This window comes from Cnephaeus nilssonii (genome assembly GCF_951640355.1).
Source record: "Cnephaeus nilssonii genome assembly, chromosome: 16".
In the NCBI taxonomy this organism is placed as follows: domain Eukaryota; kingdom Metazoa; phylum Chordata; class Mammalia; order Chiroptera; family Vespertilionidae; genus Cnephaeus; species Cnephaeus nilssonii.
This window is the reverse complement of record NC_137087.1, coordinates 3,981,867-4,114,611: the sequence shown is the minus strand read 5'-3', so window position 1 is coordinate 4,114,611 and position 132,745 is coordinate 3,981,867. Positions and strand designations below refer to the sequence as shown.

Here is a 132,745-nt window from a genome sequence, read left to right as displayed (position 1 = left end):
CCTGGAAACAAATGAAAATGAACACACATCACCCAAAACCTATGGGACATGGCAAAAGCATTCCTGAAAGGGAAGTTCATAGCACTACAGGCCTACCTCAAGAAACAAGAAAAAGGACTAATAAACTAACGTTACAACTAAACAAATTAGAAAGAGAACAGCAAGAAAAGCCCAGAGGAAGTAGAAGGAAGGAAATAATAAAGATCAGAGTGGAGATAAATGACATAGAGATGAGACAAAAAAAAAAAAAAAACAGTACAAAAGATCAATCATTCTAAGAGCTGGTTCTTTGAAAAAATAAACAAGACTGATGAACCCCTAGCCAGACTCATCAAGAAACAAAGAGAGAGGATCTAAAAAATAAAATCAGATATGAAAGAGGCTATATAATAATGGACACCACAGAAATACAAAGGATTGTAAGCAAATACTATGAACAACTAAATGCCAACAAACAGGACAACCTGGGTGAAATGGACAAATTCATAGAAACATACAATCTTCCAAAACTCAGTCAGGAAGAATCAGAAAACCTGAGTAAGCCAATAACAACTGATGAAATTGAAGCAGTAATTAAACTTCCAGCAAACAAAGGTCCTGGACCAGATGGCTTTACAGGTAAATTTTACCAAACATTCAAAAAAGAACTAACATCTATCCTCTTCAAACTATTCCAAAAAATTCAAGAGGAAGGAACACTTCCAAGCTCTTTTTACAAAGCCAGCATTATCCTAATTCCAAAACCAAATAAAGACACTACAAAGAAAGAAAATGATAGGCCAACTAGAGGCCCAGTGCATGAAAATTTGTGCACTCGGTGGGGCCCCTCAGCCTGGCCTGTGCCCTCTCACAGTCTGGGACCCCTCAGGTGATGTCCACCTGCCAGCTTAGTCCCCACTCCCCGGGGGATTGGGCCTACTCTGGCAGTCAGACATCCCTCTGGCAGCCTGGGAGCCCTCAGGGGATGTCCGACTGACAGCTTAGGGGAGTGGGCCTAAGCCACAGTTGGACATCCTCAGTGCAACCGTGGAATTGCGAGAGGCTCCAGCCACCACCGCTGCACTGGCCAGCCATGAACCAGCTTCTGGCTGAGCGGCGCTCCCCCTGTGGAAGCGCACTGACCACCAGGGGGCAGTTCCTGCGTTGAGCATCTGCCCCCCTGGTGGTCAGTGCGCATCATAGCGACCCATCGTTCCTGGTTGTTCTGCCATTAGGGTCAATTTGCATATTACCATTTTATTATGTAGGATATCTCTGATGGACACAGATGCTAAAATCCTCAACAAAATATTAGCAAATCAGATCCAACAATACATTAAAAAGATCATATACCATGACCAAGTGGTATTTATTCCAGGAATGCAAGGCTGGTACAATATTGTCAAATTAATAAATGTGTTACACCACACAAACAAATTGAAAGATAAGAACCACATAATCATATCAATAGATGCAGAAAACGCATTCAACAAAATCCAGCACCCTTTTTTTTTTATATAAAAGTGGGAATAAAGGGATCATACCACAACATGATAAAGGCCATATATGACAAACCTACAGCCAACATCATCCTCAATGGGCAAAAACTGAAAATGTTTCCCTTAAGAACAGGAACAAGACAGGATGTCCGCTTTCACCATTCTTATTCAACATAGTACTGGAAGTCCTAGTCACAGCAATCAGACAAGAAAAAGAGATAAAAGGCATCCAAATTGGAAAGGAGGAAGTAAAACTGTCATTATTCACAGATGACATGATATTGTACATAGAAAACCCTAAAGGCTCTACCAGAAAACTACTAGGCTGAATAAATTAATTCAGGAAAGTAGCAGGATACAAAAATCAACATCCACAAATCGATGGCATTTTTATACACCAATAATGAATTCTCAGAAAGAGAAACAAAAAAAAAAAACCAATCCCATTGCAACAACAACAAAAAAAGATACCTAGGAATAAACTTAACCAAAGAGGTAAAAGACCTGTACTTGGAAAATTATAGGACATTGAAAAAAGAAATAGAGGAAGATACAAACAAATGGAAGCATATATCATGTTCATGGATTGGAAGAATTAACATCATTAAAATGTCTATACTACCCAAAGTAATCTACATATTCAATGCAATCCCTATTAAAATACCAATGGCAAATATCACGGAGCTAGAACAAATACTCCAAAAATTTATATGGAGCCATAAAAGACCCCAAATAGCTGCAGCAATCTAGAGAAAGTAGAATGAACTAAAAGGGATCACAATACCAGATATCAAACTATACTACAAAGCCATTATAACCAGAACAGCCTGGTACTGGCACAAGAACAGGCATATAGACCAATGGATCAGAACAAAGACCCCAGAAATTGACCCACACCATTATGGTCAACTAATATTTGACGAAGGACGCAAGAACATACAATGGAGTAAAGACAGTCTCTTCAACAAATGGTGCTGAGAAAACTGGACAGACTCATGCAAAAAGATGAAACTAGACCACCAACTTACACCATGCACAAGAATAAACTCAAGGTGGATAAAAGACTTAAATATAAGGCATCTATATATATAAAAGGCTAAGCAACTGGACGGCCAGTCTACCGGCCAATGTGCATTGACCACCAGGAGACAGACGCTCAACGCAGGAGCTGCCAAGCGACAGCAATTTTGCAGAGTGCCCTCTTGCATTCTGGGGCCCCTCAGGGGATGTCGGACTGCCAGTTTTGGCCCGATACCCCAGGCCAGGCCGAGGGACCCCACCTGCTAGAAGGACCCCGCTCACTACGCAGACGCCCTTCGAGCCACAATGCTGCCCCAGGTGTGGCCAGCCAGGGAGGGACCACAGGAGGTTGGCTCCAGGGCGTGTCTGGCCCGTCTCACCCAGTCCCGCCCTGTTAGCCACCTTCTAATTAATTTCCTTTCAATGTGCATGAATCCATGCACCAGGCCTCTAGTAAAACCATAAAAATCTTAGAGGAGAACATTGGCAGTAAAATCTCAGACATCTCACATAGTAATATGTTTACAGATACATCTCTTAGGGCAAAAAAAATTAAGGAGAAAATAAACAAATGGGACTACATAAAAATAAAAAGCTTTTGCACAGCAAAAGAAACCACCATCAAACTGAAAAGTGAACCTACTGCATGGGAGAACATATTTGTCAATGATACATTTGATAAGGGGTTAATATCCAAAATATATGAAGTACTCATACAACCTAACAAAAGGAAGACAAACAATTCAATTAAAAAAATGGGCCAAAAACCTGAATAGACATTTCTCCAAAGAGGAAATACAAATGGCCAAGACACATGAAGAAATGCTCAGTCACTAATCATCAGAGAAATGCTAATTAAAACCACAATGAGATATCACCTCACACCTGTCAGAATGGCTACCATCAACAAATCAACAAACAACAAGTGCTGGTGGAAAAAGGGAACCCTTGTGCACTGCTGGTGGGAATGCAGATTGGTGCAGCCACTATGGAAAACAGTATGGAGCTTCCTCAAAAAATTAAAAATGGAAATTCTGTTTGACCCAGCAATCCCACTTCTGGGAATATATCCCCCAAACCCCAAAGACCAATCAGAAAGAACATATGCACCCCTATGCACATAGCAGTGTTATTTACAATCTGTCTATATAATAGAGGAATATGCAAATTAGCCAGGACGCCATAATGTCACGACCGAACAGCAGGGACCTGAGGCTGCATGGCGCCTGGCCAGGGTGAGGGAACTCAGGCCACACCCCCTGCCCTGCGGGACTTGACAGAGGACCTCAGGCTTTGCCCCCAGTCCCACAGGGCTTGATGAGGACCTCAGGCCATGCCCCTTGCCTGAAGGGGCTTGACAGGGACCTCAGGCCGCACCCCTCGCCCAACGAGACTTGACGGGGGACCTCAGGCCACACCCCTCGCCCTGTCACTGGGCCAGGAGACCTCAGGCTGCGCCCCCCACCCCAGTGCCAGGCTGTGGGACATTTACACTATGGAATACTATGCAGCTATAAAAAAGAGGGATCTCTTGCCCTTTGGGACAGCATGGATGGACCTGGAAAATATTATGCTAGGTGAAATAAGCCAAACTGAGATAGACAAATATCACATGATTGCACTTATTTGTGGAATCTAATGAACAAAATGAATTAACCAACAAAATAAGACCTGAAGCAGAGAGGCATGGAACAGACTGGCATACCTCTATGTGGACTTTGAAGGGATGAGAGAGATAAACCAAAGAAATTGTATACTTACTAGAAACACGATGCACGAAGATTCGTGCAAGAATAGGCCTTCCTTCCCCTGGCTGCCGGCACCGCCTTCACTCCGGCTAGAGCTGCCTTTCCGCCTTTGCTCCGGCCTGGAGTCGCCTTCTGCCTCTCGCCGTGTCATGTCAATTTGCATATTCCCTCCTTATTGGCTGTGGGCACCGCCATCTTTTGTCATGGAGTTACAGTCAATTTGCATATTCCATCTTTATTAGATAGGACTAGAGGCCTGGTGCACAAAATTCGCGCATGGGTGAGGTCCCTAGGCCTGGCCGGTGATTGAAGCACGAGCCTCTGGCATGGAAGGACAGGTCCCAGTTGCCCTCTGGGCCCTGGGCAACACCTAGGCCTCCAGGCTCCCATGTGCCGCCCTCCACCTGAGTCATCGGGCCCCTGTCCAGCCCCTCAGCGCCTGGAAGCCAGGCAGCAGCCCCAACCCCCCCAACGCCGCTGGTCACCATCTGCAGGGCAATCGGCGGGGTAATTGGGCCCTGCTCACACCCATTTTGGCCTGACACTGCCCGCTCACCTGCTCCACCATCCCGCTGCGGTCCCGCTCTCGTTGGGGCCCATCAGAGCCAGCAGTGCCTCCACTGCCACCTGCTGCCAGCGACTCGTCGCCGACACCTGCCATGTTCTGCTCCGCCCCATGGTGGTTAGCACATGTCCTAACGAGCAGTCGAACTCTTGGTCGAGGGGACAATTTGCCTACAGGTAGTCCTCGGGTTACGTCAGACTTGATGTACGTCGTTTTGTGGTTACGTCGCCATCTCCCATTTATTTATAAAAAAAAATTTCCATCATTTTGACGTATGTACATATGTGCTTTATGTTTTTTATTATTTATTTACCACAAGTAAAGGTCAGGAATTGTTATCTTTCTTTTAAATTTTTTTACTGTTTCACTTCATTACTGCTGTGTCTGTGCTCCATGTGAGTGACGTAGGTGCTTGTGTAGGTGGGTTCCAACTTACGGCGAAAATCACATTACGTCACACCATAGGAACGGATCTCCGACGTAACCTGAGGACCTACTGTATTAGGCTTTTATTATATAGGATATGCATAGCCTATGGACACAGGCAGTAGGGTAGTGGAGACCTGGGTAGGTGAGTAGGGGCTGGGAGGAGGAGGGGAAAGTGGGGGGAATGGGAGATATCTGTAATACTATCAACAATAAAAATATATTTAAAAATGAATTTAAAATATTTTCAATTACAATAACATTCAATATTATATTAGTTTCAGATGTACAGCACAGTGGTACTATTACCAGTGTGATGATGAGACCTTGGTTTTTGTCCTCTTGAAGGAAAATTTCAATCAAGAGACAAAGTGCAGCAAAGCAAGCAAGAATTTATTGGCTGCAGCAAAACACTCTCAGGACAGTGATACAAGGAAGGGCTTAGATTAGAAGAAGCAACAGGAGAGCCTGGGCTGGGCTGCTTTGCTCACTGAGCAGTCAGAGAAAAGGGGGCCTGACAGGCCACTGCTCACTGCTCCCCTGGTTGCAAGTCTCCTGGGGTCCCTTGGATGGAAGAAGAGGGGAAGGGAATGGTGTGGGTGTGCTCCCTGGGGGAGAGCATGAGCTGGGTCCTTTGTCCTATGCATATTTCTCTCTCCCTGGCAGGTGGAAATCTTTGGGGAGCTCTCAGGGAAGGGTCTCAATAGAATATTCATCAGCTTCCAGGGGTGCTCTTTCAGGGTCATGGTCTGCACTGATTAGTTGGCACTGGGGCAGGGGGTCATTAGTCAATGCAGGTAGTCCTGAGGCAGCCACAGTGTCACTTGTCTGGTTTTGCTGCTTTTGGAGCTGCAATACAACTGAGGCCTAGATGTTATCTTTAGGGAGGAAAAGGTCAGGGGTCCAAACCGCGTGACCAGCGATGTGCTAGGGGAGGACAGGTTGCCCTGGCGGTGAGGCTCTTGTTTTCCCAGTTTTGCCCCTTGCTAGGCACTGGGGGCTTTCTGCCCTGGTGAGTTTCTGTACCTGGCCCATCGTCCTTGCTCTGCTCATGTCTGTCTAACTGGCTATAACAGACATTTATATAACTTACAAAGCGATCCCCCCAAATAAATTGTTTTTAAAAGACAGCAAATCTCCAAATAGTATGTACAGTGTGATTCTAATGAAGTAAATAGTGTGTGCACAGCATTTGTGCAGTGTGTATTCAGCATAGGTCCGTGTGTCCGAGAGGTAGGAAAACAGGTGTGTGCCGTGCCCACACAGAACTGGACTTTCTGACTTTAACAACTTGGACGGTTTTGCCATATTCATCCAGAACTACTTGATAAACAACTTAGACATTTTTTTTCAAGTGAAAGTCTCATAGGAAAATTAAACTCCACTCTTCTATCAAACGTGAGGTTCTTGCTCCTAGCCGGTTTGGCTCAGTGGTTGGAGTGTCGAACTTCAGACTGAAGAGTCCTGGTTTGATTCTGGTCAAGGGCACGTATCTTGGTTGCAGGTTCAATCCCAGCCCATTCTGGGCACATGTGGGAGGCAACCAATCAATGTGTCTCTCTCACATCGATGTTTCTCTCTCTGTCTCTCCCCCTCCCTTCCACTCTGTCTGAAAATCAATGGGGAAAATATCCTTGGGTGAGGATTAACAACAACAACAGAAAATGAGGTTCTTATAGTCAAATATTCTCTCTCTGCATTGGCAGGCATTTGAGGTCATTACCTGCATGTCCTACCAGGGCTGGCTAGGCCCTCTGTGCTTGCCACCCTCCTGCTGCTGCCCTCTCCTTCCCTCTGCTCTCAGGCCCTGTGCTTTCCGCATGCCAAAGTGTCCCTAAAGCCTTCCCACTTAGCTCCCCTCTGTCTGGGACACTCTACGTTCTTCTTATCATTCACCTCAGCCCAAATGTCCCCTCCCCAGCAAGTTCTTCCCTGACCACCCAACCAAAAGTAGCTACTCCAGCCCTCAACACATCACCCTGCTCATTTCTCCATAGCACTCACTCTCTCCGACTGATTATGTATTACATGTTTATTGCTCATCTCTCCCCTTTAAAGTGTGAGCTTCGTGGGAGCAGAGGCTGTTCTGCACCATCATCCTCCGTCCCTGCGACAAAGCCTAACCCTGGATGTCAGCGAAGAAAGGGTCGGCCACTGGAATATTGCCCAGCGCTAAAAAGAAATTAACTCTCACACCATGGAAAAACAGGGAGAGGAGGAACCAAGATGGTGGCTTAGGTAAACACCTGAACTTGCTGCCTCGCACAATCACTTCAAAACTACAACTAAAAGACAAAACGGGTATCATCCAGAACCACGGGAAGCCTGGCTGAGTGGAATTTATACAACTAGAAGGAAAGAAAAGCACACTGAGACTGGTAGGAGGTGTGGAGGTGCGGATGTGAAGTGTGGAGGTACGGAGGTACGCACGGAAAAGGACTGGCAACTGGGTACGCTGTTGTCTTTTTCAACCGGGAGGGAGATACAAGCTCCCGACTGCTCTGAACTCTAGTTCCAGGTGAGACTCTGGGGACCCAGACTCATACGGGGAGAAACTGGACTGTCTGACATCAGGCAAGAACACGAGGGCGGCTTTCTCTCAGAGGTGGTCACAGCGATCATTGTTCCTGCACGGTGCCGCGAGACACAGAGACCCGGGGACCTCTTCAGGGCAGGGCTGATGGGCAGCCATTGCTGTTTGCTCCGCCCTGGTGATTCCCTGAAACCCCGCCCCACCCAATTACCACCCCACCCAAGCTATGCGCTGCAGCTTTTGCATATGAATTGCCTGGCCTTTTGCAATCTAAAACCTAACAAACTGCAGCTGGGTTTGAGAGCCCCAGAGCCTCCAAAAGAAGGCTCATGGCTCGACAGCAGCTTGCATTGCTTCACAGCTGGGCCTCATCTGAGCACCTCCAAACCCCAAACAAAGAGGAGGAATCTGCAGATCTCTCTGTAGCTCCTACTGGGTGGCCTCAGGCAGAGGCTAAATTAGCACCTCCTTGGAGATCCAAGAGCCAGTGTACCCAGTGGTCAGAGTGAGACCATCCAGATTACAACTCTTCACATCCATAAGAGACACACTCAGGGGGCAGACTCAGTGAGCACCAAAGCCCCACTGAAGCAAGTCTTGCCCCATAAGGGTGTCTCCAGCACAGAAGCTCTCCCACTGTAGACACAACTGATCCTCATAGCCAATTGGCCTGGAGGTCAATTCCTCCCAGTGACACCAATAGCAATCAAGGCTTAACTAAAACAAGACTGTGCACACAGCCCACAAAGGGGTGTACCAAAAGTGTCCACCTCAGGTAATTAGGGAGGCTGAGCCACTGGGCCCTATAGGACATCTAGCACACAAAGCCACTCTATCAAGACAGGGAAGCAGCCAAAATGCGGAGACAAAGAAACAGGTCACAAATGAAAGAAATGGAGGAAAGCAAACTATTGGATATAGAGTTCAAAACCACGGTTATAAGGCTTTTCAAGAATCTTCTAAAAACCTCCAAGAAATATAGTGAGACCCTCAAGAATATGAAAAAGGACCAATTAGAAATTAAGCATACACTGACTGAAATAAAGAATAATATACAGAGATCCAACAGCAGACTAGAGGACCCCAAGAATCAAATCAAAGATTTGAAATACAAAGAAGCAAAAAACACCCAACTGGAAAAGCAAAAAGAAAAAATAATCCAAAAATATGAAGATAGTGCAAGGAGCCTCCGAATTATAGGGGTGCCAGAAGAAGAGAGAGAGCAAGATATTGAAAACCTATTTGAAGAAATAATGCCAGAAAACTTCCCCTACCTGGTGAAAGAAATAGACTTACAAGTCCAGGAAGCGCAGAGAACCCCAAACAAAAGGAATCCAAAGAGGATCACACCAAGACACATCATAATTAAAATGCCAAGGGCAAAAGACAAAGAGAGAATATTAAAAGCAGCAAGAGAAAAACAGTTAGTTACCTACAAGGGAGTACCCATACGATTGTCAGCTGATTTCTCAACAGAAACTATGCAGGCCAGAAGGGAGTGGCAAGAAATATTCAAAGTGATAAATAGCAAGAATCGCCCTAACTGGTTTGGCTCAGTGGATAGAGCGTAGGCCTGCGGACTGAAAGGTTCCAGGTTCGATTCCAGTCAAGGACATGTACCTTGGTTGTGGGCACATCCCCAGTGGGAGGTGTGCAGGAGGCAGCTGATCGATGTTTCTTTCTCATTGATGTTTCTAACTCTCTATCCTTCTCCCTTCCTCTCTGTAAAAAATCAATAAAATATGTATTTAAAAATAAAATAAAATAAAAATAAATAAATAGCAAGAACCTACAACCAAGATTATTCTACCCAGCAAAGCTATCATTTAGAATTGAAGGTCAGATAAAGAGCTTCACAGATAAGAAAAAGCTAAAGGAGTTCATCACTGCCAAACCAGTATTATATGACATGCTGAAGGGTATTCTTTAAGAAGAGGAAAAAGAAGAAAAAGGTAAAGATAAAAATTATGAACAACAAAGTGACAACAAATACATATCTATTAACAAGTGAATCTAAAAATCAAGTGAATAAAAAATCTGATGAACAGAATAAATTGGTAAATATAATAGAATCAGGGGCATAGAAAAGGAGTGGACTGACAATTCTCAGGGGGAAGGGGGTTTGGAGGGTGCGGGAAGAGACTGGACAAAAATCGTACACCTATGGATGAGGACAGTGTGGGGGGGTAAGGGCAGAGGGTGGGTAGGAACCAGGTGGAGGGGACCTATGGGGGGAAAAAAGAGCAACAACTGTAATAATCTGAACAATAAAGATTTATTAAAGAAAAAAAAAAAAACAGAAAAGTTAAGTGCATATTGTAAGTGACAGAAGCCAATCTGAAAAGGCCACACGCTGTGTGATTCCTGCTATCTGACATCTTGGAAAAGGCCAAACTCTGGAGACAGTAAAAAGATCAGTGGTTGCCAGGGTTAAGAGAGGGATGGGGATGAGTGAGTGGAACAGAGGATTCTTAGGCCAACTCTGTATGATATTATAATGATGGACACATGTCATAATATGTTTTTCAAACCTATAGACTGTGCAACACCAGGAGTGAACCCTAATGTAATCCATGGGCTCTGGGTGATAATGATGTGTCAATGTAGGTTTATCGATTGTAATAAATGCACTGATCTGGTGGGGATGCTGATAATGCGAGAGGTTATACATAAGTGGGGTCAAAGGGCACATGGGAAATCTGTGTGTCTGCTGCTCAATTACACTGTGAACTTAAAGTGGCTCTAAAAATAAAGCCCAAGTTGTAGAAATGGTTCAAACGTGTAAGTGGAACATCAAGAAAGATGATTTGATATTGGGATTGTTCTGGGAAAGATGGAGCTCAGGAAAGACTGAACTCAAACGCTAGGCAGTGTCTTCCAAATTGGAGGTCCGTGTTCTGTGCACAGATAAGTTAAGCATGTTCTTGGTTGAGGGACCTAGTGCTCCTCCAGCTCACCTGCCTGCGCTGTAGCTGTTTCCTGGCATTGGATCCAAAACCCATCCCTCACACCATGCCTTTATTATCAAGGGGTCTAAGTCCAGCTCAGTGCCGGTGTTACCCTGGAGAGAAGCTTTAAATTGTGAAAAATTTTCTCCTCAGAAATAATCCAGCATAATTTAGTTATTTATCTTGGTTGGCTGGTTCCAAACTACTAGAATCTAAGTTCCATGAAAAGAGTGTATTTTGTCTTTTATTCACTATCATGTTCCCAGTGTCCAGAGCAGTGCTTGACACATAGTAAAAGCTCAATAAATATTTGTTACAAGAACAAGTAAGTGAGCAAATGAATACATAATTTTTATTCTGTTCATAAGTCCTCAGTGACGAGGACAGAAATGGTGGTACAAGGTGCAGTAGCCCCCCTTTATCCATGGTTTCACTGCCCGTGGTTTCAGTTACCCACAGTCAGCTGTGGTCTGAAAATATGAAATGGAAAATTCCAGAAATAAACAACTCGTAAGTTTTAAATTGCATGAGTTACATGATGGAATCTCACCTGAGGTGTGAATCCCCGTTTGTTCAGTATATCTGTACTCTAGGTACAGTACAATAAGAGACTATGAGAGAGACAGACCACGTTCACATAACTGTTATCACAGCATATTGTTATAACTGCTCCATTTTATTATTGTTAATTTATAAAGTAAGCTTTATCACAAATATGTATACATAGAAAAAAACCAAGTATGTATAGGGTTCAGTATATACAGGCATCCACTGGGGGTCTTGGAAGGTATCCCCCATGGATAAGGGAAACTACTGGAAACCAAATTCTGATCTATGTGGTTCATACTTCTGGGCTATTTGTGGCATATTTATTCTCACTGCTGATTTTCCCAATGGGTTTCTTTCTGGATGGAGAAGTTGGAGGAGTTAAGAAAATGAAGCAGGAGTGAAGGCTTGGGTTCTGACCTCACTTTATCGGTGATAATAATAACGAACATTTGTATTGCAGTTTTCTTCCAAAAGTTATTGCATGTGGTTCTCAAACTGTCACTGTGAGGCAGGTATTAATGCCTCATTTTCAGGTAAAGAGGCAGGCTTGGAGAGACTGTCCCAGCGTCATGTAGGCAGGATTAGATCAGCCTTGCTATAAGCCTGGTTTACCATGTCCAAGTCCATGTTTCTTCTCCTGCTCCCACTGCATCCCTGGCTGGTGTATCCTGGGAAGCCATTCCCTTCTGGGCCTCAGCCCCTCCTCCCCCGGATCTGGAGGATGTCCAGGTGATCTCTGAGATCCCTCCCAAATTTCAATTCCTCCCTCACTGACTTTAGAAACGGCTATAGCTTTAAAACGTACTAAAATAATGAGATTTTCTTTCTACTTGTAATTGCATAGCTCTTTCAAAATATAATTTAGATACTCAAAAGTAAATTACGAAAATGCCCTTTCTTTTCAAGTAATGCCTAGAAACGGAGTACCTTGGAAAAGAGTAGGTTTTGTTAAGCACAGGACCCTCAGAAAGGTCTTTTTGTTCTTAATGCCAGGAGAGGATTTTTCTCTGAGCTTATTTCAAAACTAAAGATATGGAAGAAAATATAGCAACTTTTTTAGATATGAAGCCATGTAAAGCAGAATAAAAATAAATATGAAATATTTAACCACCAAGTAGCTAAATAAATAAAGCTTTCCCAGAGAAAGGCCAAGGCTGGGCTTCATTTACCTGGAAACTTCGCTTTGTGAGCCGTGTGTGCTCCTGGGGCCTCGGGCCAGCACAGCGCCGTGGGCTGCTCCTCCAGGGCCTTTCACATCCTCCCGGACTGCTTCTGTGGCCACATAGAAAACCCTGCTTCTGTGGCCACACAGAAAACCCTGCTTCTGTGGCCACACAGAAAACCCTGCTTCTGTGGCCACACAGAAAACCCTGCTTCTGTGGCCACATAGAAAACCCTGCTTCTGTGGCCACACAGAAAACCCTGCTTCTGTGGCCACACAGAAAACCCTGCTTCTGTGGCCACACAGAAAACCCTGCTTCTGTGGCCACATAGAAAACCCTGCTTCTGTGGCCACACAGAAAACCCTGCTTCTGTGGCCACACAGAAAACCCTGCTTCTGTGGCCACATAGAAAACCCTGCTTCTGTGGCCACATAGAAAACCCTGCTTCTGTGGCCACATAGAAAACCCTGCTTCTGTGGCCATATAGAAAACCCTGCTTCTGTGGTCACATAGAAAACCCTGCTTCTGTGGCCACATAGAAAACCCTGCTTTTGGTGTCTCATGAAACACTTCACACAGAAAACTGTTTTTGCAGTCTTTGGGAAGTTTTATTTTGCTAAAACGTAGAATTAACATGGCAAGAAAAACCAAAACAAAAACCATGCCAAATAGTTTTGTGCACACTTCTAACACACTACATTCCACTTCTGAAATCCTAAAATTAAAAAAGAAATCCCAAAGCAAAAAAAAGTATGTGTGTTGAAAAGTTAACATTAGAAAAGCTAGGTTCCTAACCCAAACACTGCAAGCCCAAGTCACTCTGTCGCAAAGAGTCAATGTTTATAAATGTTAAATAAACGTGAACAATACCAAGACAGAAACTGCAGACCCAAAGTGTACTCCACACCATGACTATTAAAAATGGTTTTGGTGGTGTGGCCATCCATGGTGTTAACCTGAAATAGATACAGCCTTCACACTGAGGCTATAGCAAACTTAGAAACACCAAGAAAGCGAGTTCAAAACGACTCCTTTCCCTGCTGCCCTAAAAAACTTTTTGTTTTGTGTTCTGATAAATAAAAGAGTTCCTCAGAATCTACACTAGCTCTGAGATGAAGAAACACTGATTCAATAAAGGACCACGAAGTTCTCCTTTGAGATATTTCACTTTTCAATGATCACACACTTTTTAATCATCACACGTGGTGTGTGTGTGTGTGTGTGTGTCATTTTAAAAGATACTTTTGGAAACAATTCTAGGGAACTTTTTCCTTTCCTCATGATCAGTCCCTGATAATTTGTTTTGTTTTATTTTGCTTTGTTTTGTTTTAGAGAAAGCTGCCTAGAGCCTTTCTGTACAGTCTGCAACCTCCTTGTCCCTGTGCCTTTGAACTTTCCAAAAATATCAGAATGCTCCAAGGTACCTGTTTGCAGCTCCTGCAAAACCTGCAGGCACTCCTGCGCCTGGGCTTTCTCACAGCGGCCTCGCTGAGTAAGGGCCTGGCAGGAGCTCATTTATGTCCCTCCTGGTGCTCCCTGGTTGGGGGGCGGGGGGGGGAGGGGTGGGCGGGGGGGGGGAGGGGTGGGCGGGGGGGGGGGAGGGGTGGGCGGGGGTTTACCTGGGAACGAAACACAGCTTCCTGCGAGGGGCACATCTAGCTGCTTCCCTCTCTCGGGAAGAAGGGACACATTCGGTAGCAAGTCCCTGGAAGCTCAGTGCTCGGGGTGTTCTAACATCTCAGGAAAGGTTTCAAGTGTGCAGAGGGAGGGCCCACAGCGGAGGGCAGGGCGGCGGGAGAGCGCTAGGTGTGCACACGCGGGGAGCCTCCGCCTGTGGCCGAGCGGGTACCGGTTCCAGCTCCGCACCCGCTTCTCTCTGTCCCAGCAGCTCCAAAGTGCTGCCCCGCGCTAACTATTACTAAGGGCCCGTCTGTTTTAATAACTATTGACAAACCATTGCTTGGCCAACCCAGCGCGTACATTTTCAAAACGTTGGCCAACACGGCCACGAGTGTGTGTCAGTCCCTCTTCCTTCCGCACCAGGACCGCCTTCCGACGGAAGCTGGCAGAGTGGGGGGCCCTCTCGCCGCCCCGAGTGTGGGCAGGCCCCCAGCCCATCCCGCCACCCCGTTCCAGACGCCACCTCCCTCCTTTTCCCCCCCGGGCCGCGAAGCTGCGGGGGCGGGGCGGCTGCGGGGGTGGGGGTGGGCCGCGGGGGGCGGGAGGGGGGGGGCGCGGGGCTGCGGGGGACGTGCCCGGCGGGGCTGCGGGGGGCAGGGGGGCGGGGGGGGGGGACGCGCCCGGCGGGGCGGCTGCGCAGGGGGCGCGGGGCTGCGGGGGTCGGGGGTCGGGGCCGCGGGGGGGCGGCTGCGGGGGACGCGCCCGGCGGGGCTGCGGGGGGCAGGGGGGGCGGGGGGGGGGGGACGTGCCCGGCGGGGCTGCGGGCCGCACAGGCACAACAAGGCCACACAGGACCGGGCCGTTTTCCATCTCTCACGCCAGCAAAGCGAGGCCGGAAAACCCAACGTCCCTTTCCCGGTCACGTCCAAGAGGAGCCAAGCCTGCGGGGCACCGCGGCCTCCGACCGAGCGGGGAGCCGAGGAGCCGCCTGTGGCCGCGGGGCGGGGCAGGGCCCAGAGGACCCGCCCTGCGAGGCGGGGCTCCCCTGACCCCGGCGGCGCGCTCCTCGGGGCCTGAGGTCGGAGCCGCACTAGCGAGGACGCCACCTCCTCCCCGGAGGGCGGCCGCCCGGTGGGGACAGACACCCGCCCGGTCGGTGCGGACAGACACCCGCCCCGTCGGTGAGGACAGACACCCGCCCCGTCGGTGAGGACAGACACCAGACACCCGCCCCGTCGGTGCGGACAGACACCCGCCCCGTCGGTGCGGACAGACACCCGCCCCGTCGGTGCGGACAGACACCCGCCCGGTGAGGACACCGCCCCGTCCCCGTCGGTGCGGACAGACACCCGCCCGGTCGGTGCGGACAGACACCCGCCCGGAGCCCCTGGCTCTGGTGGCCGCAGGAAGCGCCTCGCTTGGGGAAAGTTAGAGTTGCTTTTGTTTTTCACTTTGGGGTTCTCAGAATTGTCCCAAACGTCGGAGCACGATCCAGTCTGGGGTGGAGCACTGCCGTGGTTCGGGAATCCCGCCGCCTTCCAGGCGGACTAGGCCATACACACTCTGCGCAGGAGACTAAGCGGCCCGCAGGGAGCTGGCTGCTCCGTCCGTCCGTCCGTCCGTCCGTCCCTTCAGCAGCAGCAGCAGCAGCCTCCTCCGGGCCGCCCGGCAGCAGCCCCGCCTGTCCCGTGGGCCGGGCTCCCTACACGTTGATGGCGTGCGCGTGCTTCTTGCACAGCGGTTTGTCCTTCTTGGAGTAGAACGGCTGCCCCTCCAGATTCACATGGCAGACCTGGGACAGAAACAGACGGCGTGACGCAGGCCGAGGCGGGGCGCACCCGCAAAAGGTTTGCCACCCCTTTAGGGAAAGCCCTGTCCGGGCAGACGGGGAGGCAGCAGCCCTTCTCGCACTACGAAGTCTTAACCAGGGAAGCAGACTCGACGGGTTAGACCAGTGATGGGCAACCTTGTGAGCTCGGTGTGTCAAACTTCGCCAAAAAACCGAGCATAACTCAGGCAGTGTGTCACTTTGAGGAAAAAACATTATTTCGCAAATGTTTCATCCTCAGGAGCAGCAAACGTTTCATTCTCGGCATGCAGCCGCCTTGGCGGCCGCGTGTCATCAGAAATGGCTACGCGTGTCAGTGCTGACACGCGTGTCATAGGTTCGCCATCACTGGGTTAAACTATATAAACTGAAGCCTTCCAAAGAGGAACATGGAATAAAACTCAAATTAAATTAAATGAATGGAATAGAGAAATATACATGCTGAAGACCGATTGGCACTATCCAAAAATTAACAAGGAACCAATACTAGTTCATAAGTCAATATCCATATCCACAGAGATGGTTAACATCTAAAAAAGGGCCGTCAGTAAACTAGCAAACACATCAGAAAATTATCCTCACTCACAATTAAAGGAAAAAGAAAAGCTCCACAAATACCACTAGAGAACTCTTACTTTAGTAAACTAAAAAACCAAAACAAAACAAAAATCCCTCAATAGCTTGTCACCTTTAACCTTATATACCTCTAGCCAAAGAGTGAAAAAAAGTAATTAAAAGTCCGCACTGCCGCCCTGGCCAGTTTGATTCAGTGGATAGAGCGTCAGCCTGCGGACCAAAAGGTGCCGGGTTCGATTCCGGTCAAGGGCATGTACCTGGTCAGGGCTCATGCAGGAGGCAACCAATCCACGTGTTTCTCTCACATTGGTGTTTCTCTCTGTCGTTCCTTCTCTCTTCCACTCTCCCTAAAAATCAAAGGAAAAATATCCTCGGGCGAGGATTAACAAAAAATCAAAAACAATACAAACAAACAAAGTCGGCTCTGCCCAACGGGATCCGGCCTCCGTGTGGCCTCCCGTGCACTGCCTGGGCGTGAGCAGCTGGGGGTGGCTAGTACAGAGGAGGAGCCAGCCCTGCACCCCTGAGGCCCCGCCCTGCAGAACTTGATTTGGCAGAAACTAGTGCACAGACAAGAAAGCAACCTGTGCTCAACTAAAAAGAGTTTTATGCTACATTTTCCCAATGGAATGCCACCATGAAAAAGATACATCAGATATGGAAAAGTGAATGCAGGGGAATGTTATATGAAAAAAAGGCAAAATGTTTTCCCACGATGGTGACATGAGCACAGTTTGAAGATGGAGATGTCCCTGGAAGAGGGGTGCGAGGTAAGACCTGCTGAGGTACTGAGGGCCAAGCAGGATGGCAGCATCTATGTGCATGACCTCATTTCATCTCCACAGAAGCCAGGCATGGGGATGGCTTTTCCCCATTTCACCCTGAAGAGCTGAGGCTCAGAGAGCCCGAGTGTCTTGGTTAAGCTGCAGACCTAGTAAGCACAGAGCTGGGAGCCCACGTCCAGGTCTGCAGGACTCTAGTTCTAAGCTCATTTCCCCCACAGCCCACAGCAGAGAAGGGTTATGTTTACTTGAAATTATTCTGGGTTTACGAACTTGTGTAGAGGTAGCCTTCCAAGTTTTTTTATTTTTAATGTGTTTATTTCTACCACTCCTGCTAGCCCACGTGTTCCGGAGGTGTAAGGAACTTGTTACTCATCCTTAGTATGGTGTAACTGGTTAAACATGTGGCCTGGGAAGTCAGATTACCTAAAATAGCATTAAAGCTTCGTCACTTACTGTGTGACCTTTGGCAAGTTACTTAGCCTTTCTGAGCCTGTCTTTTCTTACATAGAAAATAATGATAATGTTTTCCATAAGGAAACTTCACCGGCCACTGAGCAAAGATGCCTGCTGCTGCCTCAAGGAGGAAGGTGCACCGAGGAAAGAATGATTAGAGGAAGGGAAGGGGATGGCACTGAGGTCGGCTTCTGTGTGCATTACACCGTGAAGGTCTGATGACTGAGATTTATGCACATTGTTTAGCAAAGTGCCTGCCTCAGTTGTAGATGTAAGCATGTCCAAACCTGTAGGGAAGCTTTATAAAAATTTATTTGAGCCAAACAGAAGATACATCTGGAAGCAAGATCTCAACCGATTTAGAAAAATGCTTCCAGCCCTCCAAGCTTTAGGCTGGCCCTGGGTGCGCAATACTGCGGGCGGGTCAGTCAGCTGGGAAGCCACATTGGCTGGGATTGGCCCAGCCTAGAGGGCAATGAGGGTCCCTAACGGGGAGCAGAACTGGGGGCCACCTCCAGGACACGAGCGTTGGGTAAAGAAATGCCAGTGGAGCTCCCGCCTATGGGGAGGCCCAAGGAGGGAGCGATCACCCTCTGAGATGAACTGGGTTCGTGAGCGTGTGTCCACCAAGAGAGCTGGAAAGAAAAGTGGCTTCATGGTAGCCCCGTGTGCAAAGCTCTGATGTCACACTTAGGGTCCCGCAGACCTGCCAGTGGCTCTGGAAGACAATGACCTGAAAGTGTCTGAAAACATCCCAGGCGATGCAGTCATGCTGAGTGTAACCAGGCTCCTGTGGTGGCCTCAAGCTGCTGATGACAGTTCGAAGCCAAGCCCAAGAAGGTGGCACTCAAGATCCAACTGGAGATAGGTTTCATGGAGACAGAAGGACAGCTCAGGAGATGCCTGCCAACCCTGCCTGGTCTGCGAGAGTGCTGGCTGCTGGTGAGAACTGGGATGAGTCAGGCTGGACAGGAGTTGGGGGCACTGAAGACCAAAGATGAGGCAGGGCCAGAACCTCAGAGGTGGCTCCCTTATGAGATGAGTGTGTTGGGCCAGGAGGCTGCAGGCAGGATGCATGGTGGCTTCATGGTGGAGGGGCTCCCAGCCTAGTCAGCACCGGGCACAGCAGGGATGGCCCGCCTCCCCAGCTTCGGGGCCTGGCTGGGAAGGAGTGGTGGCCATGAACAGTGCCGGCTAGAGTGGAAGGCAATGAAATAGGCCGGGGCAGCCGCCTGAGCACTGACCACAGAAGTTATGCCACCAGCGTCCCCTCCTGTTACCCACGCTGGTGAGGACGGGCCAGAAACCAACTGAACTTGGAGGAAACAAGGGGCCAGGAAGACACCCTTCCCCCAGCAAGGCAGGACCCAAATCCTTTCCCTGGAGCTCACGTGCCAAAGGCAGACAGGAGCGGAGCCCGCACCCTGACCCACACTGCCTTCTCTAAGCCTTCATTTCATGTGCTTGGGACTTCAGAAATGCTGTCTTGGCTGCTGTTGATGTGCTGGTATATGCTAGCTTTGCTTTCCTTTCAAGATTCTAAATTCCTTCACGGGGAAGTTCTGGAATATTCTTGTGCTCCCAAACTTGGTCATTGGGATTAGTCTAAAGGATGTGCTCTCCTGAGATATAATTGCGGGAAACACCATCATGTTACGCAGCTGGGGGAGCTAGTCCTGATCTTCCTTTCTTACTGTGTGTGGTTTTTTTTAATTAAAAGAAAAATATATTCTCATTAAAAGTGATTTGGAAAGAGAACCAAGGAAAACCCTCAAAGTTCTCCAACTAAAAGATTGTTTTCCAAAAATTCAAGCCATGTTCCACTTTGATATGTCCTGACAGGACAGTGCGTGCCACCCAGGGCTAGTCGGGGGAGGACATAATGATTCTCCATGGTGATTCTCCAAAGGATGGGTCTGCCTGGTTTCTTGGGGCGGGTCCTTGGGGCAGAGCCCTGGGTCTCTCACACTTGACTAGAACTTATTTGTAATCTCAGTCTGAACAGCCCTAAGCTTTCCTGCTTCTTGGTCCTCCCTCTGGGACTGTGCTTGCTATCACGCCTCTCAGCCAAACACAGTGGGCTCCAGGGAGCAGACCCACACCCACTTTTGCCATGGCTCCCTCTCCCTGCGGCACAGACCGCATCAGCCTGCCCAGGAGAAGAGGCCTCTGGGCCACTGTCTCCCCGGACCTTCTCCAGGTCTCCTGGATTCTTGCCGAAGTTGGGTAATCAGACTTGTAGGCAGCATCTTAGGGTCAGACAAGCCATAGCTGGAATGTAAGGGTCAGAGAGCCATATTCTGTGCCTTGCTGAACTGGGGACAACCCCAAAGTCAGCATATTTGTATCATTGTCCCTCTTTGGAGAGCAGGCCCCGATGTGTTTAAAAGACTATAAAAGGCAACTAGAGAATCTGTGCGAAGATCTGGAAAAGCAGTCCCCCCATTTCATTGGTTGAAGTCCCAACCCCCAGCTCACCCAGCGTAGGGACCAGCAGTGATCTCATTTGGAAACAGGGTCTTTGCAGGTGTGATGAAGATGTAAGTTAAGAAGAGGTCATGCTGGAGTGAGGTGGGCCCTTAATCCAATACGACCAGTATCCTTTTAAGAGGAGCAGCACACGGAGACAGACACACACAGAGGAGACTGCCATGCGAAGACACAGACACACGGAGGGCGAACAGTCATGTGATGATGGAGTTGGAGACTACAGTCATGCCGTTAGAAGCCAAGCAACAGCGAGGACTGCAGGCAGAGCCCAGGAGCTCGAGGAGAGAGCACGGCCCTGCTGACACCTTGAACATGGACCTCTAGCCCCCAGAACTGAGAGAATGCGTTTCTGCTGGTGGAGCCGTTAGTTTATGGTACTTGGTTACGGTAGGCCTAGCAGACTACTACACAGAGTGAAGACAGTGCACCCCACTAATTTGAGGGGACAGTATAGAAATGAATTGTAAAACCTGAAGTGTATAGCAGTAAACTTTATGACTTGGGTTGTCCTATGTCATAAGTTTATAAAAACGCTTCAAGTTTAAACTATACAGATCTTTCACACATCCCCAAAATTTACCTTGATCGGCTCTGATAAAAAGGAAAAACTAGTAGCAGCACATTAATTTTCCCAAAGTAAGCTGGCTATTCCCAACTCTAATGCAGAAGCAAAATGTCAGCAGGCTCATTGCTGTGTCTCCTCCCCAACCCAAAGCCCTGGGAAGGAAAATGCCAATCTCCCTGGTAAAAATGACCGGGCTGTTCAGCAGAAATGCATCGCACATGGTTAACAGTTACTCTAGGGCTTATCTCCTGGCAACTACACATCAAGAAGAAGACCATTTAGGAAAATGAAATGACATTCAATCCTACTTTCTAAAGGTTGTATCAAAAGAAACTGTATCTCAGCTTTTTATAGGACTAGTCAATAAGCTCCAATCTAGCGATCCTGATGAAAATTTAGGGGGAAACTCTTGAATCACTTCATCATATCTGAAACAACTTATAACCATAGGAAGCATCTGCCTCTCTTTAAATCTCAGCATAATTCACTGCTCTCACCTACTGAGAATGATGCTGGTGAGGCAGATCCTGGGCTCTCTGTTGTCCTTAATGAAATGGAGAGTAGCAAAGCCATGCTGGTTAATAAACATCATTAGTAATAAAACTTGGTTCAACTGCAACGTATCAAGGCATCATGGTGTTTGCCAGCTTTTATAAACAATCAGAATATCAGAATGCCAGAGTTGGAAGGAGTAGAGTGTGGGTCTGGCCCTCTAGGTCCCGCCTGCCCCCTCAGAACGCCAGAGCCCCAGGTGAAAACATACCGCACAGATGAAGCAGGTGTCGTGCCAGGTATGCCCCAGGGCTTCGATAAACTTGTCACCAGCCTCCACGGGGAAGTCGCAGCCGTGACACTTGGTGCTGAACAGAGTGATGTAGTCTGAAAGGAAAGGCAGAGTGAGGACCAGCGTCCAGCGAGGAGGAGCTTCCCGGCCAGTGCCAGCCAACCCCCGGGCCAGGGCCAGGGCCAGGGCCGCGCGGGAGACAACTGGTTACTTCTCATCTTGCCGACAAGACACTCAGTGACAAGATTTATTTTTCCTTTTCCATTAAGAACTGGAATCGTGCAGGTTGAGGCTCAGTTAGCACCCTGTGCCTGTTTGACTTGCAAGCACTTTCTCAAACTCTCATTCACTTTCTGCAGCTGAGCTTCTCCTCCGTCTCTGTTCCCTCTTACAGCCAGACAGACAGACAGAGAAAAAGGAAAACATTTCTCAGCAACTCTGCTGATTTCGGAAGAATGAGAGCCCTTAACATTTGTAATAGCTATAGGATGTTCTTTGCTTGGTCCGTCTTCTGTTATTGGGCATTTGTTTTAATAGCAAATTTTCAATCCTGGAAATAATAATTGAGCTACTTTGTTGGGACACATACCCCTCCCCTCCCCCCACCGGGCCCCACCCTTACCCCCGCCGCCAAGGAGATAATAAAAACAAATATTATTTGTATAATGCTCTGTAGTTTACCAAGCATTCTCACATAGATGATACTATTTACTGGTATCTCAGTGTCAAGGTCTTTGTACTCCCAGCTCAGTGCCTGGCGCACATATGTGTTGAATGAATGAGTGAATGGTGAACCAATGAATCTACAATTAACTACAGCACCTCACTCGTGGCGTTGTTATACAGAATAAGTAAGATCATGTATGTGAAGGGCTTGGCACAAATCCTCAAAATGTTGGCTCTTATTTTGAGCGTCTTTGTGAATGATGAGAGGCGGGGAGGGAACTGGTTCCAGTGCCGTGTGCCAGGCCGATACTAGTGCTTCTCTGGTGTCTTGTTTGATCACAGCGGCTCTGAGAACAAGAAGGATTCCCGTTTTAAAGACCAGGAGTCTGGCTGCAGAGGCTCCATCACACAGTGGAGGGGCGCGATGAGCTGACCCCATTCCATGACTTCAGGCTGTCTCCAGTGACCTATTTGCCACTCAGCTTTGGTAGGTTCCATCTCCTGCATATTTTCCAATGCATAGTTTCCCTTTTGGGGTTTAATTTAGTTTAACATGCAAATGCTTTTTCACATATTGCAGTCTGTGAACCTTGTTTCTGACCAAACATTTAATTTGTTCAGTAGGCAGAAATCTATCACCACACAGAACGAGGAAATCATTATTCTGCTTCCTTCGGGAACACAGCAGGTTATGGTTCCCTCTCCGCTCTGTAGGAAGTTATCAACGTGGGATGAGAAACAGGGCTATAGGCCACCATCTCCAAACCCTGCACCCACTCCTGACTTCTCTCTTCTTACTCCCCGTTGGTCTCCAGATGCCCTGGGCCCTGTCCTCCACCTCCACGCCTCTGCATGGACCAGGACCAGGCTTGGAACACCCACCTCACTTTGTCTGCCTGAACCTCTGAAATCCTTTGGGCCATGCCTTCCTTCTGGGGAGTCGTCATCCCCAAACCCACCAAGAAATCTGAGATGGCCTTCTGGAGGCTTCTCTTGGGCTTCCCTTCCTATTCACTCACTCACTCACTCATTCATTCATTCATTCATTCATTTATTCATTCTTCTCTTAACTGTCCACTGATGTGTTGGCATCTCATAGATGATGGGTCTACTTGAGGTGTTTGAGGGGAACCCCCCCCCCCACGCTCAGCATCTTGCATAGGAACTGGCACACATTTGATGGATAAATGGTTCAAAAAACCTTATTAAGTAGTAATTCCTTCTTTTGTGAAGCCAATGGTTTTTCATAGATTAAGCTCTTAAAATAGCTTGATTTTATTTTGGGGGTGTTTAGTCTATACTATTGATTGATTTTTCTGTTTTAAACTTAATTCTGTATGACCTGGAGAACTGCCAATTTGCTTTAAAATTTGGTAGCACTTGCCTGGCCGGTGTAGCTCAGGCATTGAGCATCAACCCAGGAACCAAGAGGTCACCAGTTTGATTCCAGATCAGGGCACATGCCCGGGTTACAGGCTCAATCCCCTGTAAGGGGTGTGCAGGAGACAGCTGATCGATGATGTTTCACTCTCATCGATGTTTCTATCTCTCCCCCTCTCCTTTCCTCTCTCTCTAAAAAAAATCAATAAAAACATATTTTCTAAAAAATTGGTAGCACAGATCTGACCCTAATACATTTTTTAAAAAGCTGATATTTTCCTCATTTACACTACAAAAGGAGAACATAATCCACATGGAATTAGCTTGTACATGGGCCTTTCCCCCAGAAGCATATCTAGTTCCTCATTTACAATGTTCTTTGACTAACTCTCATCTACCCCAAGCTGAATTCATACCCTGTATTTAATGGGTTTATTGCTATTGTAAAAGGATTTCCATCCATCAAATCACATGCTCTGTGATGAAAAATGGCTTAGTGCTTTATCAGACAACTAGAGGCTCGGTGTATGAAATTTGTGCACGGGGTGTGTGTGTGGGGGGGGGGGTCCCTCAGCCCGGCCTGCACCCTATTGCAATCCAGGACCTTTCGGGGGATGTCCAACTGTGGGATAAGGCCTAAACCGGCAGTCGGACATCCCTCTTGCAATCCGGGACCACTGGCTCCTAACTGCTTGCCTGCCTGCCTGATTGCCCCTAACCACCTCCACCTGCCTGCCTGATCGCCCCTAAGTGCCTCTGCCTGCCTGCCTGATCACCTCTAACTACTCGCCTGCCTGCCTGATCGCCCCTAACCACTCTCCTGCCTGCCTGATCGCCCCTAAGTGCCTCTGCCTGCCTGCCTGATCACCTCTAACTACTCGCCTGCCTGCCTGATCGCCCCTAACCACTCTCCTGCCTGTCTGATCGCCCCTAACCACCTCTGCCTGCCTGATTTCCCCTAACCACTCTGTCTGCCTGCCTGATTGCCCCTAACTGCTCCCTGGCGAGGGGCAAGCCAGGGCAAGGGGCCATAGTGTTCTGGTCTCTGGTGGTTCCACTGTTTTGGTCGCTGGGCTTTTATTATATAGGATGGTTCTCACACATCAGAATCATCTGGACGTTTCATTAAAACACAGATTGCCAAGGATTGTAAGAAAATACTATGAACAACTATATGACAACGAGATGGACAATGTGGATGAAAAGGACAAACTTCTAGAAAATACAATCTTGTAAAACTGAATCAGGAAGAATCAGAAAACTTGAATAGGCTGATAACTACTAATGAAATTAAAGCAGCATTCAAAAAACTCCCAGTGAACAAAAGCCCAGGTCCAGACGGCTTTACAGGGGAGTTTTACCAAACATTTAAAGGAGAACTAACACCAGTACTCCTCAAACTATTACAAAAAATTCAAGAGCAAGGAACATTTCCAAGCTCTCTTTGTCCTAATCCCAAAGCCAGGCAAAGACACTACAAAGAAAGAGAACTCAGCCAACATCCCTGATGAACATAGATGCTAAAATCCTCAACAAAATACTAACAAATTGCTTCCAGCAATATATTAAAAAGATCAGACACCATGACCAAGTGGGATTTATTCTGGAGAGCAAGGCTGGTACAATATTTGCAAATCAAAAAACGTGATATATCGCCGAAACCGGTTTGGCTCAGTGGATAGAGCGTCGGTCTGCGGACTGGAAGGTCCCAGGTTCGATTCCGGTCAAGGGCATGTACATTGGTTGCGGCCACATCCCCTGGTAGGGGGTGTGCAGGAGGCAGCTGATCGATGTCTCTCTCTCATCGCTGTTTCTAGCTCTCTATCCCTCTACCTTCCTCTCTGTGAAAAATCAATAAAATATATTTAAAAAAAACAAAAACGTGATATATCACATAAACAAATTGAAAGACAAAAATCACACAATTATATCAATAGACACAGAAAAAGCATTTGACAAAATCCAACAGCCATTTTTGATAAAAACTCTCAGCAAAGTGGGAATAGAGGGATAATACCTCAACATGATAAAGGCCATATATGACAAACCTACAACCAACATCATACTCAATGGGCAAAAACTAAAAGCATTTCCACTCCTATTCAACATAGCACTGGAAGTCCTAGCCATAGCGATCAGACAAGAAAAAGAAATAAAAGGCATCCAAATTGGAAAGGAGGATGTAAAACTCATTATTCCCAGATAACACGATATTGTACACAGAAAACCCTAAGGACCACCAAAAAAAAACTATTAGATTTAATAAATCAATTTGGCAATGTAGCAGGATAAAAAGTTAACACCCAGAAATCAAGGCATTTTTATACACCAATAGTGAACTCACAGAAAGAGAAACTAAAAAATAATCCCATTTACCACTGCAACAACACAGTTAAGATACCTGGGAATAAACTTAACCCAGGAGGCAAGTGACCTGCACAGATTGCCGGCTCCACCCCTCAGAGCTTCTGATCCCACAGATCTGAGGTGGGGCTGGAACCCACATTTCTAGAAGGTTCCAGGTGATGTTCAAGTTGCTGGTGGTACTACACCTGGATTCTCAGACCTAACTGCATATAAAAATCACCTGGTTGTGGGAGGGGACCCCATGAAATTCGGCTTCTGGAGGTTTGGAAATTCATTTTCTCTATCTCTTTAAAGGTCCCCAGGTGACTAAGCCCTGCCAGGCCTGGGCAGTGCTCAGGTGCAGGCCAGCCTGGGGGAGGCCTGACCTCACACCTGTCTCACTTATGTGCAAGCTGTCGTACAGAAAAGTGTCAGCTCATTGTTTCAGCCAACTGAAATCTTTCTGCGTCTGGATCCTATCATTCTGTACCCTCTTCCAAGTTGCTAATAAAAACTATGACAAAGTACCACAACGAGATATCACATCACACTCATTAGGATGGTGGCCAGCAAAAATCTTTTAAAAATCAGAAAACAACTGTGGGCAAAAATGTAGAGAAGTTATAACCCTGTGCGCTATTGGTGGGAGATAAAATGGAGCCACTACTATGGGAAACAGGATGAAGGTTCCTCAAAAAGTAAAAAATAGGACTACCACACGACCCAGCAATTCCTCTGGGCGTAGACCCAACAGGATTGAAAGCAGGGTCCTGGGGGCCATTTGCACGCCTGTGCTCACAGCAGCTCTGTTCACCAGAGTCAAACAGTGAAAGCACCCCAGTGTCCATCAGGCTTTCTGAGGCACTTCCTATGGAGGGGCGGTGGTGAGGGTGGAAATCTATCATTCTTCTCGAAAACCTGAGACACAAAGTATGATTTATCACAAATTGTTAAAGTCACAGTGCTCTTAGTTGATTAATAATAGCAACACGAATTTGGAACAATAATACTTAATTACCAGTAATCACCATCCTATCTAATAATATCCTATCTAATAATAGACAAATATGCAAATTGACCGCACCTTCGCTACGCCCAAGCCACACCCACCAGACAAGCCACGCCCACCAACCAATCAGGATGAATATGTAAATTACCCAACAAAGATGGCGGCTAATTTGCATATCAAGACAGCGTAGAAAGAAGCCAAGAGCTTCAGAAGGGAGCAAAGCTGCGGAGAAGCAAGCAAGCTGGGGGGGAGGAGAAGGGAGGAGCGGAGGCAGGGCGGGGGGAGAAGGAAGGAGAGCGGGCGGGGGACAAGGGAGGAGAGCAGGCAGGGCGGGGTAGAGTGCAGCAGGAAACCCTATTGCAGGATTTTTCTTGCAACGGGAACGCTATTATGTTCATAAGATGGGAAAACGCATGTTATCTTCTCCCTTTTACAGATATGGAAAATGAGGCACAGAGTTATTAAGTAACTGAGTCATTCAATTAACTTTGGAGCTGGAAAGAGAATTTTCCAGTATATATGAATACAAAAAATTATTTTTATAATTTATTGACAGTGGGGAAAGTTTCATTTTGTTTTGCTTTTCCCCATGAGGGACTGGAATGTTTTCCTTTTCTCATTGTAAAGTAAACTAACTTGCCATGGCTCAGTGGTTCAATGTGGACCTATGAACCAGGAGGTCACGGTTCAATTCCCAGTCGGAGCACATGCCCGTGTTGCGGGTTCGATCCCCGGGGTTGGGGGAGGCAGGTGATCAATGATTCTCTCTCATCATTGATGTTTCTATCTCTCTCTCCCTCTCCTTTCCTCTCTGAAATCAATAAAAATATATTTTTAAAAAATAACGTAAACTTACTGTATTTCTCCTTTTCCCTCGAATGTGCCACTCAGCCACTGCTGCTCTGTTCCCGCTTGCTCTTCCCTCTTCTACTTAGGACTGACTTTCTATTTCTAGTGTCTTATTCATGTTTACGTTGCCTTTGTTGAAACCTGCCCCAAACCCTTTTCTGAAAGAGGCAGGCTGTGAAAAAATGAGTGAGTGAGTGAGTGAATGAGTAAATGGCTAGTTAGCCCGACACCCTCCTCTCTAATGGAGTGCTTTGTCTTCAGAATTTACGATAAGTCACTCCAAGTTCTAAGATAACATCCTGCACTTGGGGAAGCAGAGAAACTCTGAGTTCAGACAGGGAGGTTGCAGGACCTGAAGGAACACTAGGAGCAGGGAGACGACTCTCACGGACTTGCTTTACACACTTTCTCTGGTTTAATCCTCACGCACTATGTGAGGCAGGATTTGGTTCCCCCATTTTACAGATGGGGAAAAGTGAGGCTCTGAGGAGTTCAGTAACTCACTCAGGGTTGTACAGTCGGCCTGAGGTTGGCGCTGGGAACAGAACCCAGCATAGAGTCCAGAGCCAAGGCCTTTTCAGACTAGACGTTCCGGTCTCCAATCAACACCACCTGAAGGGTTTCCCACGCTGCTACCAGATGCCAACTGGTGACCCACATAATGGGTGCAGGTAGGGAGCGGAGGCTGAACGTGTATACAAGCCCCGACCTTGCCCCGCAGCCCCCACCCCTCGCCCCACCCAAGGAAAGCTGCAGCCCAGGGGCAGGGAGCAGTGTAGCCAACGGCCTTTGTGTAGTCGTGTAGTCGCGGCACGAAGCTGCCCCTTGGAGCCTCCCGATGTGTCCTTGCCACTGGACCTCTGCAGGCGTTCGGTGCTGCCCCTTTCTCCCGGTAGGGGGAGGGAGGGGGAGGGAGGGGGAGGTGGGGGCCAGCACAGCAGCCTACCTTTCTCACAGTAGGGCTCCCCATCTTCCATGTGGAAGAGGCTGTTCCCGAAGGGCTTCTTGCAGGCCGCGCAGATGAAGCAGCCGGTGTGCCACGTCTGCCTGAGGGCGTGCATCACCTCCTGAGGGGAGCAGCTCCGTTTAGGCCAGGCCGCCCGAGGTGGCGGGGGGCGGGGGAGGGTGAAGCCTCCCCTGAGGCAGGCCCCCTCCACGGAAAGGCCTGCAGAGGGGGTTCCTCTCCTGCGGCGCTCGCTGGGGCGGTCCTGCGTGTGCTCACGTCACTGTGAGGCTTAACTCAGGAGGTGCGCTGTGGCAGCTTTCCCAGAGGGGACCAGGGTGATGGCCACGTGTGGGTGCAGGGAAGGTCGGGTGTGAAGACATAACTTGCTTTGCAGAAGCTCCACCGCCACTGGGAGCTGTGGCCCAGGGAGGTGATCCTCTCTCGCTTCAAGTTCACTGGCTCCCTAGCTCGTTGGTGGCAAACCTACTTCCTTCCAGGACAGGAGTGGAGCTGCCCTCGCTGTGAGAGCCACTTCTCGGCTTTCTCGGAGGAGGGAGGAGGGAGGAGGTCGGTTGGGGAAAAGACAAGGGCCAGAGGGAAGGATCCCCCACTTACCCCCATGATCTTGGTGTTGCACTTGGCACAGATTGGGGCAAAGAACTGCTCGTAACACCGCTCACAGTACACGGCGCCCTGCTCCTCCACGAAGCACACGTCTGCCAGGGAGGACTTGCAGTAGGCGCAGTTGAACTCCTCTGGGTGCCAGGAGCGGCCCATGGCTACCAGGAAGGGGCCCCTGGGAAGCAGAGAACAGCACCTACTAAGGACGCCCCAAAAGCTTGAGACCAGGTCATTTGCGACCCCCCAATAACCCTGACTTGTGACTGTTCTAAGGAGGTAATGGAAAATTCAAATAAAGCTCCTTGAAAGATGTTCATGTTGCTTCCCTTCCACAGAGAACTGGGAAGCTACTCCAACACCTACAGCAGGGACGGGGCGGGCTAACACCTGGGACAGCCATGATTACAATAAGACCAATGAGTGCTGACGGCTAACGTTTACCAAGGGCTTCCTCTCTGCCAGGCGCTAGTCAGGAAGAAATTTGTATTTATTAACTCAACTAGAGTTACACGAAATTCCTGCATGGGCGGTGTGTGTCCCTCAGCCCAGCCTGCACCCTCTCCAATCTGGGACCCCTAGAGGGATGTCTGACTGCCCGTTTAGGCCCGATCCCACCAACGGGCAGTCGGACATCCCTCTCACAATCCAGGACTGCTGGCTCCCAACCATTCACCTGCCTACCTTCCTGATTGCCCCTAACCGCTTCTGCCTGCCAGCCTGATCACCCCCTAACCACTCCCCTGCCAGCCTGATTGATGTCTAACTGCTCCCCTGCCAGCCTGTTAGCCCCCAACTTCCCTCCTCTGCCAGCCTGGTCACCCCTAACTGCCCTCCCCTGCAGGCTTGATCGCCCCCAAATGCCCTCCCTTGCAAGCCTGGTCCCTCTCAACTGCCCTCCCCTGCTGGCCATCTTGTGGTGGCCATCTTGTGTCCACATGAGGGCAGGATCTTTGACCACATGGGGGCAGCCATCTTGTGTGTTGGAGTGATGGTCAATCTGCATATTACTCTTTTATTAGATAGGATAGAGGCCTGGTGCATGGGTGGGGGCCAGCTGGTTTGCCCTGAAGGGTGTCCCGGATCAGGGTGGGGTTCCCTTGGGGCGTGGGGTGGCCTGGGCGAGGGGCCTGTGGTGGTTTGCAGGCCGGCCATGCCCCCCGGCGACCCAAGCAGAGGCCCTGGTATCTGGAATTTATTTATCTTCTACAATTGAGACTTTGTAGCCTGGAGCAGAGCCAAGCCTCCTGCTCGCTCTGTGGCAGCAGCCATTTCTGTTGGAATTTATGTAACTTCTATAATTGAAACTTTGTAGCCTTAAGCGGAGGCCTGGGCCGGTCAGGGTGTGCGGAAAGCTTGGCTTCCTCCATTGCCGGGGAAACCCAAGCCTCCCTCCTGCTCTCTCTGTGGCTGCAGCCATCTTGGTTGGGTTTATTTGCATCTTTGCTTCTGATTGGCTGGTGGGTGTGGCTGGTGGGCGTGGCTGGTGGGTGTAGCAGAGTAATGGTTAATTTGCATATTACTCTTTTATTAGATAGGATCCCCCAGCAATCCTATGAAGTAGGTTCTGCTATCAGACCTGCTTTTGGGTAAGGACCCTGAGGCATGGAGAGCTGACGCTGCTCAAGGCCAGGGGCTGGTATGGTGGACCCAGGACACGAACCTGGGGGTCTAGTTCCCCTTTATCAGCTATAAGAGTGGGACGATGAGGAAATGTTATATATTTTCATTCTGAATTTTCTAATTCTCCTCTGAGGATGTGTACTTCACTTTTAAATAAAAGTGTATTTTTCATATATATGTAAGTACACCTCCCTCCCCCCCAGCACCCCGCCAAACAACACACACAAATACTGTAAACATACTATATTCAAACAAGCACCACCTATCATCCTGGCTTCTAGGCTTGAAATGACTTGTCTCAGTAGAGTGGCCTGTGCCCCTGACACCTGAGCACACAGGCCTGTCCGTGGACAGCCCAGAGCTCCCCAAAGGAGAGCTGGCTCCAAACCTGCACTGCCAGCAAGCCTGCAGCAAACAGGCCCCCACACCTACCACACCTACCACACCTACCACACCTACCCACACCTACCACACCTACCTACACCTACCACACCTCCCACACCCACCCACACCCACCCACACCCACCCACACCTACCTCACCTACCACACCTACCCACACCTACCCACACCTACCACACCTACCCACATCTACCCACACCTACCTACACCTACCACACCTACCCACACCTACCACACCTACCTACACCTACCACACCTACCCACGACCTACCACACCTACCACACTTACCACACCTACCCACACCTACCCACACCTACCACACCTACCCACACCTACCACACCTACCCATACCTACCCACACCTACCACACCTACCCACACCTACCACACCTACCACACCTACCCACACCTACCACAACTACCCACACCTCCCCACACCCACCCACACCCACCCACACCTACCACACGTACCACACCTACCCACACCTACCACACCTACCCACATCTACCCACACCTACCCACACCTACCCACATCTACCCACACCTACCTACACCTACCACACCTACCCACACCTCCCACACCTACCCACACCTACCACACCTCCCCACACCCACCCACACCCACCCACACCTACCCACACCTACCACACCTACCACACCTACCACACCTACCACACCTACCCACACCTTCCACACCTACCACACCTACCCACACCTACCACACCTACCCACACCTACCACACCTACCACACCTACCCACACCTACCACACCTACCACACCTACCCACACCTTCCACACCTACCACACCTACCACACCTACCACACCTACCCACACCTTCCACACCTACCACACCTACCCACACCTACCACACCTACCACACCTACCCACACCTACCACACCTACCACACCTACCCACACCTACCATACCTACCCACACCTCCCACACCTACCCACACCTAACACACCTACCACACCTACCACACCTACCACACCTACCCACACCTACCCACACCCACCCACACCCACCCACACCTACCCACACCTACCACACGTACCCACACCTACCACACCTAACACACCTACCACACCTTCCACACCTACCACACCTACCCACACCTTCCACACCTACCACACCTACCCACACCTTCCACACCTACCACACCTACCCACACCTACCACACCTACCCACACCTACCACACCTACCACACCTACCCACACCTACCACACCTACCACACCTACCACACCTACCCACACCTTCCACACCTACCACACCTACCCACACCTACCACACCTACCCACACCTACCACAACTACCCACACCTCCCCACACCCACCCACACCCACCCACACCTACCACACGTACCACACCTACCCACACCTTCCACATCTACCACACCTACCCACACCTACCACACCTACCCACACCTACCCACACCTCCCACACCTACCCACACCTACCACACCTCCCCACACCCACCCACACCCACCCACACCTACCCACACCTACCACACGTACCACACCTACCCACACCTAACACACCTACCACACCTACCACACCTACCACACCTACCCACACCACAATGGCTGCTGCAAGGACTGCCTGAGCCCAAGGGGGCGGTCCTGGAACAGATACCACACTGGAGGCTCCACCCACTTACCTCACTGAACCCTCCAGCTCCTCAGGGAAGTGGGTGTCACCAGGGATGGAAGCCACAGCTCAGAGGTCAGACCTGATGCTGACCCAGAGGGACCTGAGGCTGCCCCGCGTGTGGCGTCCCCCTATGCCTGCCCTCCCGTTCCCCCCGCCCACCGCAGGGCTCAGGCGGAGGCCGGCAGCTGCACCCCTCCAGCACCCCAGCACAGGGCCACAGCCGGTCCTACCGGATGACGTTGTTGCAGTGGCCACAGAGTGGAGTCCGGCTGCTGGCTGGGAAGCGCTCGGCCCTCTGGAAGGTGCCCCGGGCGCGGGGGGACACCTGGGAACCTGGGGTGTAGGCAGAGGTCCCGCCGGGCAGGGGCTGCTTGCTGAGGGAAGTGGTGCTCTTGCCAGGAGCAAACTTCTGAGAGAAGCTGTCGTCTGTGGCCCAAGGGGGGCGGCTGGCAGGCTCAGCAGGACCCCTGCTGTGGGCCACCGAGGGTGCAGGCTCATAGCTCGGGGCCGGCGACGGGGTGTAGGCTGGTGCTGGGGAGGGGGGGTAGGTGGGGGCAGGCGAGGGGGTATTGGCAGGGGCAGGGGAAGGAGTGTAGGTGGGGGCAGGCGAGGGGGTGTAGGCGGGGGCAGGCGAAGGCGTGTAGGGAGTTGGACTGTAATTGGCCCCCGGAGATGGGCTGTAGGTATTTGCAGGCACTGCAAGCCAAAAAGATCCAAAGAAAATGTGTCAGGAATTCCTTTCCCCCAGCTTCCTGCCCCACCCTGCAGGGAAGGGGCTTTGCTATCGGAGCAGGACAATTCCATTTTTACCGGACACAGTCCTGGGCTTCCCGGGGCCCCGGGTTTGAATTTGCAGCGGGAACTAAGGCAGATGGGGAGCCTTCGGAGCAGGGCCTTGGTAGAAAGAGTGGGTCCCAGGGACCGGAGAGGTCACCCGGAGGCAGTGTGAGAATGCACAGCCGCACCTCGGGACCCCCTCCAGTCCACTGAAAGCTAAACCCTTTGGGGTGACAGCACCAAGGAGCATTGCAGTTCCTTGCCCAGAGCTCTCTGAGGCCTGGGCTTTCAAAACCCAGGTCTCAGCGCTCTGTGCCTCCACTGTGGCCCGCTGGGCAGACCCAGCTGTGTCCTGCACACCATCCATCCAGCCAGCATCCTCTGCCAGTGAGGAAGGTTCCAGATGCCTCCCGTCAACTCAGTCTGCTCTTATGGAAAGAGGCCTCCTTCTCCCCGCCCTGGGAAGCCAGTCAGGGCCGCCTCCTCCCCATTCCCGAGCCTGGCCTGTGGCCTGTGCTGAGGGGCTCTGCACCCTTCCCTCCCCTCCACCAGGGTCCAGCCCAGAAAGTAAGGCTTTCTCAAGGCTAACGGCCCTGACCTGGCCTCGGACTCTCCCACCTGGTTCCCCTGGCCACCGCGGGGGCCTGCGGTCTGTTGTCCAACTCCGTACCTTCTGCTCCCAGATGACTGGCTCTTTGGAGCTGGGCATCGTGGAAACCCTGCACTGGGCACGGGGAAGCCCGGCCCTGTGTTATGGAGAGCTGCGGGGTAAACCCTCCACTGCCCTGCCCCGGAGCCATCCTGGGAGCTACGCTGGCTTCATGCACAAGGAATCTTCTTCCCACTTACTGAGGAGGCAGACGGTACATACAGATCATCCTGGTTAGTCCTGTTTACAGCTGAGGTCACCGAGGCTCAGACAGAACCAGTAAATGAAAAGCAAGTCTCCAAAACTATTCTACCACCCACGCTGCCTCTGTAAAGAACACCAGTCCATACAACAGCTAAGATTTGGGAACAGCCCAAGTGCCCGTGTAGGTGAGTGGATAAAAAAGCTGTGGTATGCCCGGCCGGCATGGCTCAGCGGCTGAGTGTAGACCTATGAACCGATTCCCAGTGAGGGCACATGCCTGGGTTGCAGGCTCTATCTCCAGTGTGGGGCATGCAGAAGGCAGCTGATCAATGATTCTCTCTCATCACTGATGTTTCTGTCTCTATCCCCCTCCCTTCCTCTCTGAAATCAATAAAAATATTTTTTTTAAAGGAAAGAAACTGACAAAAGAAATATACCCAGAGACATGGAAGCATGCAACAGACAGAATTCTCAGAGAGAAGGATGGGGCGGGAAGAGATTAACCAAAGAATTTATATGCATACTAGAGGCCCAGTGCACGAATCTGTGCACGGATGGGGTCCGGCTGGCCCAGCCCCTATCGGGGCGGATTGGGGATGGGCCTGTTGGGAGGAGGAGACGGTGGGAGGCTGGCTGGCCGGCCTGCCCCAATCGGGGCCCAATCAGGGCCATGCCAGCCGGAGGGGAGGAGCTGTGGGCAATTGGCCAGCAGGCCCTGCCCCCGATTGGTGGGGGGGGGGGTGGTCAGGAGAGGGGCTGCGGGTGGTAGCCGCTGGCCTTGCCCCTCATCATAGTTGGGAGGGGGGCAATCTGGGGCGGAGCTGGCTGAGGGGAGGGACCATGGGCTGATCGGGGTGGTGGGGGCTGATTGGGGGTGGGGCCAGCTGTGGGGAGGGGCTGTGGGTGGTTCTCTGGCCGGCCCTGCCCCCAATTGGTGTGTGGGAGGGCTGATTGGGGGCAGGGCCAGCCAGGGGGAGGGACCGTGAGCCAATGGGATTGGGGGCCTATCAGGGGCAGGGCTGGCCAGGGGGAGGGGCCACAAGCAGTTGGCTGGCCGGCCCCACCCCGAATTGGGCCAGTTTGCTGGCCACAGTGAGCGTCATAGCGACCAGTCATTCAGTCGGTCATTACAGGGTTCTGGTTGCCAGCTTTTCATATAAATAGATATGCATAACCCATGGACACAGACAATAGTGGGGTGAAGGCCTGGGTAGGGGTGGGAATGGGGAGGAGTGGGGGGAAAGAGGAACATCTATAATAGTTTCAATAATAAAGATAAATTTTCCTATATAATAAAGAGGTAATATGCAAATTAACCCTCACACCCTCATAAAAGATGGCCACCCCCATGTAGTCAAAGATGGCCGCCACAAATGGGGAGGGCAGTTGGGGGGAACCAGGCCTGCAGGTGAGGGCAGTTGGGGGGGGCAGGCCTGCAGGGGAGGGCAGTTGGGGGTGACCAGGCCAGCAGGGGAGGGCAGTTGAGGGTGATCGGGCTGGCAGGGGAGCAGTCAGGTGTCGATCAGGCTGGCAGGGGAGTGGTTAGGGGGTGATCAGGCTGGCAGGCAGGCGAGCGGTTGGGAGCCAGCAGTCCTGGATTGTGAGGGGGATATCCCCCTGTGGGATCGGGCCTAAACCAGCAGTAAGACATCCCTCGAGGGGTCCCAGATTGGAGAGGGTGCAGGCTGGGCTGAGGGACACCCCCCCCCCCCCCAGTGCACAAATTTCGTGCACCGGGCCTCTGGTAAAAAATAAGAAGAATCCAAGTCCAATTTCCCTAAAATCTTGGTGTACTATGAGAATGAGGAGCAACTGTCAGCAGGGAGGAGGCCCCCTCCTCGGCATGCAGCACAGCCTCGGGAGCACAGCTCTACTAGGTCCAGGCTGTGTGTCCTTGGGCAGATTCCTTAACATCTCTGGGCCTGAATTTCCTTGTCTAAGAATGGCATTATGATTCCTAGAGCTTTACAGTGTTGTGATGAGGTTAAGTAGCTGGCACAGTTCTGTGTGTCACTAAATTAGTGACTCCTGGGCTCAGCATGACTGTCAGCTTGTCTCACAGCCTGGTCTCCTGAGGGAGCCCAGCCCACACAGACTGAAGGTGTGGAGGGCTGGAGCGGGAGACTGACGCCCTGAAGTCAGAACGCCTCAGGCCGAGTGCTCCCCATGGTGGGATTTATGACACCGGCCTGCCTCACGGGGGGGAGGGGACCGGCCCTGTGACGTGACGTCCAAACTCCAGGTGATGCCACCCTTCCTAGCAACTCTGCATGTCTCCCGTGCCAGAGCAGAGTCTCAGAATGCGGGGCTAAGGGGCGGGGGTGTCTCCAGGGCAGAGCCGCTTCGCTCCTCTCTGTGTATGTGATGGGTTCTAGGCAAGATTATGTTCCTTTTGGGGGCGGGGGGGGGGGGGTAAAGTGGGGGAATCTCTGCTAAAAGGGAATGAAACAAAAGCCCAATGCTGTGCCGTCCTGTGTGGCTGCTGAGAGCTGAAACATGGGTCGTCTGAATAGAGAAGTGCTGTATGTACCAGATTCTGAAGAGTTAGAGTAAGGAAAGAATGTAAAATATCTTATCAATCATTCTTTTATATTGGCTATATACTGAGGTGATATTGTGACTATACTGGCGTCCTCAGCCTGCCCTGGAGCCGCATTAGCCCGTGACACCCCCAGGGGCCGAGAGCATTTCCAGGGCGTTCTCAGCGGGCACCGCACAGTCCAGCCCCGCACCATGCCCGGCCTCTTCCCGCCCCTCCGGCCGCACCACGCCCTCCGCCCCTCCGCCGACCCGCTTTCAAAGCCCAAGGCCCGCACCCCGCGTCCTTGGCCGGCTCGGCCCTCAGAGCGGGGACCCCGCCCCCGCCCCCGCCGGTGCCGGGAGGACCTGACACCCACCGGCCGGGCGGTCCGTCCCAGTTCGAAGGTGACACTTCGTCTTTAATTGGCAAGTTCAGAGGCGGGACGGGCCACTAGCAGCGCGCCCGCCGCCCCGCCGGCCATCAGAGGGGCTGCGAGGCCACCCCGTCACCTCCCCCCCCCCGGGCCACACCCACCCCCCACCACCACCACCCGACCACCCCAGCCACCCCGATCACCCCGACCACCCCAGCCACCCCAGCCACCCCGGTCACCCCCGTACCCCCAGCCATCCCGGCCACACACACCCCCTCTGCCACCCCGCGGCCCCGCCGGGAGGAGCCGGGAGGGAGGAGGCTCGCGGGGTCCGCCTCTCCCCAGACCAGCCCCGCTCCCAGGGGGTGAGTTAACGTCTGGGCCGAGGCGAGGGGAGCCAGGCCGGGCTGCCCTGGAAGGTGCCCTGCAAGCCCCGCCCAGAGAGCCCGACGGCAGGCCTGCCTTCCTGGCGCCTGGGAGCACCTCGCTGCGCCTGCGGCCCCAACCCCTCCCCCTCCCAGTCCCGTGCCCACCGCCACCTGACACTTGTCACGGGGCAGCCCGCTTGGAACTGGATTTTTAACTCCGAACCCTGTGTCCCTGCCTCTCAGGGCACAGAGGGCACCGCCGGTGTGCCCAGCGCTGCGGGAGGGGCCTCCCTTCACGCAGAACACGGGCAGTACCCAGTCTCAGGACCGTTTTCAAAGGAGACCGCACCCAGGCGATGAGGTATTTTTCCATGGATGGCAGCTCGGCCTTGGCAGAGAGCTGCCTGAGCACAGGCCCTGCAGGAAGCCCTCTGAGCGCCAGGCCCTGCAGGGAGCCCCCTGAGCGCCAGGCCCTGCAGGGAGCCCTCTGAGCACCAGGCCCTGCAGGGAGCCCCCTGAGCGCCAGGCCCTGCAGGAAGCCCTCTGAGGACCACGCCCTGCAGGGAGCCCCCTGAGCGCCAGGCCCTGCAGGGAGCCCCCTGAGCGCCAGGCCCTGCAGGAAGCCCTCTGAGGACCAGGCCCTACAGGGAGCCCCCTGAGCGCCAGGCCCTGCAGTGAGCCCTCTGAGGACCAGGCCCTGCAGGGAGCCCCCTGAGCGCCAGGCCCTGCAGGGAGCCCCCTGAGCGCCAGGCCCTGCAGGAAGCCCCCTGAGGACCAGGCCCTGCAGGGAGCCCCCTGAGCGCCAGGCCCTGCAGGGAGCCCCCTGAGCGCCAGGCCCTGCAGGAAGCCCTCTGAGGACCAGGCCCTGCAGGGAGCCCCCTGAGCGCCAGGCCCTGCAGGGAGCCCCCTGAGCGCCAGGCCCTGCAGGGAGTCCCCTGAGGACCAGGCCCTGCAGGGAGCCGCCTGAGGACCAGGCCCTGAAGGGAGCCCCCTGAGCGCCAGGCCCTACAGGGAGCCCCCTGAGCGCCAGGCCCTGCAGGGAGCCCCCTGAGCACCAGGCCCTACAGGGAGTCCTCTGAGCACCAGGCCCTACAGGGAGCCGCCTGAGGACCAGGCCCTGCAGGGAGCCCACATAAAGGGCTGGCACTCTTGTGAGGCTCAATATCTCTGTCTCCCCTGCTCCCGGGCCACAGTGAGAAAACTTAACCAGACATACCCCAAGCCCAGACATCTCTCTTCCTCTCTCCCCCCACTGCTCCCCAGCTCTCCTCCTGCTGGGCACCCAACAGCCTCCTCCCTGCCCCTCAGAACCCGCTGCCTCATTCTTTCCCAAACAAGACAGGGACCTCCTCACTTTCTACCACATGTCAGCTTTACCACATGGAAAAATGGTATGTATGCAATAATTTAGGGGGGAGGGGGGTGAAGAACAGTTTGTATTACTGCTGCAAGTGGAAAATGGTTAATACTTTCTCCATAAGTTCAAGATGGCCGTAAGAATAAATATGTTGAAAGTAGAATGCTTTAAGCCCAGCCGGTGTGGCTCAGTGGATTGAGCCTGATCCCATGGACCAAAAGGTTCCTGGTTCAGTTCTGGTCAGAGCACATGCCCAGGCTCGATGCCCACCCAGTAGGGGTCGTGCAGGAGGCAGCCTATTGCTCTTTCTATTGCTCTCTCCCTTACTCTATCTAAAAATCAACAACAAAAATTTTTTAAAAAGCATAATGCTTTGAATAAAAAGTGTCTGCCTGCCTAATACCCTATCTGGCCCAGCTATCCCTCTGGGAGCCCTTGTCATCCATTATCCCTGGTGTTCGGCCACCAGACCATGCAGCTCACAGCCTCTTCTCCCCCCACGCCCCACTCGCCACTGCCAGTGGGGGACACACAATTCCCACCAGCGTTCATTCGTTCATTCGTTCCTGGTCACTTCCTTTGCTGAGTAGCTCCTCTGGGCCAGAGCTGAGCCTCTGGTGCTGCTGTGGAGGCAGCCTGCCCTAGCCCTGCCCTCCTGGAGTTCCCGGTCCCAGTCCCGAGGGATGGAGGGGCCAAGCAGTGCTGTCAGCACTCAGGGCCTAGATGCCAGGAGCCCTCCTGTGGGCACACCCTGCAGACCAGGGCGCCAGGGGCCTTCCCCAGCAGGGGAGGCACCTGCTAGAGCCCTCAGCTTCTGAGCAGGAACAGGCCAGCCTGAGAGCTGCCCTGGGCTCTGGGGAGCAGGCCCAGTTTGGGCTAGGAAAGAGGGGGTCATGGGCTGAGCCCTCATTCCTGTAAGGGGGTCCTAGGCAGTGAAAAGAATGGGGACCAGTGTGATGGAAGAGAGAGCCCGTGTGCTCAGCCACTGTCAGGCCCTGTGCTGGCCACTCTGCCCCCTCACCTGTGCTTCCCATACCTCCAGCTCTCCTGCCTCAGCAGAGGAAACCAAAGACCAGACAGGTTGAGCAGCGTGCCCAGGGTCGCTGCGAGGCAGCAGGGCTGTCCAAAGCCCATGGCATTGTTGGTATCGCTGCCCATCCTCTGGCTTGAGCCAGACCCAGACTCCTGGAGGAACCAGCTCCCCCCTAAACCCTCTCCCCTCACCTTGAGCCTGAAAATCCCCAGCCAGGAGTGTCCTCTCCCTCCTAGCTGGGAGCTCATCCCTGCCTGGCACTGCCCACCTGTCTCTCCAGCGCCAGAGGCAGGCTCCATAGGAATCTGGCCCACACTGAACCTCAGTAGCAGGACCTCATGGACCACCATCCTTCTGGGAGCTGAGCCCTGCAGCCCACGCCCAGCCTGACAGTCCCCGCCCACTCTCACCTGGCTGGTAGACAGAAGGCCGGATGCTGGCAGTGGTGACAACCCGAGGCTTGGGCGCAGCAGCAGCTGGGGCTTCGGGGTATGGATGGGCGGCAGGTGCTGGAGCGGTCGCCTTGGCCGTGCCCTGAGCAGAGGCCTGGGGCCTGGAACCAAGGGGGAAGAGTTAGCAGCCAGAAGGACAGCCAGGCCTTGGTGCTGGCAGCCTGGCGGGTTGCTTCTCCATCCTCGGGAGCCTCTGTGGAGAGGACCTCTGACAGGTGGTCCGGAGCTGCCCGAGGCTGCAGGAAAGACCAGGAGGTTGTGGAGGGGCGGAAGCTGCTCCTTGGTGAGGAGCTTTGGTGAGTTTCGTTAAAGCAGCAAAGACACCTCAAGAAATAGAGCCCATTGCTGCTGTCACCGCCTTGCAGAGAGGGAGGAGGCCAAGCCGCCAGCTGGTCAGGAGGGTGCATGGGAGATTCTCCACCCCCTGGGGAGAGGCTGCCAGGGAGAGTCTGGGGCCGGAGGGACAGAGGCTGGAGAGAGGAGATGGAGGTAGTCAGAGCTGCCCCCTCCCTCCACCTTCTGACCTTGGGGGCACTTCACAGCCTTAGCCCCTGGCCTCCTCCCTCCTCCTCCCCCTTCCTACTGTTGCTGGAGGGAGCAATAAAGTCTCGGGTTTCTGGGCAAGAGTGCTCCCGCAGGGAGACCCTCACCCCCAAACACGGTTCTCTTCCATATGGAATTCTTGCCCTCTCCCACTGGGTTAGCCCCCACGGGGCGGAGAGCAGCCCTTTTCTACTTGTGACCCAGGTGTCATGGCACCAAAGAGAAGGAGAAAGGGTCCCAGTTCGTTGCCCTCAGGAAAGCGGTGTGTGGCCTGTCTTCTCAGGGAGCCGAAAGCTCCAAGAATCCCTGGTTAAGCAGCTTGTTTTACTTTGGCTGATCCAGGGTTCGCCAATTTCATTTGTCTGTGAACCCTGCCCCCCTTTTCTTTTCTCATTTAAAACTAAAGAATACCTTACAGAACATGCTTTTGTCTCTCCCTACATTTTCCAGAGCCCAACAGGGACCACGTGACCACATCCAGTGGAAATGGGTACTAGAGACGTGAGCCCCTGGAGATGGGCTGTCCTCCCGCCCACGGCTCCGAACGGGCCCAGGCCTGCGCATCACGCCCGGCAGAGCCATGGAGCAGGGCCTGCCTTGTCTCCTGCCCTGGAGGGGGCCCTGAACTAAGAACCCCGCAGGCAGCCGAGCGGAGCGGAGCTGCCTCAGACAGTGCGGAGGAGGCCGAGCCTCAGCCCGGCGCCCTGGCGGGTGGAGTGCAGCTTGCCCCGCCACACTGCCATGCCGTCTCCCCTCCTGGGCCTGCCCTTCTCTGGCCGACCTGTTGAGACCGGAGGAGCAGGGCCCTCGCTGGAAGAGGAGGCAGTGTCCACGGGGTGCCTGCTTCCACGTAGTGGGCGTCAGCCGGACTCCCTCCCCAGCGGAGGGCCTTCCCGGCACCCAGGGGCTGCGGTCCTGTGTCAGGGCTGGAGGAGGAGGCCGAGGCTTACGATGTCCAGCAAAAATTCCGAGGCCAGGCTCCAGTGGCAGTTCGGGGGGCCATTTGCCTCCCACTTGCTCCCTCTGCTTCCATCCCAGCCCTGTGTGCGAAGGGAGGGAGCTCCAGGCTCCCGCCAGCCCCCACCCAGGCATCACTCTGTGGCAAGACAAAGTGAAGGGAGGGTTTGCCCTGCTGAAGGAGCCCTGAGGCCCAGGATAGAGGCTGAGCCTGAGCAGGGCCCACATCTACCGCTCCCCAATCCAAACTGGGGGGGGGGGGGGGCACCTTTCCACTCAGCCGCAGGGACATCTCCACCCCCCTCTGTCTCTGTGCTCGCACCGGAGCCATTCTGGTGTGCGGAGGGAAGACTGGCTGAGCGCCCTCTGGAAGCTGGGACAGAAACCCTGGAGGCCGGGGGGCTCACCCTTGAGGCTCCAGTTGGGCTGGGAAAAGGCTGGGCTCCGCACCGCCTGGGGGTCACTGTGCAGCCCCCGGGGTAGGGGCACAGCCCCCGGGGTAGGGGTACAGCCCCAGGGGTAGGGGCACAGCCCCCGGGGTAGGGGTACAGCCCCAGGGGTAGGGGTACAGCCCCCGGGGTAGGGGTATAGCCCCAGGGGTAGGGGTACAGCCCCCCGGGGTAGGGGTACAGCCCCAGGGGTAGGGGTACAGCCCCCGGGGTAGGGGCACAGCCCCCGGGGTAGGGGTACAGCCCCCAGGGTAGGGGTACAGCCCCAGGGGTAGGGGTACAGCCCCCGGGGTAGGGGTACAGCCCCCAGGGTAGGGGTACAGCCCCAGGGGTAGGGGTACAGCCCCCGGGGTAGGGGTACAGCCCACAGGCCTGTGGCTAATCTGCCCCCTCCATCCTCCTCAAGCTGCACCAGGGACTTGTGCACCCAACTCAGAGAGGCATGTCCTTTCCACAAAACCCGGGATGGCAGCGGGGGGAGCGGTGGGGGGTGGGCGCAGGAGACTGAGAGCTGGCGCCGACCCTGACACGAGGTGGACGCTCCATGCAGCCCGTAGAGAGCTGGGTCTGGAGGCCTGCTCGCTGCCCGGCTGTGCCAGACCACCTGCCGGGGCGCTCTCCACCCCAGCCCGCTGCTGGGGGCCCAGGAGGGCGGGTGGAGAGCTGGAGACCACTTTGTGTGCCTGGTGGCTCAGGTACACTTTTTCTGTCCCAACCCCACAAAATCAACGTTGCATTGAACGTCTTAGCAGACGAGGACGCTGACGTTCGGAGTCCAGTGACTTTCTGGAGATCCCGGGCAGGAAGTGGCGGCGGGGAGGTCGAAGCCGCCCTGCGCCAGTGCCTCTCGCTTCTCCGCCCAGAGAGCAGAGGCGAAGGCCCAGGGCAAGTCCGCTGCTAAATATCTGGTCTGTCGCCTGTGGCCAGGTCAATGCTCCTCCTCCCCGGAGCTCTCCGCGGCTTCCCCAGCCCAGGCGACAACGTCCATTCCCCTGATCCCAGTTCCGGAAACAGACTTTGCAGCCTCCCTTTGCTATCTTACTGTGCTTGTGCGTGTGTGCGTGCGTGCATGCGTGCGTGCGTGCGTGTGTGTGCGCGTGTGTGCGTGTGTGTGACAGAGAGGGGGCGGTCCCTCTCTTGCCCAAGGAGAGGGCAGGGGCCCAATCCCCTCCTGCCTTCCGCCACTCACATTCCCCTGCACTCCCGCAGCAGGCGGCTAGCCTTGGCCTCCTGGGCCTGGGCCTAACCACCTGGGGGGGCCTTTCTGAGGTGAGACTCAGCTGCCCTCACATGGAGCCAGGGTGAGGCCACTCCTGCCTCCCTTCCCCACAACCGGTGGCACCCGTGGGGCAGTTACCTTGGACTGTCCGCAGGGCTTGAAGCAGAGGCCGAGGCAGAGGCAGCGGCAGCATGGGCAGCGGCTGCAGCCGGGGGTGGCGAGGCTGCGCTGGGAGAGGCAACAATAGGCGGCCGGGCAGAAGCGGGCAGCAGCGGGGTGGCGGCCTGGCTGGTGCACACTGGAGCATGCTCAATAGGGGTGCTGATGAGGTGGGACCAAGAAAGACAGCAGGTCAAGGGGGCCCTCTGCATGGCGGTGGTGGCTGCAGCAGAGGCACGCTGGGCAGAAGGCGCCGTTCATGCTGCAGAGTAGGATCTCCCGGAAGCCTGTTCCCAGCTTCCGAGAAAGAGTCCCTCAGGACCCCAAGAAGGAAGGGCTCAGACCACAAGGAGGATCACAGCAACATCAAAATTATTCTCAAGCCTGGCAAGAACCCCCATTTATATATATATAATTTATTGATTTCAGAGAGGAAGGGAGAGGGAGAGAGAGAAACATCAATGATGAGAGAGATCCTGTATGCCCCACTCTGGGGATCGAGCCTGAAACCTGGGCGTGTGCCCTGACTTGGAATCGAACTATGACCTCCTGGTTCACAGGTTGATGCTGGCAGGGCAAGAACCCCCATTTTTTTGCTTCCTGATTTTTCGTATTACAAATACACAGTGTGGTGGAAAAGTAGATTGAATTATCAACCCCCATCCTGCTTTCCTCCCTTCTCATTCAGTCAGAGGCACACGTGGCCTTTGAGAAAGGCAGAGGCAGCTATTTGAGGGTCAAGGGCTTAGGCTCTAGAGTGGCAGGAGCCTGGGCTCTCAGGCTGTGGGAGACTCGGGCACTGACAGCACATTCGGAAGACGATGAAAGCTGCCATGCCCGGCTGATCGAGGTCATCTGGACCAGAAAGGGTTGACGTGGCGTGGGGGATTCCAGAATAGAGGCACCTGTGCCCCTTTCCTGGGCAAACCTAGAGAGGTGGCAGGGTCTCAGGGTCTCCCATGCCCATGGTGAAGGAGCAGGCAGATCTAAGACCATCCAAAGATGCCCAGGCCCTCGTGTACCCTGGCGGCCAGAGGATTTCTCACATGCCCAAGAGTGACGTGCCGTGGCCCTGAGTGCCTGCACACCGGAAAGACCTGTGGTTGGGAACAAGGGAGGGACTGCAGTGCCAGTGTGGCCAGTGTGACCAGGTGGGTAGGGATATCCCGGCCAGTGCCAGCACAGTAGACGGACCAGGCCAGGTGCCAGGGGCCCACCTGCCTGCCTTGCTGTTCAGTGAGCATCTCTTCCCCAAACCTCTCCAAGGAAGAGGGAGCCGCAGAGCCTGGGCTGATGAGCTGGATTTCTGCCCCCTGGAAACTGGGCAGAGAAACAAACCAAGTTACAGGAGAGCAAAGAAATGCATTCTCTGCTCCCCGGCCTCAGGTCTGAGACGGGTACTGGCTGCCACAGAGCAGGAGCTGCGGCTCCCGCCGCGGGGTGGCCCTGCGCGGAGTTTATTGTTGACCTGGCCCCGTGTGCCTGGCATGTGTCTGCAGTCCTCACCGCCGCCCTCTGACATGGATATTAGCAACTCTATTCCATAGAAAGGGGACGGAAACAGAGTTCAAGCTCCTGGAACAGGTAGTGACGGCGGGATCTGGCGGAGGGACGCTTGGATTGGAAACCCCAAGTGGCCCTCGGGGAGGAAGGAAGAAGCTTCGTCCAGTCGGGCAAGTAGGGTCTTCCCCCAACAAAAGGCACTCTCCTGTTGGAAAGGATGGTGAGTGCGGGCCTGCCATGCCCAGCTGTGCTGACAGGGGTGAGCATCACTCCTCTGATCCCCTCCACCTGCGGGCCATTGGTATCAAGACCCTCATTTTCCAGGAGCGGAGCCTGATTCCAGAGGGCCAGCAACACTGCTGAACCCTCACTGCTGCCCGCTGCCACCTGCAGCCTTCCCAGGCCTGACATCAGGGGAGGCCTCCTGCAGCCTTCCCAGGCCTGACATCAGGGGAGGCCTCCTGCAGCCTTCCCAGGCCTAAGAGAGGGGGAGGCCTCCTGCAGCCTTCTCAGGCCTGACAGCAGGGGGAGGCCTCCTGCAGCCTTCCCAGGCCTGACAGCAGGGGGAGGCCTCCTGCAGCCTTCCCAGGACTGACAGCAGGGGAGGCCTCCTGCAGCCTTCTCAGGCCTAAGAGAGGTGGAGGCCTGGGGATCCTGCTCAAATGCAGCTTTTGATTCGGGAGGTTGAGTGGGGCCCCAGATGACGCTGGTCCGAGGACCGCCCCGGGAGTAGCCAGGCGCTGCCCAGTCAGTCCCAGGCAGGAATGCAGAGGCCACGAGCTGTTGACCAGGCATCACTGAACTGCTCTCCTCCTCCAGTGAGGTGTACGGCGGAGGGAGCCACGGAGCCCTGGAGAGGCTGGGGCGCGGGCTGGAGAATGCCTCCCACAGCGGGAGCACCCCTGAGGACCAGGGCAGTGGCCATGTCCGGACCAGCCCCTCCCCAGCTTTGGTTCAGAAAGGAGGCCTCGGACATGGACACGCCGGCCCGCCCTCCCAGGAAGCCGCTCACCCGCCCTCAGGGAGGAACCCGGCTGCCGGCAGCTTCTCTGGGAAGCGGCTGCAGTTCCCGGAGCCATTCTGCCCAGCTGGCCGTGAGGCCTGGGGACGCCGGCCGCAGAGAGCACCCAGCCTCCCTGTCTGCTTCTCCCTGACGCTGGCCAGGCGCCAGGGGCTTCTGGGAGCCAAGGCCGCTGCTCAGGACAGGAGGGATGATGGTGTCTGGGCGGGGACCGTGCTGCACAGACAAACCGAGCGTTGGTTTTGTCCCCCTTGCTCCAATTCTAGCCAGACCAGCTTACCGGTGTCTCCCAGGCACAGCTCCAAGTGAACCCTGGCTCCAGGGGCGCGGTGGGCCCCAGGAGCGCTCATGATCGTCCGCAGGGCCAGCACAGGGGGCAGGCGCGAGCCGCCGCTGGGGCCTACCGAGTGGCATCCTAGCTAGCAGCACTGTCTGCAGACACCAAGCTGCAGGCCCCGGGAGAGTGGGCAGCACGTGCCCAGGTCTTGTCCGGGCTGTTTCCTGCCTGAAGATTCATTAGCCCCCAAGCCCCAAGGAAGGTGTCCCGGTGAGCAAGCAGAGCCCTTACTTGGCCCCAGCTGCGCAAAGCCAGGGCCCACGAAACCACCCCCGCCGGGCTCAGGCGTCTACAGCTGCCTCTTGCCTTGGTCACAATTCACTTTAAATATCTAACAAGAACCAAACCAAACCAAACCAACTGCATTCAACTACTCAAGGCTTCAGGAGCGGGTGTGGCGAGAGGAGAAACAGGCTGGCTCCGGTCCCCCTTGCAGGCCATCTCGTCCCTCGACCCAGTTGGCATCCAGGTGGAGCATGCCAACCCCGTGCCCTGCTTGTTGTGCTGGCCTTTGGTTGATGCTCTTACTGATGCCAGTGGCATTGGGTACGGAAAGGACATTATGGACGGACTGGTGAGGTGCTGGGCTTGGGCTCTGTGGTTATTGGGTTCAGGCTGACCTGTTGGTGATGGTGGAGGTGTTGTGGTTGATGGTGCTGGGGGTGCTATTATTGGGGTGACAGTGCTTATTGTATTAGTTCAGAGAATGGAACATGAACATCTCTACTGACTGGATTACAGAGCCCAGTCGGTTGGTCTTTAAAGTGTTCATGCTGCCATCCGCCTGGTCAGCATTTCATCTTGCAGCCTGAAGACTGGCTGTGGCTCGGGGCGCCCTGACCACGTCACTCCGCATGGTCACCGCCAGGGCCCGTGGACACTGCAGTCTGTGAAATGACACCCTCAGGATCCGGCCCGCACTCCCCACAGGCCACAGTGCCCCGCAACCTTCACTAGCTCCAGCCACAGCCAAAACCCCACAGCCCGCACTCCAGCTCCGACCACTCCTGTCCAGACGCCCTCTGCACTGCCTCCACCCCAGCCACAGTGGCTAACTCGGGGTTCCGGGACACCCCTTCTCCTCCCCGTCCAGCCTTGCCTCCCTGCACAGCGGCCCTAACTGCGCTTGAGGGCCTGAGCCCAGGCCCTTCGTCCAGGAAGCCTGCTCTGGTACCCGGTCGCGGGGCACGCCCTGCCTCTAGAGCTCACACGAGCAACCTTGCCGCAGGGTCAGCCACGGCCACGCCAGCGCTTTCTCGTGTCTTCGGCACCCTCAGCAGCCAGGCGTACACGGGCTGCTGTGTGAGGACCGCCCTGCACAGAGGGCGGCCTGCAGGGGCCGGTGGGCGACCCTGGGAACCTTCCAGAGCGCCAGGAGGGCTTCCACACCCCGGGGTCGGGACAGGGAACTGCGAGACCACCGGTTCTGACTGACTGGCTCGGGCCCTCTCTCAGCCCCACAACCCACCCAGGGGTCTCGGCTAAACATGGTGCGTGCGCTCAGGAGGCCTCGGTGCAGGCAGGAGCACGCTCCGTCTCCCGGCTGATCCCTCAGCACGCTGGCCCTGCCTGGCCCAGGGCGGACGCTAGAAACGGGAAGAGATAGGAGGCCCAAAGGGAGCTGGCTGGCAGGGGTTGGAGAGCATCTGGGATGTGGGCAGGATAGAGCATCCTCCCTGGCCAGCCCTTCCAGAGGGGATCGCCAAGGTTCTTGGAGGCAGAGAGGAAGCCTGTGCCCAGGCAGCAGGAGCGGAGCAAGGCTCTGGCCGATCCTGGGGCGGCAAGGGCGGCTGCGGGGTGTGGCATCGGCCTGTTTGCTAAGTGCAGTGGTGGCCTGTTCTCAGCCAGTGGGCTTTGCTTTCAGGAACCAGGCTGAAGGATTGACAGAAGGTGAGCCTGCGTCCCAAACGCTCTGGACCAGGACAGGCCCCAGGTGGGTGGGCGGGGCCAGCAAGACCAGCTGGAGGTCCCCGGTGCCTTCCTGACCCAGCAAGACTCCACCGGGCACCTCTTCCGCCTCCTCTCCCCTGTGCCTGCCCCTCCGTGCAGGCATGCCCTCCTGAGCCCCTCGGCCCCCAGCACAGGGCCGAGCAGGGGCAGTGCCTTCCTGGCTGCGGCTGGGGTGGCAGCAGAGGCAGGGGCCCCTGTGCACCCACCAATACACACTGCCCGTGAGACCCCAGGGCTGCCCACCCGGCACAGCACAGACTCCCATGTGCATTCTCTGGCCTGAGCTCACAACCCAGACAGGGCCCTTGCGGGGGAAACTGGCGGGGGGCAGAGCCCCTGGGGTGCCTGTCCCTCCCTGGCTCAGACCTGGGCCTCTGGATGATGCACACAGCACAGCAGGACTGAGGCTGGTTCTTTCAGATCCGCTTTATTTCAGGATGAGCATGCTTGTCTGTACCGGAGAGAGGGCTGGGCAGCTAGCACACGGCACAGAGGGGGAGCCATGCCAGCCTCACACAGGCGGAGGGCCTGCCGCATCTACCCTGGGCCCTGTCCTCCGGCTCCAGCTCAGAGGGCAGCAGGGAGGGAACGTGGCAGGGAGTCGGCCCTCCCAGGACCCTGCTCTATGGGCGACTCCTCCCAGACACACTGGGCAGGGCTGCCGCTCCAGCAGCGGAGCGGGGCAGGGAGTCCACCAGGGCGAGCTGTTTCCCTTGGTTCTGGGGTGTTAGGCCAGCAGACCCCATCACATCCTCTCTGAACTAGGCTACGGCCCTGGGCGGGGAGTGGAGGCACGGGCTGCCTGGGCGGTGAGGGGGCACTGGGGAGGTGCGTGGGTGCGGTGCCGCCCTGGCTACGAAGGGGCCAGCACAGCTCTACATAGTCAAGCATCGCCGTGGGGCTCACACGCCAGAGCTGTGGGGGGAGTGGCAGGCGGGGGCTCCAGACAGTCTTTTAGCTTTTAACGTTAAGGATTTGGGCTGAAAGGCCATGGTGCCAGTTGCGCAATTTGGCAAAACGTGGGCTGTTACGTTCCGTTTCAAACCTTTCCCTGTGGCAGAGAGAGAGAGAGAGAGAGAAAGGGGCAGACAGACACAGACCCAGAGACAGAGAAACAGAGAGAAGAGAGAAAAGGGGAAGAAAGGGGTTAGGGGATGTGTCCGCCAGCCTCGTGTCTGAGGGAGGGGGCAGAGGTCATGGGAGCGGGGGTTTGGCTTGGAGAGGCTTTGCCTTCCGAGGGAACTTTCTAGATGGTCAGGCCTGGTTTGGGTCAAGACCAGAGTCCCAAGCACCAGTTCGGAGGGCCTGAAGCCCGGACCCGAGCGAGGGCGGCGTGAAGCCAGGCTGAGGACAGAGGCGAGGGTGGCCGCGGGCTCTCCCCGGCTCGTGTGAGGGCTGGGCAGGGCTGCTTTGGCTGTGGGGTCTCAGGCTGCACCACGTGGGCCGGGCCCTCCTGGGCCCAGAGCCCTCGCTGGCCGTGAGGAAGGAGGAACACCTGTCCCTGTGATGAGGCTGGGCGAGAGGCCTGTCGCCTCGCTGTGCTGCCCGCTCTCTGCCAACCCTGTCTGTCCCCAGAGAGGAGCCTTCCGACACCGTGCCTGGCCCCGCCCTTCCGGGCCTGAGCACGCCAGCACACACGTGCACACGTACCCACAAGACTGCCGGCACACATACAGGGCCAGGCCTTCCTCCCCGTCCCACAGCAGGTCTCTGGGGCTCAACCCACAGCCCCTCGGCGAGGGCACAAGAAAAGCAGGGAAGGAAGAGCCAGAACAGAAACGGAGGGAGGAGGCTGGGAAGGGCCACTGACGGGGATGCCGGAGTCCTGACCCTGCCCGGCTGCCAGGCCTCTCACGCCTTCGGGCCAGAGGCGCACCGCGGCCCAGGGTCCCAGCCCGCCACATGGACCTGCTACACCCAGACCACGGACTACCACTCAGCAGCAAAAAGCCACGCGCGAACCATCGATGCTCATCGGCACGGGGAAACGCGAGGAGGGTATGAGGAGCCCGCGGCCGGTGGAGAGGCAGTTGGGGGAGGGCTTTTAGAGGGCGACTTGGTTTGAGGGCAGGTCTTAGCTGCCAAGAAGCAGAGGAACCCGCGAGTGAAAAATGAGAGCGGGTGCTTCTTTGGGAGAGACACTGGCCAGGGGCTGGGGAGAGTCCGGAATCCAGAGGGTTTGGGGGTGGGGGGGTGGGAGAAGAGATGTGTATGAGGAGAGGGAGTGAATTAGGCCGACAGAAGAATCCAGTCCCACAGGCCGAAGGCTTTTATGATCCTACTTATACAACATTCTCGAAATGACAAAATCATAGAAATGGAGAAAAGATCACCGTTTAGCCGTTGACGTGCCACAGGGTGGGGAGGGGTGTGGTAGGGAGGTGGTGTCGCTATAAAAAGGCAACAGCGGGGGAGGCTTGGGGCGGAAGGGCTCTCACGGGACTGCCAGTGGCCCCCCAGCTGTGCCGTTACCACTGGGGTAAAGGGTGCTCTCCGTATTATTTCCCACAACCACATGTCAATCTGCAATTATCTCAAAATAAATGGTTCAATAAGTGAATTGCAGCATATAAAAATCAGGAAGATCAGTTTTAGGTCTTTAAAAAACAGAGGACGCTCGTCTTACACGTCTCCGTGTAACAGTCCCGTGTCCCCACATTTACACTTGGCACCCGCCCCTATCGGCGTTACCTGGTGGGCTCCCCACACCCGAGGCCTGCCTATTTGGTCTCTGTAAGACTCTGTCTGACAGCGGGGCCACTGCTAACACATTGGAAGCCATCCCGATGCCAAGAGGAAGCCTAGGCCCAGAGGCTTCGTGAATGGCCTGAGCCCCCTGGAGCCTCAGCATCAGAACCACACTCCACAGGCCAGCTTCTCTGAGGCCAAGAGGAGGGGAAGGCAGCGTGGACGGAGGCCCCGCAGCCAGGCCACACAGCCCTGCCAACAGCACCAGAGACCACCCCAGAGAGCCACCCAGGCCGCGGCCGCAGCGCAGCCAGCCGCCCTGCCCAGCCAGGCCTGCGGCCGCTGCGTCGGCTCCGGGACAGCACCGGAGCGCCGGAGCCTGAGTCTAGGGAGCCTGCTCTGCTTGGGGCTGTTTGAAAATCCACAGCCAGCCAGAGAGGAGTGGAGAGAGAAGGAAAAGGAGAGGGCGGGAGGAAGAAAGGGAGAGAGGTCCCGGACTCCCATAAGGGCCGCTCAGGGGACATCTCGGCTGCCCCGGTCTCTCCAGCTGCGGCTTTCAAACTCGCTAGGCTGGCAGAACACCAAGGACAACATGTCCACAAAATGCAGGTAATTTCGTTGCCGATAGCTGCCCACTGCTCCTCACGAGGGCTCCCTTTGAGGGAGGGCCCTGAGCCAGGTGGCTCCGGAGTTTCAGGTGCAGGGACGGAGCTGAGTGTTCCCAGGGAGGGAGGACCTGTGGGGAGGGAGGACACTTCGGGGTCCTGGGCTGTTGGGAGGGCCAGGTGAGGAGAGGAAAGGGAACCCCGATGGGCTTGGAAAAGGGATTGGGGGGTCATGTTGCTTGTGGAGGGGTGTTCAAGGTAACCCTCCCCCTCACCTCCTGTGAGCTCATCACTGCCATCGGCCTTATTCCCTCACCTGGGGCCTGGAGTGGAAGGCCCTTTACGGGAGCATTAGGCGAGCAAGAGACTGCACTTGGAGACAGTGGTGCCACCAGGTGGGCCCAGGGATCTCTGCACATTGGGGTCCTCTGAGATGGTTACGCCAGAGGGATCCCAATTCCTCACAAATTCCGGCCCTGCCTGGGACGAAGCCCCATCAGGGCTGCCTGGCCTGGACCTGGCCTTCCCACCGTCCCAGGGAGGCCGGCAACTTCTCTGAGGTTAGAGGCTCAGCTTCGTGTGCAGCCCCGTTTGTGCTGCTACCCCAGGGGCGGCTGGGCGCCCGGCACTGCCCGCCCGCAGGGAGGTGCCCTGCCTCCTGCTGGGGCTGAGCAGGCTCATGGCTCCAGCCGAGAGGGACTAGCCTCCCTCTGTCCACAGAACCAGCAGGACTGGCTGCAGGAGGTGCTTCTGAGAGCCAGGGCGGGCCAACGAGGAGGCCGGGGGCCCCCTAAATACCGCCTCTTGTGTCTCCTCACCCAATAACTGCTCAGCACCTAAAAATGTCCCAGGGAAAAACAGAGACGGGAGTTCCTGCAATCTGCCGCCTCGGCACTAGCGGAGTGGCCAGAAGGACACCAGAGGGAGCAGGGCCAGAGGCAGGCTGCCTCATGGGAGGGAGAGCAGGCCCCCTGCTGGCTTCTTGTTGAAGGAACCTGGGGACTTTAAAGCTGTTTGTTTGGGGCGGGGCGGGGGGGGGGGCACGTGGGTGCTGTGAAGTGCTTATCAAATCTCAGGTCAGGCTAAGCGCCCGCATCCACTAGTACGTGGGCGGCTTCAAAGGGGAGGTGGGACAAACACGGAAACAGCACACAGGAGCAGCGGGACGTAGGGCAGGATGCTGGGCCTGGCCGGGTAGCTCAGTTGGTTTGAGCATCATCCCCATATGCCAAGGTTGTGGGTTCAATCCCCAGTCAGGGCACATACAAGAATCAAGAGATGAATGCATTTAAGAAAGTAGAACAACATCCCCCCCTTCTCAACCCAATAAATAAAAAGTTAAAAAATATAGCTAGATACTAACTCTCGAGCTAAATCAAACATCGTCTCATTCCAGGCGCAGATGGCACGTCGCAGGCACTGACAGGCCAGGAACTGCCACGGGACCTGCAGGCGCTGTCAGCAGGCCCAGAGGGACCTTTAGGCTTGGAAGCCCCAGCCAAAGAGTGGGAGCACTTTGGATCAGCAGCAACAGGTTCAGAAAGAACGTCCACACCAACTCCAGCGGCCCGAGTTCCACTCCCGCACCATCCTGTGGCCACGCCACGCGGGTTAGCAAGGACAGAAAGCTTGGCCCAGAGTAGAAGGGCGGCTCCGAGCCCCAGCCTCCCACAGAAGCCACGCAGGGTGCACTTCCAGGGCGGGTGCTCTCAGGAAGAACATGCAGGTGACATCTGCACCCAAAGTACAGTACCGCACAGTCACACTGGGCTCGATGCCACATCATGGAGGACCCTAGCGGGTTCCAGTGGGTGCCTGGGCAGCGTGCCCCTCATGCATGGTCCATGAGCACCTGCCAGGCCACAGTGGCAGGTGAGTGCTGTGGCCTCAGACCTGCAGTGCTTCAGAAACCCTATCTGACCTGGACACACCTCGTCCTGCACAGGCCCCGCCTCACGCCCAGGGCTGGTCCTTCCTTGCAGCAGCTGTTGTATTTTGAGCAATTTATGGAACTGATACCTCGCTGTCTGGACAAGTGAGTCGGGGCTCAGGCGCCCATGCCCATGCCCAGCACAGCCCTGCTGGTGCCTCCTGGCGCCTAGCCTCCAGACTCACAGGGTGTGCAGGCAAGGCAGCTGGCTCGGTGCCCTCACAGGGAGAGATGCCCTCGTTTTCAACAGCCTAGCAAAGGCCAAAGCAGCCCTGCCCCCGGCCCTGACAGAGCAGGGAGCCCAGTCCTCATGCCTGGGCCCGGGGGATAGAGACTCAGCTCCGGGCACCCACCTCACCACCTGGACAAAGGCCCCTGCATCTGCTGAAGCCCCTTCGGGGCCAGAGTTTCCAAATTCATGAACTTGAGAGGTGCCTTCCATAAGTCATGTGACCTGGGGGCTGCCCGGGGAGGGATGGGAGTAGGAGGGGCAAGGCCACAGAGCCTGAGTCCAGGCACTTACCTTGACCTTCGCAAAGCTTCTTCATCAGGGTCTTGCACTGTGGGTAGAAAGTTGCTGGTCAGTAGGAAAATTGGGAGCATAAGAGAGAAAGCTACCAGAGCTGGGTGGACACTGAGTCCCCACCCGTGACTGGACGTGACCTCTCCCAGCCTATAAACTAGGAAGGGAAAGGCTGTGTGCTGGGCAGAGGGTGCTGGGTGCGAGTGGTCAGAGACGTGGCCAGCTCTGGGCAGTCATTTTGCCGGGAAACACCCGCTGCCCGTTGTTTGGTCAGGCGCTGAGCAGAAGGCTCCTGTCACTTCCTGCCCCAGAGCCCAGAGGGCTCCACAGGCCACTGTTTATCTCAGGGCCAGCTCAGCTTCGGGGTCAGGGGCTCGACTCCCTGGCTTCTGTGGACTGTGGAGTGGGACCCAGGACCCTCGTGGCACCTCCCCTTCCTGCCGCCCCCCAGCCCCACTCACTGTACTCGGTCCCTGTCATCTGGGCCAGGATGCGGAAGGAGCGAGACTGAAGGTTGGAGGAGCGGCGGGCCCACTCGTCAGCCTCGTCTTCCGGCTTGTTCTGGTTCTTAATCACAGCCTGGTACACGGGAGAGGCGCTGTCCACAGCCAGGTCTTTAACGGGAAGGCTCCTGCAATGCAGAGTGACAGTGGGCGAGGGCTGGGCAGAGCCTGGCCCCCCTCCCCTCCCCCACATAGACTCCCTGGCACCCCCACGGTGGCCCCTACTTGTCTGAACCCACCATGCCCTTTCCCCACTGCCATCTGAGAGCCGGGGTGGGGTCAGCTGGGTGCTCAGTGCTCAGGGTGGTCACAGGTAGACAGTGCTTCCTCTCACAGAGGGTCAGGAGCGCCGGCCCCTCCACCAGCACCCCTCCCCAGGCAGCTGCGGCACAGACCTGAGGACACCCCGCCTCAGGCCGCATCTCCTTTAAGGAGCTAGGAGGCAGGAGACATCAGAAGTAATTTCCGGCGCCCTGAACAGGCCCTGAGTTTGGGGCTAAGTGAGGAGAGGCCATTTGGGGGACCCCCCCCCCAATGCCGTGACTGCCTTAGGAGAGGGCTGAAGGCTGTGGCCTGGCTACATACAGGCAGGCACAACAGGGTGGGGTGGGGTGGGGGTGAGAAACACAGCAACGAGGCCATGTGGGGGTATCACCTGCAGATAGGGGCTCCGCCCTGGGGGAGCTGGGAGTGGAGCTGCAGGAGGTTTCCTCGTCTCTGCCCAGCCTGTGGAGGGGGACCTGGTGGCCTTCCCTGCCTTAGACTCCCAGGATCTGGCACACAGTAGGTGCTCACAATGTAGTTGAATAAATTAATCCCGTATCAGAGCCAGTGCCTCCCAGCCTGGACCAGACTGCAGGGCAGGGCAGATCAAAAGCTTTCTGGGTGCCCACTCCCCCTGGCCAGAGGGCTAGGATGCAGGCTGCCCAGCCCAGCCTGCCGTGACTCAGGTGGAGCTCACAGCACTGACGCCTGCCTCCCCAGCCAGCGCCCAGCCCAGGCACGTGCTGATGCTGAAACAGATCCAGCGAGAACAGAAGACTAACTCCCAGTTACAGCGTGGAGGGCCACAGGGTCAGAGCCAGGCTTCCCGGCTCCCAGCCCAGCGTTCTTTCCATCAGGCCGCACAGCGACAAGGCTCAGACTGCGCGCTGGGCCTCGGACACCCGACACTCTGTGCCTAGGAACGGCCCAGCCCAGAGCCGGCCCTGTCGGCATCCCCTGCCTGCCTCTCAGGCTGCCTCTCCCCGCACCCCCAGGGGCAGCTGGCTGGGAGGGCCCCTCAGTTCCCACATGTTCTACCCTCTGACCAAGGCGCCCTCCAGCACTGGTCTGGTCTCCCAGGAGGAGCCTCTTGGGCTTGGCACCTGGGTCTGGGTCGGGTGGGCTACAGCAGCAGGTGCAGACAGTGACACCAGGAGGAGAGCCGGGGGGAGCTGCCTCCTTGCCTGAAGGCTGTGCCCTGGCCCGGGAGCTACAGGTAGCCGCCTGCGGTTGGGGTCCATGGGGAAGACCAGCGGATCCCTCGGGGTCCAGGCAGGGAGGAGCCCGTCGGACCAGGAGCAGAGGAGGGTGGGGTCTCGCTGGGGGTGCCATTTCCCAAGGGTCTCAAAGCAGAGGCTGTGCCTACTGTCTTTGGTGAGGCGGGCGATGGGAAGGCGCAATCAGGGCTCCCTGTTCTGCCAGGAGGAAGTGTGGACTGTGCCGTGGGCCAGGGGTGCAGACCCAGGCCAGGCCTCGCCTGTAAGCCTGCCCACATGGAAATCTGTGCCAGGAAGCAGCCAGAGGCCTTTGCTGCGGTCTCCCCAGAATGTGCCCTGAGGTCCCCCCAGTCCTCCCAGAGCTCCCGGGGCTCCGGGCTGCTGGGAACGTGTGGCTGGGGCGTCTGTCATCGCCCCTTCCTACCACCTGCGCGGAGACCAGGCGAGCCCGCCGCCGAGCCCGCCGCCGAGCCGGGGAGCCCGCAAGGGCACTCTGCAGCTCGTCTCGGGAGAATAGGCGCCGAGAGTGGAACGGCCCGCGTCCTGGGACCCTGGGTCTGAGGCTGCTCTCTGGAGCCCCTCCCAGCACAGCCTTCTTGCACCCAAAGCACTCCAGAGTCAGCGCAAGCTAAGGACACCCTGGGGCATTTACCGCTCACACTGCCCTCACGCCCGACTCCTCATTGGCCCCCCTTGGGTGGCCTTGGTAAGCCCTGGCTCCTTCAGGTCCAGGTTCTGGGGTCTGGAGAGGGGCCTCTAATCACCCCCTTATCACCCTCTGCCCTGAGTAATGGCCAGTGTGGATGCTGAACGTCAGGTCTACAATGTCCCAGTGCCGACAGAAAAGGCCGGGTGAGCCCCGCAAAGCATGGCGAGGACACAGAGACCCCAGCCGGGGGCCAGCATGCGTGCTTTTACCCTCACCGTGTCCACAGGGACATTATTTGGGCAAACCCCCAAAGACAAGCCTGGACCGGCCGCAGGGCATGTCGTGTGGCTGTGAGGAGGGCTGAGGAGAACACAGACAGAGGCACTGTCCGCAGACACCGCCACCAAACCCACACCGGCCACAACCAGACAGACGGACGACGGAACAGACACCGTGGGGTCTACTTACGCCAGCGGCGACGCCCTGCCAAGCCAAGGGAAGCCCAGCAGTGCGTGTGTGTCCATCGGGGATGGCAGGGGCGGCGCACACGGGGGAGCAGGGTTGGGGTCAGAAATGAGTTAGGGGGTGGGATGAATAAAGGAGGAAGAGAGACAAAAAGAAAACCGTCAGTGAGGAAGGCATCGTGGAAATCCACAGCAGAAACGGAGACGGAGCGCCTGCTGGCCCCGCCCGAGGGCAGCTCTTACACGGCCGCCCCGCAGGGCTGCGCTAGGGCACACGGAAGGGCAGGCGGGCCGGGAGGCAGCCGGGCGCTGGGAACAGTCCTTCCGGAAGAATCGATAGGCCAACGGTGCCTCATGTGAGACAGACCAAACAACAGCGTGCTTTTCCCAGCGCAGAAAATCAGGTTCTCCCGCAGAGCAGCCTCCATCATCTGCCACTGAGCTTCCCTTGGCCTGTGGCCGCCCTTAGGAGCACACCAAGGACACGCCTGCCACGTGTGGGGCAAACAAGTGTTAGCAGGAAATCCCTGTCATCTCTTCGGCTTAGCCAGGCAGTTTTGTTTTTCTGGGTACACATGAGACACAGGTTGAGTTTTTAAAATTGCATTGTCATAGTTTCTGCTTCGAGCCATGGAATTAAATCAACACTGTCTAGAGTTCTGCCTGAGCCAGGCCAGTTTGAGACCCACAGCTCCAGAGCGAGCAGCTTCCGCCCCCTGGTGGCCCCAGGAAGCGCCGCCTCCGTGGCCAGGCACCCCCCACACACACACCCTCCCCCACCAGCCTGCACTCACAGCATGGCTGCCTTCTGCAAAGGTCAAACACTATTGGAGTTTTCTGGGACTTTTTAACCCCTTTATCCCTCTTACAACATTTGTTTTTCTTAGATTTAGAAAAAAAGTACATCGTTTTAAGATTTTTTTTTTTTTTTTTGCCTTGAGTTGCTGGGGATACTGAGTCAGGGATAAGATGTTGGCCGAAGAGATAATCTGTCAGTTCTGAAAATCAACACTCATGTTATTCCCAAGCAGAAAACTGTCAGAGACTCTGTGTGTGTGTGTGAGACAAGAGAAAGACAGAGAGAGGCAGAGAATAGAGAGTGAAAGAGGCAGAAGCACAGAGAGAGAGAGAGAGAGAGAGAGAGAGAGAGAGAGAGAGAGAGAGAAACTAAGGGAGACGGAGAGAAAGACAAAAGGAGGAAGAGGTCCCACCCAGACAGTGTGCCACAGGGGTTGGGCCTCGACCTGTGGACCAGGAGGTCACGGTTCAATTCCCAGTCAAGGGCACATGCTGGGGTTGCAGGCTCGATCCCCAGTAGGGGTGTGCAGGAGGCAGCTGATCAATGATTCTTTCTCATCATTAATGTCTCTCTCTCTCCCTCTCCCTTCCTCTCTGAAATCATAAAAATACATTATTTTTTAAAAGAGGAAGAGGTCCTCATTAATGCTTGCACTATCAGCAGTTTCACCCACAAATGGTTTTCAGCCAACTCTTCCCTAGTTAGCCCTCAGGTGGAGAACAGGCAAATTCCAGGGCCCCGATGCCCTCAGTCCCCCGGCCCCGGGGTCAGGCTGCCTGGGGCAGCCAGGAGGAGCGGGAGCCGGGAAGCCAGTCACACGTTCGAATCGCCCTCATCTTTGGAAGGATGCGGCGGCTTCCCTCAAAGAAGGGCTCCGTTAGGGGAGACCGGGCGATCCAGAGTGAGAGCGTGACCCTGGTTAACAAGGTTCCAGAAGTCTCTTTCTAGCCCAGCCCCACGGGCCGGGAGGGCAGAGGCTGTGACAGCACGTGGAGGAGTGCCATATCTGCGGTTCTCCCCGTCTCCTCAGCTGAAGAGAGGACGCCATGTTCTGGGCCCTGGGCTGGGCCCCGGGAGGCAAGGCCAAGGAGGAAAGCTGGTCTCCATGCCTAAGGTCTCTGCTGGTGCCGGCGGCCTGCGCCTCAGCCTCGCGGGGAGGAGGCCCAGCCAGCGGCTGAGGTGGTGAGCGGGAGCCACTGCGGAGGGAGGGCGCTTACCCACTGAAGTCACTGCCCTGGGCCTGGGCCTGCCCAGCAATGGCGTCCATGATGGCGTCCTGGGAGTACATGCTGATGGGCGTGTTGTACTGCGCGTGGATGATGGTGGCCTTGCCGCCCAGCCCCTTCACCTCGATGGGCTTGTGGGTGGACAGGGCCGAGTCCTTCAGGGCGTTGGGGTTGAAGCGCTCCTGGTAGTCCGCACTAGGGGGAGCAGGGGGAGCAGGGGGAGCAGGGGGAGCAGGGGGAGGTGGGAGGAGAGAAGGGCAACAGGTGGTGTTACCTGGGCCATCGGGGAGGGCTGTGGAGTGTCAGGAGAGACCTCCCAAAGTCTGATCCCGGTCGGGCCGGAAATCCTCGCACTCCCCCAAGCCCTCTGCAGGGCTGTTCGCGCCCACCTGGGCTTCCCCCTCCCTGGGCCCGCTCCGGCCCAGGCCAGCAGGGCGCCAGGCGTTGGAAGCTCTCTCCACACCAGCCGGCAAGCAGAGACATGGGTGGGGAGAGGGCTTGGGAGTGTGGCACAGGCGCTGGGCCGCGGGCCAGGCAGCAGCAGCCCAAGCAGAGTCCCCGTCGGCCAAGGCGAAAGCAGCCCGCTGGGCGGCCATGGAGAAGTTGGCCTCGTTCCTCGGCCGAGGCCTCACCCTGCCAGCGCCCCCTGGTGGCCAGCGTTCTGCTCCTCCGGATGCTTCGGGCGAGCTTCTTCCTCAGAGCAGGGCTCGGCTCAGGCCCCACAGGTCCCGCCTGCTGTGTGGCCCGCCAGTCTACCCCTCAGGGCTCTCCCCTGGACAGGCAGGTGCTCCCCAGGCAAAGACAAGGTCAGGGCAGCCCGCTGAGGGTCCCGCAGGACAGAGATCTTCAGGCTCACGAAGAACCCAGGTCAGGCGGCGCTCCCCCGCCCCGCCCCCCCAGCCCCAGAGCCGCCTGCTGGCCTTGGGCAGCTGCCCGAGATGGAGAACTGCGCGCAGGGGGGTCAGGCCGAGCCCTAGCACCCCGCCCTGCGCTTCCCTCCACACTCGCGGCTTCACACATGCAGGCGCACTCGAGACAAATGCACCCCCTCTCACGCATGCACACACACGGACACATGCCGGCACAGGCACACGGGGTCCAGACCGACGCATGCTGGGATATGCACGCAAGAGCACACACATGCTTTCCTTCGATACTAACTTGGCTGGAGAGTTGGCTACCACCTGGGGAGGAGAGAAAGAGCAGAGAGGAGGGCTGTCAGGGAGGCTGGGCCAGGAGGCTCGGCAGGGCCAGGGCCCGCGGCGGGGCAGAGCCAGCCAGAGTGCCGAGAGGGGCGACGAGCTGAGTCCCACAGCGGCGTTTCCTCGGCGGGTCCCTAAGTGCCCGAAGCTTTGCCAGGAAGAAGGGCTCTGGTCCATCTTTAAGGGCACGTGTACACGCATCCCCCCCCCCCCCCCCCCCACAGCCTGGCAGAGACCCTTGGCTGCCACTGCCGAGGCCCAGGCACCTCCAGGCCAGACAGCAGCTCTGGACGTGCCCTTGTTCAGTGGGGGCCCTGGGCGTTCTGCTCCCTGGGCAGGAGTTGCACGGGGCTAGGGTGTATGTGAGGTGGGTTACCCACAGCCCCAGGGACCTGCCCTCCCTCTCAGGGGAGGGGCAGGCAGCGGTGGCCAGTCCTCCTGGGCACAGGGGTGGGGGTCTGTGCGGGCTCCAGTGACGGCTCCTAAAGACCCTGGATGGGCAACAAGGCAGGGTGAGGAGCAAGGAGGCTCGGAAGTCTGGGTCCAAGGCTGATGGCAGGAAAGCCTCAGGCAGGCAGCCCGTCTGGGCACCACAGAGGCCCTCGGCCCTCTCTGAGCGAGCCTCCGGAGCACCCTCTCCTTGGAGAGGCATTGCCTGCATCAATCCCTCTGAGCACACATTCCTTGCCCCAGCAGATCCTGCCGGTACCTGAGGCCTGGAGGGGTGCATGTAGCGTCCTTGCCCCAAACTCTGCCAGCGTCTCAGATCTGACCACGGTGGGCTCTGACAGGGGAGCCTGGGCCCAGCTGGCCTGGCTCTGCCCATCCTTTGGCCGAGACCCTGGGGATCCAGGCCAGAGCCAGGGCCCCTGAGCAGCCTCGCCAGGGCCCTGCTCAGCCCCAAGCCCGTGTGTCAGAGCTGATAAAATGTCCTCTGTCCCCCCGGTCTCAAAATAGCTGCCAGTGGAGCTATATTAGGAGAGGGCCAGCACAGAGCTCCCATCCCTTCTCCATCTTTGGCCAGTGCTGACAGCTGCAGGGTCAGCTCTTGCCCTGGCCAGCTGTGCCCCCGGCAAAGGGCAGCGTTGGCCTCTGGGGCTGCCTCTGCCCCGCCTGGGCAGGCACCTCCTTCTTTGGCTTTGATTCCTGCCCCCCGCTTAGCTCCGTCTGCGGACCTGGGGGCTGGGAGGCCTGAAGCAGCATAACTCAGAGGCCCCAGAGCTGTGGGGCCTGCCCGGGGCCCTCACCGCAGGGTGGCCTGCAGGCGCTGCCTCCACTCCAGCCCCAGAGACTGCAGGCATGCTCAGGCCCACTGTCCCTGCACCCGTTCGTCTTCTCCATGCCTCCCAGGAGAGACGCTGCCAAGAAACCACACCGCAAACTGCTCAGAGAGAGAGAGAGCTGGGGAAGGAACTTCCTTTTAAAGCCGGACTGGACAGAGTCCAAATCTTAACCCTGCCTCTTCCTGGCACTGTGACTGGGCAAGTCGCCTGTCTCAGCCTCCTCGTTCGTGAAAGGGAGGTGGCAGCGCCTGCCGCACAGACGGCTGTGCAGACTGAACAGATACTGGAGGAGAGCCTCGGGTGGGCCCCGTGTCCAGCGGACGGACTCGGAGCATCTGGACACTTGGTGAAGGCAGCGCCTCGGCCCAGCAGAGGCTGCCAGGCTGGCGCAGCTCGCAGGCTCCGCCCTGCCCGGGGCCCTGCCCGGCGCAGCCCCGGCCTCCCTCTGGAGGGAGCGCTCCCTCCCCAGCCGGCTTCCCTGGAGGACACGCCGGCCCGGTGCTCTGAGTGTCAAGTTATACTGTAGTACTTGTCAGCTTCCCAGAAGTCCCTGTGCCCAGAGGAGGGCACCTTGGAAGCCATGGGAAGTGGGGGTGGGGCTGGCCTTGACTTCCCGGGACAGGTAGGTGGGTCCCTGTCGCCATGCAGGGAGGGGTCAAGTCGACCCAGGTGCCAGTCCTATCTGCCACGCATTAGCGGTGTGACCTCGGGCGTATTCCTCACTTTCCCAGCCGAACAACGGGGGGAATGATGCACCTCGGAAGCTGCTGGGAGAGATGTGCTCGTTGAAGCACATGGCTGTGAGAAGGGGCCCAGACCAGACGGAGGCTCAGTAAGGTGGCCTCACAGCAGCCAGTCCCAAGGCGACCAAGAGGAGTGAGCAGCCACCCAGGCCGAGGAGGGGCCGTTTCTCGCTGCCGTTCCGGGAGTTTCCTGGCAGAAGCTGCTGGGGAAGGGCCGGGGGGGATGGCTCTGCCACCTTCCACCCGGGAAGTGCCGAGGCCAGCCTCACTAGGATCTGGGAGACCTGGGGACCTGGGGGAGGGGGTTTTCCGGGGAGCAGTGAACTGTGGGGCACCCGGTACCTTCTGCGGCATGGGCGAAAGAAGGGCATGAGCGAAAGAAGGGCATGGGCTTGGGTCAGACTGATCTGGCCCTTGGTGTACCAGCTGTGCGCCCCCAGGTAGCGGAGGGCAGTATGTACCGAGCCCCCGGAACAGAGCTCAGTGCTGTGCGGGCTGTTGCCCTCAGTCCTCCCAGCTGCCCTCCTAACCACTGGACCACACGCCTCCACTCAGCCTGCTCTGCTTCGAGCACACAGTTATTAGGGAGAACTAGACCGACTGCACGGGGCCATGGAGAATGAGAATGAGATAACAAGCAGAAAGCACTCCGGACTACCGCAGGCTCTGCTGAGGCTCCTTCCGCCCCCTGCCCCCCCCCTCCACCCATCCCCTCTACCGGCTCTGGGTTTTTAACTCCAGTGCTCACAGGGTCCTACCAGCCAGACCTCAGCAGGCAGGGTGGCTACCATTATGCACAGCCCCTGTCTCCTTGGGGTCCTGCTTCCTTGCAGCCCCACCCAGCAGGGTCAGCCCTGCAAGCCCACCCCCTTCACACTGCCAAGTCTCTCTGAACCCAGCTGAGATACTTCCCCCTCCAGGCAGCCTTCCCAGACCACGTCAGCCTTAGAGAACTGCCCTCCCACCTCGCTAATTCCTCCTCACCCCTGCCTCCAGGCTCCTGGGAGGGTGAGGATGAGCCTGTCCCCCTGCCCCGCAGCTCCTGTGGGCAGCAGGCTTTGTCCTGTCCTGGGGGTGGGGGGGTGACCGTTTTGGGTGTCAGAGTCTCTTGCATTCAGGCCCAGCTAGGCCACTTAGTTGCTGGACAGCTGGACTTCAACTTAACCCTCTCCCAGTCTGTTTTCCCTCTGCACACCCAGCCGTCCCCCAGGTGGCTGTGCAAAGCAAGGAGCCCGGCCCACGCCCACGCCAGCAGCACTCGCTCCCGGCTCTCAGCCTGCGGGCCCTCCTGGGGTTGGGGCTGGCGATGGAGGCCAGCTCCTCACTCTGATCACCTGACCAGGCTCTACTGAGCACTGAGGACCCAGGTGGCCCCAGACCACCTTGCAGAGCTGTGCCCATTACCTACCCGCCTGGGAGTCCAGCACCTGAGGCCTTTCCTCGGAGGCTCATCTGATACAGCTGAGCCATCTCCCTCAGCGTCTCTGCCGAGTACAGGCCAATGGGGTTGTTATACTGCCGGGGCTGGCTCGGGCCCTGCGGCGCTTTCGGGCTGAGCGAGGGCAGGGCTCCCTCCGGGCTGGTCTTGGCCCCCGGGCTGCCCCGAGGAGGACCAGGGTCAGAGGCCTCCCCGTGGGAGGAGAAGGCGGAGGTCTGGGAGAAGGAGGCGCTAAAGGTCTGCCTGACCTCCGTGCCCGGGCCGGCCAGCACCTCGGGGTTGGTGTCCAGAGCAGGGTCCTGGCACAGGGTAGCCGCCATGCAGGGGAGAGAGAAGAGAGCAGTGAGAGGCCACACGCATCCTGTGCTTCTGCGTGGACCTGAAACAGAGGGTTAGTGCGGGCCCGCGGCCCAGCTGCTGCTCCGGGCTCAGGGGGCAGACAGGCTCCTGGAAGAGCGGTTTGTCAGGAAGAGCTGGGGCACAAAGCTCCTGGCCCAGGGCTGGCACCCCCCGGACAGAAAGCCAAGCCAAGCCAAGCCTGCCTGCCTGCAGGGCGAGAGGAGGCTGGAGCAAGGGACTGTGGGTGGGTGGGGGGCACCCACCTCCACTCCATGTCTGCTTCTCCTTCTCTGAGTAAGGGCCCCTGGTGGGCACAGCCCAGCCTCCTGCTCTTCTGGCCCCAGACTGTGATGCCCCCACATGGCCAGTGAAGGGCCCCCAGCTGGCAGTGGACAGGCAGAGTGGAGGTGCAGGAGGAGAAACTGAGGAAGTAGGGGCTGACATTTGGCCCCTTTGGTTCACCTCTGCAATTCCCCCAAGCAGCCTCTGCCTATTTCCCCATCTGCCACCCTCCACGCCCCGCCAGCCTCTCCTCCCCTCATTCTGTCCCGTGCCCACTCTGCCTCACTGGAGAAACAGGGGTCAGTATAAGGTCATGCAGGGAGGGGTGGTGGGGCGGGCCTCCCAGGCCTTGGGCCCACAGGGCTGAGCTGCTTAGAGGAAGCTGGGCAGGAGCCTGGGGCACAGGGCGAGGTCTGTGGCCAGGGCTCCACCTCTCTCCTGCCTCGTGTCACCACCAGCTTTGGGGCTGGGCTCTGTGGCTATGCAGCTGGGAGGAGGAATGGAAATCAGAGGAAGAAAGCCGGGATCGGAGGAGAAACCCAGGAGCCAGCAGCCCCCTCCACACCCACGCGCTCCTCCAGGATGCCCGCTGAAGCTGGGCCTCCAGCTCCCCTGCCACAGTCCCGTCCCCGGCCTCAGGAAGGGGAGGGTCAGGGCCCTGGACTCTGTGCCCTGCTGTGAGGACACGGCCTCCGCCGCTGGCATGTGGGCCTAGCCATGAGGCCCTGGCAGCTCAGGGCAGGCCTCCTCTCCCAGGGCCGGCCCCTTCCCAGGGTCAGCTACAGCGGCCGTGGTGGCGCAGGACTGACCCCTGGCCCTGGGACTGCACCCCAGGAGCCGCGTCTGGGAGTGGAGTCCGCCAGCACCTACCTTCTGGTGGGGGATCACTGGCAGAGGAGACTGGATCGGGGGCGCTGCCGTGGAGATGGGAATGGGTCGCTTCGACCTGGAGAAACCAGAAATGAGGCCACGTGAGGACAGTCACGCCTGAGCCAGGAGCTCCGCGGAGAGCCGTGCAGGCCGGGCAGCCGGGCAGGGAGCCCGAGACCCACTGCCCTCCGCGCAGGCGGGTGGCTCAGGGAAGTTGCTCGTCTAACCAGGATGGAAAAGCATGGCCTTGGGCACTGGGCAGCCACCGGCCTCTGCCTGGAGGAGAGAGAGCAGGGGAGGCCTGGCTCCTGGGCCTGACGGCCCACACCTGGCAGCACCAGCCCCGCCCTCCCAGCCCCGTCTGTCCAGTGAAGCACAGACGTGGCAGGTGCTGGACGATGACGTGGGCCTGGTCCTCCTCTGGCCTTGGGCACAGGGCGGGGCCCACCCCCAGCCTCCCCGTCCGGAGGGCTCCACCTACTTCTGCAGGGTGAGGCTCAGGTTGTAGCTGGCCGACTTGATCTTGTTCTGGGCCTCCAGGTGGGTCATGGTGTCTGTGTTCACGCCGTTGATGGCGACCACGAGGTCCCCCTGGCTGAGCTGTGACTGGGCTGCCTTGCTGCCCGGTGTGATCTGAGAGGGTGCAGACGGGGGGAGCATCAGGAGGGTGGGCCTGAGGCTGGGCCCGGCCTCGGGGAGGTCGCCTGGGGTCGTGGGTGGAGGCCTGCCATCTTGTCTTTTACATGGTGGCTGGCACCGCGGACCCCCAGTCGGTCCCTCCTGCTGGCACACAGCCGCCACGTCTCCTAGTGCCTGTGACTGCGTGTGGCTGGTGGCACGCGAGGGAGGCGGTGCACGCCCTCGCAGCCTGTCCCCAGCAGTCGGTCTCGCACCCTGCACCCTGCACTCTCTCTTCTCGCCGGCTGACTGCATGCAGAGGACCCAGAGGATAGCTGAGCTCCTAGCAGAAGAGACCTGAGCCCCGGGGCCGTACTTGGAGGAGAATGACCACCGAGCACTGCATCGGACGCTGCATGAGTGAGAAATGAACTCCCACTGCGCGCGCCATTGGGCTACGCGGGCTCTTGCTACGCCGGTTGCTCCTGTACCACCTGCGCCTGAGAACCCACAAAGCACCTGCCAGGCTCCAGGGGGAGGGGACAGACAGGAGTGGAGGCTCAGCACCACCACAGAGAGGCTGCGGCCACAGGCGGGACGAATGCCCCTCACAGAGCATCCTCGTGTGAGTGCCTAGAGCTGCCAGGCCAGGGGGCCCAGCAGGCTGGGCGCTGTCAACCCTGCCGGGGGGGCAGGCTGGCACACGGGGCCGGGTTCGGTGCTCTGAGGCTGGCTTCATCCTGCCCGAAGGGGAGGTGTGCCTGGGGGGCCAGTTCCCTAACCCTGCACCCTAATGACAACACAGAATGTCAGAGTCTGCCCCCCGCCCCCGCCGTGATCACAGAATGCCAGGCCTGCGCCGCCTGGAGCCCCCCACACAACGCCAGGAAGGCCACACCCCGGGAACATTCCGTGGGCCTCTGGCTCCGACCCACTGACATCGGGCAGTACCCGGCTCTGCACGCCTGGCTCCGGCCACGCCCTGGGCCGTGGGGACCGCGCCCGCAGGGATGTCACAGGAGATGCTGGAGGCCTTGGGACGTGCCCTGAAGTAGTTTGGTGGCCGCTGCGGGGACAGTCGGGGAATGTGATGAAGCCCCGCCTCTAAAGACGCCTCCGCACGCCTGAGACTGCCCGCCCCCCCGGAGACGCCAGGTGGCGCTGTGCGGCGCTGGGATGACCGAGACGCGTGGCCTGCCGGGCAGGCCCCGCCCAGAGACGCGGGAAGAGGAGCCGGGCTTTGCCTCCCACTGCCCACCAGCCAGCCTTCCTGTCTTCTCTGGGCACAAGGCCCACCGTCCTGGCCGGGCCCAGGGACAAGGCCGGCTCCTGACGCTGGCAGACGCTCTTCTCTGGCCAAGGTCTCGGGCCCAGCTTAGAAGGAGCCAGAGGGGACCCGGGGACCGTCGCCCATCCTTGGGTGTCAAGCCTGACAGGGCTTTGGCCCGGACGGGACTCTCCCCTAAGCCAGAGCCCTGCGGCCACTGCCTGCAGCCTGTGCCCAGGTGTGCTCAGCAGGGCGGCCCGGAACCGAGCGGATGACCCCGTGACCACAGAAGAGTGCTACCTGCTTGCACCCGCCACCGCTGCCCAGAGCAGCCTGCCCGCCCTGGGTCCGCTGGGACCAGGAGGACGGGAGCGAAACGAATCCCGGGATGGGGTCGGCGTGGGCCTGCAGCCCAGCCTGCTCCCCAAGGCCTTCCGAGCCACCACCCGCCGGCCTCTCTCACTGCACACCACCTCCTCCCGACCCAGGCCCAGGAGCCTCCACCACACAGGCGTTAAGCAGGCCGAAAGCAACCGCAACGGAAAACAAAACGCTGTAGGCTGAGAAGGGACCCCTGAGGGCAGGAGCCCCCCTCCTCCGGCTTCTCCCGGCCTGTGCTCTCCCAGCATCTTGCACAGACATTGTCTACAAAGCGGAACAGGTTTCACGCTGAGCACCCAGATACCCACCACGGCTCTAACCGACAGACATGTCACTCCCCTGCTGCTCCACGTGCCGGGCCCTCTCTCCGCCCACCAGCCCCGCTCCGCCTGAAGCGCTTCAGAGGAAGCCCAGCCCCGGCTCCCATTGGGATGGGTGAGCAGGCCCCTGCCCTCTGTGGACTGCCCACAGGGCGCCCCCAGCCGACTCCCCCACACCAGGGCTCCCCGATGCTTCTAATGAACCACAGCGAAGGTCCATCACCCTGCGGCAGGGTGCTCCCAGGTGGGGGCGCTGTCCACACAGACCCCAGACAGCAGGGCAGGCTGCTGCCTACAGAGTGATGACTGCCAGACAGCCCAGAGCCGGTCCAGAATGCGGTGGTGCCAGTGTGAGCAAGGACACCAGAATGACATCCAAGAGAGGCTGGGCCGGATCCGCTCGGGGAGGGGCTGGGGGTGAGGGATCCGGAATGTTCTGTGTTTGGAGCCCCTCTGGGCAGGGACTAGCTCACGCCAAACTTCCCCCTGCCGGCCCGCCTGCTCCCGGCATCCTCAGGTGCCCACTGGTGGTCCTTGCTCCCAGGGTAGAGCTCGGCCTCCCTGAGGCCTGGTCAGGACCAGACCCCTCTGCCCCTGGCGCCTCTCTCCCTCCACCTGTGTCTGCCCATCCTGGCTCAGCTCCTGGCCTCTGGCCACCCGAGCAGATCCAGGATCCTGGCTGCCACCCTCCTGCAGGGAGTGCTCTTCAGTTCTGCCAGCTTTCCACGGAGAGGTGGGGGTGGAGGCTGGGACCTCCAGCTGGGCCCCAGGGTCACCAGATCCCGCCCCACAGAAGGGGGCTCCCTTGCACTCTGGCCCAGAGCCCAGCGCTGTGAAGGATGCAGTCCAGGCATAACACACACGGGTCTCTTGTTGGACTCTGTCCCTCTCTGCTTTCCTCACCCAGGAAGGACCCAGAGCAGCTCAATCCGGGGGGTTCTTTTCCTTAGTGTTTCTCCTCTTGAGCATTTGGAGGGCTCTTTGTAATCGTTGCTTCAGCGCATGCATTTTCAGCCTCTCCCGTCACCGCTGGGAAACCAGGACTGGCAGAGCTCCAGGCCTGCGGCTGGGCTCACAGGTCCCTCAGATGGGCTCAGAGTGCTTGGGGCCAGCGCTGCCACCAGCAGTCCTTCCACCTTGCTGAGCCGGGGCTTAAGGGGCCCCAGAGGGGCACAGGGCTAACGATGCCAGCGAGCAGCTGTGGCCCTGCCACCTGCAGGAGCCCGTGGGGAGGAAGTGAAGGGACGAGCATGGACTTTGGTCTGAGCCAGACCTGAGGTTGCAGTGCCAGCCCGTGCCCTGTGCGTGCGGAGAGAAACGACACCCTGTCCCAGGAGGGCGCGCGTTGCACTGTTCAACAGGGAATTGTGTGGGGAGGGCCCAGCGCCGAGGGGATTTCAAGGAAGCTCCCAACTGAGGCGCCCAGGTGCTGCCCCAGCTCCTCCCCCTGGAGGAGCCAGCGGGCCTGGGCTGGGAGGCTGCTTCCCTGGCTCAGGAAGAGCCAGAGCCGGCAGAGTGGGGTGCACAGGGCTTCCCTGGCTCAGGAAGAGCCAGAGCCGGCAGAGTGGGGTGCACAGGGCTTCCCTGGCTCAGGAAGAGCCAGAGCCGGCAGAGTGGGGTGCACAGGGCTTCCCTGGCTCAGGAAGAGCCAGAGCCGGCAGAGTGGGGTGCACAGGGCTTCCCTGGCTGAGCAGCCCTCAGCCACATGCTGCCCTGGACGGCCTCGCACCAGCGGGGTGAGATGCTCTGTCCAGGCTCCCGGGGAAGCAAGGGGCCGGTAGGGCTCAGGGGCACCCATGTGACTGGCTCCTGTCTCCCCAGTTCCCAGGCAGCGGGCAGCCGGAGGGCAGCTGGGCTCCCCGAGGAAGTCCCCAGCCATCTCTCCTCAAAACCAGACAGGCCCTGCCTGCCTCCCCCTCCAGATTGGTCCCTGTCGGGGTGACGGGGTGGGGGGGAGGATGGGAGCAAGGGCAGCTGGTGGATGCTGGGGATGGTGTCGCTTCCAGCATCTCCTCCCCACCCTTCCCGGAGGCCCATCCCGGGGGATTTCCCGTGGAGCCCTAAGTGCATCTAGCATTGTGCGATTAAATTACTGCCTGCCACGCTCTTAGAGTCCCATCTGGACTCCCCTGGGGCCTTGCTCCATCCCCCACCCTCCTACGGGAAACTTCTGTCTCCCCGTGGCCCCACTTCCAACCCCAACCTGGCCAATAAGCAAGGCAGAACCTTACCTAAGCTTATCAAGCGCCTCCTTGCACAGGGGGTTCTAGGGCAGGGGAACACTGTACACTGGATGGCAAATGCATGTCATCATACATGTGTTCAAAACCACGGAATGTATAACAAGAGTGAACCCTGATGAACTCGGTGATAATGAGTGTCCATGTCGGTCCATCAGCTGTAACAACGGCACACTCCGGTGGGAGATGCTGACGACGCAGGCTGTGCATACGCAGGGGCGGGGGGGCGGGGGAGGGGGGAAATCTCTGTACCTTCCCCTCAATGTTGCTGTGAACCTAAAACTGCTCTAAGAAAATAGTCTAAAAATAGTCTCTCCCCTGCTGCCTGCCCTGCTCCTGCGCCTCCGGCCACGTCCCCCCCTCCTCCTCAGCTTCCTCAAGAGGTGACAGGCCCACCTCGCCGCCTCCCAGCCGCCCACACCGGCCGTCTGGCTCTGGCCTCTACCCTCCACACAGGACAGGGACCTCCCTGAGCCCAAAGCCAGGGTCACTGCGTCCTCTCCAGCTGACCACACCGTCCCCTTCCCTGGCCCTCCGAGGGTCTCGTGAGAACTCCCTTCCTCTTGTCCAGGCCCACAGCCCGTCTGTGTCCGGGAGGTCACCTGCAGAATGCTCCCGGGGCACATCCCTGAGGGCGGCTGGAGAGCACTGGACATGGCAAAGTCCCTCCAAGCCTCTTAAGATGGTTCCTGGGAGAGGTGGGGCGTGGTCCTAGGGGCCTTTGCAATGATAGACTCTGCCCTGGACGGGAGGGGACTGTGTAGAGAGGGACAGAGACTCCAGGACTGGGGAGAGCTCTCCCAGCCCGGAGGGCCGCCCAGCAAGGCCCAGGGGTCTCCTCACACTTGTTGCCGCCCCCCTGGAGCCTGGGGGCGGTCCATGAAGTTGGCCCAGGGCCTTGGAGGTTCTGGTCTCTAGGACCCCCAGGCAGCCTCATGCCCACTTCCTTCGGGCGTCACAGGGCCAGGGACAGCTCTGAACACAGGGGAGGGAGGCCTGCCAGGGAGGGCCTCGCTGGGGACCGCTAGGACGCATTCCGGCTGTGGGCTGTGGGCTCTCTCCAGTTTGCTCCTGGGTGGGGGCACCTCGGAGGCTCGCCTGACCTTAGAGGCTATAAACAGCTCGGCCTGTCAGCACTTGGAGGCGCTGCCCAAGAAGCAGCTCCAGCCGCTCTGGATTCCAGGAATTGCCGGCACAGTTGCCCCAGAATAGTCTTGGCCGTCCCCTCCCCGGGGACCCTCTGTCCGCTGGGTCCCCGTTGGCAGAGTCTGACAAATACTGGAACTGAAAACTGCCAGGGAGCTGGTCCACAGGGCCGGTCCCCTGGCCTGGCCTGCCCCGCCGAGGCTGAGGCTCCCTCCCCGCCATTCTCACAACTAGTGCCCAGGGACAGCAGGTGCCAAGGACTCCACAGCATCTCCCCAAGGCGCTGTCTTCATTTTACAGCGGGACCCACCTTTCCAAGGTGGCGGCCGGGAGGAGCAGAGCCGGACAAAAGCACACAGCTCTCCCAAAAGCGGAGGACCGAGCATGCACCCAGGGGCAAGGCCCAGGGCAGGCCCAGACTCTGGCCTAGCGGCCGGCACGGGCTGGCACGGGCTGGCATGGGCTGGCACGGGGTGGGGTGGGGTGGGGTGGGGTGGGGTGGGCGGGCCTTTGTTGCCGCTCCCACCCCTCCCCACTTCCTGGAGAACTGGCTGGGGTGGGGAAGGCGGGGAGAGGGCAGCTCCGGTTGCAGGCCCAGCACCTGTCCCGGATAAATACGGCCCTTCCCCTCCACCCTCCGAGTCTCCTCTCTGAACCCCCTTCTCTAGGGGTCCCCAGGCTGAGACCACAGAAAGGAGGCCGGACGGGCTGCTGCTGTCCCAGGGGAGATGCTGAGGGGCCTGTGGGCAGGGTGGGTGGGGCCGAGCTCCCAGCAGCCTGCGGGTGGCCGGCGGCAGCCTTTCTACCGGAGGGGCTGCAGCTGACCGGTGCCTGGCCCCACTCAGAGCTCCCCTACCAGCCCCAGCCGGAGCGGGGAAGGGGCAGGCGTGGGGGCAGGGATCGCCAGGAGCTCCTGTGCAAATGCAAGTCTGTTTGCCTGGCTCTGACCCTGCCTGGGTGACCTCCCCTCTGGATTGCAGTGCAGGGGGTCGTGACGGAGCCCCTGCTGAGAGGGGCAGGCCCTGCCTCCGGGAACCCCCTCTGCAGCATGCCTCCAGGCCCCGAGCACCCACTGGTCCCTGTGCGAAGTGAACTGCAGCTGGAGTGGGAGTGGGGTTTCTGGTCCTGCACCCCCGTGGGGAGAAGCTCCTGGTGCAGAAGGGCCTGGAGAAGCCCAGCAGGCAAAACCACGGCGCTGGGGGAGGCCAGGGCTGGGGGCTCGGGCAGCCTCTAACACGGAGCCCGGGGCGCCCCAGTCCGGGGATCAGCGGCCCACCAGAGCAGCTTACCAAGAGACTCCAAGCCCCGGGGGGGCCCAGTGCCCAGCCAGCTGCTCCATGGCTTTGGTAACTTGGGGTGTGCCCCTGTAGGAAGCAGGGAGGCCATTGTGCGTGCCCTGATGCCTTGTCTGGGCTGCGGGTTCTATTTTTAAAGTCCCCCTAGTCATGGCTCCAGCCCATCTCAATACACACGGTGCCTACAGCGAGGACATTCCTCCTGCTGCCCAGCTCCAGGCCTCTGTGCTGCGTTAAGCCCGCTGGCCAGGCCAGGCGGCACACAGCCCCTGGGTGAGGTAATGGCCGTCCTGGGGTCCCTGAGCCAGGAGGCTGATCTCCACCCAGCGATGGGGCAGGGAGCACCGAAGGAGGCCTTGAGGATGGTGGGGCTGGGGCTGGGCTGGGGCTGGGGCTGGGCTGGGGCAGGGCTGGGCTCAGTCCCAGGTGGAGTGGCCAGGGGACTATGAAAGTGAGAGTGGACAGGGAGGAGACTGCAGCCTTGGGGTAGCAGCGTGCAGGGTGTCCTGGGCTCAGAGGCCCGTGTCACCACACCCCAAGGCAGGTGTGCGAGCCTTGGCTGTCCTTTGGGTGTGACCCCCTGCTCCCGGCCCGGAGTCTGGAGGGTGCGGGCTCAGGTTGGAATGAGCCAGCTCTCCAGGACGAGGGAGGCTAAGGTCGTTTCCCGGGCCAGCACCCCCCCCCCCCCCCCGAGAAATGCAGCCTCCCTAGCACCCTGAGGGCCTTTCCTTGGGGTCCCTCCAAGGGCCCACGTCCAGGACTCCTCCTGCAATGGGGGTACTGGCTTCCTGCCACCTCTGCCAAGCAGCTTTCCGGCCTTCCCCAGCTGCCCACCCCGGTACTTCCCTGTCCCGAGAAAAAGCTACCTTCCAGGTGGGCAGCAACCAGACACTCCTGCCCACCCACCACCCTCCAGTGACAGCCCGGGCCTCCGCCTGCCCCCTCGTGCCCACACCAGCACTGCTGGGGGCTGATCTATGCCTCACACACCTCACAGTCCGCCTCGGGCCCCGGGCCCTCAGCCCCAGCTCTGCCAGGCCCGGAGAGCCCCTTTGCTTGACAAATGGTGCCGGAGCACCTGCTATGCTCTGGCCCTGGTGTGGGCTCCGGGGACCCGGCAGTGGTTAAGACAAGGTTCTCTCAGCAGATCTAGCTGCTCCTCTCGCTGGGGTTCAGCATCCCCAGCAGCCAGCAGTCTATGACATGCCCTCGGCCAGTGCTGTTCCTGATCGCAGGCAGACCCCAGACCCGGCAGGACAGGGTCATTTTCCCGGGCGGGCGGGCGGGCGGGCGAGCATGGGAATAAGATGTGAGACAGGCCGGTCAGCAGCCCTGGTGAACGGGCAGCCGGTGCAAGGTCCCTGGCAGGCCAGGGAGGCGGGAGGGGCCGGCAGTCTTGGGTCTGAGACAGAGTGGGTGCTGGAGCCCAGTGACCGGCCGAATCCAGCCCGGAGCCCTGACAGCCGAGGTGGGCAGTCGGCCCATCTACCTACCCGCCCCTGTTACCTGCCCGCTCCACCCTGCGGGTGCTCTCTCCCCAAGCCCAGTTCCCGGGAGACGCTCCAGGCCTGGGGGCACCCTGAGCCCACCCTGCGAGGAAGGGCTATCCTCCCTTCCCTTGCCTGCCCGCCCTTCTTGGCTCAAAGCACCCTCGGCTTGCCCATTACATTCCACATTTCGCAGGCCGGCCAGTTCGGCAGGAAACAGCTGTGGCAGAGACCAGGGGTCTGTGGCCGGCAACATTCAGTTGGCGCCAATCCCAGCCCCCAGCTGCGGGTGGGGTGTGCTCTGATTTTCAAGAGCCTTGAGGAAGACGGACAGATGGACAGACACACCGTTCTCTGAACATGCCAACCCCTGCGGCACCAGGCCGTGGGCAGGGCACACTCACCCGGGAGATGGTGAGCGGCATGTTGAAGTCCTTGCCCCCTTGCAGACGGAAGCCCCAGGGCCCAGGCCCGGCCAGGGTCACGCTGTAAGACATGCTGGTGCGGACAGCGGCAGCCTCTGTGGACAGGAGGAGTGGAGTGAGGCCCTCGCGCACCCTCCCCAGCCCAGGCCTCTGCCCCTGTCCCCAACCCCGACCCCAGCCGTGCCTGCTCTGTCCCTGGCTGTCGGCTGGGCTGCGGCGCTCCTGAGAGGCTCCTAAGAATAGCTGGGAACAAATGCCATCGACACTGATATCTGCCCTCTGCTGCGCCCATAAATGGACTGTAACCCTACACTGTGCCCGCCCGTCGGGCCTCCGAAGCGGTCCACCGTGACTCATTCGGCTAATATAGCCCCTGGGGAGGGGAGTCCAGCACCCAGCACCCCTGGGGGCAGGACGGGGACTGGCCGGGTCAGTGATAATGCTCTCGCCTCCCTGCTCGCCCCTCCTCGCTCCCTCGAACCGGGAGAGCAGGACGCAGGCTCTCTCCCCAGCTGCACCTCCCCTTGCCCAGAGACCATAGCTGAGCCCCTTGGGCGGGGGCTTTGGGACTCTGGTTGTGCTGCCCTGTGCTCTCTGGTGAAAGGCTGGACCTTGTCTGGCATGGAGCCTGTGGTGCTTGGGACCAGGTGAGCCTCCAGCTGGCCTGCACAGAGCCTCCGCTCAGGAGACCAGTCACTGGCCCGAGGTGGTGCAGCCACAGCAGCGACCATCACGCCCCAGCCCGCGTGGCTCGGTGCTTCAGGTGTCGCCCGCGCACCGAAGGATTGCAGGTTTGATTCCTGGTCAAGGGCACGTGTCTGGGTTATAGGTTCAACCACTGGCCCCAGTTGGTCAGGGCACAAGTGGGAGACAGACCACTGATGTTTCTCTTTCTCCCCCTCCCCTTCTACTCGCTCTGAAAAAGCAGGGGGTGAGGATTAACAACAGAAGCCCTTCCTCACAGCAGCGGCTGTGGGCACGGGGAGCTCCGCTCCAGGCCTTCGCACGCTCATCCCCTCAGACCTGAGAGGCCGTGCCTCCGCCCAGCCCGGCTCCGAGAGGTGAAGGGCCTTTCCCAAGGTCACGCAGGGAGAGGACGCGGGCCGCACTGGAGCCTGGGCTAATTCCCACGGGACTCGTTCCAGAAACGGGCTCCCAGTGGCCACAGGTGCCTCCCAATGCCCAGACTCGGGGGGGTCCTGCCTGCACCCCTTGGCACAGGGCCTGAAAGCAGGCCCCGGGCAGGCTCACGCCCTCCAGACCCTCGGCCAGGGGTTATTCCTGGCCCTCCTGGCTCACTGGCGCTGGAAAACCTGACAGCAGTATGGAAAGCTCCAGCTGCAGCGGGCACGCCAGGCCCTGTGCCCTTTGCGCTGGAATGGCAGGGGGCAGGGAGGAGGGGAGGAGATGCCATTTGCTCAGCTGCTGGGACATGGCGCCAGGGGGGCAGGGAGGGCAGCGTGTTCAGTGTGTTCAGCCCATAAGCCCGAGACAGCATGTTCTGGGAGGGCCTCGGACCCTCGGGACTCCTGCCAGCGCGGCCTTTGGGCCAGGATGCCTTCAGAAGCCTTACCCAGCAGAGACCTCAGGCCCTGGGTTGTCTGGACGGATCAAAGCTCACCCTGGCTCCTGGCTGGGGAAACTGAGGCTCAGGGAAGGCAACTGGGTTAGCTGTGCTCTGGCCTTCCCGCAGGGCTCTGGCCTGGGCTGGGCCCCAAGCACTGACTGCAGGCCTGGGTGTGAGCGAGTCATTTCCCCGTTGCCAGCACCCCGCCTCAGGCCTTGGGCCTGGACAGACAGCGTGCCGGTGCAAGGAGTCCCCACATCATGGAGCATTCTGGTAGCTGGCCCAAGATCACAGCACGGTCACTTGAAAGAAGCCGAGGAGGGACTGTTCCTTCCTCACGTTACCACCTCCTCTGCCCTGTGTCATGTAGCCCAGCCGGTCCTCCCTGCTGCACTGGCGGGAGGCCAGCAGCTCAGAGTGCCCCTTCCCTCCCTCATACCAGCCCCTGCCCTTCCCCCAGGCCCCATCCCTCTATCCTGACTCCAGCCCTGTCCCCTCTCCTAGGGAGGTCTGTCCTTCCGGCTGGAGAGGACCAGCAGCTTGAGCAGTGTGGGGTAAGGAAGGAGGGGAGGAGGGGGGGCCACGGCTAGGCTGGACCTGGAGATGCAGGCTCTTCTCTGGACTTGGGCACCTGCCTGATGCTGCCCTGGGAACGGGAGGGCTAGTAGGAAGAATGCTCTTAAAGGTAAAGGCCAGCCCCCCGCCCCCCCCAACCCCCATCTGCCTCCCCTGAGAGGCCCAAGACAGCCATTGAGCAGCTGGTCCCCACGGGCTGGGGGAAGCCGCTTCTGGTAACAGCAGCTCATTGGGTAGTGGGTGAGGGCAAGCCTGATCTTTGTCCCTCCTCCACTCTGCACCCCCCCCCCCCCCCCCCAGTTTGAGATAGGAGCTTCGGGGAGAGTCCCGGGGGGAGAAGAGGGGAGGGAGGAAGAGACACTGCTGTGGGCCCACACTCTCAGGCCTGCACTTTCTCTCCCATTTGGCATCAACAGATAGAGACCAAGTCTGTGGAGGCCGCTGCTTTTATTTTCCCAGCCCCGGTCGGAGCGGCACAGCCCGGGACGAGGCCACCGCTTCATGAGTGAAAGAAATCACAGGGAGTGCGCGCGCACGTGCTCAGTGCATGCGGGTGTGGGCGGAGGGAGCGTGCGTGAGCGTGGGCACGGAGGGGCAGCGCTGCGGGAGAAGCCAAGGCGAGGAGCGGGCAGGGCAGCACGTGGTGTGCCCCATGGAGCATCGCCACGGCCGTCGCCCGGCAGTCACACACGGCACTGGCGGGGAGCGGCTGCCCGGAGGCAGGAGGCCTGGCCCCTCCTCAGGCTGAGCCTGGGGAGCAGGCTGCCCAGATGAGAAGGGGTGCAGACCACTGGGCGGGGCAGAAGCTTTGGTTTTAGGATGTGAATCCAGCACACCACGGTGGCAGGGCCACCCCAGAGCCCACAGTTCATGGGTGATCCTGGGTCTGTGTGAGGGGCCTCGAGGGGCTGGACGTGTCCCAGAAGAAAAGGAGAGCCAGGGGGCCCTACGTCCTGGGGTCCGGGCTAGGGAGCAGCCCCTTGGTCTGAAAAACAAGCAGCACCCATCTGTTAGCCCAGGACTGCCCCCCCCCGCCCCCCGCCCGTGGGAGCAGCCTCGGGCGGCCCTCTGAGTGAGGGAGAGTGCCTGAGCGCAGGCTGTCCGGGTCAGGGTGGGCCTACTCTGAGACACGGCCACGTGGCCTGAGAGATGAGCCAGAAGTGTCTAGGCTGCCTGCAGGGCCCCCAGGCCCCGGGCTCCTGGGTCTGGACTGAGGTCCCCCACCCCACTGTCCATTCCGCCGCTCCCCTCATCTCTCTCCTGTGCTGCGGCACCTCCTCCTCTGCTCCTCCACACTCAGTCCTGCTGCCCACAGCACCGCGTCCTCTGGGCTCTGCTGCCGCTCACCATCCAGCCTGTCCTTGCGGGCCACTCAGCGGGCCCGGCCATGCAGCACCCTCCCGGGCTCCTCCCGCAGCGCCCTGCCCGGAGAGCCCTCGGGCCAGCGCGTGAGAGGCTCCCCAAGCCTCCTACCACCTCCTGCCCTCCCCCCCCCCCCCGCCCGCCCCCCCAGCTCCCAGGGCCCTTTGGCTGCTTCTGAGGTCACAGGGCAACATTCTGTCCCAGGACACTGAGGGACCCGGGCCCCCTCGTTCACACTGGCTGTTCCCTCAGCCTGGGCCCTCGCTCCCCCACTCTGCCTGACAATCCCCCTGCACCTCCTCCCCTGGGGGCGCTTGGGGACTGGCCTCTGCTTCCACACCCGAGGTGCTGATCCTCAACGGCAGTGCTTGGCACCTGTTAGGAGCCTGCCGATGAGCCACCCCTCTGCCCAGCCCAGTGTGCCCCCAGGCCAGGCATGGTGCCTTTTGTCATCTCCCCCCCGCAGCCGGGGCACAGCCATGCCTCTGTCCTGGCACAATGCGGGGGGCTCAGGGCTGGGGAGTGAGTCCTCCGGGGGCTGAGCATTGGGGAGCGGTGCTCCCTGAGACACTGAAGCTGGAGGAGGCAGAGGCTCCAACTGTAGGGGCAGCCCAGGGCTCCCCTCTCTGGACGTGCAGCGGGCGGCCTTGGAGGAGGAAGGCAGAAAGGCCTGTGGTCTTGGCCTTGCTGGGGAAGCTCAAGAAAGCCCAGAAGCTGGGGGTGTTGTGTGGGAGGGATGAGGGAGGGGTGGGGGGAGGGCAGCCTCGGGGCCTGTGCGCGTGGCATTTCCATGTTCCAGAATACGGCCTTCTCTAATCGCCATCGGCATTCCGTTCCATAGGCACTTGGGTGACAGCTGGCTTTCTTTTAATAGCCACAGTGTTCTGGGTGACACCCTGGTCGCCGGGCACTGACAGCGAGCACACACACGGCGTGCAGCACCCCCCACCCAGGTACGCACCACCCACACGTGGTGACACGCAGAGCTTAGAGAGACGCAGTAGGGAGCGCTCCACCCCTGTGTGACGCAGGGACAGCGTGTGCGGGCACAGGTCACACACGAGCACTCACGTGTGCACCTGTCCCAGCACAGAGGCCCCACCACGGCTGCCTAGTGTGCCAGTCACAGTCACAGACGCTCCCAGGCCTGCTCAGAGCATCCTGCAGTCTCAGACTCCCAGGCCCACCAGGCGGGCAAGGGAAAGCTGGGGGACAGAGGACAACCCCGCTTTCCTGGCCACCCCTGGGCTCCTTGCCCCTTGTCTCCAGTCACCTTCCTGGGATCCTCTGCTTCATGTCCCTGGGACTTGGCGGGGGCCTTGGTTTCCATGTCCTCCAGGCCCTGACTGCAGGGGGGCGGGCCGCTCACTTGCTGGGCAGACCCCCACATCGCTGCCGCCTCCGTGTCTGTCCAGCCCTGTGAGTGAGAGGGAGACAGTCTGCTCCTGCCCCTCCCCCAGGCCTTGCTCCATCCTCCCCACAGTATGGACTTGGGTGAGGCCCATACACTGTTGGCAGGGCTGCTGGTCGCCAAATCCCTACAGTGTGTGCGTGCCAGGGGTGTGCGCGCGCACCTTCTAACACAAGTGTGATGGGCGTGTCTTCAGGAGGGTCTGAACCTCTGTTAACAAATAAGCTTCCCTCCTCGATGTCTCCCACTGCAGTGGTTCAGGGAAGGGACCCTGACAGCTCCTCCCTCAGCCCCCAGCTGAGACCCCCGGGAGGGGCAGTGGGAGGAGGGGTGGGGGGACCCTGCAGGCACAGTGCGGAGGAGCCCAGGTGTGGCTGGAGACAGGGGCCCACAGTCAGGGAGCTCTCCTGGGGACCTCAGGGAGCATCACAGCTCCAGACCCCGAGGAGGGCAGCAGGCTCTGGGGTCTGTATCCACCCATGGACCCCAGCCAGTCGTGGACATAGAGGCGACTATTTCAGGGAAGGACACAGGGGGTCGGAGAGGGTGAGCCAGGCTCCCGGTCAGCACGTGATGGAGCTGAGGCTTGCACCAGGCTGCGCTCCTTCCTCTGCACCTGTGGCTCCCAGGGCTCCCAGGAGGACGGCTCCATGCTGAGAACAGGGCCCTGAGCTAGTTCCTATCTGTCTCTCTGGAGGCTCATCTGGCCCAGAGATGCTAGTCTTTTCCATCTGTGGCTCTAAGCAGTGGTTCTCAACCTTCCTGATGCCGCAACCCTCTAATACAGTTCCTCATGTTGTGGTGACCCCCAACCATCAAATTATTTTCGTTGCTACCTCATAACTGTAATTTTGCTACTGTTAATGAATCATAATGTAAATATCTGTGTTTTCCAATGGTCTTAGGCGACCCTGCTAGCGGTTCTCAACCTGTGGATCGAGACCCACAGGTTAAGAACAGCTGCTTTAGAGCCTGGTTGAGGAAGGGATGGGCAGCCATCGAGGGCCCGGCATTCTTACCGTCTCACTTTCAGAGCCCAGGGACGCCTGGCGTCTCCGTCTGGAGACCCAGCTGAGGTCCGAGGCCTGGCTGCTCAGCGTGGAGCGGTGGGTGGAGCGGTAGCTGGCGTACGGGCCGGTGCCCTGCCCCGACACACGCAGCAGCAGGCCCAGGCAGGGCAGGTGCTGGGCTATGGCCATTCTGCAGGGAGGCAATCTGGTTAAGGCAGAGGGTATGGACAGAGAGACAGACACAGGAGACAGGGATGGGAGACAGGAGAGGGGGAAGAGAACCACTGGGGAAATGGGGAGTTCAGACATTGGGGTCATGAGCGCAAATGATGAGGCCTTGGGGATGGACAGAAAGAAACTGGGAGTCATGAAAAGTGATGACGAAGGACAGACAGATGCTGAGGTGAAGGATACCGACAGACTCACAGGACTAGGGACAGACAGACAGATGCTGGGGCCATGGGCATGGAGGGAGAGCCTTAGAGTAGCAGGTTCAGCCGGTGCTCAGTTCCAGCCCTCAAATGGCTGGCTCCAGCACGTCTCTGCCAATGGGGACCTCGGGCTGAACAGGCTGAGGCCTGCTGCTGGCCCGCAGGTGGTGAGTTTCGGACGCCCGCAGGCAAAGGGAAGCACTGAAGGCCCTCTTGCGGGAGAGGCCAGTGCGCTGGGACTCCTCGGCGGAGGGCACTCTGGGCCAGCACCATGCCCGCCTGCCAGGGCCCTCCAATTCGAGCTCCCCTGCTGGGGTCTCTCCAGGTGTTGCTGTTTTCCTTGTAGGGGCAGCACTGCTGATCAGCCATTCTGGCTGCCTTTTGGCCTCGGCTCCAAAAATCCCCGTTCGGGTTAGACATTGCCCAGGGAGCCCGGATACCCTCCGAGCTGAGCCGCCCGGGAGGTGGAGCAGCAGCAGGTCACTCCGGCCCCAGGTCCCCAGGCCCACCCACTGTCACTGGAGCCCTCCCCCTCCCTCCCCCCCAATGCATACACAAGAGATAGGAAAGACGCCCCATTCGCAGGCCCTCCATGCCCATGAGGGTGGGCCTGGGGACCCGGGGCTGCACCTGTACTTGGGGTGGGTGATGGCGTAAATGATGGGGTTGTGGATGGCAGAGGCCTTGGCGATGATGGCTGGCACGGAGTTCATGTAGGGCGTCAGGACATGAGCGTACCTAGGACAGAGAAGCTGGGGTCTCCCTGCCACTGCTCCTCCCTGGAGCTTCCCCGCCCACCCGCCTCTCAGGCACCTTCTTCCTCTAGGCCAGGCCCTGCCACGGGCACAGCCCAGCCCGGCCCGAACCAGCTGGGCCAAGTCAGCCCCCGGGGCGGGACTGCAGTGCCAGGGAGAGTTCTGATCTGAGGTGAGGGGCACCCGGAGAGCAGGTGAGAGGGGGTCTAGGAGGAGGATGTGCCAGGTGGGGGGTTTCACTGTCCCTTGGAGCCTGTGCTGCCAGCAATAAACCCGCTTCACCCCCAGTGACGCTGGTCCTGCTCAGCTCTTCCCACACCGCACCCCAGCCCTGACGCCGCAGCTGCCCTGGCCCGAGAGTGACTTCGCAGGAGGGCCACGTACAAGGCGGTCGCACACCCACCACCTCCACGGTTCAGAGCTCTCCCTGCCTCACAAGTGCTTCTGAAATCTGGCCTGCATCCACGCTGCGCACACGTCAGAGTCCCCGACTCTCGCCATAAGGGCAGGAGAGGAGCAGGATCCCCAGGTGGAGAGGGACCCAGCGCCCCGGGGAGAGCCATGGGTCCCAGGGCTCCGGCAGGACCTGCAGCCCTCACAGCGTGTCCCAGCGCCTCCAGGACCCAGGTGGGCCCAGCAGGGGAGCATCTCACAGCAGGGGAGAAGGCTGGAGGCCAGACTTCCCGTGTAAGCACAGCTGGCTTGCGCGGGGGCTAGGGAGGGAGAGCCTGCCCCAGAGCCCTCCATCCCCTCACCCCTTCACCCCCCGCAGCCCTTCACTGTTGCTCACCCAGCAAAGGCCATCAGGGCCACGGCGGAGTAGGGGGCCCAGGAGAGCACAAAGAGAAGAATGACCAGCAGCACAATCTTGGCCATTTTCCACTCGCTCTGCAGCCCCTGCCGCTGTCGGGGCGGTTCGCTGCGGCCCTCGCAGGCTCCGAACGTCCGGAGAGCCCTGGGGAGGGTGCAGAGTCCGGGTCTGACCCCACTTGGGTTGCAGTGGGTGCCAGGGTCCTGGCCTGTGCCGGCAGCCCTGACACCCCGAAAGTTCTCCATTGCATCCTGCTAAGCTGCCTCATTGGGTTCCACCTGCGGTGTCTTCTCTGCCCCCGCACCCCCCCGCCAAGACCTCCTGACATGCCTAAAGTCCCCTCAGAAGGCCCCATCTCCTGAGACCTCTCTGGGCACCGGGCTGTGCCGGTCTCTAGGCACAGGGCCTGCGCTCAGCTTGTCTTTGCCCACCTGGAGCGGGGTGCCCCAGGGGTGGGTGCAGATGGGAGCCTCTAGCGAAGGAGCATGGCCCCCTCCCCCCAGCCCCTCCTCCAAGCCCAGCTCTTACTGGCCTGTCTCCCGAATGGCCCTAAAGATGAAGACGTAGCAGTAGATGATGACCAGCAGCGGGAGGAAGAACACGAAGCAGAAGAGCAGCATGGTGTAGGCGCGGACCGCTGGCGTGAAGCTCATGTAGTCCCAGGAGCAGGAGGTCAGCAGGCCCTCGGGCACGTAGGCACCTGGGAGGCAGGGCAGGCAGCTCGCGGCGTCTGGGCAGTGCCGCCACAGGCTCCCCACCAAGCAGGGGCTTTGGATGTGGGGCCTGGGGGCCCGGGACACTGGCCGCAGCCCAGCCGGCCCAGTGCGGTGGGGAGCCAGCGGGCAAAGCCCACGGCTGCCCATCCTTGCCAGTGGCCTAACCCTCCTGCTGCTGAGGCCTCAGCCTGTCTGACTCACTGCAAACTCCGCACCCCTCCCAGCACCCAGGACCCGCATGGGCTTCCCCTCTGTCCTGAGGGATGGGAGCCCAGGTCATCTGCTGATAGCTGATGTTGCTGCCTCAGTTTCCCCTGCTGTTAGTCAGGCCCCTGAGGCTCATCTGCCTTGAGGCTCAGGCAGCCGCCTGGACCCTTTCTGCCAGCCGGCCAACCCCATTCTACCAACCTGCCCCTGGATGTGCCCCTCCCAGACTACCTCCCCCCACACCCTGGTTCCCACCGCCACTCACTCCAGCCGAAGAAAGGCGGAAGACTCCAGGCCAGGGCGTAGAGCCAGACGCCCAGCAGGACCAGCGCCGCCCGCCTTTTGGACACCACGCCGATGGCCAGTGGGCGCGTGATCACCAGGTAGCGGTCCAGGGCAATGGCCGTGAGGGTGATCATGGAGGTGATGCCGAAGAGAGCCCCACAGAAGGCATAGAACTCACAGCCTGTGGACACAGCTCCGACTTAGCCTGGGCAGGGAGCCCAGCAGAACCAGGGGGGTGAGGTCTGGGCAGAGGTGCTTGGCTCCTGTCCTCACTCCCCAGCAGTGCAGGCTGAGCCCGCTCCCCCGCCTCCTTGCGGCACTGGCGGAGGCTGGCGGAGGCCAGCACGGAGCCTGAGCCTGCCCTGTTGCTAACTGGGGGCAGCTACTCACTCTGCGAGAAAGAGGAAGTCACCTCCTCACCTGGGCACCCGGCACACCGGGAGCCCCGGCCACAGCCTTCCCCTCCAGCAGGGGAGCCCGACGGCCTACCTGCCTCCCCGAAGAGCCAGCGCTTGTAGAGGCTGCTGGCGAAGACCACGGGGGCCTGCGTGAAGCACATGAGGAAGTCGCTGACGGCGAGGTTGATGATGAACATGTTGGCAGGCGTCCTGAGGCCTCTGCTCCTGTGGGGGCGACATTGTCAGGGGCGCTTCTGCTGGGGAGCTCCCCTCCACGACGGGTGCGCACACGCACGCGTGTGCACGATACAGACAAGCCGTTGGGCCATCTGGCTGCCTAGCAAGCAGCTGTGGTGCCGAGTGCAGGCGGAGAAGTGAGAGCTTGTCTCCGAGGGCGGCTCATGCGGTGAAGCAGAGAGCAGGCCCCGAGCGCTGCTCAGCCTCGGGAGCGGGCTGTGGTGTCCACTTCTCACCCTCCGCACTCCCTGTGCCTGAGCCCACACGCTCCCCGGACACCCTCACTTCCCTAGCACTGCAGGCCAAGTTCTCTCTTCCCGCGTGCCCCACGGTGCACCCTTCTTCCTCAGGCACCCTCCTCATCCCCTCCGTCCGCCCTCAGGGCTGGGCCCTGCTCGGCACAGCCGTGCCCGCATCCCTCCCCTCAGCGGTGGCCGGTGGCCAGGGCTACGGAGCTGCGCTGGGCCCCACAGGCAGGCCCTTGCCTCCCACCCGTTTTCCAGATGAGAACACCAGGCCCCACCGGTGCGATGGCCCCAGATCACCACTCAGCAAGCGGCACAGCAGGCTCCACACAGCCCTGCTGGGCGCCGCCCATGCCCTTCACCATGGCACAGACTCCGTGCGGGAAAGCGCAGCCCCGCTTTGCAGGCAGGACGTGTGGCTCACGCGGAAGCCTGGCCCACAGTCACTGCAGCTGAGAGCCCTGGAGCTAGGGCTCCGCTGCTCTGCCTGCCGTGGCCGTTCGGCCTGTGCACAGGGCCGGTGTGGAAGGAAGGGGGTTGCCGAGGGGGTTGAGGGTTCGGGGCCCTGGTGTAAGGGCTGCTCTTTGCGGCAGAAGGAGGATGCCCACTGGGCACGTGATGGTGGAGGTGAGCGGACAGCAGGCAGAGTGGGCAGGAACTGAGTGTCCTAGGGACAGTCACCCTATGCAGAGGGCGTGCCCGGGCCCAGCTGGCACGTGCCACTTGAGCTGCCTGGACTACTTTTGGGCCCCTTTCCTGAGCTTAAAGATGGAGGGTCTAGCCTTGGCCTCACTGCCCGAGCTCCACCGCGCCCTGGCAGTCGGCACCAGCGATGCTGCCGTGTGCTGCCTTCTCTGCGTGGCTGGCTGCCCTCAGTGGCCAGGCCCCAACCTCACCCGCCAGGCACCTGCAGAAGGTATAGATGACTGTCAGATTGCCCAGCATCCCGGTGAGGCCCACCAGCAGGATCACTGTGCCCAGGGTGTAGTGGGCGTGGTCCGGAACGTCCACGGTGGGGAAGGAGACCCAGGCCGCAGCCTGAGCCCCGGCTGCCTGTAGGAAGTCAGAGAAACCGGGCATCACGTTATCCTGTCCTCTTCAAACTGCCTGAAGAAGGGTCAGGGCTCCCAGAGGGGAGGGGGGGGCGGAGCTCAGGCCCACCGTGCAGGGCCTCCCCACCCGGCTGGCAAGGGGCTGGCTGGAATGGAAACGCAGGGCTCCCTAAAGCCGAGCCCAAACTCCTATGCACGGCACTGGGCATAAGGGTTCTGGGAGGGCTCCCGTCACCTGTGAGGCTGGAAAGACAGCCTGGCACACGCCTGGCAACAGGACATGGCTAGGACGCCTCTTCCTTTCCGCGGGGAGAGACACAGCCAACTCTGCGGCGGTCCCTCTCAGCTACGCGAGGCTCACGAGGCTGCCCGAGGGCTCAAGGCCGAGGGCAATGGCATCCAGGCCCTCGACTCGGGGTGGAGCGGGCGGAGCCCCTTCCAGTGCCTCCGAGAAGGGCCCGCCCCTCCCCCGAGTGTGACTGGGTAAGAGGGCACGGACGGAGGTTAGGGTCTCTGCAGGGAGGCCGGTACAGAGACTTGAAGACGCCTCCCCAGCTCCTTTCCGGGAGCCGGTCCCGTCTCCATCCTGCCCTGGGCTCCGTAGCTACAGGAGCCATCCCCTCCTGCCCAGGCCCGAGGCCGCAGCCCAGGTCCGGAGGGTACCCTCGCCCTCCCCAGTTGCGGGTGTGGCCTGGACTCTGGCTAGAATGAGGGGGCACCCTAACGCCTCCCTCAGCTGGACAAACCCCGTCGCCCCGAGAGCCTGCTTCTGCGGAAGGCCCGTGGGCAGCCAGCCCTCCTCAGCAGGGGCCGCCAGGGGCAGTGTGCCCTCCCAGCCCCTTCCCGCAGGTGGGCTTTCTCGTCTCCGTGCTCTCCTCCAGGGAAGCTGGTGCCCACTCTCGTCCAGAGGCGTCTCTGCCGGGCAGGCTCGGAGATGCCCAGTGGCACGCCCATGACTCACAGTAAGGCACAGGCCTCCCCGATCTCCTACCTTCACCCCTGCGTCCCCAGGAGGGGTCAGAACGGAGGAGGGAAGGCCGTGTGCCCACAGGCGCTCGCCCAGCTTACCGTGGGGCTGGTGGGCAGAGGGAGGTCCGTGCTGGAGGTGCTGCTGGGTGAGACCGGGGTGGCCACGCAGCCAGGCTCCCGGGCTGGGTCCGGGGGGACTCTTGGTCCTGAAGGAGGGTTCATCCTGAGCTGGGTGGTCTTTTCTTGAGCCCACAGAAACGTCAAAAGCACGGGCGCCCGGGCTCCCGACTGTTCCCCAGCTCCTTCCTGCCAGTCTGCCAGGTGCCCGCGTCTGCAACCAGTGGGCGGGCGGCGCTGTGTGTGCAGTGAAGCACACAGGAGTGGCACCGTCTGGAGACTCAGCTCCCGGGTCTGTCCCCACCTTTAAGCAGCGGGCTGGCAGTGCACACGCGCACTTGCTCCGTGAGACCGCCCTCAGCACAGGTCCCTGTGAGGACAGCATGTGTGAGTGTGTGCGTGTGAGGGTGTGTGTCCGTGTGAGTGTGTGTGTGTGTGAGGGTGTGTGTCCGTGTGAGTGTGTGTGTGCCTGTATGAAGGTGTGTGTGAGTGTGCGTGTGCATGTATGAAGGTGTGTGTGCATGTATGAAGGTGTGTGTGTGAGAGGGTGTGTGTGCATGTATGAAGGTGTGTGTCAGTGTGTGTGTATGAAGGTGTGTGTCAGTGTGAATGTGTGCATGTATGAAGGTGTGTGTCAGTGTGAATGTGTTCATGTATGAGGGTGTGTGTCGGTGTGAATGTGTGCATGTATGAAGGTGTGTGTCGGTGTGAATGTGTGCATGTATGAGGGTGTGTGTCAGTGTGAATGTGTGCATGTATGAGGGTGTGTGTCACTGTGAATGTGTGTGTGAGTGTAAGTGCGTGAATGAGGTGTGTGTTAGTGTGACTGTGTGAAGGGGTGTGTGTGTATGAGGGTGTGTGTCAGTGTGAATGCGTGAAGGTGTGTGTGTATGAGGGTATGTGTAAGTGTGAAGGTGTGAAGGTGTGCGTGTGTGTGTTAGTATGAATGTATGTGGGGTGTGTGTATATGAGAGGGTGTCTCAGTGTGAATGTGTGAGGGTGTGTGGGTACATGAGAATGTGTGTCAGTGTGGATGTTTGCATGTATGTGTGTGTATGAGGGTGTGTGTCAGTGTGATTGTGTCATGTATATGTGCGAGGGTGTGTGTCCTTGTGAATGTGTGTGCATGTGTGTGCATGTATGAGGTTGTGTGTCAGTTTGAATGTGTGCATGTGTATGAGGTTGTATGAGGCTGTGTGTCAGTGTGAATGTGTGAGTGTGTATGTGCGTGTATGAGGCTGTGTGTCAGTGTGAGTGTGTGTGTATGTGCGTGTATGAGGTTGTGTGTCAGTGTGAGTGTGTGTATAAGGTTGTGTGTCAGTGTGAATGTGTGAGTGTATATGAGAGTGTATGAGATTGTGTGTCAGTGTGAATGTGTGTGTGTGATTGTGTGTGTCAGTGTGAATGTGCATGTGTATGAGGGTGTATGAGGTTGTGTGTCGGTGTGAATGTGTGTGTATGTGAGTGTATGAGGTTGTGTGTCAGTGTGAATGTGTGAGTATGAGAGTGTATGAGATTGTATGTCAGTGTGAATATGTGTGTGTGTGTGATTGTGTGTGTCAGTGTGAATGTGCGTGTGTATGTGAGTGTATGAGGTTGTGTGTCAGTGTGAATGTGTGAGTATGAGAGTGTATGAGATTGTATGTCAGTGTGAATATGTGTGTGTGTGATTGTGTGTGTCAGTGTGAATGTGCGTGTGTATGGGGGTGTATGAGGCTGTGTGTCAGTGTGAATGTGTGTGTGTATGATTGTGTGTGTCAGTGTGAATGTGCGTGTGTATGAGGGTGTATGAGGCTGTGTGTCAGTGTGAATGTGTGTGTGTATGATTGTGTGTGTCAGTGTGAATTGCGTGCGTATGAGAGTGTATGAGGCTGTGTGTCAGTGTGAACGTATGTGTGTATGATTGTGTGTGTCAGTGTGAATGTGCGTGTGTATGAGGGTGTATGAGGCTGTGTGTCAGTGTGAATGTGTGTATGAGGGTGTATGAGGTTGTGTGTCAGTGTGAATGTGTGAGTGTGTATGAGGCTGGGTGTATGTGAATGTGTGTGTGTATGATTGTGTGTGTCAGTGTGAATGTGCATGTGTATGAGGGTGTATGAGGCTGTGTGTCAGTGTGAATGTGTGTGTGTATGATTGTGTGTGTCAGTGTGAATGTGCATGTGTATGAAGGTGTATGAGGCTGTGTGTCAGTGTGAATGTGTGTGTGTGTATGATTGTGTGTGTCAGTGTGAATGTGCATGTGTATGAGGGTGTATGAGGCTGTGTGTCAGTGTGAATGTGTGTATGAGGGTGTATGAGGTTTGTGTCAGTGTGAATGTGTGTGTGTATGAGGTTGTGTGCCAGTGTGAATGTGCGTGTGTATGAGGGTGTATGAGGCTGTGTGTCAGTGTGAATGTGCATGTGTATGAGGGTGTATGAGGTTGTGTGTCAGTGTGAATGTGCGTGTGTGTGAGGGTGTATGAGGCTGTGTGTCAGTGTGAATGTGCATGTGTATGAGGGTGTATGAGGTTGTGTGTCAGTGTGAATGTGCGTGTGTATGAGGGTGTATGAGGCTGTGTGTCAGTGTGAATGTGAGTGTGTATGAGGGTGTATGAGGCTGTGTGTCAGTATGAATGTGCATGTGTATGAGGGTGTATGAGGCTGTGTGTCAGTGTGAATGTGCGTGTGTATGAGGGTGTATGAGGCTGTGTGTCAGTGTGAATGTGTGAGTGTGTGTGAGTGTGTATGAGGCTGTGTGTCAGTGTGACTGTGTGAGTGTGTGTGAGTGTGTATGAGGTTTTGTGTCAGTGTGAATGTGTGAGTGTGTATGAGGCTGTATGTCAGTGTGAATATGTGTGTGTGTGTATGATTGTGTGTGTCAGTGTGAATGTGCATGTGTATGAGTGTGTATGAGGCTGTGTGTCAGTGTGAATGTGTGTGTGTGATTGTGTGTGTCAGTGTGAATGTGCGTGTGTATGAGGGTGTATGAGGCTGTGTGTCAGTGTGAATGTGTGTATGAGTGTGTATGAGGCTGTGTGTCAGTGTGAATGTGCATGTGTATGAGGGTGTATGAGGCTGTGTGTCAGTGTGAATGTGCGTGTGTATGAGGGTGTATGAGGCTGTGTCAGTATGAATGTGTGTATGAGGGTGTATGAGGCTGTGTGTCAGTGTGAATGTGCGTGTGTATGAGGGTGTATGAGGCTGTGTGTCATTGTGAATGTGTGTGTGTGTGTGATTGTGTGTGTCAGTGTGAATGTGTGTTTCAGGGGATTCCCAGGCTTAGGCTCTGAGAACGGCACCCGGCCTGGCTGCAGCCATGTCCCCGCTGTCACAGCGTCCTCGGGCGCACTGCCCTCGCAGCAGCGATGCTGGCATCCCTGGGGCCTCCACCCAGCATCTCCTGGGCTGCAGATCCGCCCCCCTGTCCCTCCGCCCCTTGGGACAAGCACTGGACACCTGCCTTCCATTACGTTGTCAGTTTGGCTCAAATAAACCCCATGAACCAGGGATACTGCAGTGCCCCTGGTATATGGGGCTGGGAAGGGGATACTGCAGTGTGCCTGGTATATGGGGTTGGGAAGGGGATACTGCAGTGTGCCTGGTATATGGGGCTGGGAAGGGGGTACTGCAGTGCCCCTGGTATATGGGATTCGGAAGGGGATACTGCAGTGTGCCTGGTATATGGGGCTGGGAAGGGGATACTGCGGTGCCCCTGGTATATGGGGCTGGGAAGGGGATACTGCGGTGCCCCTGGTATATGGGGCTGGGAAGGGGATACTGCAGTGCCCCTGGTATATGGGGTTGGGAAGTGATACTGCAGTGCCCCTGGTATATGGGGCTGGGAAGGGAATACTGCAGTGTGCCTGGTATATGGGGCTGGGAAGGGGATACTGCAGTGTGCCTGGTATATGGGGCTGGGAAGGGGATACTGCAGTGTGCCTGGTATATGGGGCTGGGAAGGGGATACTGCGGTGCCCCTGGTATATGGGGCTGGGAAGGGGATACTGCGGTGCCCCTGGTATATTGGGCTGGGAAGGGGATACTGCAGTGCCCCTGGTATATGGGGCTGGGAAGGGGATACTGCAGTGTGCCTGGTATATGGGGCTGGGAAGGGGGTACTGCAGTGCCCCTGGTATATGGGGCTGGGAAGGGGATACTGCGGTGCCCCTGGTATATGGGGCTGGGAAGGGGATACTGCAGTGTGCCTGGTATATGGGGCTGGGAAGGGGGTACTGCAGTGTGCCTGGTATATGGGATTAGGAAGGGGATACTGCAGTGTGCCTGGTATATGGGGCTGGGAAGGGGATACTGCAGTGTGCCTGGTATATGGGATTAGGAAGGGGATACTGCAGTGTGCCTGGTATATGGGGCTGGGAAGGGGATACTGCAGTGTGCCTGGTATATGGGATTAGGAAGGGGATACTGCAGTGTGCCTGGTATATGGGATTAGGAAGGGGATACTGCAGTGTGCCTGGTATATGGGATTAGGAAGGGGATACTGCAGTGTGCCTGGTATATGGGGCTGGGAAGGGGATACTGCAGTGTGCCTGGTATATGGGGCTGGGAAGGGGATACTGCAGTGTGCCTGGTATATGGGGCTGGGTAGGGGATACTGCAGTGCCCCTGGTATATGGGGCTGGGAAGGGGGTACTGCAGTGTGCCTGGTATATGGGGTTGGGAAGGGGATACTGCGGTGCCCCTGGTATATGGGGCTGGGAAGGGGATACTGCAGTGCCCCTGGTATATGGGGCTGGGAAGGGGATACTGCAGTGCCCCTGGTATATGGGGCTGGGAAGGGGATACTGCGGTGCCCCTGGTATATGGGGCTGGGAAGGGGATACTGCAGTGTGCCTGGTATATGGGGCTGGGAAGGGGGTACTGCAGTGCCCCTGGTATATGGGATTCGGAAGGGGATACTGCAGTGTCCCTGGTATATGGGGCTGGGTAGGGGATACTGCAGTGCCCCTGGTATATGGGGCTGGGAAGGGGATACTGCAGTGTGCCTGGTATATGGGATTAGGAAGGGGATACTGCAGTGTGCCTGGTATATGGGGCTGGGAAGGGGATACTGCAGTGTGCCTGGTATATGGGATTAGGAAGGGGATACTGCAGTGTGCCTGGTATATGTGATTAGGAAGGGGATACTGCAGTGTGCCTGGTATATGGGATTAGGAAGGGGATACTGCAGTGTGCCTGGTATATGGGGCTGGGAAGGGGATACTGCAGTGTGCCTGGTATATGGGGCTGGGAAGGGGATACTGCAGTGTGCCTGGTATATGGGGCTGGGTAGGGGATACTGCAGTGCCCCTGGTATATGGGGCTGGGAAGGGGGTACTGCAGTGTGCCTGGTATATGGGGTTGGGAAGGGGATACTGCAGTGTCCCTGGTATATGGGGCTGGGAAGGGGATACTGCAGTGTGCCTGGTATATGGGGCTGGGAAGGGGATACTGCGGTGTGCCTGGTATATGGGACTGGGAAGGGGATACTGCAGTGTGCCTGGTATATGGGGCTGGGAAGGGGATACTGCAGTGTGCCTGGTATATGGGACTGGGAAGGGGATACTGCAGTGTGCCTGGTATATGGGGCTGGGTAGGGGATACTGCAGTGCCCCTGGTATATGGGGCTGGGAAGGGGATACTGCAGTGTGCCTGGTATATGGGGCTGGGTAGGGGATACTGCAGTGCCCCTGGTATATGGGGCTGGGAAGGGATACTGCAGTGTGCCTGGTATATGGGGCTGGGAAGGGGATACTGCAGTGTGCCTGGTATATGGGGTTGGGAAGGGGATACTGCAGTGTGCCTGGTATATGGGGCTGGGAAGGGGGTACTGCAGTGTCCCTGGTATATGGGACTGGGAAGGGGATACTGCAGTGTGCCTGGTATATGGGGCTGGGTAGGGGATACTGCAGTGCCCCTGGTATATGGGGCTGGGAAGGGGGTACTGCAGTGTGCCTGGTATATGGGGTTGGGAAGGGGATACTGCGGTGCCCCTGGTATATGGGGCTGGGAAGGGGATACTGCAGTGCCCCTGGTATATGGGGCTGGGAAGGGGATACTGCAGTGCCCCTGGTATATGGGGCTGGGAAGGGGATACTGCGGTGCCCCTGGTATATGGGGCTGGGAAGGGGATACTGCAGTGTGCCTGGTATATGGGGCTGGGAAGGGGGTACTGCAGTGCCCCTGGTATATGGGATTCGGAAGGGGATACTGCAGTGTCCCTGGTATATGGGGCTGGGTAGGGGATACTGCAGTGCCCCTGGTATATGGGGCTGGGAAGGGGATACTGCAGTGTGCCTGGTATATGGGATTAGGAAGGGGATACTGCAGTGTGCCTGGTATATGGGGCTGGGAAGGGGATACTGCAGTGTGCCCGGTATATGGGATTAGGAAGGGGATACTGCAGTGTGCCTGGTATATGGGATTAGGAAGGGGATACTGCAGTGTGCCTGGTATATGGGGCTGGGAAGGGGATACTGCAGTGTGCCTGGTATATGGGGCTGGGAAGGGGATACTGCAGTGTGCCTGGTATATGGGGCTGGGTAGGGGATACTGCAGTGCCCCTGGTATATGGGGCTGGGAAGGGGGTACTGCAGTGTGCCTGGTATATGGGGTTGGGAAGGGGATACTGCAGTGTCCCTGGTATATGGGGCTGGGAAGGGGATACTGCAGTGTGCCTGGTATATGGGGCTGGGAAGGGGATACTGCGGTGTGCCTGGTATATGGGACTGGGAAGGGGATACTGCAGTGTGCCTGGTATATGGGGCTGGGAAGGGGATACTGCAGTGTGCCTGGTATATGGGACTGGGAAGGGGATACTGCAGTGTGCCTGGTATATGGGGCTGGGTAGGGGATACTGCAGTGCCCCTGGTATATGGGGCTGGGAAGGGGATACTGCAGTGTGCCTGGTATATGGGGCTGGGTAGGGGATACTGCAGTGCCCCTGGTATATGGGGCTGGGAAGGGATACTGCAGTGTGCCTGGTATATGGGGCTGGGAAGGGGATACTGCAGTGTGCCTGGTATATGGGGTTGGGAAGGGGATACTGCAGTGTGCCTGGTATATGGGGCTGGGAAGGGGGTACTGCAGTGTCCCTGGTATATGGGACTGGGAAGGGGATACTGCAGTGTGCCTGGTATATGGGGCTGGGTAGGGGATACTGCAGTGCCCCTGGTATATGGGGCTGGGAAGGGGATACTGCAGTGTGCCTGGTATATGGGGCTGGGAAGGGGATACTGCAGTGTGCCTGGTATATGGGGCTGGGAAGGGGATACTGCAGTGTGCCTGGTATATGGGGTTGGGAAGGGGATACTGCAGTGTGCCTGGTATATGGGGCTGGGTAGGGGATACTGCAGTGCCCCTGGTATATGGGGCTGGGTAGGGGATACTGCAGTGTGCCTGGTATATGGGGCTGGGTAGGGGATACTGCAGTGCCCCTGGTATATGGGGCTGGGAAGGGGATACTGCAGTGTGCCTGGTATATGGGGCTGGGTAGGGGATACTGCAGTGCCCCTGGTATATGGAGCTGAGAAGGGATACTGCAGTGTGCCTGGTATATGGGGCTGGGAAGGGGATACTGCAGTGCCCCTGGTATATGGGGTTGGGAAGGGGATACTGCAGTGTGCCTGGTATATGGGGCTGGGAAGGGATACTGCAGTGTGCCTGGTATATGGGGCTGGGAAGGGGGTACTGCAGTGTCCCTGGTATATGGGGCTGGGAAGGGAATACTGCAGTCTCCCTGGTATATGGGGTTGGGAAGAGGATACTGCAGTGTGCCTGGTATATGGGGTTGGGAAGGGATACTGCAGTCTGCCTGGTATATGGGGCTGGGAAGGGGGTACTGCAGTGTCCCTGGGATACTGCAGTATCCCTTCCCAACCCCTGGTATATGGGGTTGGGAAGGGATACTGCAGTGCGCCTGGTATATGGGGTTGGGAAGTGATACTGCAGTGTGCCTGGTATATGGGGCTGGAAAGGGGATACTGCAGTGCCCCTGGTATATGGGGCTGGGTAGGGGATACTGCAGTGCCCCTGGTATATGGGGCTGGGAAGTGATACTGCAGTGTGCCTGGTATATGGGGCTGGGAAGGGGATACTGCAGTGTGCCTGGTATATGGGGCTGGGAAGGGGATACTGCAGTGTGCCTGGTATATGGGGCTGGGAAGGGATACTGCAGTGCCCCTGGTATATGGGGCTGGGAAGGGATACTGCAGTGTGCCTGGTATATGGGGCTGGGAAGGGATACTGCAGTGTGCCTGGTATATGGGGCTGGGAAGGGATACTGCAGTGTGCCTGGTATATGGGGCTGGGAAGGGATACTGCAGTGTGCCTGGTATATGGGGCTGGGGAGGGATACTGCAGTGTGCCTGGTATATGGGGCTGGGAAGGGAATACTGCAGTGTGCCTGGTATATGGGGCTGGGAAGGGATACTGCAGTGCCCCTGGTATATGGGGCTGGGAAGGGATACTGCAGTGTGCCTGGTATATGGGGCTGGGAAGGGATACTGCAGTGTGCCTGGTATATGGGGCTGGGAAGGGATACTGCAGTGTGCCTGGTATATGGGGCTGGGAAGGGGATACTGCAGTGTGCCTGGTATATGGGGCTGGGAAGGGAATACTGCAGTGTGCCTGGTATATGGGGCTGGGAAGGGGATACTGCAGTGTGCCTGGTATATGGGGCTGGGAAGGGAATACTGCAGTGTTCCTGGTATATGGGGCTGGGAAGGGGATACTGCAGTGTGCCTGGTATATGGGGCTGGGAAGGGAATACTGCAGTGTGCCTGGTATATGGGGCTGGGAAGGGATACTGCAGTGCCCCTGGTATATGGGGCTGGGAAGGGATACTGCAGTGTGCCTGGTATATGGGGCTGGGAAGGGATACTGCAGTGTGCCTGGTATATGGGGCTGGGAAGGGATACTGCAGTGTGCCTGGTATATGGGGCTGGGAAGGGATACTGCAGTGTGCCTGGTATATGGGGCTGGGAAGGGGATACTGCGGTGTGCCTGGTATATGGGGCTGGGAAGGGATACTGCAGTGTGCCTGGTATATGGGGCTGGGAAGGGGATACTGCAGTGTGCCTGGTATATGGGGCTGGGAAGGGATGCTGCAGTGCCCCTGGTATATGGGGCTGGGAAGGGGATACTGCAGTCTCCCTGGTATATGGGGCTGGGAAGGGGGTACTGCAGTGTCCCTGGTATATGGGGCTGGGAAGGGGGTACTGCAGTGTCCCTGGTATATGGGGTTGGGAAGGGGATACTGCAGTGTGCCTGGTATATGGGGCTGGGAAGGGATACTGCAGTGCGCCTGGTATATGGGGTTGGGAAGTGATACTGCAGTGTGCCTGGTATATGGGGCTGGGAAGGGGATATTGCAGTGCCCCTGGTATATGGGGCTGGGAAGGGGATACTGCAGTGTGCCTGGTATATGGGGCTGGGAAGGGATACTGCAGTGCGCCTGGTATATGGGGCTGGGAAGGGATACTGCAGTGCCCCTGGTATATGGGGCTGGGAAGGGATACTGCAGTGTGCCTGGTATATGGGGCTGGGAAGGGATACTGCAGTGTGCCTGGTATATGGGGATGGGAAGGGATACTGCAGTGTGCCTGGTATATGGGGCTGGGAAGGGATACTGCAGTGTGCCTGGTATATGGGGCTGGGAAGGGGATACTGCAGTCTCCCTGGTATATGGGGCTGGGAAGGGGGTACTGCAGTGTCCCTGGTATATGGGGCTGGGAAGGGGATACTGCAGTGTGCCTGGTATATGGGGTTGGGAAGGGGATACTGCAGTGTGCCTGGTATATGGGGCTGGGAAGGGATACTGCAGTGCGCCTGGTATATGGGGTTGGGAAGTGATACTGCAGTGTGCCTGGTATATGGGGCTGGGAAGGGGATACTGCAGTGCCCCTGGTATATGGGGCTGGGAAGGGGATACTGCAGTGTGCCTGGTATATGGGGCTGGGAAGGGATACTGCAGTGTGCCTGGTATATGGGGCTGGGAAGGGATACTGCAGTGTGCCTGGTATATGGGGCTGGGAAGGGGATACTGCAGTGTGCCTGGTATATGGGGCTGGGAAGGGATACTGCAGTGCGCCTGGTATATGGGGCTGGGAAGGGATACTGCAGTGCCCCTGGTATATGGGGCTGGGAAGGGATACTGCAGTGTGCCTGGTATATGGGGCTGGGAAGGGATACTGCAGTGTGCCTGGTATATGGGGATGGGAAGGGATACTGCAGTGTGCCTGGTATATGGGGCTGGGAAGGGATACTGCAGTGTGCCTGGTATATGGGGCTGGGAAGGGGATACTGCAGTCTCCCTGGTATATGGGGCTGGGAAGGGGGTACTGCAGTGTCCCTGGTATATGGGGCTGGGAAGGGGATACTGCAGTGTGCCTGGTATATGGGGTTGGGAAGGGGATACTGCAGTGTGCCTGGTATATGGGGCTGGGAAGGGATACTGCAGTGCGCCTGGTATATGGGGTTGGGAAGTGATACTGCAGTGTGCCTGGTATATGGGGCTGGGAAGGGGATACTGCAGTGCCCCTGGTATATGGGGCTGGGAAGGGGATACTGCAGTGTGCCTGGTATATGGGGCTGGGAAGGGATACTGCAGTGTGCCTGGTATATGGGGCTGGGAAGGGATACTGCAGTGTGCCTGGTATATGGGGCTGGGAAGGGAATACTGCAGTGCCCCTGGTATATGGGGCTGGGAAGGGGGTTTGCTGGGGAAACTGAAACACTACAGGTCAGCAGTAGAGCCCTCCGCTCCGTGATGTGTGCCTGGCCCCTGCTGTCCTGCGGGGCTGCCCCTGCTCCCGCCCTCTCCCACGTGAGGCCTCCAGGCCAGGCCTCCGGGAGTGGCTGTTGGCAGGCAGAGAGGTGTCTGCGGCTCCAGCCCCGCGTCCGGAGAGCTGACTGGAAGCCTAGTCCTGCCCTGGGGAGGGCGGCCCGATCCCAGGGATCAAGTTCAGGTGCAGGCCCTCTTGCTGGAGTGCAGGAGCCAGCTTGGAGCCTGGGACCTGAGCTTCGGAGAAGCCCAATCCCAGGAGTCCTCCCTGCGCTCTAGCCCGGCTGGCCTCCTCTCAGACCAGAGTCCACACTGTCCTGTGTCCCAGGCCCTTCTCTGGGCCTCAGGTCAAATACCACCCCACAGGCTGCGAGGAAGCTGTCCCCAGAGCCAGCCGTCCAGTGTCCCGCGCACCCTCTCGGCCTTCACCAGCGGGGCCATTTACAGCAGCTGTCTCTGGCCGGTCTGTCTTCCTCTGTAAACAGGGCGATTTGTCTGACCTCTGTGACCCATCGTTTCGGGGAAATAAAAATCCCCTGGTCCCTGCTTCCCAGTGTGTGGCCGCAGGACAGCCGCATTAGCGCCCCCTGGAGCTTGTTATAGGTGCCCCACCGACTGCACCGGGTGACCATCCCACACGCAGTGGTAGGTGCTGGCCGAGACTCTGCAGAGGCTTGGGGACAGGGAACAGGTGGTGGGACACAGAGATGAGCAACCAGAGATGAGCCACCGCCCAGGTGGGCAGAAGACAGGAGGGGCTGCGGGCCCGGGGGCTGGGCTGCCGGCAGGTGCCGGAGGGACGGCGCTCCAGTGGGAGCTGGAGCTTCGGAGGGGACGTGACTGCCGGCAGGGGTGCGTGGGAGCGAACGTGGTGAGTCCCCGCTCCTCTCTCTCTGGGCTCCTGTCTCCTGCAGGTGCCTCCCAATGGCCACCCAACCTGGCAGCCAGAGGCGGGCCTGCGAGATGGGGTTCCTGGGACGGAGAGCGGGTGGGAAGGGTGATGGAGTAGAACCGTCACCCTCCACCCGCCCCCACCTGCCACCGTAGCCCGTGGGTCCCCCTCCTGGGCCACAGGGTAGCCCTCCCAGTTCCCCCGATTTCCTATCCGCAGGGGCGGCTCAGGGGGATGGCTGAGCCCTGGCAGGGCGGCCGGGCCAGCTCCGAGGTTCCCGTGGGCCAGCCTGAGCCGTCCCTCTGCTCAGCCTGCGGAGGTCACTCTGCTCCACCGCCACCCGGCACCGCGGGAGGCCGGCGCCGTGCTCTGTGGCCTGGCCCCGCGCTCAGCCCTGCACTGACCGCCGCCTCTCCTCACGCCTCGCTGGCACGGCTGGAGGTGGGAAAAGCCTTCAGGCCTCCCCCTCGGGGTGCCAGGGCAAGGCCTGAGCTCCCTGCGGTGGCGCCGAGGGCCGCGGTGTCTGCGCAGCTGGCGCGGGGAGTGGGGTGTTTTGTGTCAGATGAAGCCCGAGTTGTCAGCATGGCCTTGGCGACTGACCGGCTTGCTGTGTCCGAGCACGGTCCCCAGCCCCGCTGACGCCCCGCTGACGCCCCGCTGTCTGAGCCCAGAGCCCTGTCCTTGGTGCGGCCTGAGAGCCCCGTGAGAAACGCGATGTGAAGGCCGAGGCCTGGCCCTCAGTTCTGCATTCCCAGCTGGAGCCCCGGGCCTGGGCACGACTCTGCCCTCCAGCCGGCCCAGCCGGGGATCAGTTTCCTCGCCCCAGGCTGGCGAGGGCTCTCTGGTTACCCAGATATTCTGGAAAACTCCTGGGAGCTGGTAAGTGTCTCAACAAGCACCTGAGCTGGAGCTCCCCTGGGCCGCCCTCACCTGGCACCTGCTGGCTTTCAGGCGAACCGTCAGAACAGGCGCCTTCCCGGGCCGCACGCAGACACTCAGAAACCCTGGCTTTCCTGCTGCCTTGAGCCCAGAGGTGTCACCCGTGCCCCCCCAGTGCCCGCCCGCCAGGTGCCCAGCAGGCCCTTTGGTCCCTGGGGCCACCTCTCCTGTGGCTTCTCCCATCCTGACGCCCCCTCCAAGGCGCTGCCTCTGAACTCCGTCCTGTGCTGCCCACACTAGCAAAGGGGGCGGCAGTGGGAACCAGGCCAGGCCTCCCAGCACCGAGGGGCTGCTTCCGGTGCGGCCAGAGCCCCCATCCCGGGCCCTGGGCCCCGGGCCTGAGCCAGGGTGCTTGGAGTGGTCTCCGGTGCCACTCCGGCCGGGCCCACGCGTGTTTTCTCAGTGAGCCCAGGGGGGGTCCCCAGCTTCTCACCCGCCCAGTGACATGCACTGGTCACCCTTTGGAGCACGCCACGCCTGGCCTGGCCGCAGGCGCAGCAGCTGCGCGGGGCGAGCTCGCTTTGTCACCAGGAGGAAAACGACAGTCACCCCCAGAATGTGGCCTCTTCCTCCCCTAGCTGGAGGCTTCTGTTGAGGGGATCAGGGCCAGTTACTAGGTGCGGGAGAGCAATTAGGAAACAGGAAGTCAAAGAAAATATGAGTGAGGCCAAAAGAGCAAACTTTTAACTTAAAAACTGACTATATACCCTAGAGCCGTGGTCGGCAAACTGCGGCTCGCGAGCCACATGCGGCTTTTTGGCCCCTTGATTGTGGCTCTTCCACAAAATACCACGGCCTGGGCGAGTCTATTTTGAAGCATTGGCGTTAGAAGAAGTTTAAGTTTGAAAAATTTGGCTCTCCAAAGAAATTTCAATCGTTGAACTGTTGATATTTGGCTCTGTTGACTAATGAGTTTGCCGACCACTGGTACATGACCCCCCCTAGAGGGACGCGTGTGTATAAAAACAGCCATCAAATGGGCAGCCTGTATTTCACAATGGGCACACCCAGCAGCCCCTCGAAGGCCATGACTTAACACTGGATTTAAAAAATAAAATTTAGGGTGGGCAAAATGGGTGATGGGTGAATTATATCTTAATTTTAATTTAATTTTAGAGAAAGAGGAAGGAAGAGAGAAAGAGAAACATCGATTCATTGTTCCACTTATTTGTGCATTCACATTGATCATCTGCCTTCCACCTGTGCCCATAATAGGGATCGAACCCACAACCTGGGTATGTGTCCTGACCAGGAATCGAACTCACCACTTCTTGGGGTACAGGATGATGTTCCAACCAACTGAGCTACCCGGCCAGGGCCTCTATCTCAATTTTAAAAAACACACAAACTATATTGCTTAGACCTTTGACATTTCCCAGTGGGCACAGGGAGCCCTGTAATTGGGCCCCAGCCCTGGAGGGACACACATGTCCTGCGCCTGTTGGTGGCGTGCTGGAGGGGCAGGGGAGCCATTTTCTTCCTCAAAGTGCTTTGGTTCCTGAGCATTCCCGACCCAGCGGAGCGTTTGCCATGGAGCGGGGAGGGAGCGGGTCCTGCTTTGGTTCATGACAGTCCAGAGCAAGGTCTGGCCCGCGGAGAGGGCGGGTGTGGGAGACGCATGGGGAGGAGGGAACCTCCATGGACACAGACATGCTCTCCGTGCAGGGTGCTGCTGGCATGTAACGTGCGGGTCGCCCTCCGACCACCCGCAACCCTCACTTACCCGGCTTTGCGGGAGTGGCCCTGGTGCTTCCTGAGCGGGCTTTGTCCTTGGAGGCGACTGTGGACACGTCAGCTTTGCGGGCGGAACCCCAGAACCGTGAACATTGCATATTCCCTCCCGGGACCTCGGCTGCGCCCCAGCTTTGCCCACCTGCCGCCAGTCTGGGCCGTGGCCGTGCATCCCTGCGACGGCTCCTCGCTGCGGGACGCGGGCCTGGCCCCCCGGCAGGCACAGGGGCCGTAAGGGGGGGAGTCCTGGCCCGACCCGGCCCGCCAGCCCGGACCGCCAGCCTGGACCGCCAGCCAGCGAGCTCGGCCGCTGCCTCTGGCCCGGAGCCCCCTCCTTCCTTATCTGCGAAACGGAGAGCGCAGTGCCAGCCTCGTTGGAGGCAAGGCTTTCACCTGACAGGCATCACCCACGGCGTCTGGGCACCGCCTTCGGGCGTCAGCCTCCTCCTTCGCCTGGTGGCCGAGGCCTCGGGAACCAGGCTTTCCGGCTCCCGGGGCTGCTGCGTTCTGGGCGAGCGGGGCAGACCGGCCGGGGGGCCAGGCCCGGGGCTGGCAGCTCCTGGGCTCCCCGCCCCTGCCACTGGCAACGAGGCGGCCCCGTGCCCACACACGCCCCCGGCGGCCGGCCCTCTGCGCCTTTCCCTGAGAGAGGCGGTGTCTGCGCCAGGGCCCGGCCTCCCCATTTCCATGTAAAGTTCTCGGACCCCCTTCTGGGAGCAGAACCCTCACAGCTCCTCCCGGGCTGAGGGCCGGGAGCCCCCCATTGCACAGCCGCGCGGGAGCAGCGGGCACCCGGGTGAGGACCGGGGCGGACTGAAGAGGGGGCTCCCCCACCCGCAGGTCCCTGAGGACGGCTCAGAAGGGGACCCCGGATTGTTTTGTGGTTTTATTGGGTGATCTAATTGATACCGCACATCCTGTGGTTTTATTGGGTGATCTAATTGATACCGCACATCCTGTGGTTTTATTGGGTGATCTAATTGATACCGCACATCCTTTAGAGTGAAGTTACAGAAAAGTTTACTCTAAGAAGCGGTGCCTGTCCCTTCCTTCCCCAGTTTCACTTCCTGGAACCAGTTTCCTCTCCGGTCTTCCTCCTGCTCTCTGCACCCGTCTAAGGCCCGCACCACGGGGTCTTGTCAGGAAGACGTGGAAGGAGACTAGTCCTGTTGTTGCTTAAAACCCCACAGCAAAAAACAAAAACAAACACCCCACAGCAAAAAAAAATAAATAAACCCCACAGCAAAAAAAAATAAATAAACCCCACAGCAAAAAAATAAATAAACAAAAAAACCCCACAGCAGAAGTCGGGGCCCCGCCCACATTCTAGAAAGAACGTCAGGGAGCCCGGCCCTCCCCTCCGGCCCCCCAGCCCCGCGGTTGGGATGGGCACTTTTCCCCTCCCATGAAGCTGGAGGCTAGGGGAACCCCACCCCTTCTTCACAGGCCTTTGCTGGGGGTCCCCTGAGTCAGTTTTCCCCACAGGAGGGCTGGGAGGAGAAGCGGGCCGATGGGGGAGAGCAGCACCTGCACCCCCTCAGCCTCCGGCCCCAGGTCAGGCCCCGCGCCGCTGGCCTGAGGCCCGTGCAGACCTCCTCCGGAGACCCTGTCTGCGCTGCGGGACGCCCTGCGTCCTGGGGGGGGGGGGGGGCTCCCTCCTCACTCTCCCAGCGCCCCGGTGCTGCTCACGGTGACCGTGGGGGGGGGGGGGTCTTGGTGCTCCGCGATGGTTTAGGATTTGACTTTGGGGCCTCCTGAGTCGGTTTCCGCGCACCCACCTGCCTCTAGAGTCCAGATTTTTGTTGCTTCCTGTGCTGTTCTCCCGTCGTTGTGCCTTTATGATTTCCATTCGCCCTGACGATCACGGAAGTCTGGGAGAGAGCAAGATGAGACGCAGGTGTCCCGCCGTCTCCCCCGGAGCCCCGGGCCGTGCTCCGAGAAGGCGTGGGGCTGTGCCTGTGCCCCGCCCTGGGCTGCGGGGGGCGGGCAGGCATGAGCGGGGAGGCACCGCCGTGTTTGCTGGGCCCCTGTGCTCCGCGCTCCTCTGAAAGTGGTTGGTGAGCGTCAGTACGCTGGGTCTTAGGGTTTCCTTTCAGCCCGCTTTGCTGGCTAGGGGACAGTGTGTGCCCGGAGGTTTGACTGGCTGTTGGAATCCGTGGCCCTGGTCCTTCTTGAGGCTTAGTTACCCCAAGTGCCTGAGGGGGACTGGAGTGGGTCTGTGTGGGGACCTGGACCTCTGCCCCCGCTCCTCCTCCTCCATGTGGGGGTTCACAGCACAGCCCCTGTGGGAGGGGGCTGCCTGAACAGAAAAGCCCAAGTTAGAACAAACTGCCTTAATGTGGGGACTTCAACAAAAACATTTTTGATTTTACAGAATCCTGAGCCTAAAAACCTCAAAGTGTTTAGCATCTCACCTTCACCCTGTCCCCAAACCCCAGCCCTCTCCCAGCAGCCAGCCCTGCACTGGGGTTCCTTGGATTCGGGTTTCTGATCTTTCCTCCTTACACGGAAGTGATGTTTCCCAGGATAAAGAAGCCAGGCCGGGTCCCTGGCTGTTTCAACCAGCCGGAGAGCTGGCCTCGAGGGCCTGGCTGTGAGCACCGGGGCCCAGCACCTGCTGGGGACAGAGACAGACAACACAGGAGCCGCGCCAGGCCAGGCTGGAAAGAGGAAGCTGGCCTCCTCTGACGGGTCAGAGCCGGAAGAGTCAGTAATGACAGAGCCTCTCCTCAGAGCCAGGCCAGGCCCCCTGAGGAGGGTGGGTGCTCATGGGAACCGTGGGTGCCTCCTAGGGCCACACAAGAAGAACTGGTCCCACGGAGGAGCCACCCACTCCCCACCCTCTGCCTCCCCCTCTGCCTGGTCCTGTGCTCAGAGCTGGCTGACCGGCGCTCTCAGTGGCGCTGCATGGGTGGGGCTGACCAGGGCGAGGCCCAGGAAAGGCTGCCCTGCAGCTTCCTCAGGGGGGCGGGGGGGGGGGGCAGAGCTGGTGCTGCATAGGCCTCACCCCCCTGCCAGCCACTAGGTCCTGCCTCCGCCCCCCTGCAGAGCACCCTGGGGTGGGGGGCACTCTCGGCCAGCCTCGAGGGCCCACCTGGATAGCACTCCTGCCACTTTTGATTCAGAATTCCTGGGACTTCAATTTTAAGAACTCTGAAGGGTCAGGGCGGGAAGGGCCAGCCAGACCTGGGTGGGGAGAGCAGAGCAGGAGGAGGAAGGCAGCCAAAGGGACAGCAGGGTAAGAAGCCTGGGAAATCCTTCCAAATGGAATAAGGGAAACAGACAAAATAACTACACGAGGCCAAATGGTTTGAGCAACTTACAATCAGCTAACGAATTACGCGTTTGAGCTTCCCTAACCAGGACACTTAGGAGCAAATGGCTCACACGTTCCAGACGGCCCGGTGCCTCCTCGGGGACTGTCTTGATGATGTTCTTTAAAAATGAAACTGCTCAGAAAACAGCTCCTGACCCCTCCATGAGCACATTTTGATGAATCAACATATTGAAGGACACACCTGAAAAGCTGATAAATATTCTGTTAAGACCCTCCCCTAAGTCCTCCCCTAGGATTCCTCCGACCAAAGCGATAGAGGACAAAGGAGGCTCGGCACCTCCTTGCGAGAGCCTTGCGTCTTTGCTGTTTTTCTCCTAACCTCGAAGGGACTCCGTGAGACTTGCAACCAGGGGAGCAGTGGGCAGAGGCAGCTCGACCCAGGCTCACCCCCTGACCTGTCTCCACGGCCCCCTTTTCTCTCTCTCCTGCTGCTGCTTCTGCCTGAAACCCTTCCTGTTTCACTGCCCATAACCTTACTCTCAAAATCACCTGGATTCGCGTTGTGAGATCATTCCTGCATGAGGTCAAAAACCCACACCCTACTGGTGGGCCCGAGGCAAACCCACTCCGGGCCGCACTCTGTCCGGCAACAATCCAGGCAAAGTCCCAGCAGAGGCGTGTAAGTTACCCGCGGGAGTTCATCCCACCCCAAAGCGGGGAGCTGAGCTTTCCTCGCTAGCAATGACCTGTGGCTACAGGGCCCGCCGGAGGAGGGACACACGTCACCGGAGCCGAGGGGTGAGGAGCTCCCAGGTACAGCCCTGAGAAGAAGGGGTGCGCAGGCCTGACGAACGGGTGCCACAGGACCTGGGCAGAGCACCAAAATGCCAGTGCATTTAGCAAGTAATTGGAATGAAATTCCCCAAAAGACGAGTGGCGCTCAGTGAGGCACAGAATTGCAGAATGGGAAGGAAGGTCAACAGTCCTCATAGGCAGACTCCCAGCTCCTGCTCCACCCTCCCTGTGGATAAGGAGGCTCCTCTCCTTGGCAAAGGTTTAACAGCCAACTTAGCCATCCTCCCCCGCTCCGGACCGCCAGTCTGACCCACCAGCTGACCCGCAAGCTGCTAGAGAGCCTTCGATGACTGCTGTGACCCTAGTCTCAGCTCGCCAGCCCACCCCCCTCACTCCAGGAGACTTTCAGGAAAGAGATGGCCTGTATGAAGAATTTCTAGTGACTCTAGCCACTGCCCCTCCTCCATGCTCACAGGTTTAGAATTGACCAGTGTGGGGGTTCAGAACGAGCCACCCAAGATGTGCCTCAGCAATATGCAGTGAGCGAAAAGCAACCGAGACCCTGTGGGCTCAAAATACATTTCTGCCACCCTCCCCCAACTATCCAGAAGAATTTAAATTAAGGGTCTGGCACATGACAAGAATCATCCCCAGGAATGACTTCACCCGGGTCCATGCGGGCCAGCTCGTGAGGGGAGGAGCTCTCCCTGCCGTGGTCTTCTGCAGCCTCGCGTGCCTCACCTCATCCCACCACACCTCCGGCTCGGAACGGCACACACCCCTCAGCTTCACCTCCTGTCTCTGAGTCTCTGGTGCGTGTGGGGTTCCAGCACTGTGTGTGTGAGTAAAGGCGGTCACTCTCTTCCTAATCTGCCTCATGTCTATTGATGATCAGACCAGCTGAGAGAACCTTGAAGGGACGTTTCTTATCCCTCAGCCCCACGCCAGCAATGGGCGTAAAGTCCTGAGGCTGCTAGAATTTGCCTTTCCCGTTTCTGTATCTTTGTCCTCCCTCAGTGCCCCTGCAGCCTGAGGCTCCGGTCACTGGCTGCCCCGCCCAGAGTCTCTGCGGTGCCGGTGCCGGGAGAGAAGGAGCAGAGCTGATGTCACGGGGAGACGCTGTGACCAAAGTGGGAAGACCGAGCTCTGTCTTCGCCCCGGGCTCCTGGGAGGCGGCGTCTGATGCAAACGCTGAGACGCTAACACTCTGGGGGAGGAAGTCCCAGGGAAGCCGGGGTGAGGCAGCGGGGAGACAGGGAGGCCGGGAGGCACGGCTGTGGTAGCCATGTGGGATGTCCTCGGAGGTCACAGCCATGTGGGATGTCCTCGGAGGTCACAGCCATGTGAGATGTCCTCGGAGGTTACAGCCATGTGAGATGTCCTCGGAGGTCACAGCCATGTGAGATGTCCTCAGAGGTCACAGCCATGTGGGATGTCCTCGGAGGGTCACAGCCATGTGGGATGTCCTTGGAGGGTCACAGCCATGTGAGATGTCCTCGGAGGTTACAGCCATGTGAGATGTCCTCGGAGGTCATAGCCATGTGAGATGTCCTCGGAGGTTACAGCCATGTGGGATGTCCTCGGAGGTCACAGCCATGTGGGATGTCCTCGGAGGGTCACAGCCATGTGGGATGTCCTCGGAGGTTACAGCCATGTGAGATGTCCTCGGAGGGTCACAGCCATGTGAGATGTCCTCGGAGGTCACAGCCATGTGGGATGTCCTCGGAGGGTCACAGCCATGTGAGATGTCCTCGGAGGTTACAGCCATGTGAGATGTCCTCGGAGGGTCACAGCCATGTGAGATGTCCTCGGAGGTTACAGCCATGTGAGATGTCCTCGGAGGGTCACAGCCATGTGAGATGTCCTCGGAGGTCACAGCCATGTGGGATGTCCTCGGAGGTCACAGCCATGTGGGATGTCCTCGGAGGGTCACAGCCATGTGAGATGTCCTCGGAGGTTACAGCCATGTGGGATGTCCTCGGAGGGTCACAGCCATGTGAGATGTCCTCGGAGGTTACAGCCATGTGAGATGTCCTCGGAGGTCATAGCCATGTGAGATGTCCTCGGAGGTTACAGCCATGTGGGATGTCCTCGGAGGTCACAGCCATGTGGGATGTCCTCGGAGGGTCACAGCCATGTGAGATGTCCTCGGAGGTTACAGCCATGTGAGATGTCCTCGGAGGGTCACAGCCATGTGAGATGTCCTCGGAGGTCACAGCCATGTGGGATGTCCTCGGAGGGTCACAGCCATGTGAGATGTCCTCGGAGGTCACAGCCATGTGGGATGTCCTCGGAGGTCACAGCCATGTGGGATGTCCTCGGAGGGTCACAGCCATGTGAGATGTCCTCGGAGGTCACAGCCATGTGAGATGTCCTCGGAGGTCACAGCCATGTGGGATGTCCTCGGAGGGTCACAGCCATGTGAGATGTCCTCGGAGGGTCACAGCCATGTGAGATGTCCTCGGAGGTCACAGCCATGTGGGATGTCCTCGGAGGGTCACAGCCATGTGGGATGTCCTCGGAGGTCACAGCCATGTGAGATGTCCTCGGAGGGTCACAGCCATGTGAGATGTCCTCGGAGGTCACAGCCATGTGGGATGTCCTCGGAGGTTACAGCCATGTGAGATGTCCTCGGAGGTCACAGCCATGTGGGATGTCCTCGGAGGTTACAGCCATGTGAGATGTCCTCGGAGGTCACAGCCATGTGGGATGTCCTCGGAGGTTACAGCCATGTGGGATGTCCTCGGAGGTTACAGCCATGTGAGATGTCCTCAGAGGGTCACAGCCATGTGGGATGTCCTCGGAGGTTACAGCCATGTGAGATGTCCTCGGAGGTCACAGCCATGTGGGATGTCCTCGGAGGTTACAGCCATGTGAGATGTCCTCGGAGGTTACAGCCATGTGAGATGTCCTCGGAGGGTCACAGCCATGTGGGATGTCCTCGGAGGTTACAGCCATGTGAGATGTCCTCGGAGGTTACAGCCATGTGAGATGTCCTCGGAGGTTACAGCCATGTGAGATGTCCTCAGAGGTTACAGCCATGTGGGATGTCCTCGGAGGTCACAGCCATGTGAGATGTCCTCGGAGGTTACAGCCATGTGAGATGTCCTCGGAGCCATGTGGGATGTCCTCGGAGGTCACAGCCATGTGAGATGTCCTCGGAGGTTACAGCCATGTGAGATGTCCTCGGAGGGTCACAGCCATGTGGGATGTCCTCGGAGGGTCACAGCCATGTGGGATGTCCTCGGAGGTTACAGCCATGTGAGATGTCCTCGGAGGTTACAGCCATGTGAGATGTCCTCGGAGGTTACAGCCATGTGAGATGTCCTCGGAGGTTACAGCCATGTGGGATGTCCTCGGAGGTCACAGCCATGTGAGATGTCCTCGGAGGTTACAGCCATGTGGGATGTCCTCGGAGGTCACAGCCATGTGAGATGTCCTCAGAGGGTCACAGCCATGTGGGATGTCCTCGGAGGTCACAGCCATGTGAGATGTCCTCGGAGGTTACAGCCATGTGGGATGTCCTCGGAGGTCACAGCCATGTGAGATGTCCTCGGAGGTTACAGCCATGTGGGATGTCCTCGGAGGTCACAGCCATGTGAGATGTCCTCAGAGGGTCACAGCCATGTGAGATGTCCTCGGAGGTTACAGCCATGTGAGATGTCCTCGGAGGTTACAGCCATGTGGGATGTCCTCGGAGGTCACAGCCATGTGGGATGTCCTCGGAGGGTCACAGCCATGTGGGATGTCTTCGGAGGTTACAGCCATGTGGGATGTCCTCGGAGGTCACAGCCATGTGAGATGTCCTCGGAGGTTACAGCCATGTGAGATGTCCTCGGAGGTCACAGCCATGTGGGATGTCCTCGGAGGTCACAGCCATGTGAGATGTCCTCGGAGGTCACAGCCATGTGAGATGTCCTCGGAGGGTCACAGCCATGTGAGATGTCCTCGGAGGGTCGGGTGAGCGGCAGGTGCCAGGAAGCCTGCCGTGGGGAGGCAGGGGGAGAATGGCCACGAGCCTCAGCCCCATGGCTGTGCGCTGAGCGGCCTCGCTGCCCCCCCCCCCACCCCGCCCCGCATGCACTGGTGTGCGGCACCCCCAGGCCCAGCAGGCACCGGGAGAGCTGAATCCCAAGGTCATGGTGCACATCTTGGACGTTGTACCATTGCCTGTGGGGCCAGCTAGCCACTAGGCAGAAGCCGGTGGCCCTCCCACGGCCTCCTGCCGCCCCAGCTCCGCAGGCTGCCCAGCAGGCCGGCAGCAGGCCACAGCGCTCGGCTCTCCAGCGGTCTGCGTCCGCAGCTCTGGGCGCGGTGAGCCTGGCTCAGCGGACCGCACCCGCCCTGCCCCGGCCCCTGCCCTCCCTGCCTGCAGTCCGGCAGCCCTGCAGGAGGCCTCACGCCGCCACATGGGCCGCTCCAGGGCTCGGAGTCCGAGTCTGTGGCTGCGGGTCAGCGAGGCAGGCAGGTGCCTCCGAGCAGTGAGGAGCCCGCAGAGACCCTGCTGCCTGAGCCCACGCCCGCCCGGCCCTCCTCTCTGCTCCCAACCTCACTGCCAACCTGCATCCCAGCTCCTCCGGGCGGCCTGCCATTCCCTTTCCCTCTCCCTCCCCCACAGCCCCAGAGAGGCCACCATCAGCTTCCTCACCCCCAAGCTCCGAGGGCCCTTCCTTTACCTCCATGACTTGTTTCCTAAGCCCATTTCTTCTAGAAATTACTTTTTATACCTCTGTGATTAACCAAATAAATGTTCTCTTATTAAATGTTCTCTTACTAAAAAGTAATTAATTAAAAAAAAACGGTAAACCAAATGCAAATTCTAAAACTAAACGTAAGGGATCCAGCTCTCCCGGTGCCTGCTGGGCCTGGGGGTGCCGCACACCAGTGCATGCGGGGGGGGGGGGGGCAGCGAGGCCGCTCAGCGCACAGCCATGGGGCTGAGGCTCGTGGCCATTCTCCCCCTGCCTCCCCACGGCAGGCTTCCTGGCACCTGCCGCTCACACCGACCCTCCGAGGACATCTCACATGGCTGTGACCCTCCGAGGACATCTCACATGGCTGTGACCTCCGAGGACATCTCACATGGCTGTGACCTCCGAGGACATCTCACATGGCTGTGACCTCCGAGGACATCTCACATGGCTGTAACCTCCGAGGACATCCCACATGGCTGTAACCTCCGAGGACATCCCACATGGCTGTAACCTCCGAGGACATCTCACATGGCTGTGACCTCCGAGGACATCTCACATGGCTGTGACCTCCGAGGACATCTCACATGGCTGTGACCCTCCGAGGACATCCCACATGGCTGTAACCTCCGAGGACATCCCACATGGCTACTACAGCCGTGCCTCCCGGCCTCCCTGTCTCCCCGCTGCCTCACCCCGGCTTCCCTGGGACTTCCTCCCCCAGAGTGTTAGCATCTCAGCGTTTGCATCAGACGCCGCCTCCCAGGAGCCCGGGCGAAGACAGAGCTCGGTCTTCCCAGTTTGGTCACAGCGTCTCCCCGTGACATCAGCTCTGCTCCTTCTCTCCCGGCACCAGCACCGCAGAGACTCTGGGCGGGGCAGCCAGTGACCGGAGCCTCAGGCTGCAGGGGCACTGAGGGAGGACAAAGATACAGAAACGGGAAAGGCAAATAAAATAATTTATTGAAAGAGCCTAAAAATACATTGAATAGCAGAAAAAAGGATCGATGAACTTGAAGACAGTCAATGAAAATATCAAACTGAAGAACAAAGAAAAAAGACCAGAAAAAAAAGAACAGAATTTCAGTAACTTGATAAATCAAGGTTGCATATTGTAATCTTTAGAGAAACTACTAAAATTATAGTGCAAAAAGCTCTAGGTTAAATGCCAATAAGTGAGATGAAATACAATACTAAAAAAGATGCTCAATTGACCCAAAAGAAACCAAAAGAGGTGATACAAAAAGTAAATAAACCGGACAAACAAAAAAAGAGACCCTGGCCGGGCGACTCGTTGGAGCATAGTTCCATACACCGAAAGGTCATGGGTTCGATTCCTGGTCAGGGCACATACGTAGGTTTCCAGTTTGATGCCCTGTTGGGAGTGTGGGTGGAGAGGTGGTCCAAGAAGCAACTGATCCATGATTCTCCTTCACATCGATGTCACTCTCTCTCTAAAAATCAATAAAAACATATCCTTGGGTGAGGATTTTTTTAAAATATAGCAGGATGAAATAATTAAATTCAGCCATATAAAATTATACTAAATGAAAAATACTAAAGTAAATTAAAAAGCAGAGGATGGGCCCTAGCCGTTGGGCTCAGTGGATAGAGCGTTGGCCTGCAGACTGAGGGTCCCGGGTTCGATTCTGGTCAAGGGCACATGCCCGGATTTCAGGCTCGATCCCAAGTAGGGGATGTGCTGGAGGCAGCTGATCGTTGATTCTCTTTCATCATTGATGTTTCAATCTCTCTTTCCCTCTCCCTTCCTCTCTGAACTCAATAAAAAATATATATTTTTTTAAAAAGCAGAAAGATGGGAGGTGGCAAAAATGAGTAAAGGTGGTCAAAAGGTACACACTTGCCCAGCTGCCTTGGCTCAGTGGTTGAGCATCGACCTATAAACCAGAAGGTCATGGTTGGATTCCCAGTCAGGGCACATGCCTGGGTTTTGGGCTCAATCCCCAGTATAGGGTGTGTAGGTGGCAGTTGATCAATGACTCTCATCATTGATGTTTCTATCTCTCTCTCTCTCCCTCTCCATTCCTCTCTGCAATCAATAAAAATATATACATATTTTTAAAAGGTACAAACTTCCAGTTATATGCTTAATAAGTTCTGGAAATCATGACTATAATTAACAATATTATATTGTGTATTTGAAAGTTGCTAAGAGAGTGGATCTTAAAGGTTGTCATTGCAAAAAATATTTATAACTATGTGAGGTGATAGATGTTAACTAAACTTGTGGTAATCATTTCACAACATACACATATATCAAACAATTATGCTGTACACCTTAAACTAACACAATGTTATATCTCAATTATGTCTTAGTAAAACTGGGGACAACATTAAAAGGTAGAGATGATCACGTTGGATAATAAAGCAACAAGTATCTATTGCCTGCACATAAGTTGAAAACAAAATGTTAAAGCCATACTTTGAAAACTGATGATGGAGACAGCTAGAACTAACACAAAGTAGTGTTAAATGTAAAGTGTGATTTTAAAAAGAGATTGCACTGCAGCTGGGACCCCGGAATCACACACACAAATCAACAAAAGCTGACATGGCTATCCTATTATCCAACAAATTGCACTTCAAAGCAAGAAAAATATCAGATAAAGAGGGATATTTCATTAGCATTTTGCCATTTTATTTCAGTAAACTTCATTTGCAATAGTGTGCCCCAGTTCTTTCTTCTCATCTCCATTGTCTAGCAGTAGACTCTAGCTACTTAATCTTAGGTACCTTGAGCCCCTCCAGCTTGGTGGGAGAGTGTTATGAGCTGAATTGTATCCTTCCACCAAATCCATATGTTCAAGTTCTAATCCCCAGGACCTCAGAATGGGACTGTGTCTGGAGATAGGGTCTTTAAAGAGGTAATTCACCTTAAATGGGTCATTGGGGTGGACTGTAATCAAGTATGACTGGTGTCCTTATAAGAACAGGAAAGACCACGTGAAGACACAGGGAGAAGACAGTCCATCCAAACGCCAAGAAGAGAGGCCACAGAATGAAACCAACACCACCAAAACCTTGATCTTGGACTGTAGCCTCTAGAACGTGAGAACATGAATTTTTGCTGTTTAAACCACCCAGTCTGTGGTACTTTGTCGTGGTAGTCCTAGAAAACTAGTACAGGAAACAACCCCTTTATTCTCTCGTTTCTGAGCAATTCCGTCCAATTGGAAGGATTTTCATGAGGGATGTGGCAGGAAACCCTTGATAGTCCCTTGCCTACAGGCTTAGTTCTGCCTGCATTTTTTTTGCTTAGCGGGTTCTCAGGTTTATAGCTTACCTGTTGAGGATGAGAAGCGTTTGCCACTTCCAACCCTGCAATGTCCTGAATTTCTGTACTCTCTATTCCCTTCCATTCCTGCTTATACTAAGTTAGTCCATGACTTCCTGAGTACCTCTGTTACTTGAAGTATCTTGTCATATGCAGCCAACCGTGACCAACACATGCTAAAAAGCAGAGGACGGGAGGTGGCAAAAATGAGTCAAGGTGGTCAAAGGTACAACCTTGCCCAGCTGCCTTGGCTCGGTGGCTGAAGACAGGTGGTGTTGTGGAGAGTGACATTGGCACTTAGATGTTCTGGCCCTGAGGTGACACACATCAAAACTAATTGGCCAGAACTAGTCGTGTCCTTGTCTACCTAACCGCAAGGGGTCGGGAAACAAGCAGGTGCCCTGCAGGTGGGCAGCAGGAAATACTCGGTCCAGAGCATAAGCCAACTGCATGCGAACTCGGTAATCAGATAACCACATATATTCTAGGTCTGGTTAGTAGAGCTCCAGCTTTACTAGAGTTGCAGCCCCTTGTAAGCCCATTTCCAGACTTAAGAGGCCCAGGACTAGCACAAGCCCACACTGCACATTTCTCCTAGTCTCCACCAAGGTACCTGTGGCGACTTTGCCCAGTAACTGCCAGGTAAAGAGGGAACTCCCAAATTGTTACAATGGACCCTGGCTCTGAGATAAAACCAATCTCTTAATACTCAGACCACCAACTTGGTCCACCAATCAGGGCCTTAAGAGCATCAGGTGATGACTGACGCTTTAACCCAAGTAAACAGCATGCCCCAGGAAGCCTGTCATCAGGGTGGTCTCCAGCCTCTATGCATAGGTGGAGCAGGGGGCCGAAATGCCCCGGAACTGCCCCGCTGCACGGGCGTCTGCTGTGAGAACGCAATAGGAAACGCCCCGCGGAAGCTCCTGCGCCCCTCCTGGCCGCGGGAGGAAGGAAAGGAAGCGCGCCCCGGCCTCCTAGGCTTGAGGCTGGGAGTACTGCTTGCTGGTCCCGAGCCTGCACTGGAGCGATGCTCCCGCCCCGCACGAAGGGTGTGCACCGCGCCAGGAGGCGAGTCAGCGAGCAGCCAGCGCAAGACCCGGATGAAGGGGCAGAGCTGGTGGTACCGGGGTGGACTGTAATCGCAGGCACTTTTGTGTGGAGGAAGTGCGACCTGGTCAAGGGCAAGTAGGAGTGACTTCACAAAGTAAAAAAAAAAAAAAAAAAAAAAAAATCTAGCAGTGGGTCCAGCAGGCCGCGCCCCTGTCCAGCTCTGCTTGCTCCCTTGCTCCCCGAATCCTGGCCTCCGGCGTGGCTGCCTCTGACGGCCTCCAAGTGTTCAATGACACGAAGGTGCGCAAGTCCTCGGCTCCAGAGGTGAGGAAGCGGCCGAGAGAAGACAGGAACATCCTCTGGGAGGGGGGAGGAGATGGGGTGCTGTGGGCCAACAGGACACGCCCCCCCGCCGCCCCCAGACGCTCCGCACAGACCGCCTGCGCCCTGCGTGACGCACCTCGGAGGCCGAGGAGGCCGAGGAGGGCGCGGGGACCTGTGTTTGTCTCCGGGGCCGAGTCTGCGCCGCTAAAGAGCAAACAGCTGTGCCGGCTCCAAGGACGCCGCCCTCTGGCAGGGACGCTGGGGGCAGTGCTGTCCTCTCCCTGGAGGCAAGCCTTCCTGAGCCCCTCCAGCCCCCTGCCTGGGGCATCTGGCAGCCCCACACCTGCCTGTGGGGGTGGGGGTGCAGGCTGCCCCCCTTCTGCCAGACCCGAGGGCTGCGGAGATCCCAGTGGGGGGAGGGCAATCCCTTCACCAGTTGCCAAAGAGCCCCCCACCCCCTGAAGCTTCCTTCTCCCTCCACCCTGACCTTCTGGCCTTCCCAAACAGCTTCTGATCTTCTGATTCCTCTTGGGTTGAAACAGACCAAGTCCCCCCACCCCAGGCACCCCAGTTTTGGAGAGGGCCTGTATTTTTTTTAATGACACCCCTACTTGCAACCTGTTCCTCCCCTTTCCCATGCTGGAACTTCTAACCGTGATAGTGACCCTGTGCTTGTCTGTTTAGTTCTGTGTAGAAATGGAATGCTGTGAAGATAACCCCTCCCCACGCTGCCTGGTTCCCCGCCCCTTCCCACCTGGTCACGGCCACTCAGGGAAGCAGGACCAGGAAGGGGCTCTTAATTAAAAAAAGAAAGAAAGGAAAACAACAATAAAAAGCCTCACTTGATTACAAATAAACCTAGAAGGACAAGGGGAGGCAGAGTCTTCTCGGGAAATGAGTCTGTCCTCCTGGTACTAGGAAAGCACTTTATTTAATCCGATAGATGACAATGCCTTATCAAACTGTCTCATTTTTTCCAGCTTGTGTTCATTGTGAACATATAAAACTTTTGAGATGTAAAAGAAATAGTTATGTCTGGGTTCATCTACTTTATTTAGTTAAATGGCATATTTTATAAAGCAATATTTCAATCTACAAATGTTTCTTTTTTTTCATTCCACATTTTCTGAAACAACCCCAGTGTCTTCATCACCCCGAAGCTTCCTGTTGAGTCATCCAACAGTTTTTTTTTAACTCATTTTTTTAGAACAAAAAAAAACTAAAAAGCCTTGAGAATTTCAGTTCCCTGCTTACCATTAAAAAGGTCGCAAGGAAATAAGTTTTCAGATGGTACACTTATCGGAGGTGGAAATGGGACCCACTTGAGCACTCTGTGGAGGTGTGAGGTGGTGTAACACCCAGGGAATACCCAAAGTACACTCCACCACAGGGTGGGAAAAGCAAATGACTGGTGACCGACTTGTGACATTGTCACAACAGATTAGGTTACAGACAAAGAATCTAAAAGCGCTCCTTAGGTTAAAGAAAAGGATTTGATAAATTAAAAGAAATGTCAACAGAATGCAATGTGTGACTCAAACCAACATTTGGAGACAATCAAGGAAATATGATCCCTGACTGGATATTAGGTGTTTTGTGTTTTTTAAAAAAGATTGTTCTTTGAAAGGATAAATAAGATTGATGAACCATTAACCAGACTTATCAAGAAACAAAGAGAGAGGGCCCAAATTAATAAAATAAAAAACAAAAGTGGAGAAGCAACCACTGACAACACAGAAATATAAAGGATTGTAAGAAAATAACTATGAACAACTATATGCCAACAAAATGGACAATGTGGATAAAATGGACAAATTCCTAGATAAATGCAATCTCCCAAAACTGAATCAAAAAGAAGCAGACAACCTGAATAGGCCAACAACAACTGATGAAATAGAAGCAATAATAATAAAAAAAAAAAAAAACTCCCAGCAAACAAAAGCCCTGGTCCGGATGGCTTCACAGGGAGTTTTACCAAACATCCAAAGAAGAACTGACACCTATCCTCAAACTATTCCAAAACATTCCAGAGGAAGGAACACTTCAAGCTCTTTTTATTCGGCCAGCATTACCCTAATTCCAAAACCAGATAAAGACACCACAAAGAAAGAGAATTACAGGCCAATATCCCTGATGAACATAGATGCTAAAATCCTCAACAAAATACTAGCAAATCAGATCTAGCAATACACTGAAAAGATCATACACCATGACCAAGTGGGATTTATTCCGGGGATACAAGGCTGGTACAATATTCACAAATCAATAAATGTGATACATCACATGAACAAATTGAAAGACAAAAACCACATGATCACATATCAATAGACACAGAAAAAGCATTCGACAAAAATCCAACATCCATTTTTTATAAAAACTCTCAACCAACTGGGAATAGGGGGAGCATATCTCAACATGATAAAGGTCATAATTGACAAACCTACAGCCAACATCATAGGCAAAAACTAAAACCATTTCCCCTAAGAACAGGAACAAGACAGGGATGTCCACTTTCACTACTCCTGTTCAACATAGCACTGGAAGTCTTAGCCATAGCAATCAGACAAGTAGAAGAAATAAAAGGCATCAACTGGAAAGGAGGAAGTAAAACTCTCGTTATTCACAGATGATATGATATTGTACATAGAAAACCCTAAAGACTCCACCAAAAAATAGATTTAATAAATGAATTTGGCAATGCAGCAGGATATAAAATTAACACCCAAAAATTGATGGCTTTTTTTATACACCAATAATGAACTCTCAGAAAGAGAAACTAAATAAACAATCCCATTTACCATTGCAACAAAAAAATTAAGATCCTTAGGAATAAACTTAACAAAGGAGGTAAAAGACTTGTTCTCAGAAAACTATAGGATGTTGAGAAAAGAGATAGAGGAAGATAAAAATAAGGGGAAGAATATGCCGTGTTCATAGATTGGTAGAATTAACATCATTAAAATGTCCATACTACCCAAGGCAATCTACAGATTCAATGCAATCCCTATTAAAATACCAACGGCATATTTCACAGATCTAGAACAAATACTCCAAAAATGTATATGGAACCAAAAAGACCCAGAATAGCTGCAGCAATCTTGAGAAAGAAGAACAAAGTTGGAGGAATCACAATACCAGAGATAAATTTATACTACAAAACCATCACAATAAAGAAAAAAAAAAAAACAGCCTGGTACTAGCACAAGAACAGACATATAGATCAATGGGGCAGAACAGAGACCCCAGAAATTGACCCAAGCCATTATGCTTTATTAATATTTGACAAAGGAGGCAAGAGCATACAGTGAAGTCAAGACAGTCTCTTCAATAAATGGTGTTGGGAAAATAGGACAGATACATGCAAAAAAATGAAACTAGACCACCAACTTACACCATACACACGAATAAACTCAAAATGAATAAAAGACCTAAATGTAAGTTGGGAAACCATAAATGTACTAGAAGAAACCATAGGCAGCAAAATCTCAGACATCTCTTGTAGCAATATGTTTATGGATACATCTTCTAGGTCAAAGGAAACTACAGAGAAAATAAACAAATGGGATGACATCAAAATAAAAAGCTCCTGCACAGCAAAAGTAACCATCAACAAAACAACAAGAAAGCCCACTGTGTGGGAGAACATATTTAGCAATGATACATCTGTTAAAGGGTTAATATCGAGAAACCAAGATGGCGGCAAAGGTAAACAACTAAACTGCCGCCTCGCACAACAATTTCAAAACTACAACTACAAGACAAAACGTCTATCACCCAGAACCACGGGAAAGCTGGCTGAGTGGAAGTTCTACAACTAGAAGGGAAGAGAAAGGAGCACAAACGCTGAAAAGCTGAGGTACGGAGGCATGCGAATCGGGCTGGTGGCGGGCGACTGGGAGCGCTGCTTTTTTACAACCCGCAGGGAGACAAGCTCCTGATCACTCTGAAATCCAGTTTCTGGGGAGACGCAGGGGACCCAGATGCCTATGGGGAAAAGCTGGACTTTCGGCCATTGGGTCGGAAAGTGAGGGTGACTTTTTTGCAGAGGTGCGCCCAGCAATCAGTGTTTACTGCACTGGAGTACGGAACACGGGGAGTTGGAAATGCGGAAAGGCAGAGAAGGCTGGCTGGCAGCCATTGCTGTTTGCCACGCCCTAGCCTAGTGATGCCCTGAGACCCCGCCCCGCCCTGAGACCCCGCCCCGCACATTCTACAAACCCACCCAGGCTCCACACAGCGGCTTTTGCATGCAAATGGCCTGCCCTCTGGCAGCTTAACCAAATAAACTGCAGCTCCAGTCAGACTGCTCCAAAACCGCCAAATCCCAAGCAAAGAGGAGAAAACTGTAGTTCTTGCTGTAGCTCCTGCTGGGTAGCCTCAGACAGTAGCTGACCTGCACCCCATTGGAGATCCAGAACTAGTGTATCTAGTGGTCTGTGTGAGATGACACCAGATTTCAACTACTCTCATAAGGGACACATTCAAGAGGCAGACTCAGTGAGCACCAAAGCCCTACTGGAACAAGTCCTGCCCCATAAACGTGTCTCCAGCACAGCAATTCTTCCGTTATAGACACAGTGGGTCCTCACAGCCAATTGGCCTGGAGGTCAATTCCTCCCAGTGACACCAACAACAATCAAGACTTAACTACAACAAGGCTGTACACACAGTCCACAAAGGAGTGCACCAAGAGTGCCCACCTCAGGTAACTGGGAGGCTGACCCATTGAACCATATAGGACACCTAGCATACAAAGCTACCCTACCAACTCAGGGAAGCAACGAAAATGAGGAGACAAGGAAACAGGTCACAAACAAAAGAAATGGAGAACAAACGACTGGACATAGAGTTCAAAACCATGGTTATAAGGTTTTTCAAGAATTTCCTAGAAAAGGCCAATAAATTTCACGAGACCCTCGAGGATATGAGCGAGACCCTCGAGGATATGAAAAAGGACCAACTAGAAATTAAACATACACTGACTGAAATAAAAAATATTATACAGAGACCCAACAGCAGACTAGAGGAACGCAAGAATCAAGTCAAAGATTTGGAATACAAAGAGGCAAAGGACACTCCTCCAGAGAAGCAAGAAGAAAAGAGAATCCAGAAAGTTGAAGACAGTGTAAGAAGCCTCTGGGACAACTTCAAGCGTACCAACATCCGAATTATGGGGGTGCCAGAAGAAGAGAGAGAATAAGACACTGAAAACCTATTTGAAGAAATAATGACCAAAAACTTCCCCCACCTGGTGAAAGAAATAGACTTAAAAGTCCAGGAAGCGCACAGAACCCCAAACAAAAGGAATCCAAAGAGGACCACACCAAGACACATCATCATTAAAATGCCAAGGGCAAAGACAAAGAGAGAATCTTACAAGCAGCAAGAGAAAAACAGTTAGTTACCTACAAGGGAGCACCCATACGATTATCAGCTGATTTCTCAATAGAAACTATGCAGGCCTGAATGTAAAGATGATGAATTTTTTTTAAAAAAAAAAAGAAACTATGCAGGCCAGATGGGAGTGGCAAGAAATATTCAAAGTGATGAATAGCAAGAACCTACAACCAAGACTACTCTACCCAGCAAAGTTATCATTCAGAATTGAAGGGCAGATAAAGAGCTTCACAGATAAGAAAAAGCTAAAGGAGTTCATAACCACCAAACTAGTATTATATGAAAAGCTGAAAGGTATTCTCTAAAAAGAGGAAAAAGAAGAAAAAAGTAAAGATAAAAATTATGAACAACAAATACATATCTATCAACAAGTGAATCTAAAACTCAAGTGAATTAAAAATCTGAGGAACAGAATAAACTGGTGAATATAATAGAATCAGGGGCATAGAATGGGAGTGGATTGGTAATTCTCAGGGGGAAAAGGGTGTCTGTGTGGGGGGTACTGGAAGAGACTAGACAAAAATCATACACCTATGGATGAGGACAGCGGTGGTGGGGGAGGGGGTAAGGGTAGAGGGAAGGGTGGGAACTGGGTTGAGGGGAGCTATGGGGGGAAAAAAGGAGAAACAACTGTAATAATCTGAACAATAAAGATTTATTTAAATAAATAAAGGGTTAATATTGAAAATATATAAGGAACTCATACAACTTAATAAAAGGAAAACAAACAATCCAATTTAAAAATGGCCAAAGGACCTAAACCAGTGATGGGCAACCTTTTGAGCTTGGTGTGTCAAACTTCGCCAAAAAACTGAGCATAACTCGGGTAGTGTGTCACTTTGAGGAAAAAAACATTATTTGGCAAATGTTTCATCCTCAGGAGCAGCAAATGTTTCATCCTCGGCATGCGGCCGCGTGTCATCAGAAATGGCTACGCGTGCCAAAACCGGTTTGGCTCAGTGGATAGATCGTCGGCCTGCGGACTCAAGGGTCCCAGGTTCGATTCCGGTCAAGGGCATGTGCCTTGGCTGCGGGCACATCCCCAGTGGGGGGTGTGCAAGAGGCAGCTGATCGATGTTTCTAACTCTCTATCCCTCTCCCTTCCTCTCTGTAAAAATCAATAAAATATATTTAAAAAAAGAAAGAAATGGCTACGCGTGTCAGTGCTGACACGCGTGTCATAGGTTCGCCATCACTGACCTAAATAGACACTTCTCCAAAGTGGACATACAGATGGCCAAGAGACGTATGAAAAATGCTCAAAGTCCCTGATCATCCGAGAGATGCAAATTAAAACGACAATGAGGTACCACCTCACACCTGTCAGAATGGCTACCATCAACAAAACAACAAATGGCAAGTGCTGGTGAGGATGCGGAGAAAAGGGAACCCTAGTGCACTGCTGGTGGGAATGCAGACTGGTGCAGCCATTATGGGAAACAGTATGGAGTTTCCTCAAAATATTAAATATGGCCCTGGCCGGTTTGGCTCAGTGGATAGAACGTCAGCCTGCAGACTGAAGGGTCCGGGTTCGATTCTAGTCAAGGGCACATGCCCGGGTTGCGGGCTCGATCCTCAGTGGGGGGTGTGCAAGAGGCAGCCATTCGATGATTCTCTCTCATCATTGATATTTCTATCTCTCTCTCCCTCTTTCTTCCTCTCTGAAATCAATAAAGATATTTCTAAAAATATGGAATTGCCATTTAACCCAGTGATGCCAGTTCTAGAAATATGTCCTAAGAAACATGAAACACCAATCAGAAAGAACGTATGCACCCCTATGTTCATATCAACACAATTTACAATAGCTAAGATCTGGAAACAGCCCGAGTGTCCCTCAGTAGATGAGTGGATAAAAAGCTGTGGTACACTTACACCATGGAATACTACGCAGCAGTAAAGAAGGAGGATCTCTTACCCTTTGAGACAGCATGGAGGGACCAGGGGAGTATCATGCTAGGTGAAATAAGTCAGAGAAAGACAAGTACCACATGGTCTCACTCATACGTGGAATCTAATGAACAAAATACACTGATGAACAGAGTGGATCCAGAGACCTGGCAGCATGGAACAGAGTTCAGAATCTCGGAGGGAAGGCAGGGGAGGGTGGGTGGGTGGGTGGGAGGTAATCAACCAAAGAACTTGTCTGCATATATGCATGGCCCATGGACACAGACAGTGGGGTGGTGAGGGCCTGGGGCGGGGGGCGGGGTGGCCTGGAGGTGGTCGATGGGGGAGAGGGGTAGGGGAAAGAGGGGACTTCATAATACTTTCAAAAATAAAGATTTAAAAACCATGAGGGGGAAAACAATTGTTTATTTTTCAAATGAGATCATGGTAGTTTTGCAGAGTGTAGTTTTGTAGCCAATGAGGTTTATCTGAGGCTAATTGAAAAAAATAATAAAATAAAATAATGGTATGATGTTTATGTTAAAAGAGTCCTTTTCTAACAGATACATAGTGTTTAGAATTTACTTAAAATAACCCAGCAGCCTACTGGGTTGGGGAGAAGACAGTGTGTGTGTTGGAGGGGAAAATAAAGAGGAAACTAGACTGGCCAAAGTGATCATTGATCGAGCGGAGTGACGTGTACTTGGGAGGTGATTATATTATTCTTTCTACTTTTTTATATTTATTTTTATTTTTTAAATTTATTAATTTCAGAGAAGAAGAGAAAGGGAGAGACAGATAGAAACATCAATGATGAGAGAGAATCATTGATTGGCTGCCTTCTGCACGCCCCCTACTGGGGGTTGAGCCCGCAACCTGGGCATGTGCCCTTGGCCGGAATCGAACCTGGGACCCTTTAGTCCACAGGCCGACACTCTATCCACTGAGCCAACCCGTCTAGGGCTCTACTTTTAAGTATGACTTCCTCCATATTAAAAATAAAACAGCCCTAGTTGTTGCTAAGTGGTTAGAGCATTGGCCCATGGACTGAAGGGTCCCAGGTTCAATTCTGGTCAAGGGCATGTACCTCAGTTGCAGGCTCGATCCCTGGCTCTCTGGTTGGGGCGAGTGTGGGAAGCAACCAATTGATGTCTCTCTCTCACATGGATGTTTCTCTCTGTTTCTTCCCCTCTCTTCCACTCTGTCAAAAGGTCAATGGAAAAAATATCCTCAGGTGACGATTAACACACACAAAAAAAAAAAAAAAAAGAAGAAAAGAAAAAAAAAAAAAGAGAGAAGAGGATTTAAATAAATCTATCATAATAAAAGCGTAATATGCTAATTAGACCAGACGTGCATCCTTCCGGACCAAGCCCTGGTGGTGGGGCCCGAGGCCGAGCCCCTTGCATAAATTTCGTGCACCGGGCCTCTAGTGAGTAAATAATAAAACAACCCTGGCCGGCGTGGCTTGGTTGGTGAGTGCCATTCCATACACAAAGAGGTCACTGGTTTGATTCCCTGTCAGGGTACATGCCTGAGTTATGGGCTCAATCCCCAGTAGGAGTCATGCAGGAGAAGGCAGCCAATCTATGTTTCTCACATCAATCTTTCTCTTTCTTTTCTTTTCTTTTTTAAATATATTTTATTAATTTTTTACAGAGAGGAAGGGAGAGGGATAGAGAGCTAGAAACATCAATGAGAGAGAAACATCGATCAGCTGCCTCTTGCACACCTCCTACTGGGGATGTGCCCGCAACCAAGGTACATACCCTTGACCAGAATCGAACCTGGGACCTTTCAGTCCACAGGCCGACGCTCTATCTACTGAGCCAAATCAATTAGGGCAATGTTTCTCTTTCTTTCTCCCTCCCCCTTCCTGTCTCTCTCAAATCACTAAAAACATATTTAAAAATGAATAAATAAAGTAAGACACATTAGGTTACAGACAAAGAATCTAAAAGTGCTACTTAGGTTAGAAAAAAAGATTTGATAGATTAAAAGAAATGTGTCATGTCACATTAATTTAAAATAAAGTATTTGCAAAACTTTCTTTTTTAAACTCAGATAATTTACATTAATATCCTATTACATGAGACTTTTAAAACTTTTTAAATGAATTTTATTGGGGTGACGTTGATTAATAAAATTGACACTTTTAAGGACTATATTATTATTCCCTCTTTTCTGAAAGAGTCTTTGAAAATGATAACTCTCAATATTGGTTGTCTGTGCCCTAGCTGGTCTGGCTCAGTGGATAGTGTCAGCCTGCAGACCAAAGGGTCCCAGGCCAAGGGATTCAGGTCAAGGGCACGTAGGCTCCTCCCTGGCCCTGGCCCTGGTCCAGGCTCATGCAGGAGGCAACCAATTAATGTGTTTTTCTCACATCAATATTTCTCTCTGTCTTTCCCTCTCTCTTCCACTTTCTCTAAAAATCAATGGAAAAAATATCCTCGGGTGAGGATTTAAAAAAATAAATAAAATATTGGCGCCTGTGTCAGTAGCTGAACTGAGGTCACATACTTACTAAGCAGTCGAGTTGGGATTTGGTCATCAGCAGCTTCACTCCATAGCTTTCTCCCTGGATAAGCATGGGACTCTGCGTTACAGCCCGCCATCTCAGAACCTCAAGCTAGTTTACGTCACAGCCCTCTCATTCATCTCGGTTTGAATCAGCTAATCTGGCAGAAGTGAGTCATGCTGGAAAGTGGCCTACCTGCTTTGAGTGTTCATCGTCAATGTCTCAAAGAAGGAAGGAGAACAAGTGTCGATCTGGAAAGTCAGTTAAAAGAGCTGCTATTGCATTTTTGAGGAAATAGCGTGTTAGTCAACTTTTCTGTGGTAACAAACAGCGCCTTACCTCAGTGCTTTACAATAATATGCACTTCTCATTCGCATTGCATCTCAGTGGTGGTGGCCCCACTCATGTATCTTCTCATTCCAGGAGTGGCCTAACGGAGCAGTCCCCATTAGGCATGCTTTTGGAAGACCACACTAAAGGAAAAGCTAAGCAGAGTTCTTCAGATAGAAGAAAAATGATTCCAGAAGAGATTGGAGATGAGGGAGGGATTAAAAGCAATGAAATGGTAAATATTTGTATTGTGGACGAAAGGGGCCACATGCTGACCTGACAGGCTCAGGGGAGGCCTGCATGGCAGTCTTGCAGACTCAGAGACCTAAAGTCACCACAAAGGATGGTCTGAAATTAAACTTTAACTAAACGCAGTGATGGTGGGCAGTTACGTCCTAGGCCAGTATCTTCACTGACAAGGTCAGCCTTTACCTTAACTGAGCCGATCTGTTATCTGTCTTTGCATCTATAATAACATACCCTTTGAAATGTCTAGGTAACTTGTAACTTCCCTTTTTCAAGACCCCTTGGGACACAGCCTAATGTGCTGGACACCAGGACAGATACTGCAAATTCCTTGTTAATTGTTCCTGCACCCACCTAAGTATGTGTCCATCGTTTTACTTTTTATCCAATCCCAGGGCTTTCCCACCGCTTTGCTTTATCCCACCTCCTTAATCTATCACCAATGAATTTCATGTAACCCACCTATGTCCCTCCTTTGATTGCAATGTATAAATACAGATGTAACCTGCCATTCTCCGGAGCATTATCTCAATTCGTTGAGGTTCTGCTTCCTGGTATATGTCGACAGTTTGGCTCATATAAACTCACAAAATTCTTTACAGGTTTCAATGGTTTTTATGTTAACAGTATAATTCTAATGAACATTGACTGTGTAAGACAACAATAATAATAATATATTGTGGAGTTAAAAAAATATGTAGATCTAGCTTTTCCCTGCCGATTGTGCATGCTCTCGCAAACATGGTGAACATTCCTCAAACCCGCAGGACTTTCTGTAAGAAGCAACAACCCCACAAAGTAACACAGTACAAGAAGGGCCAGGATTCTCTGTGTGCGCAGGAAAGCGGCATTGTGACAGGAAGCAGAGTGGGTATGGTGGGCAAACTAAACCGATTTTCTGCAAAAAAGCTAAAACTACAAAGAAGATTGTGCCAAGGCTTGAATGTGTTGAGCCCAACTGCAGATCTAAGAGAATGCTGGCTATTAAGACATGCGAGCATTATGCTGAAACCGGTTTGGCTCAGTGGATAGAGCGTCAGCCTGCGGACTGAAGGGTCCCGGGTTTGATTCCGGTCAAGGGCATGTACCTTGGTTGCGGGCACATCCCCAGTAGGAGGTGTGCAGGAGGCAGCTGGTCAATGTTTCTAACTCTCTATCCCTCTCCCTTCCTCTCTGTAAAAAATCAATAAAATAAAAAAATAAAAAGAAATTCGAGCATTTTGAACTGGGAGGAGATAAGAAGAGAAAGGGTCAAGTGATCCAGTTCTAAGCTTCCTATTTTGTTTTATTATATGACAAGAAAGTCTTGAGGATATATATGTTCCAAAAAAATGTAGATCTAAAATACATAATAATAATAGCACAAAAATATATGTGGGGGTGGTGAATGGAGTTAAAATGGTGTGATGTCCTTGTATTCCTGGGTGAAGAGTAAAATTCCAATTAATATTAGAAACTGGTAAGTCAAAGATGCATACTATAATGTCTAAGATAAATTTAAATGTCTTAGCAAAAGAACTCAACCGAAAAGAAGGAAAGAAAAGATTAAAAAGGAATACTAAGAAGACAGAACAAATAGAAATCATGTGGTTAGATGATAGAGCTAAACCCAAATACACTGAGTGGCCAGATTATTATGACCACCTGACGTTTGTAGCAAATTAGCCGTACACTGCATCGTATGGGATATGGAAGCCAAAGGCCTGTGCGAACACCTTTGCTGTCTGATAAAACGTCTCCAATTCGCACAGGAACACAAGGATTGGACAGTCAAGCATTGGAAAAAAGTCATGTGGTCTGATGAATCACGTTTCCAGTTGCATCATGCAGATGGCAGAGTGAGAATTTCGCGGAAACAGCATGAAAGCATGCACCCCACATGCATGAGTATACCCTTTAAGCTGGTGGGGGAAGTGTTATGGTTTGGGGCATGTTTTCCTGGCATGATTTGGGCCCTTTAATTCGTGTGGAATAACGTCTGAATAGCACAACATACCTAAGTATCGTTGCTGATCAAGTTCATCCTATCATGTTGATGGCGTATCCCAATTGAGATGGCTTCTTTCAACAAGACAATGCGCCATGCCATGGTGCTCGTATTGTGCAGGAGTGGTTTCAAGAACATGAGGGAGACTTTACCTTGCTTAGGTGGCCCCCACAATCACCAGATCTCAATCCAATTGAGCATTTGTGGAACGAAGTTAAAGAGCCATCAGGCAGCTGGTTCCACAACCATCACATCTCACAGAACTGGACAGTGCTATTCATCAGGCATGGTGTCAGATTCCTCGCATCACCTTTCAACATCTTGTGGAGTCAATGCCAAGAAGAATCACTGCAGTATTGAAGGCAAAAGGTGGCCCAACGAAGTACTGATTGGGTGGTCATAATAATCTGGCCACTTAGTGTACATCAATAATTACATTAAATGTAAATGGCCTGTATGCACCAGTTAAAAGATAAAGATTGCCAGACTGTATAAAAAGAAAAACCCAAATATATCCTGTTTTTACAAGATACATCTAAAAGATAAGGGGGGGAAAATAAGGAAACAGAAAGCTTGAAAGTAAAAGAGAAGGAAAATATATGTACCATACTAATATCAATCAAAAGAAAACTGATATAGCTACATGTGGGAGATTGTATATTTCCAAAAATAGCCAAAGAAATTTTTCTGGTCCCACATGCTCTTCCAGATCTTTTCCACTTCTTTATTAAGAATTAGAGTTTTATTTCTCCTGCCCTTGAATCTAGGCAGGCCTTTGTGACTGCCTTGATGAACAGAATGTACTGGAAGGAGCACTTGCATGACTTTGGAGGCTAGGTCATAAAAGGCAATAATACAGCTTCAGCTTGGCTCTGTCTTGGGATGGACATCCTTGGACTAAGCCAGCATGGTTTGAGGAAGCCAAGACTACAAAGAGGAGCCATATGTAGGTGTTCTGTCCAATAGCCTCAGCTACGATTCTAGCCCCCAACCAGAATCAACAACCAGACATGTGCGTAAATGAACTTTCAGATGATTCCAGACCTCAGTCTTTTAGTCACCCAGCTGAGATCAACTGTCCCCACTGAGTCCTGCCCAAATTGTAGTTTTCTGAGCAAAATATATGTCATATTATTATAAACCACTAAAATTGGGGGTGATTTGTTATATAACAATAGATACCCCAAACAGAAAAGATAAATTTACCTAATAAAGAGAGCCTTAAAATGTATAAAGTAAAATTAAGAGAACTGAAAGAAAAACATAAATTCACAAACTCAGTGGTAGGTTTTAATACATATCTCTCTAATTGATAGATAATCAGAAAAAATTAGTAAAGACATAGATTTGAATAACACAAAAATGTATAAATAAGACATTGTACTCAATAGTTGCAAAATTCTGTTCAAGGACACAAAGAACGTCTATAAAATTGATGCCCGGGGAAGGTCAATGGGGAAAAAAAAGGAGACATATGTACTACTATTTGTAATACTTTAAACAATAAAATAAAATTTAAAATGTTAAAAAATAAATAAATAAATTACCCCAGAAAACAAAACAAACAAACAAAATTGATGCCTGGCCAGTGTGGCTAAGCAGTTGAACATCTACCTCTGATGAACTGGGAGGTCCTGGCTCGATTCCTGGCCAAGGGCACATGCCTGGGTTGCAGGCTTGATCCCCAGTGGGGGCGTGCAGGAAGCATCAGATCAATGATTCTCTCTCATCATTGAAGTTTCTATCTCTCTCTCCCTCTCCCTTCCTCTCTGAAATCTATTTTAAAAATTTGACCACATGCTGGGCCATAAAACAAGTCTTGACAGATTTTGAAAGATTGAAATAACACAGACTAAGTTCTTTGATCAGAAAACAATTGAATGTTCAATAACAAACATGTAAATAGAAAATCCACATGTGTTGGAAGTTAAAAAATACACATCTAAATAATTAACCAAGTGGTTGTTTAAACCAAATAGAACAACACTCCTCCCTACTTTAGGTTCCTGTAGATCAGGATCTGAGAAAGTACAGAGAGATGACACCAGGAAGCAGAAGAGAGGCAGAAGAGAAGGAAGAGAGACAATGAAGACAAAACAAGCTATCCAAGTGTGAGGTCATGAGCTGGTAGAACCAGCTCACCAGAGGACTCTCCACTGACTGGAAGCTCTGAGGTAGAAAAGCAGAGAGAAACCTCAGCATATAAATGGGATTCTGGTGACTTGGAAAGAACTGCATAAAAGCAAGGAAGTGGCAAGAGCACCATCCTGCCCGAGAGAGGCCTTGCCTTGTGACCAGTGGCTCCAGCCCGTCTAGGTCCACTCTGCTCTAGGAGGCAGATGAGCTGCAGCCCACTTTTTCTGTAAGAAGCCAGCTAGAAACTATTTTAGGCTTTATGGTTTCCTTAGCAACTACTCAACTCTGTTACTGTGGTACAAGAGCAGTCACAGACAACATGTAAACCAATGGCTGTGTCTGTGTTCCAATAAAACTTTATGAACACTGAAACTTAAATTTCCTATAATTTTCATGTGTCATAAAATTATTCTTTTTGTTTTTTTCAACAATTAAAGAATGTCAGAACCGTTCTCAGCTCACAGGCTCCACACAAGCAGGCGCAGGATGGATCTGGAGCCCAGGACAGTTTTGTTGACCCCGGGACTATAGCAACACGTTCCTTTGCTTCCGGTTACAGGCCTGGGCCAGAGCGCGGGGCAGAGGAGGGTGAGGCCGAGGCCTCCTCACCGCGGCAGGCTGGCCGGTGTGCGCCCTCTCCGGAGGAGGCCCTGCGACCCAGGCTCCCCAGGCTCCACCGCCTCGCCCTTTCAGGCCTGGCTGTCGCCACCCTAGCACCCTGCACCATCCTTGTCGGTTTCCTCTAAATCACCCATTTCAGTGGGACAGACTGATCCAGCCCCACCTGCCTCCGGCCACCTCCTCCCAGGCTTTCTCATTCTGGCGTGTACATAACTCCACCAGCTCAGAAAATCCTTTTTAGCTTTACTTTCTGCAAGGTATTACAAATCACAGTTTTATTTAATATTATTTTTTGTGGTCCCCATTTCCCAAGATCTTGGCACCTTTCATCAGAAATGATCTCCCGCTCTGGCCAGCCTGGCTCAGTTGGTTGGGCATCACCGTCCCATGCACCAAGAGGTTGCTGGTTCGATTCCAGGTCAGAGCACACGGCTCCATCCCCAGTAGGGGGCGTGCGGGAGGCAGCCATGTTTCTCCCATCAATGGTTCTCCCTCTCAATAAAAACATATGTATGTAACATAGAAAGAGAGCGAGGTGATTTCCCTCCTTGCCTGCAAACAGCATCCGGGATGTTACAGTCACTGGCTAGTCCCTCGGTCGGGAAGCCACACCCAGCTCGGAGGCTGCAGGCACCGGCAGCCCCATCCCGCCGTTCTCGCCCAGGCAGGCTGCGCCCGTGGCCCCGCTGTCCCCTCGCGGGCAGCCAGGTCTCAGATGGGGGCTCTCACCTAAGCAAGCGTAACGCTGTCTGCCCGCAGATACAGAGCTGGCCCTGCCGTCTTCCAGCGCTCACCTTCTGTGTTATGGAGGTGTGGACAGAAAAGGCTTCTGTGGGAAGTCACCGCTCAGGGCAGTCCCGCCCCCGGCCTGTAACTTTTCAGTAACAGGCTTATCTGTGCCTTAATTAAGCCCTCTCCATTGCTTCTGTGCATCTAAGTTAACACACCTGCGAAGCAAACTGCACCCACCCTCTGGGCTCCTGCGCTCCAGGCCCTCGTCACGCCCGTGGAGGCGGAGCAGGCCCTGCCCGCCCCGGAGCATCCTGCTGGGCGGGAGCGCTGACCCTGGTCCCACCTCCCGCCATCGGAGGTCTTCCCTTCCCTTCCGTGAACAGCCGTGGGTGCTGAGTTACAATGCTCCAGCTCAGCTTTTTGTGAAGCGAACGTCATGACATAGGAAAATAATGTGGGACTGGGGTACCCAGAGGGATTGGTTTTCTGAGTGCCTGTTTATTGAGTAAAATTCCCAAACACATATATAGTAAAATAACAGCAAAATCATTCTCTTCATCTACAGCCTCTACATTGAAAACCACGAGTATTTTCTACTCGAACACCGGTTTTCTGTGGTGCTGTGCCCAAGGACATTTAGATTACACACACACACACACACACACACACACACACACACCATCTTCCAAGTCCTTTCCTCTTTGGACAACCTCTTCCCGCTTTTTGAACAGATTCCTGTACATGCTGTTTGCAGCGTCTAAGGTTTGACCTGTTGGCCCTTCGGTCCTTCTTTGGCCTGTTGTTTCTAACCATTCGGTCCTCAGGGGATGACTTGTCTTTAAGGGAAGGAGAATTGGATGAGCATCAGAGGATTCCAAGTCCAGTACTGGTTCTGCTACTTTTTAGCGTGTGACCTTGAACAAGTGAAGGCCTCCCCGGCCGGAATTTAGTGGGGACGTGTCCGTGGGCCGTCCCTGCAGTCGGACAGAATGATGTGTCCAAAGTGCCTGTCAGACAGATGCCATGCAGATGTTTACTATCGTTAACGTGCTCTGAAGTGCCGGCTTCTAATTTTACCGCCTGCAAGATAAGGTACTTGGAAACGGTTTCCTCCTTAACTCTCACTGGATGGATTTGGACAGGCATTATGGTGTTTTGAAATTTTGAAAGCAGTTTTAGTTAAACCTGTAAGAGTGGACTGAAGTATTATATTATAGTAATATTGAAGGATTTCTACAAAACTTTGACTGATTTTATCATTGCATAATGCTTAATTCTAAATACCTTGTTTAAAAAAACCTTTGTTTAGCTGAAACCGGTTTGGCTCAGTGGATAGAGTGTCGGCCTGCGGACTGAAAGGTCCCAGGTTCGATTCCGGTCAAGGGCATGCACCTTGGAGGCAGCTGATTGATGTTTCTGGCTCTCTGTCCCTCTCCCTTCCTCTCTGTGAAAAATCAATAAAATACAATTAAAAATAATAATAAATAAATAAAATAAAAAACTTTTGTTTATATTTTTCACATGATACATTCAGACATTTTACCTGTATTCCACATGGTTGGTTTCTCGTCTGCCTTACCAGGTTTCCTTTTTAACGAAGTTTGCTTAGATCCCAACCGGTGTGGCTCAGTGGTTGAGCTTTGACCTATGAACCAGGAGATCACGGTTGGATTCCCAGTCAGGGCACATGCCTAGGTTGCGGGCTTGATCCCATGTGGGACATGTAGGAGGCAGCCGATCAATGATTCTGTCTCATCATTGATCTCTCTCACCCTCTCCTCTCTGAAATCAATAAAAATGTATTTTTTTTTTTTAAGAAGTTTGCTTAACTAGCATTTGGGAAATTTCTTCATGATACTCAAAATAATCAAATACTGCTTTT

The 132,745-nt window shown here is 55.8% G+C and overlaps 2 protein-coding genes and 1 pseudogene across 8 annotated transcripts; 1 reads left to right on the top strand and 2 right to left on the bottom strand.

The window, feature by feature from the left end:
- Window positions 1-14,822: 14,822 nt before the first annotated feature.
- Window positions 14,823-75,208, bottom strand: LDB3 (LIM domain binding 3). 6 transcript variants are annotated; one of them, XM_079794311.1, is made up of 14 exons: window positions 75,081-75,208; window positions 66,404-66,555; window positions 65,923-65,998; window positions 60,927-60,949; window positions 59,757-59,960; window positions 55,105-55,274; window positions 54,644-54,680; window positions 44,066-44,248; window positions 40,718-40,860; window positions 33,256-33,721; window positions 29,343-29,523; window positions 28,728-28,848; window positions 21,511-21,626; window positions 14,823-15,842 (listed from the first exon to the last, which is right to left on the bottom strand). In XM_079794311.1, exons 1-14 carry the CDS (start codon window positions 75,171-75,173, stop codon window positions 15,753-15,755), a joined length of 2,055 nt encoding a protein of 684 aa, XP_079650437.1. In that variant the 5' UTR covers window positions 75,174-75,208; the 3' UTR covers window positions 14,823-15,752. The 6 variants fall into 6 exon arrangements, with proteins under 6 accessions (XP_079650437.1, XP_079650436.1, XP_079650433.1 ...); XM_079794310.1 differs by lacking the exons at window positions 44,066-44,248; window positions 60,927-60,949 and adding an exon at window positions 64,402-64,730; XM_079794307.1 differs by lacking the exons at window positions 59,757-59,960; window positions 60,927-60,949 and adding an exon at window positions 64,402-64,730.
- Window positions 75,209-78,149: 2,941 nt separating this feature from the next.
- On the bottom strand, window positions 78,150-87,355 carry OPN4 (opsin 4; the record flags this gene model as incomplete). Its single annotated transcript, XM_079794195.1, has 10 exons — window positions 78,150-78,229; window positions 79,880-80,023; window positions 81,037-81,217; window positions 82,089-82,196; window positions 83,004-83,168; window positions 83,553-83,724; window positions 84,213-84,413; window positions 84,722-84,855; window positions 86,020-86,165; window positions 87,233-87,355. The coding sequence occupies 10 exons, from the start codon at window positions 87,353-87,355 to the stop codon at window positions 78,191-78,193; spliced, it is 1,413 nt and encodes a 470-aa protein (XP_079650321.1). The 3' UTR covers window positions 78,150-78,190.
- A 38,773-nt stretch (window positions 87,356-126,128) lies between these two features.
- Window positions 126,129-126,657, top strand: LOC307112902 (large ribosomal subunit protein eL42-like; annotated as a pseudogene). The gene is made up of 2 exons: window positions 126,129-126,385; window positions 126,604-126,657. The product of its transcript is annotated as a large ribosomal subunit protein eL42-like (transcript).
- The last annotated feature ends 6,088 nt before the right edge of the window (window positions 126,658-132,745 follow it).

Excerpts from the sequence above, each read along its gene's own strand:
- LDB3 (XM_079794310.1), bottom strand. The coding sequence starts at position 75,173 with ATGTCTTACAGCGTGACCCTGGCCGGGCCTGGGCCCTGGGGCTTCCGT. Across the intron at positions 64,731-65,922 it reads CAGTGATCCCCCACCAGAAG|GACCCTGCTCTGGACACCAA; the intron begins GTAGGTGCTGGC and ends ACCCTGTGCCAG. Across the intron at positions 15,843-21,510 it reads ACACCTGCTTCATCTGTGCG|GTCTGCCATGTGAATCTGGA; the intron begins GTATGTTTTCAC and ends TTTCTGTCCCAG.